At 49.0% G+C, this 121,896-nt stretch overlaps 4 protein-coding genes, 1 long non-coding RNA gene and 1 pseudogene across 13 annotated transcripts in view; all 6 read right to left on the reverse strand.

The window, feature by feature from the left end:
* LOC115647268 overlaps positions 1-24,491 on the reverse strand; it is a 25,229-nt gene extending 738 nt beyond the window's left edge. Inside the window, exons 1-13 of the mRNA XM_030554172.1 lie at positions 24,335-24,491; positions 23,512-23,898; positions 21,909-22,035; positions 19,910-20,023; positions 17,897-18,010; positions 15,907-17,239; positions 12,055-12,256; positions 8,215-8,616; positions 7,532-7,658; positions 6,778-6,891; positions 4,501-4,614; positions 3,954-4,073; positions 1-633 (exon numbers count right to left, since the gene is read on the reverse strand). The exon at positions 1-633 is cut by the window's left edge and continues 738 nt beyond it. Of these exons, the coding sequence (XP_030410032.1) occupies positions 1-633; positions 3,954-4,073; positions 4,501-4,614; positions 6,778-6,891; positions 7,532-7,658; positions 8,215-8,616; positions 12,055-12,256; positions 15,907-17,239; positions 17,897-18,010; positions 19,910-20,023; positions 21,909-22,035; positions 23,512-23,898; positions 24,335-24,358 (3,811 nt within the window). The 5' untranslated portion in view covers positions 24,359-24,491. The remainder of the gene's footprint in view (positions 634-3,953; positions 4,074-4,500; positions 4,615-6,777; positions 6,892-7,531; positions 7,659-8,214; positions 8,617-12,054; positions 12,257-15,906; positions 17,240-17,896; positions 18,011-19,909; positions 20,024-21,908; positions 22,036-23,511; positions 23,899-24,334) is intronic.
* A 5,680-nt stretch (positions 24,492-30,171) lies between these two features.
* Positions 30,172-61,925, reverse strand: LOC115647269. The gene is given in 15 exon segments (XM_030554173.1): positions 30,172-31,838; positions 32,595-32,699; positions 32,943-33,056; positions 33,729-33,884; positions 37,909-38,035; positions 38,691-39,047; positions 39,964-40,141; positions 45,767-46,304; positions 46,307-46,885; positions 53,747-53,851; positions 54,096-54,209; positions 54,881-55,036; positions 59,068-59,194; positions 59,849-60,205; positions 61,904-61,925. Coding segments are annotated over 15 exon segments (3,780 nt in total). The 5' UTR covers positions 61,910-61,925; the 3' UTR covers positions 30,172-31,077.
* Positions 40,831-44,162, reverse strand: LOC115645301. The gene is made up of 3 exons (XR_003998709.1): positions 44,136-44,162; positions 42,759-42,765; positions 40,831-40,953 (listed from the first exon to the last, which is right to left on the reverse strand). It is a non-coding gene; the product is annotated as an uncharacterized LOC115645301 (long non-coding RNA).
* Positions 61,926-66,517: 4,592 nt separating the features above from the next.
* Positions 66,518-106,546, reverse strand: LOC115645277 (zinc finger protein 777-like). Of its 3 annotated transcripts, none has more exons than XM_030549677.1 (7): positions 106,454-106,546; positions 85,684-86,040; positions 84,922-85,048; positions 79,949-80,104; positions 79,164-79,277; positions 78,816-78,920; positions 66,518-68,080 (listed from the first exon to the last, which is right to left on the reverse strand). In XM_030549677.1, exons 1-7 carry the CDS (start codon positions 106,475-106,477, stop codon positions 66,960-66,962), a joined length of 2,004 nt encoding a protein of 667 aa, XP_030405537.1. In that variant the 5' UTR covers positions 106,478-106,546; the 3' UTR covers positions 66,518-66,959. The 3 variants fall into 3 exon arrangements, with proteins under 3 accessions (XP_030405537.1, XP_030405536.1, XP_030405538.1); XM_030549676.1 differs by lacking the exon at positions 106,454-106,546 and adding an exon at positions 86,937-87,014; XM_030549678.1 differs by lacking the exons at positions 78,816-78,920; positions 106,454-106,546 and adding an exon at positions 86,937-87,014.
* On the reverse strand, positions 89,161-106,442 carry LOC115645271 (zinc finger protein 282-like). 7 transcript variants are annotated; one of them, XM_030549650.1, is made up of 11 exons: positions 105,925-106,341; positions 104,563-105,156; positions 101,890-102,291; positions 99,246-99,372; positions 97,307-97,416; positions 97,000-97,113; positions 94,887-94,991; positions 94,152-94,265; positions 92,903-92,963; positions 91,411-92,304; positions 89,161-91,116 (listed from the first exon to the last, which is right to left on the reverse strand). In XM_030549650.1, the coding sequence occupies exons 2-11, from the start codon at positions 104,914-104,916 to the stop codon at positions 91,085-91,087; spliced, it is 2,313 nt and encodes a 770-aa protein (XP_030405510.1). In that variant the 5' UTR covers positions 104,917-105,156; positions 105,925-106,341; the 3' UTR covers positions 89,161-91,084. The 7 variants fall into 7 exon arrangements, with proteins under 7 accessions (XP_030405510.1, XP_030405508.1, XP_030405507.1 ...); XM_030549648.1 differs by lacking the exon at positions 105,925-106,341 and adding an exon at positions 106,427-106,442 and having other exon boundaries at positions 89,161-92,304; positions 104,563-104,988; XM_030549647.1 differs by having other exon boundaries at positions 89,161-92,304; positions 104,563-104,988; positions 105,925-106,340.
* Positions 106,547-115,359: 8,813 nt separating the features above from the next.
* Positions 115,360-119,461, reverse strand: LOC115645297 (annotated as a pseudogene).
* Positions 119,462-121,896: the final 2,435 nt, after the last annotated feature.

Below are 121,896 nucleotides of genomic sequence, written 5' to 3' on the forward strand. Positions count from 1 at the left end.
ACTCCTTGTAGCGGAAGCTCCTCCCGCACTCCCCACACTGGTAGGGCCGCTCCCCAGTGTGGATGCGCTGGTGCTTCAGCAGGTTCTGCTTGCGGATGAAGCTCTTCCCGCAGGCGGCGCACTGGAAGGGCCGCTCGCCGGTGTGCAGCCGCTGGTGGTTCTGGAGGTGCTCCTTGCGGCTGTAGCACTTCCCGCACTCCTCGCACTTGTAGGGCCGCTCGCCGCGGTGGATCATCTGGTGCCGCACCAGCCCCGAGTGGCAGTTGAAGCTCTTGCCACACTCCCCACAGGCGTAGGGCCGCTCCTTGGCGTGGCTCCGCTGGTGGATCTTCAGGCTCTTCTTCACACTGAAGCTCTTCCCGCACTCGGCGCAGCCGTGCGGCCGCTCCTCCCCCAGCGCGCCGGCTCCCCGCGGGATCAAGGTGCCTGGTAACTCGCCGAAGCTGGCATCCGAGCGGAAGGATTTACCCAGTCTGTTCTCGCCAGGGTCGGCTTGCTGTGTCACCGAGCCACGCTGGCTCCCGTAGGCAGGGGCCTGGTACAGCGGCTCCCCAGAGCCCCCCAGCAGCCCCAGCTCTTCTGGGCCTGCTTGGCGGTGACGCTGCTCCTCCGACTTCACCATAAGCCCGTTGCCTGCCGGAAGAAAGAAAGAGAATCTCATCCCTGGCTCTTTGGGGGAAAGGGCCCCGATCCACAGCACGGTCCCACGGAGCCGAGGGTCTCAGTGGCCTGGGCTAGGCTGAAGCTGGAATGGAGACCGGCGGTGAGAAGGGTTTGAGCTCTCTCCATTACATCCAGCTCTTTGCAGAAGGCCAGCCCCAGCCCCGGGAGACAGGGATGGGGGGTCAGTACCAGGTCTGAGCACCATTCAAGTCCCATTGACCCAAGCCGCTCCCTGGCTAATGGGTGGACTTCATCCAGAGAGAACTGGGTCACCGCCACCCAAAGCACCCTCTGGTCTCAGCCACGTAGGAAACAGGGCTTTGCAGATCATTCCCGACACGTCCTCACAGGGCAAGGGCCAGAGCAGCGGGGCAAAAATCCCTGTTTGTTTGAATGTGTCAGAACAGTACTTCCCCTGCTAGCACACCTCTCAACCGAGGAGCTCAAAAAACTCAGCAAACATTAACCACTTTGCCTCCGGCTGGATGAGCTAATGGTCCCTACTGACCTCACAATCTCTGAACAGCCCAGGGGAGCTGGGTCCCGACTCCTAACATCTATAGTACACTCCTTCACGACTTCCTGCCAGGAGAGGCTGGGGGTCGGGAGAGAACCCAGGAGTCCCAAATCCCTCCCTCGAGAGCATCTTTTGTCCCAGTTCTACTCTGTTCTGGGCAGGTCCTTAAACAATCCTCATCGCCAGAGCATCTGAGCGCCTTCCAGCCATGCTTTAAATGACGAGACGACACTCCGTCACATGGCAATCAGATAGTGGAGCGCGAATAAAGGTTTCTGGCTTGGGAAGGGATTGTGTGTGTCAATTGTCCACTCTAAGCATATTACTAAGATCGGTCAAACAGGCACCGAGCTGGCACTCAGGAGATCTGGGTTTCATTCCCAGCTCCGTCACATCCACAGCCAAGGCATTTGTCTCTCTGAGGCTCAGTTCCTCATCTGTACAACGGGGATTTTCTCTGTCTGGTCTATGGTGCTCATGAGCTCTGGTGGTGGGGCCATCTCTCGCTGTGGGGCCGTGCAGCACCCTGCATGATCTCAGTTAGAGCCTCTAGGTGCTACCAAAACCCAAAGGTGCTCTCATCCCTGCAAACACCAAGCCAGCCACTCAGTCACGAAAACCAACCAACCCAAAGTCATATTTTCACAGCTGAGCACGTTAACCAGTCGCAGGCTGAAGATAAAAGTTCCCAGCTGGGTGCCTATTCCAAGCCAGGAGCAGCCGTCTCCCAAGGTTCGGCACACATGGAGTTGAACGGGTGCTGGGAGGTGGGGGAAATGTGCTACGAGACTCCAAGGCTACAATCACTGAGGATCTAACCACCTGAGCCGCACAACCCTGCCCTGGGACTAAACAGCGGGGGAAGTTCCCCATTAGGCCCCATGAACGCACTCTGTGCAGGGATCAGCTCCGGGCCATCTAGGACCGGGCGTAGGAGAGGAGGCAGCATCTAAGTTCCCTCTATGCTGTGTGGCTGCGCAGCTGCCTATTAAGCCCCATGAAAGGGCTCAGGGCTGTGGCGCGGAGAGATGCCTCTGCCCCAGCGCGGACTGCCCCAAACTTGCCGCCGCCGGGGGAGAGGAGCCCCTCCTTCAGCTCAGCTCAGTCTTGCCAGAGCTGCCCCGGGAGAGATCCCTCTCCCCCGGCTCCAAGCTGCTGTGGTGAGAGAGGGCTGGGGGGGAGGGAAGGGTGGAAAAAAGAGTCCTCTTTCCCCACCACAGCCCTGGAACAGCCTGCACCTCCAACCCCTCATCCCTGGTCCCACCCCAGAGCCTGCACCCAAACCCTCTGCCCCAGCCCTGAGCCCTGTACCTCCTTCTCACACACACACATACCCCTTCCAAACCCCTCGGCCCCATCCCCACATGAATTTTGTTATGTGCACTGACATGAAGGTGATGTGTCCGTACTGTCCAACCTCCATACTGGGGCCCAGAGCAAAATTCATTCCACACATGGACATAAAAACTAGAGGGAACAACTGGCCAGCATCTCCTTGTACAGAGGAGACGAAGGCCTGGTCTGCATGAGACCAGAAGGGACCACTGTCATCATCCCCTCTGACCTCCTGTATAACAGAGACCTGCCCCCAAAAAACCCTAGAGCAGATTTATTTATTCTTTTTTTTTAAAACATTCCATCTTGGTTTAAAACGGTCTGTGCTGGAGAACCCACCACAACCCCTGGTAAAACCCACCCACAACCCCAGGGGCGGCTCTAGGCATTTTGCCACCTCAAGCAAGGCAGGCAGGCTGCCTTTGGCGGCTTGCCTGCGGGAGGTCTGCTGGCCCCGCGGCTTCGGCAGACCTCCCGCAGCCGTGCCTGCGGGAGGTCCAGAAGCCGCAGGACCAGCGGACCTCTCGCAGACAAGCTGCCAAAGGCACCCTGCCTGCCGCCCCCGTGACGCCTGCAGAGTGCTGCCCGTGCCTTGCCGCCCCAAGCACACACTTGGCGTGCTGGGGCCTGGAGCCGCCCCTGCACAACCCACCCTGACTGTTAAAAACTGCACCTCGTTGCCTGTCTGAACTTGTTTAGTTTCAGCTTCCAGCCACTGGGTTGTGTTAGACCTGCTGTCTCTGCGAGTCTGGATATTGTTCCCCAGGTAGGTACTTACGGACTGTCATCAAGTCACCCCTTCACATCCTCTTTGCTGAGCTAAACCCGCTGAGCTCCTGCAGTCTGTCACTGTGCTAGGAAAGGATCCCTGTCCGGCCTGATCAGCAAACCCTCTTCGTGCAGATGTAGCTTATATCAGCAAGAGTCCTTTTGCTGTAGTGCTGATACCCGTTCCCCAAATGACATGAGCTTTGCCAGCAAAGAGACTTTTTGTCGGCAAAGCCGTGTCTACACTGGGGCTTTTGATGGCACAGCTCTGTTGGTTGTGTGTGTGGAGGGGGATTTTTCACACTTCTCACCAACACAGCTACACCCGCAGAACATTCAGATGTAGACCCAGCCTGACGCCACTTCTGCCACAGGCAGCTGAAGACTCTGCAAAAGGCTGTGTGCACGAAGGGAGAGAGAAGCTGCCCAGCGCTAGACCTATCAGGAAGCTTCTGCAGGGATCATTTGGAGGGAGATTCTTTGACTAGCCTTATACACGAGATCAGACGACCTGATCACACTAGTCCTTTCCGGCCTTAAAATCTACAAACTGGTGTCTGCCACGAAGACAGGACAAACCTTCCCATCCGCAGAGCTCCCGAAGGGCACCTGGACTGCTGACTTTTGCACTTTACTCACTGGTTCTGGCTTCTTTTAAGCCATTGCTCACCTGGGCCAGGGCCAGTGAGGATTTCTCTTTCAGCCAGCTCCCATGAATCCCGGACACAGGGCTCCTCCTCTTGTTTAATCCAGGATAAAAAGTCATGGGCAGAAATCAGAGCGTCTGCTCCTGAGGGAAAAAGTGGAAACACATTATGTTCTAACAGCCACGGAACACTCTGCTCTCAAACTGATGGGCAGGCTCTGCGTTGAGGGGAGCCAGAAGAGATGCAAACAGGTGCACAAGGCAATTCAGGTCTGTACTGTGCCCTGGAGGTCACACTGCTCACCAAAAGGAGGGATTAGAATCAGAAGAAGCTGGCATCTAGGAGGAAATGGAGGCCTCCTCACCCTTCCCCTCCAAAAAAGTCAGAGGTTGCTAAATTTGGGCCTCAAGGGACTTGCCCAAGGTCGTACAACAAGTCAGTGTCAGGACAAGACCCATGAAATGGATGAGCAAAGCTACAGAGCTAGCAGACTTCTGAGAGGAAGCTATGCCCAATTTCCTGCTCTTTGCCGCACTCATTATCTGCAAGTTGTTTGAATCGATGAGTCACCTGCGCAGGGGTCCACGGGGATTCCTCTCTCCTCCGAGAACTGCTGCTCCCCGACAAAAGGCCCCTCCTCTTGTTTGATCCGGGACAGGATGTCAGGCGTTGACATCAGGGATTCTGTTCGAGGGATCGAGAATTAGAAGCTGTTCGCGTATCAGCCACTGAATCGTTCACACCCAGCTCAAAGCAATGCCGTTTCCGCATGCTGGAGAGAGCATGTTCTGAATAGACACGCATGTGTTAGCAGACTCCTGGCCGAGGGGTGAATATGGTACACAGCACATCACCTTGCTATGCATGAAAGTGCCATCAGCGGGAACATTACAGTCAGGGGTAAATCCCTTCCTAAGAGTATGTTTACTCTGCAGTAACACGCATGCAGCTGGCCAATGTCAGCTGACCTGGGCTAGGGCCTGGGCTTCGGGATCCTCTCCCTCCCACGGTCCCAGAGCCCAGATGTCTACACTACAGTTGTATAGCCCTGCAGCTCAGGCCAGCTGACGGTGTTTTATTGCAATGTAGACGTGCCCTATAAGTCCCCTTTCTCCAGGAGGCCTCAAAAAAGTGACCAAATATGAACAGAATACAGGGTGCAGTTCTGGTCGCCCCATCTCAAAAAAGGAATATGAAAATTGGAAAAAGGACAGAAAATGGCAACAAACATTATTAGGGGTATGGAACAGCTTCCATAGGAGAGACTAAAAAGCCTGGGACTGTTCAGCTTAGAGAAGAGACGACTAAGGGAGGGCATGACAGACATCTAGAACATCGATGGCTGGTGTGGAGAACGCGAATAGGGAAGTGTTATTTACCCCTTCACATAACACAAGAACTAGGGGTCACCTGATAAATTAACAGGCAGCAATTGAAAACAAATGAAAGGACGTACTTCCTCCCAGAACGCACAGTCAGCCCGTGGAACGCACTGTCAAGGGATGTTGGGAAGGGAAAAAGTGTAACTAGGTTAAAAAAAAGAATGAGATACGCTGATTGAGGATAGGTCCATCAATGGCTATTACAAGATGATCAGAGGGCACAGCCCCACGCTCTGGGTGTCCCTAAGCCTCTGACTGCCAGAAGCTGGGACTGGACGACAAAGGATGGATCACTTGATGATTGCCTGCTTTGTTCCTTCCCTCTGAAGCACCTGGCACTGGCCACTGTCAGAGTCAGGAGAATGGGCTGCATGGACCATTGGTCTGACGCAGTATGGTCGTTCTTATGTAAATATATGCAACACCAGAGAGTGAAACCTTCCTCAGTTCCAGTCTGCTCCTGGATTGTGTTTCACATTAGCTATTTGGAACACGGGACCTGCTGAGGTGCTTTAGAAATATTAATTCATTAAACTCCAAAATCTCCCTGTGAGGTAATTCAGTATTAAGCACTGATCACTTCTACAGGTGGGGACACTGAGGCACAGACCGGCTACACCTATACTTTCCAATAGGGACCTAATTTTAAAGTAATTAATTATCCAGGTGCTGAGTATCCATTAATCTGAAGTCAATGGGAGCTCCAGGTGATCAGCATCTCTGAAAACCAGGTATGAGGGGTCTCAAGCTGGGCACTAAAAAATGGGGACCCCCAAATCAGGCCACTTATGAAAATATGAGCCTAAGTGACTTGCCCAATATCCCACAGCAGGTCAGTGGCAAAATTAGGAGCAGAAGCCAGGAGTCCTCACTCCGAGCCTCAACGTGCACCAGCTAGAATTTACCGCTTTCCCATTACGTAAGAGCTGATGTATTGGGTCAGACCAATGGCCCATCTAGCCTAGCGTCCTGCCAGTACCAGACCTTCAGGGGCAGTGAACAGAACAAGGCAATCAAGGACTCATCCACCTGTCTTCCCCTCTCAACTTCTGACAGCCAGAAGTTTAGGGACACCCAGATCACAGGACCCTCCTGGCTAATGGCCATTGCCAGACCCCCATGAATGTATCCGGTTCTTTTTTGAACCCAGTTACACTTTTGCCTTCCCAACATCCCCTGGCGAAGCGGAGCAGGAGTTAAGCCTTAAGAGAAGTGGTCTAGCGCCCGAGGTACAGCCATCAACAGAGATAAGGAACGAGCAGTGAGAGGCAGAGGCGTGGAGCCAAGTAAAAGGGGTCACCAATGGCCAGATGTCCTGAATGGTTAAAAGACCAAACAGAGCCGAAGTGGACGAAGTCAGGACTGGAGGAAAACCCTGAGTGATACCATGACCAGGATACGGCCACATCAGCAGCAATTCACATTCCACTCCCTGCCCCTGATTTGCTCGAATCTCATTCCTCACCTGTGCAGGGCTCTGGAGGGATTTCTCTCTCCTTTAAGTCCTGCTGATCTTGGACACATGCCTCTTCCCCTCGTTCAATCCGGGCCTCGGGGTCCGCTTTGGAACGGGTACGGTCTGTCCACAGAAAAGATATCGGGGGAACCCAGTGGTTCATTTTACAGCGTGCGATTGTTAGAGACTTTTCATTTATTTCAAGCCAACCCCCTTTCATCACTGGAGGGGATGGGGGAAAACTTTGCAGCAAAAGCTATTGGCAAAGAGCCTGTGGGCCAGGAAAGCATTCAGCGGAAGATAAGCTGTGCTCTAAATTCAGAGCTCTCCACATAGAGAGAAGCTCACAGAGTACAAATGATAAGTCACTCACCTACTCATAAAACTACAAACGCTTAAACCAGTCCAAGGCAGGGCAAGCAACACCCACCTATACCATTTACTCACCTGGCTCCGCATTAACGAAGCAGATTTTTCATCAGGGCCATGCTGAACGTGCACAAGATCAGATCAGCACTGGGCCAATTTTAGCCCTGATGTCAGCAAGTGCGACTCCAGATATAACAAACCCTGGAGACGGACAGGTTGGACCCACGACAGGGTAGGTGAGTCCCTCCCATTAAATGGGAGGACGTGTGGATTTGAGGTCTAATTTCTAGCCTTCGGGAGGGTATAGCCACTGCTCCAGCTGAAATGAAAAGGGCTGGGGCTGCCACAGATGTCACACACACCATCTGGTAAGCAAGTGAAAACGCATGTTTACCCAGCGAGCTCAAAGATTCATAGTTCTCCTTCACCAGGTTATTGTATAGCTCCTTCTGCCAGTCTTCCAAATTCTTCCACTCCTCCGCGGAGAAATAGACAGCCACGTCGACGAATGTCACCGGCATCTGCAATCACAAGCGTGTGGGAGGTCAGTAGAACTGGCCTGCGTTAGACAAGAGCTCACACCAGACAATAGCAATGGGCCCTAAAAATCTACCTGTGTAAGCTGGCAGTCTCAGTCCAACGCCCAGGGAACAGTGTCTACACTGCCGAAGTCAGCATCCCTTTTGGTGCCAACTGACACCTTTGTTGGCAGTCTCAGCAAACAGGCCAAAGACCGAATGGGCCATGGAGACCGAACTGCCCTAGTTCAATGGTTCTTCCAGGAGAGGGTCGCAGTGGGGCAATGGAGGGAAGCTTGGAGTGCTGCCCGCTGCTCTCTGACACGGGACGACTTCGGCCTCCAGTGCCACCCAGCCAACACCTTCCCCCAACGTCCATTTCATGCAAAGATTCACAGGAAAGAAAGGGAACTTACACTGACCCACCATATTGTGCAGCATTCCCACTCCTCCTCATTCCCAGCCATTCCATAGCAGTAAACACAAGGGCCTACACATCATGGGGATAGTACAGAACATTTCAGCACATGCTTCTCAGCACTCGCTGGGATAGCATTACCTTGGGGACCTCCCCCTTAGTGCCTGGGGGGAGTCTCAGGACCCAGAAGTTCCTGTTCTTCAGCAGGTTCTCCACGTTCTCCAGCCTCCTCTGCAGCAGCCCGTACTCCTGGATCAGTGTTCCCAGCACGGCCCACTTACTCTCCAGCTGGTTATTGAACTCCATTGCTGTTTTTTCACAGTCTATTAATTTCTTCTCGGCCGTCCCAGATCGCCCCTCCAGGCTCAGCAGGCGCGTGGCCAGCAGATCGATCTTCCGCTCCATGGCCTGCACTGTAGCCACCACAGTCCAGAGAGAGGCCTCTGCCGTGTGCAGCTGTGCTTCTCTCATGTGAGCGCGCTCGGGGACAAGGGGCGGCTGCAAAGGCAGCAGATGTTGCGCCTCGACGTTCCATTCCTGAATCTGTTTGCAGGGAGAGAGATCAACAATGGCTGAAGTTGTGTTTATTCAGTGGCAAAACACTAAAGGATCAGGGAGGATGTGGATCAGGGTCCAAACACCCCAATGTTTGTCTGAACCTCACTGGCTGGGAATTGGCCTGGATCAATAAGGAACTCGAGCTCTTGGCTGTGAAATCCAGCGCATCCTGTTTCCAGCCAGTCTAGAAATGCAAGGCCATCCTTCCCCCTCCCTGTACTTCACTGCTTGGGCTTCCAACCCCAGCTGGAAAGAAAGTGCAGAGACTGGCGAAAATCCACAGGTCAAAAGGAAAAGAGGCAAATTAGGTCAGTTCTTATTGTAGCTAATTCCTCCTCCCACAACACCGTTCTACCCTGCAGAGGAATGTCCAGGCAGGCCAGGCCAGTGTGGGGAGAAGAGAGCGCGATAGGCCAAGGCAGGAAGGGAGTGTGTGCAGGGGAGACAACAGAAATGAGCTTCACGCACAACAAACAAAGCACCCAGCTCTTGAGAGACATCCAAACAAAACACCTCCCTGATGTTACTCTGTCCCTGTCCTGCACTCACTTACTCCAGTGGAGCCTAGCCAGGTATTTATACCATGCTCACCACTGGGGCAGCTGGAATAGCCACCGGCTTCCAGTAACACCAGTTAGGAGCTGATCCAAAGCCCACTGAAACCAACGGGAGTCTTTCCATTCATTGTTATCCCAGTGGGAGTCAGGAACCCTAACCGCGGATCAAGGCTCTGTAGTGGTAGATGCTGCACAGGAAAATGAGACTTTGCTCCAGTGAGCTCACAATCTACAGGGCAGAGACAGGACACAACAGACGACTAATCAAATGAGGAGGGCGCAGGTTAGGAGGATGAGGGCAACACAGATCCAAAGAGTTTAGCAGGAAAGTAGAAGCCATAGTTTGGGGACTCTAACTGGCTTTGGGCTAACCTTTCATGGCCATTAGGAACAGGGCCGCCCAGAGGATTCAGGGGGCCTCGGGCAAAGCGGGGGAGCTGCGCTGCTTGTACTCACCAGCGGCAGGCCGGGTCTTTGGCGGCATTTCAGCAGCAGGGGGCCCTTCAGTTGCTCCGTGTGTTCAGCAGCACTGAAAGGCCCCCCACCGCCAAAATGCCGCCGAAGACCCGGAGTGACTGAAGGGCCCCCCCATCGCCAAAATCCAGGAGCGACTGAAAGGTCCCCCGCCGCCGAAATGCTGCCGAAGACCCAGACTGCTACCGGTCCAGGGCTCACGGGGCATTTCGATGGCAGGGGGCTCTTCAGTCGTTCCACGCCTTCGGAAGCACTGAAGGGCCCCCCGCCACCAAAATGCCGCCAAAGACCCGGAGTGACTGAAGGGCCACCCACCGCCGCAATGCTGCCGAAGACGTGGAGCGACTGAAGGGCCGGCCCCTCGCCGTCAAAATGCCGCCGAAGACCCGGATGGCTGCCAGGCCAGGGCTCACGGGGCATTTCAATGGCGGGGGGGTCCTTCAGTCACTCCACGTCTTCGGCAGCACTGAAGGGTCCTCCACCATCAAAATGTCACCAAAGACCAGGAGCGACTGAAGGGCCCCCTGCCGTCAAAATGCCACCAAAGACCCGGACGGCCGCCGGGCCAGGGTTCACGGGGCCCCTGCCAGGCCCGGGGCAAATTGCCCTACTTGCCCCCCACACACACCCCCCAGGTGGCCGTGGCTAGGCATGAATGGCTAATTTTCCATCAAGGCAAATGGTGAAGAGTGAGGTGCCCCAAAGATCTGCACTAGGATCAGTGACTAAGATATTTACTAACTGGGAAGAAGGGGGCAAAGGTCTGATGATGGCAAAAGAAATTCAGGTTAGTCAGGACTATAGAAGACTCAAGAGGGACCTTTCCAGGCTAGGCAGATGGGCAGCACAAGGGCAGACGATATTCCTTGCTGAAAAACACAACGTAACCCATGCTGGAGGATGTATTTTGAGCTTCCCGAGCACGCTGTGTGAAATTCAAAGTTCAGTCTAGCAAGTCAACATGTAGCTGTGGTCAGAAAAAGCAAGCAAGATGTCAGATGCATGAGGAGCAGGACAGAAAACAATACTGAGCAGGTTATTGTTCTATTGGGCTGAGAATTTATCAAACATTTTCCCCCCACTGGAAAATGCTGATTTGTCTAACCTGAATTTTTTCCACAGAAATGGATCTGTTTTGAGGAAACTTTTGTCTAGAAGCTTTCCCAGGTCTAGGATGGAATTTCCGGTCAAAACCAGAGAGCATCTCACCCCAGTGGTTAGAACAGGGATTTGAACTGGGGTCTCAGACATCCCACCACTGGACTATTGGCTATTCTAGAGGAAATCTCTCATTTATGTTTTTTCATGGAAAATTTCAAAATTTTTCCGTTTCCTTCTGATGCAGAATGAAAATAAATTCTGAAAGCGCAATTTTTTTTTGTGAAATTGAATTTGTGTTTTTCGCCAGCTCTAGTTTTTACACCATTATACCAGTCAATGGGACCCCCGCCGCTGGACTCCTGGGGTCAGTTCTGGTCACTTTCTCAGTGAAAATAAGCAGAGCAGAAGGGGATTAGAGATGGACAACAAATGATTAGAGGCCGGAAAGAGACTTCCTTATGGGAAGAGATTGAAACGATTGGGGCTGCTTGGTATAGACAGAGCGGGAGACGATATAGGTCTACAGAATAGCAAGTGGTCTCGAGGCAGTCACTCAGGAACCCCTGTTCACCTTCTCTCAGAGCATAAGAACACAAGGACAGTCAATTAAAGTGAAAAGTAAATTATTTTAAGCAAGCAAAACTGTGTAAGCCAGTGGAACTCACTGCCACAACATGCGTGTGACACCAAGAGCTCCATGAGGACCAACAAAGGACTGGATATTCCCATGAATCATAAAAGCCTCCCGAGAAGGCTGGAAATGTATAAGGACTCGTGCTTCAGGGAAGAGCCAACTGGGCAAGAGTCTGTAGCGCCGATGATTCCCCAGCTCAGCTGAAAACAACCTCCCTGCCACGGGGAAGCCCCAGTGGCCCTTTCCCAGTCCTGAGGTGCGGCGGCCCCATCCGGCCCAGAAGTCCCCAGCTACCCTGAATCCCAAGGTTCAAATCCCGGCAGGGGCGAGTCAGTCCCCTCATGTCCGCTGTTCCGCGTGGGCAATGAGGAGGGGAGGGGAGGGGAGGGCAGGGCAGGGCAGGGCACCTCCAAAGCCGAGAGGCCTCACCCCACTGCCCCTGCCCAGCCACCCCGCACGCTGCTGGGCCCCCCGCTGATCTCCTGCCCTCCTCCCCCCCAGGTGCTACGAGAGGCGCGGGGGTTGGGATCGCCCAGGAGGGCCGGGACGAGAGGGGTCACTCTCCCGGGCAAGGCTGGGGGGGCGAGCCCGGGGCCAGCCTGCCCTGCTGGGAGCTGCGAGTCCCGGGCCGGTCCCGGGCCCCCGCGTGGCCCTTACCTGGGCGGGCGCCCACTCGGCCATGGCCCCGCGCTGGGTGGCTCTCGGGGGAAGCGGCCCGGCCCGGGGCTCGCTAGGGGCGTGGGCTGGGTCCCGCTGCCATGCTGGGGAGGGCGCGGCCCGAGTGCAGCCTGGGAGGGAGGGACCCGCCGCCGCCTCGATGGTCCTGCGCGCCAGGGGCGGCGAGCCCGAGCAGTGCCGCCTACCGGGCACGGGCGCAGCGAGCTCCGAGCCCGCCGCCGGGGCCGGGCACGGGCGAGCGGAGCCGTGTCATCGCCCCGGACCGGGACCCGGACCGGTCCGTACCCGGGAGCTGGGGCTGGTCCTTTATCCGCGGGGGGGAGGGACTCGCCCGGCCCCGCCAGCGCCCTGCCGGACCTCCAGCCTGGGGGGGCTGCCGAGCCCCCTCCCACAAAAGCCTTGATTCCCTCCCCCCGCTCTCCTGCGTCCGACAGAGCCCCGGCACCGCCGCCCCCGTCTCATCTCGGGGGGCAGAGCCGCTTACCCCCTTCTGGGCAGAGCCCCTCGTCCCCGCGCACAGCCCGGGTGACCAGATGTCCTGATGTTACAGGGACGGGCCCTAGAGTTGGGGCTTGTTCTTATATCGGCCCCTATTACCTCCGTCCCAGGCCTGATTTTTCACACTTGCTGTCTGGTCACCGCTCCGGCTGCTAGCCCCGGCCTGGGGTGCTCCTCTCAAAGCCCCAGCTCCTGCCGTCCTCAGGCTCTGTTTTCATTGAAAAAGAAATGGGGGGGGCTTTCCTAGCCCCTGGGGCTGCAGAGAAAAGCTGGGCCGGGAAGCCCCTGAAGACAGGCTCAACCAGGAGAAGGCAAATCAATTTATACACAAATAACTGATATTTAGGGCCAAGCTTTGATCCCGCTCCCATCAATGCTCATGCCATTCCTACTGAGTTGGGGGCAGCCAGCTCTTTGCAGGATCAGACCCTCAGGGTACATCTGCACTGCAATAAAATGCCCTGGTCTGACCCATGGCAGCTGACTGGGCTCTGGGCCCCCCACCCCTCGCAGGGTCCTGAAGCCCAGCTGACAACATAGCGATTTTATAGCCTCGCAAGCCGGAGTCAGCTGACACATTTTACTGCAGTGTAGACATACCCTGGGAGACCCAGCATCAACCATTTATTCAAATACCATGAGCGGGCTGCCCAGGAATTCTAGCAATCCCCAGCTCCTGTTATAAACAGCCTGGACTGAGGCACTGACAAAACTGGCAATCGAGGAATAACTCACTGCTCTGTCACGTATTCTATTTTGCTCTTGCAGCCCTAAGCCACCATTTCGCAGGGGGGAGGAGAGGAAAGGGGGATGCTGCCCATTCTCACAGCAAAGCTTTCTGAGGAAAACAGGAGCTGGCAAATCACTGACCGCAGGTGCTAGGATTCCTGAGGTTGAGGATGGTATAAATCCCTAGCCAGAGACCTGTGCCTCAGTTTCCCACTCTGTGCAGAATAATGGTGTGAAGCTAGTGGACCTGATTTAACACTCCCTCACAGGCTATGCTGGTGTAATTCACCCAGTGGAGTCACACTGGTGTAACAAAGTGAGACAGGGCCAGTATCTGCCTCAGAAGGAAGTCTCTGTTCCATGGAAATGTTAGGCAGGGAAATCCTCGCTTTTTCACTGATTCACTTAGGCCAGTCACAGCATCCCCATGCTTCAGTTCACCCATCTGTAAAATGAGGATAATGATACTCAGCCACCTACCTCCCAGGAGTGACCCCAGGATGAATTAGCTTAGCGTCTGTACAGTGCTTTAAATATGCGAAGAGCTATATAAAAGCTGATGACCTGATCCCTGTCTCACACCAGTGTCAGTCAGGGGTAATGCCACCAAAATCCGTGAAACTACACTGGCCTAAGACCCACAAGATCAGAATCAAATCCTCAGTGTGCTCAGCCCTCCAGGGATGGATCATTTTACTACTCAGCTGCTCTAGAGCAGTGGCTCTCAACCTTTCCAGGAGTCGGATCTGTCCTGTGGGCCCCAAGTTTGACCTCACTTAAAAAGCACTTGCTTACAAAATCAGACATAAAAACACAGAAGTGTCACAGCACATTACTAAAAATGTTTTTACTTTCTTATTTTTACCATATAATTATAAAATAAATCAGCTGGAATATAAATATTGTAGTTACATTTCACTGTCTAGTATACAGAGCAGTATAAACAAGTCATTGTCTGTATGAAGTTTTAGTTTGTACTGACTTCACTAGTGCTTTTTATGTAACCTGCTGTATAACCAGGCAAATCTCTAGATGAGTTCAGGTCCCCCCAGGTGTTGAGAACCACAGCTGTATAGCACCTCCACTGACAAACTAACCGTCACAGCAGGCCAGAAACTAATTCTCTGTTTCCCAGTGGTTAAAATGAGGGAGAGAGAGAGAAATGATTCACCCAAAGTCACAGAGGGAACAAGTCCACACTAGGACAGGAATTCCCTGCTCCCAGTCCTGTGCTCTGACCTCACCTCTCAAAGCTGAGTTGGGCCCCTCACTGCTCAGACAGAGCAAAGCAAAAATATTCGTCACAGAGCCTCAGCACCAACAGCGCCTTCTAGAGGCTGAAGACCCAAACGCTGAAACAAAATCGCTTTGCTAAAAATAATGTTTATTATTAAGGTGAAAGAACATTATTAGAAAACTATTTTTAACACATACACAGAGGTAATTACATCATTCCAGATCACACACATACCATACAGGTTCAGCCATATGGTAACAACACGCCACTTTTTAAACCAGAGATAAAGGAAGATACCGTTTCTGACCCGAACTGGTGGCTCTGGAGCAGGTTCTCCAGCAGTGACAAGGTTAGTAGGAACAGCTGAATCCCAGCGTTTGTAGTGATAGGGCTTTTTTGTTGTTGTTTTTGCCTTTCATGCTAGTGTCAAGGTAGATACAAATTTCAAACCTTATTCTTGTTTTATATACAGCTTTCTCCATAGACAGGCTGGGAGCTCAGGCAGCCATTTTTTGGCTGTGATTAGGGATGTTTCCCAATTTAAATGTATTACATTATTATTATTAAATAAAAACAACATGGTTTGAGATCCCAGCCCATTAAGAGAACACATGGCCAGGCCTGAAATTTCATAGACACATTTTTTAAAAGGTAACTTGAAAGGGTTTTTACCTGCCAAGATCTCCACTCAGGCTGTATTGCAGGGGAAACCCCCAAATTACTTGCCAAGGACATCATTTTGCCAGTTACCCCCATTTACTAACCTCTGACTGCTGGCATCTTATCTCTCTCAAGCAACTCACGGGCTCACCAGGCCTGGAACATACAACTTACACCGCCATTTACTGATTCATTTGGCCCCCCTCATTTGGTGCCTCAGTTTCTCTTCCCTTCAGCACGTCTTCCTCATGCCCCACAGCCGTTTCCCTCCCCTCCCCCCCCCGCATGGTTATCTTTAGGGATGTGGCTTTCACGCTGTGGCCCCCAATTCTAACTCAGATATTGGAGGTGCAACTATAAACGTAAAGCAAGAGTTGTTGTTTTCCTGTATCGAAAAAGGAGACTGGCAGCCCACATTCCCTTGGCCGATACTTCCTCTGCACAAACAGCCTGCATGTAAATTGCTCTTGCTTTTTGGTTCAAAGACGTGGCCACGTTCCCCCACACCCATGTGGCTAGTGCTCTTTGTCAGGCTGCACGGCCGTGACAGGCGGGAGTGCGCACAGGTTCTCATGGACTGTGCAATTTCCCCTGGGGCGTAAGGACAGACAGGTGTCTGGGGCTTGTCCATTTCCTGTTGCATTACCGTGTTGCTGTTCTCAATGCCTGTTGACTGGGATGCCATCAGCACCAGCGTTTATTCTCACCCCACGGTGCCCATCTTCACTACCTGCCTGGGACTGGGAGCAGCTTGCGGGTGACCCAGCTCTGTGCCGTGAACCCTGGCATGATCCTTCAGGGACCCCTTGCAGCGGAAGCTCCTCCCGCACTCCCCGCACTGGTAGGGGCGCTCCCCGGTGTGGATGCGCTGGTGCTTCAGGAGGTGATGTTTCTGGATGAAGCTCTTCCCACAAGCGGTGCACTGGAAGGGCCGCTCCCCGGTGTGGATACGCCGATGGTTCTGCAGGTGCTCCTTGCGGCTGTAGCTTTTGCCGCACTCGGTGCATTTGTAGGGGCGCTCCCCGGTGTGGACCAGCTGGTGCCGGACAAGGTAGGACTGGCAGATGAAGTGGACACCGCATTCGGAGCACTGGTAGGGCCGCTCCGGGGCATGGCTCCGCTGGTGGACGACGAGGCTTTTCTTCAGGCCGAAGCTCTTGCCACACTGGAGGCAGGAGTAGGGCTGCTCGCCGGTGTGAACTCGGTAATGCACCGCCAGCTTGGAGGGCTCGGCAAAGCGCTTGGCACACTGGGCGCAGGCGTAGGGGCGCTCCCCCGAGTGGATGCGGGCGTGGTAGTTGAGCCGCGACTGGTGGATGAAGCTTTTGTTGCACTGGCTGCACTGGTAGGGGCGCTCCCCGGTGTGGATGCGCTGGTGCAGCAGGAAATGTTCCTTGCGGCTGAAGCGGCGGCCGCACTGGGTGCACGGGTAGGGGCGCTCCCCGGTGTGGGTGCGCTGGTGCACCGTCAGGTTGAAGTACCTGCGGAAGCTCTTCCCACACTGGCTGCAGATGAAGGGCCGCTCCTCCGTGTGGGTCCTCTGGTGCTGGGTGTAGTGCTCCTTGCGGCCAAAGGTCTTGGCACACTGGGTGCAGGCGTAGGGGCGCTCGCCCGTGTGGGTGCGGCGGTGGCTGCTGAGTTTGGACTGCTGTGCAAAGGTCTTGCCACACTGGGCGCAGGCGTAGGGCCGCTCCCCGGTGTGGGTGCGCTGGTGGCACAGCAGGGTGTCTTTCCGGGTGAAGCTCTTGCCACACTGCAGGCAATGAAAGGGCCTCTCCGCAGGCTGGCTGAGCCGGGGGACGGCGCCACCGCCCTGGGGCTCAGCGATTTCATGCTGGCCCCGCCTGCATTCGTTGGGCTGCCCCAGGTCGCTCCTCTGATGCACCACCGGGCCAGGCAGACTCTCACAGGGTGCTCCCCACTCGGGAGCCTGCCCCTCGCTCTCTCTGCATGTCCCCAGTTGCACTCCAGGTGGCTCTGGGCTGTTGTGACCTTCCCTGACAGTCCCATCCTCTGTTTTGATCACAAGCCCATCACCTGCTGCAACAAACAGAACAGAATCCAGCACTGGTTTTATTTTTCCCCATTTCATCTACTTGGGCCATAAGAAACCACTGGGAATGCATTCGCTTAATACATGTGATCATGTCCCCTGCGCTGGGCATAGCAAATACAAAAGCTTCCTACTTTCTGACAGCTAATGAAGTTACTCCAGGGGCTTGGGCTGGCAGCTGGACCAACGCTGCCACAACCTGCTGGCCCGAAGCCGAACGTGTGCTGAATTACCCAACCAGCCAGATTCACAGGGGCAGCTGATATACTACAGTGACAGTTTCAGCTTTCCCCTTCTCCAGTCCAGAGCCCAGTACTGATCAATAACGTCACATGGGTCAGGCTAAGGCACAGAGCTGACATTTCAGAGCTGGCAGAGACCCCAGTCTACTGAGCACTGACTCTGCATGTCCTCGGGCAAGTCTCTTTTGTGCTTCAGTCTCCCAGTCTGTAAAATGGGAATAATGGCGTTTTCCCACCTTTTCCAAGTCCCTATGGATAAAAGAAGAGCTGTGGAAGTGCTATCCCACCCCCTCCACACACACACACACACCCCTGCTCAGTGTGATACCCACAACAGATTTGCTGGAGACTCTCATTTAACTTCTGTCCCAGTTTACGAAAGTCTATTACTCTATAACTCACACAGGCTGCAATCCGCAGGGATTTCTCTCTCTTCCAATTCTTGCTGATCTCTGCTGCACGATCCCTCCTCTCGTTTAACCTGGGATAAAACGTCAGGTGTCGAAACTGGAGAATCTGTTCATGTAAACAGAGTCATTTTATGTAACGTCTAGCAGCCCATCCTGCTAGGTTCTGTGCAAACACAGATTTGCATATACCTTTCTAATGCAATTATAATGCTTCACAGAATCACAGAACTGGAAGGGACCTGGAGAGGTCTCTGGTCCAGTGCCCTGCACTCTCGGCAGGGCTAAGTATTATCTAGACCATCCCTGACAAGGGTTTGTCCAACCTGCTCTTAAAAATCTCCGATGACTGAGATTCCACAACCTCCCTGGGCAATTTATTCCAGTGCTTAACCACCCTGACGGGAAGTTTTTCCTAATGTCCAACCTAAACCTCCCTTGCTGCAATTTAAGCCCATTGCTTCTTGTCCTGTCCTCAGAGGTTAAGAAGAATTTTTCTCCCTCCTCCTTGTAACAACCTTTTATGTACGGAAAACTGTTATCATGTCCCCTCTCAGTCTTCTCTTCTCCAGACTAAAAGTAATACTTGCATATTATTTTTCATGCAGAAGGCTCAAAATGCTGTACCAAGATGGGTACACATTATTATCCTCTCATACACATGCACTTCGAAGGCATCAGGAGGCTGACCTGGCTTGCCTCAGGCCATAAAGGAAGGCAGTGGTGTACCAGGAAGAGAATTCCAGCCTCCCGAGTTCCAGTCCTGAATCTGATCCACTAAGCCACAGACACCACTGAACACTTTATAACAGATTTCAAAACTGACTGCAAACCGTGGGATGCTTTGGTATCAGGTATATTCCTTCAGCTTTGGAAACGTTTATTCATGCCTTTTTGGCCATGTTAACTAGCTCCTTCTATCACACTCATTCCCTGAGCTCAGATGAGAAGCGATGGCTTAGAATCAGATTTGAAATCCCCAAACACTCTGGAACCACAAGTTCAAATCCCAGGAGAGTCAGTCGAGCTCTTAATTCTTCTCACATAGAGAAATGGAGCCTCGTGTTGTTTACAATGTATGTGGCTGGGTGGTTACTGGGGAAGGTATTTCAGAGAAGACCTTAAAAATAGAGGTGCTCTCTGGAGATGGCAGGAGCTCAGACACATTCCTCAGGAGTCCTCATCCTTAGCCCAAGTATCCTCTCTCTACTACTTCTGTCCAGCATGCAACATGGTCGTTATGGCATTCCATCCCATTCCATCCCAGAGGTGGCTGCATTTCAGTGGTGCTGTGCACATGCAGTTTGTGACGGCTGCTGGATGAAAGGCCCTTTATAAATGTAAAATACTGTTGTTCACACATAGGAGAAACATTGCTTTGTTTTTTAAATTGTCTCTGAGAAATTAAAACTGGATCTCAGACCTTTGCTGGGGTGAGGCGTGCACTGAATGGACATGGGCATGGACATGGACATTAAGAAGGCTCCAGATGGGACAAAGGGAAACTGTAGGATCCAGATGTGCGGAATGCCCAGAATGCTGAGAACACAGAGGGTCAGATTCACAGTCAGCTGGGAACGAGATCGGTGGAGATTCCAAGAGTGACAACTCTCACAGGCAAGGACAACAGAAATCCACGGGCAAGGGAATCGTGTCAGAAACAATAGGAGCTACCAAAGGGTTTATCTGATTTTTAGCTAAGTAAATAAAATGAATAAATAGGACAAATGTGGAGTCCTGGGCTGTCAATCTAGCCTCTTCCAGGAGCACTGAAACCACATCAACTTTCTTTTTGTGTAAACATTTATATGAAGTGGAAGGTCAGATACCAGGTAAACACACAGATACCACAGTGAGGGGCACCGTGCAAGTTCTTCGAGAGAGTTTAGTCCTTCGACGGTAAGTTTCCAAAGGCTGAAGAAAGCAAACTGCTGGCTAGTGATCTTTTAATCTGAAGATATAATTAGTCAATTGACAAAGCACTGTCCGTTTCAGATCTATTACTCACCAGTGCTGGGATCCACAGAGGTTCCTCTCTCCTCCAGCTCTCCCTGCACCCCGACACCTGGTTCTTCCTCCTGATCATTCGGTGATAGGACGTCAGGTTTGGAGATGGCACACTCTGTTCATGGAAAAAGACATTAAAAGACAAAGTGTCCGATTAATATTCACTAGGCACCTGGCAGAATTTTTTAAAAAATCTAAACCAAGCCCCACAGCCTCTGTTTCTCACTAGAAAAAAAGAGAGCAATCTGAACAGATTCTAATGTTAACTAAGACCAGAGATGAGCAAACTACAGCCCCTGGGCCACAGCCGGCCTGCGCGACCGTCCTGCCCAGCCCTTGAGCTCCTGGCCGGGGAGGCTAGTCCCCAGCCCCACCCCTGCTGTCGTCCCTCCCCCACAACCTCAGTTCGCGGCATCACCAGTGCTCTGGCCCACTGCTCCTGCCGGGCAGCGGGGCTGGCTCTAGTGGGGCTCCAAGCTCCTGCTGCTCTGAGCGGCATGGTAAGGGGGCAGGGAGCTGGCGGGCTGGGTAAGGGGCAGAGAGTCCAGGGGGGCAGGGAGTGGTTGGATGGGAAGGAGGTTCTGGGCAGGAGGGGGTGGCCAGGGGATGGGGAACAGGGTTGGATAGGTGTGGGAGTCCCGGGGGGCCTGTCAGGGGGAAGGGGTGTGGACAGGAGTCAGGGCAGTCAGGGTATGGGGGGAGTTGGATAGGCGTGGGAGTCCTGGGGAGCCTGTCTGGGAGTGTGGATAGGGGTTGCGGCAGTCGGGACAGGGAGCAATGGGGATTGGACAGGGTGTGGGGTCCTGGGGGCCTGTCAGGGGGAAGGGGTGTGGATAGGGGTCAGGGCAGTCAGGGGACGGGGGGGTTGGATAGGGGGTGGGATCCTGGGAGGGGGTGGTCAGGGATCAAGGAGCAGGGGGGGTTAGATGGGTCGGGGATTCTGAGGGGGGCAGTCAGGGGGCAGGACATGGGAGGAGGCAGATAGGGGGTGGGGGCCAGGCTGTTCGGGGAGTCTCAGCCTTCCCTACCTGGCCCTCCATACAGTTGCGTAACCCTGACATGACACTTGGGCCAAAGAGTTCGCCCACCCCTGAGTAAGACCATACAAGAAGGTACATTAAAGTGCTGTAGGAGCAGGATTGTAACTCCTAGAAGGGATGCGGGGTTCCCAGAAATGATGCAATTTGAAGACTTCTTCACTGCACCAGTATAATCCCCTTGTCCATCGACAAACCTGCAGAAAGGCCAGAGTCCATTTCAAAGGCAAGGCCAGGCCAGGCCAGGGAAGGGATATGGGGAGAGGGAAGACATAGAATGGTTTAGATAATTGCGTGTTTCTGAGCCAGTAGAAATTAAAATATCGTTTTGGTTTATTGCTCATTAATTACTATATTGGGGGAAAAACAGCAGCTCCCTTGACTCAAAACACAATCTCCTCTAAAACCTGCGTGCGTGTGCACACGTGTGTACGGTTTTAAATGGTATTAGTAATAAACATGGAACATAATGTTAAACTGCTAGAGGCTACCACTATAATCTATGCAGCTTTGATTCAAGAAACACGCTTTCAAGGCAGCGGTGGCACATAAACCCTGCACACAGATTAGCACAGTTTTTTCCATGCCGGGGCAAAACACATGCATGAATAAATGCAACCTGAAAATAAACAAACAGGACGGTAGCTGAAGGTATCAAAGCCCGGGCTGTATGTGTTCCAGGCTCCTTTCCAATGGAGGATGGGTGGAACTGACCACCCATCAAAGGCTCTGTAGGACCTGCAGGTTCATTCACCAGAAACCAAAGGAGCTGTCACCCCCTAACTATTTATGCAGCTCGCCAAGGGGAAAAACTAGGAAGAACTAGCTGAGGGTGGGGCTGTCCCCATCTTTCTTTCATCACCCTAGGCTCCGGCTAGGCCTAAGCTTTAGTCAGTGAATCTGGCAACCTGACACTTTGCTAAGCTCACAGCTTCTCATCAATGTGTGAAATCTGATCTTTACCCAGGGAGATCAAAGAGTCATAGCTGTCTTTCATCAAGTTCTTGTAAAGCTCCTTCTGCCATTCTTCTAAATTCTCCCACTCCTCCCTGGAGAAGTGGACTGAGATGTCTTCAAACATAACCGGGACCTGAAATCAAAAGCATTACACACACAGCACTTTCCGCTGCCATCCCATCTGCACACACCTTGCTTTTTAAAAGGTCACTGTCCGTGCCTACCCAGCCATCAACACCCAGCACGTCCCACCAGCTGTTTGGTAATACACATGAAATGTGTCGAGCTAGTTCTCCTCAGACAGGCAGCCACTTCACAAATGGCACAAACTGGTACCCTTGCTGGCATTCTTGCCAGAGGAGACCAGGAATGGATAAGGAGAAGATTTACTCTTTGATCCTTACCAGTGAGGATTAATGGGAAGGAGCATGGCCTAGTGGTAAGGAAGGAAAACTCAAGTTAGCAGGCTTGGGCTCTAACCTCAGCTCTGATACTGACATGCAGTCTCATAAGAACATACTGAGTCAGACCAATGGTCCATCTAGCCCAGTATCCTGTCCTCCAACAGTGGCCAGTGCCAGGTGTTTCAGAGGGAATAAACAGAACAGGAAATCATCAAGTGATCCATCCCAACTCCCTTGACCATCCTGTGCCTCTGTTTCCCCATACGTACCAATGGGGATAATGCTGCTTCCCCAGCACTTTAAAGTGCTGATAACCCAGCTGAAAGGTGCTATATACATGTAAAGGAGACTTCCTCTCTAGGCTACCTCTTTCTGCTCCTCATGACAGGTTACACCTGGTTTAAACTGTGTCCCACAGGAGACCAGGAAAGCTGGAAAGCTAGATAAAGATGCCTTGGCCTAAATCAAACTGCGGCATTTATATATCTGCCTACAATTACCCAATTCCCTTGCACCAATCAGTGGAGAAGCTATGGCACTGCTCCCCCACAACGGGCCCAATATCTCGGCATCTCTTGGGTACATTCATGGGTCCATCAATGGCTATTAGCCAAGACGCAACCCCATGCTCTGGGAGTCCCTAGCTTCTGACTGCTAGAAGCTGGGACTAGATGACAGGGGATGGATCACTCAATGAAATGCCCTGTGCTGTTCACTCCCTCTGAAGCATCTGGCACCAGCCGCTTGCTGGAGTACAGGACACTGGGCCAGAAGGACCATTGGTCTGACTCAGCGTGTCCATTCTCATGTTCTCTGCTGGATGCTTTGTGGCTTGCTCTGTCTGAGGCCCAGCAAATGGCAAAGTGGGAAGCCCAGCTGACTGTTGGTAAGTATGCAACCAGATTGGAAAAGCATTTTGGAGATCATGAGAGTAAGGGAAGAGAACCATAAACTGGGTCCGACAATTAAACATTAGGCAGGTGTTTACCTCATACCACCATGCTCCTAAATCAGACTGTTCCAAGGTGGTGCAGAGACATGGGAATATTAAAGATCCTGTCAAAAGGTGACCCAGCACCAACTTTACTTCTGCTCCTCATTGAGAGCTGGGATATTTGCACTTGGGGCCTAAATACCTTTGAGGATCTGGGCCTCAGATACTACAGTGATGAGACAACGGAGGTCCCTAGACAGCAGATAGCTACCTTGGGGACTTCCCCCTTAGTCCCTGGGGGGAGCCTCAGGATCCAGAAGTTCCTGTTCTTCAGCAGGTTCTCCATGTTCTCCAGCCTCCTCTGCAGCAGCCCGTACTCCTGGATCAGAGTTCCCAGCACGGCCCATTTACTCTCCAGCTGGTTCCCAAACTCCACCACTGTCTTCTCACAGTCTAATAGTTTCTTCTCCGACATCCCTGTTCTCCCCTCCAGACCCAGTAACCGGGTGGCGTGAGAGTCCACCTTCCTCTCCAGGGCTTGGACGGCAGCCAGGACAGCGAGGGGAATCGCTGCAGTGCCCAGCTGGCTCTCTCCCCGGGGGGGCCCTTCAGAAGCGGGGAGGGGCTGCACAGACACCGGGAGGGGGGTGGCCAGAGCCTGTTCCGGACAAGACACCAAGCTGAGGCTGGGGGCACGTTCCTGGGTAACAAGCCGGGGCACGGGGAAAGGGGGGGCCAGTCCCAGGCTATGGCCCAGGGGAAAGGGGCTTTACAAGGCGGCATGACCCGGGGGAGCGAAGCCCGCAGCACACACCTGCTCTGCTCCCGGCGAGGGAGGGAAGCTGGGGCCGCGGCGGATCCGGAGGCAGCAGGAGGAAAACACCCCAAGGGGGCGATGCCGGGTCCCGCAGGGCTCACACCGCAGCGGCGCCGGGCCGGGGTCTCGCTTTCACCCCGGCCCGACCCCCGAGGCAGCGCAGCCCGGGCCGTGCTCCCCGGCACCCCCGCGCTCCCCGCGGCCCGGCTCCCGGGGCCCAGGCCGGGCGGGGAGAAGCTCCCGGGGCCCGAGGCTCCCCCGCCCGCCGGGCCCTTACCTGGGCAGCGGCCCGCTCGGCCATGGCCCCCCCGGGCTTCTCCAGCGGGCCCGGCCCGGCCGAGCTCCGCTCCCGCTCCGGGCTGGGCAGAGTCCCGGCGCCGCCTCGCCACGGGCCGGCCCCGCTGCCGGGCGGAGCAGAGCGAGCGCAGCCGGGAGGGAGGGAGGGAGCCGCGGCCTGGCTGCGGGGCCGGGAGCAGCGGGCGGCAGCGGCCCCTGGCAGCGGGAATCGCCTCCCTCTCCCCGCCGTCACCGGGCGAGAACAGGCTCCGCCCCCGGGGACCCGCCCATCCCCGTGTCCTCAGAGCACGGGCGGCCCCGCCAGCCAGAGAGCGCGGGACAGCAATGGGGGAGAGGGGCAGGGCACTTGCCCTTAGTCCACGGCACACGAGTGGGACAAAGAACTGACCCCCTGCTGCTAGCCGGGGCCATGGGCCCCACCTGGGGTGACCCCGAGCTCTCTGCGGGGGGTGCCTTGGGCTGGGGGGGGGATTCCAGCCAGTAGCAAATTGTCCCCCAGAAAACCAGGTCTGGGACTAGAACATAAGACTGGCCATACTCGGTCAGACGAAAAGGCCATTGAGCCCAGTATCTGTCTACCGACAGTGGCCAATGCCAGGTGCCCCAGAGGGAGTGAACCTAACAGGTAATGATCAAGTGATCTCTCTCCTGCCACCCATCTCCATCCTCTGACAAACAGAGGCTGGGGACCATTCCTTACCCAGCCTGGCTAATAGCCGTTTACGGACTTAACCTCCATGAATTTATCCAGGTCTGTTTTAAACGCTGTTATAGTCCTGGCCTTCACAACCTCCTCAGGTAAGGAGTTCCACAAGCTGACTGTGCGCTGCGTGAAGAACTTCCTTTGATTTGTTTTAAACCTGCTACCTATTAATTTCATTTGGTGACCCCTAGTCCTTGTATTATGGGAATAAGTGAATAACTTTTCCTTATCCACTTTCTCCACATCACTCATGATTTTATATACCTCTATCATATCCCTCCTTAGTCTCCTCTTTTCCAAGCTTTAGAGGCCTAGCCTCTTTAATCTTTCCACATATGGGAAACTCTCCAAAGCCCTAATCATTTTAGTTGCCCTTCTCTACAACAGAACAGGGAGTGGTGCTTGGGCTACTGGGCCTGCAGTAAAACCCACAGGGGGTGAGGAGAAATGGGGCTGAAGATATTTGTAATGCAAAGTTGTTAGAAAGTTTGCTTGGTATCAAATTATCAGTGACTCGTGGGGGCGTTTAAAAGAATCTAAAATAACTCTAGGCCTTTTGTCTCCCCTCCTCAGCACTAACCCATTTTTGGATGCTGAGAGTTACCTACATTTTTGTTCTGAGAGCTCATAGACTCATAGACTCCAGGACTGGAAGGGACCTCGAGAGGTCATCGAGTCCAGTCCCCTGCCCTCATGGCAGGACCAAATATTGTCTAGACCATCCCTAATAGACATTTATCTAACCTACTCTTAAATATCTCCAGAGATGGAGATTCCACAACTTCCCTAGGCAATCTATTCCAGTGTTTAACTACCCTGACAGTTAGGAACTTTTTCCTAATGTCCAACCTAAATCTCTCTTGTTGCAGTTTAAGCCCATTGCTTCTTGTTCTATCATTGGAGGCTAAGGTGAACAAGTTTTCTCCCTCCTCCTGATGACACCCTTTTAGATACCTGAAAACTGCTATCATGTCCCCTCTCAGTCTTCTCTTTTCCAAACTAAACAAACCCAATTCCTTCAGCCTTCCGTCATACGTCATGTTCTCAAGACCTTTAATCATTCTTGTTGCTCTTCTCTGGACCCTCTCCAGTTTCTCCACATCTTTCTTGAAATGCGGTGCCCAGAACTGGACATAATACTCCAGTTGAGGCCTAACCAGCGCAGAGTAAAGCGGAAGAATAACTTCTCGTGTCTTGTTTACAACACACCTGTTAATGCATCCCAGAATCACGTTTGCTTTTTTTGCAACAGTATCACACTGTTGACTCATATTTAGCTTGTGGTCCACTATGACCCCTAGATCTCTTTCTGCCATACTCCTTCCTAGACAGTCTCTTCCCATTCTGTATGTGTGAAACTGATTGTTCCTTCCTAAGTGGAGCACTTTGCATTTATCTTTATTGAACTTCATCCTGTTTACCTCAGACCATTTCTCCAATTTGTCCAGATCATTTTGAATTTTGACCCTGTCCTCCAAAGCAGTTGCAATCCCTCCCAGTTTGGTATCATCCGCAAACTTAATAAGCATACTTTCTATGCCAACATCTAAATCGTTGATGAAGATATTGAACAGAGCCGGTCCCAAAACAGACCCCTGCGGAACCCCACTTGTTATACCTTTCCAGCAGGATTGGGAGCCATTAATAACTACTCTCTGAGTACGGTTATCCAGCCAGTTATGCACCCATCTTATAGTAGCCCCATCTAAATTGTACTTTCCTAGTTTATCTATAAGAATATCATGCGAGACCGTATCAAATGCCTTACTAAAGTCTAGGTATATCACATCCACCGCTTCTCCCTTATCCACAAGGCTCGTTATCCTATCAAAGAATGTTATCAGATTAGTTTGACACGATTTGTTCTTTACAAATCCATGCTGGCTATTCCCTATCACCTTACCACCTTCCAAGTGTTTGCAGATGATTTCTTTAATTACCTGCTCCGTTATCTTCCCTGGCACAGAAGTTAAACTAACTGGTCTGTAGTTTCCTGGGTTGTTTTTATTTCCCTTTTTATAGATGGGCACTATATTTGCCCCCTTCCAGTCTTCTGGAATCTCCCCCGTCTCCCATGATTTCTCAAAGATAATAGCTAGAGGCTCAGATACCTCCTCTATTAACTCCTTGAGTATTCTAGGATGCATTTCATCAGGCCCTGGTGACTTGCAGGCATCTAACTTTTCTAAGTGATTTTTTACTTGCTCATTTTTTATTTTATCTTCTAAACCTACCCTCTTCCCGTAAGCATTCACTATACTAGACATTCCTTCAGACTTCTCAATGAAGACCGAAACAAAGAAGTCATTAAGCATCTCTGCCATTTCCAAGTCTCCCGTTACTGTTTCCCCCTCCTCACTGAGCAGTGGGCCTACCCTGTCCTTGGTTTTCCTCTTGCTTCTAATGTATTGATAAAAAGTCTTCTTGTTTCCCTTTATTCCCATAGCTAGTTTGAATTCATTTTGTGCCTTTGTCTTTCCAATCTTGCCTCTGCATTCCTGTGTTATTTGCCTATATTCGTCCTTTGTGATCTGACCTAGTTTCCATTTTTTATATGACACCTTTTTATTTTGTAGGTCACACAAGATCTCGTGGTTAAGCCAAGGTGGTCTTTTGCCACATTTTCTATCTTTCCTAACCATCAGAATAGCTTGCTTTTGGGCCCTTAATAGCGTCCCTTTGAAAAACTGCCAACTCTCCTCAGTTGTTTTTCCCCTCAGTCTTGATTCCCATGGGACCTTACCTATCAGCTGTCTGAGCTTACCAAAATCCGCCTTCCTGAAATCCATTGTCTCTATTTTGCTGTGCTCCCCTCTACCCTTCCTTAGAATTGCAAACTCTATAATTTCATGATCACTTTCACCCAAGCTTCCTTCTACTTTCAAATTCTGAACAAGTTCCTCCCTATTTGTTAAAATCAAGTCTAGAACAGCTTCCCCCCTAGTAGCTTTTTAAACTTTCTGAAATAAAAATTTGTCTGCAATGCAGTCCAGGAATTTATTGGATAGTCTGTGCCCCGCGGTGTTATTTTCCCAACATATATCTGGATAGTTGAAGTTCTCCATCATCACCAAATCTTGGGCTTTGGATGATTTTGTTAGGTGTTTGAAAAAAGCCTCATCCACCTGATTAGATGGCCTGTAGTAGACTCCCAGCACGACATCACCCGTGTTTTTTACCCCTTTTAGCCTAACCCGGAGACTCTCAACACTTCCATCTCCTATGTCCATCTCCACCTCAGTCCAAGTGTGTACATTTTTAATATATAAGGCAACACCTCCTCCCTTTTTCCCGTCTATCCTTCCTGAGCAAACTATACCCATCCACACCAACATTCCAGTCGTGTGTATTATCCCACCAAGTTTCAGTAATGCCAACAATGTCATCGTTGTATTTATTTATTAGCACTTCCAGTTCTTCCTGCTTATTACCCATACTTCTTGCATTTGTATAAAGGCATCTAAGATATTGGTTTGATCTTGCCTCCCAGCTTTGCCCTGACCCTCCTTTCTCTCTGCCATTATAGCCCTCCTGTTTCCAACCCATCTCCCAGGTCTTGTTCCCCACTTACCTGTGGGGTTTGCTCACCTGTCCCCGTCGAACCTAGTTTAAAGCCCTCCTTACTAGGTTAGCCAGTCTGTGCATCCCCCGTTCTCTCTCCCCTGATTGGACCATTGGTCTGACCCTGTATGGCTGTTCTTACGTTATGGTCTTATGAGATAGTAAACCAAAAAAACCCATATCCTAAGTGTAGTGCTCAAGTAAATAAGGCATCTCGTATGCTTAAACTTTACCTCACAACATTTTAGAGTTTTTAAAAACCAGAACCAAAAATAGTCCAGATGTGTATAAGAAACTATGATACAGACGATAAATTAAACTTAGCAGCAGCCAGGGAAGCACACAGCATCATGAGAAGGCTTAGACCAGGGACTGGTTTGGTGAGGAAAAACAGACATGCTTTGAGGAAAGTCTGTTAGGAACATACAGGCTTTGAGTCTGCTCTCACTAATAGTGGTGTAAATCAAAAGTAACTCCACTGAAGTCAAAGGAATAACACTGCCCTACGTGAGAGATAAGAGTCAGGCCCAAGGAAGCTGAAATGGAGTAACCCTAATGGGTCAGAGGCCTTGAGCAGTCTCTGTACAGTGTGGACTCTACCCACACAAAATGAATACTTGCAGCACTGCCAACCCCACAGGTTAAAAAATCGTTAAGTCAGCCCCCCCCGAAAGGTTATTTAAAAATAATAAACGTCCCAAGACTCAAGACAAGACTGCAAGAGTTAGCAGTGTTTTTTGGGGGGAGTGAAGGTTCTGCTTCCTGATTAGTGTAAACGTATTAAAAATCAGTAAGGAGAAAACCACATCAATGGGGAGTGCAGTAGCACATGAGCAGCTGGAAGTAGAGCTCTGAATCAGGACTGGGTAGGCAGAAAAACCCAGACTGCTGTAATCTGCAGGCAAACACTAAGGGTATGGCTACACTTGACATTTTGGAGCGCTGTGAGTGTGGTTGCAACGCCAGCGCTGGGAGAGAGCTCTCCCAGCGCTGCACATAAACCACATCCCTTACGGGTGTAGCTTGCAGCACGATTACACTGAGGCTTTACAGCGCTGTATCTTGCAGTGCTCAGGGGGGTGTTTTTTCACACCCCTGAGTGAGAAAGTTGCAGCGCTATAAAGCGCCAGTGTAGCCATGGCCTAAATCTCTCAATTTATCAAGAGTAGCTTCTCTGAGAAATTGCTCATTGTGTATCTCCCTCACTCTGAATCCAGTGTAATACACCAGCTCAAGCCAGGCCAGAGAATCCCACTCCCAGATCGTGTTATTCGGTGACATCACATATGCACATACAGTCACTGGTGTATCAGCTTGCTGTCAGGGCTCTGAACAGTTTTTCCCTTAATTTTTTTCTGAAAAGCAATAATAATCCTGACATAAATAACTTGGATGGTATGTTTCAAAGTTCTAAACTCAGTTTTAAAAATTCCAGTTTTTTTTAATAACTTACTTTTTATAATCATTAAAAAACCTTTACCTTATAAGGCAAAACAGTGGTGCAATTTGTTTTGACATTCCATGTATTATAAACAGCAGCAGTTTGTCATAGATTTTCAGCAGTGTAAAACAAGATTTTATTTTATTTTTTTTTAATAAAGGCTTTAATACGAAAATGTAAGCAAGGAATAGAAAGATCTGATGTCTATTATAACAAGAGCTAAAGGTTGGTTTGGGGTTTTTTACATGGTTTAAGCAAGATTTGTTTTAGAGGTAAAACTTGTGTCTGAATTACACACACACACACACGCACACTTAACTGACCATGTGTTTTTTTGTTTTTTTTTAAGTACCATGGGGGAATCTCTCTCTCTTGCAGGATCTAAGGTTTTTCAGGGTAGAAGCAGGATAAAAATACAAGAAACAATGTAGGAGCAGGTGGAAGGAGCAGTGAGTACTGCAGAGCGGAATGGGAGCAGGATTAAAAACAAATAATCAGGCAAAGGGATCTAGCTGAAAGCAGGAAGCCACAGGAAGCCACCCCACTGCCTGTCTCTACACATTGCAATAGGGCCCATGTTAAAAGTGGGATTTGCTTGTTGATATTTACAATATCCTGAACACTATAGCAGCTAACTGCAAGCCCACTGCAATGTAACGGTATGTGTACCTATTGCTGGGCTCACTCAAGAGGCCCTGTTAAATCTTGGTTAACAGTGGACAATGGAGTGGGAGATGGCGGCTTTCACGGGGGCCCACTCTGCTAAATGAGAATTCACAATGAATGCCATCAACTCAACGACCGAATATCACTCAGCGATCTCCCGGTTATTAGAGAAGCAATTCATTCCTCCTCAGGGCCATACGACATGCTAAATAGGCCCTTGAATAAGAATCCTGCAACTTAATGATGAAGGAGTGTCATGGACAAAATGCGAGTATCTTGAAAACTTGCTTGAAGACTTGTAACATAGATGTCCTCATGTTGCAAGAGACCCATGTTGGCAATGACCAACAGGCTAGGTGGGGCTGCCCTGGTGGGGACTCTCTTCCACGTGATTTCTTTGGTGCTTCATGAAGCTCCTCTTGAGCATGAAGCTCTTGCTGCACGCAGTGCACTGGAAGGGCCGCTCGCCGGTGTGCAGGCGCTGGTGGCTGAGCAGATAGTCCTTGCGGCAGTAGCTCTTCTCGCACTGGGTGCACTTGTAGGGGCGCTCGCCAGTGTGCAGGCGCTGGTGCGAGATGAGCACGGCCTTCTGCCGGAAGCTTTTCTCGCACACCGTGCACTGGAAGGGCCGCTCCCCTGTGTGCACGCGCTGGTGGTTGAGCAGATACACCTTGCGGCTGTAGCTCTTCTCGCACTCGCTGCACTTGTAGGGCTTCTCCCCGCGGTGAATCATCTGGTGTCGCAGCAGCTCCGACTGGCCGTTGAAGCTCTTCTCGCACTCGCTGCACTTGTAGGGCCGCACCTTGGCGTGGCTCCGCAGGTGCTTGACCAAATTCCCCTTCAGCCGGAAGCTTTTCCCGCATTCACTGCAGGCAAAGGGCTTCTCCCCCGGCTGCACCACAAAGCCCTTGAGCCAGCCGAAGTCTCGGTCGCACTGGGTGGATTGCTCCATTCTGGTGACTGCAGGGTTTGACAGCTGTGCAGCCGCTCCCTGTGGGAGGCTCTGCAAAGCCTCCTCTTCTGATTTCACCGATGACATCCCTTGCGGCTCCAGCTTCTCCAGACATCCCTTCCGGGGCTTCTCCTCCTCTTTGCTCGCTGTCCCATCATCTGCTAGATTACGGAGAGAGAGAAGGGCATTAGGATGGGCTTTGGTCTGGAAGGAAACTCCCCTGGCTAAGAGATTCTGTTCAGAAAAAAACTGACACTTTTTAATGGCCCAATAAGAAGTTTATTGCTTCAGTGTATGAGTTCAACAGACCTGAAGTAGGGCTCGTCTTGGCTTGAAATCCTGTGTGCTAGACAGCACAATTTGGGTTGGACGTCATGACACTTCTAGCCTACACACTGCCTGCATCACAGCACGACTGATGTTATGAGCCTGAAGCCACCCCTCCAAGCTGAGCGTCGAGAGGTAAATATTCCCCCACAGAAGGCATGGGGGCAGGGTAAAGCAGGGGCCCTGTTCCTCTGCATCCCATCAACACTCAGAAAGCTGAAAGACAGGGTAACTGCCCCCCATTACTTCGGACAGGTGGGCGCTTGACCGACACCTGCCATCAAGTGATGCCTGTACATTTCCAGTGGGGTTATTTGACTATAAGCCCCTTGGGGCAGAGATTGTCTTTTTGTTGTGTGTTCAGACAGCACCTAGAACAACAGGGCCTTGCTTCAGGACTGCAATACAAACAACAGTAAATGATCACTTAGAATAGGAAGTAAACCCAGAACTGGAGGAGCTCCGAGGAGCCGCAGGTAGCTACTCCACTCACCTCCATGAGGTGTTTCAGTCCCTTAGGGCCCCACTTCCCCTCAGAGCCAATGGGAGTTTTGCACAAGAGCAGCCTGCAGGATCAAGTCACTGCTCACCCATGCTGGAGCCTGTGAGAATTCTTCCTTCCCCCAATTCCTGCTGGTCCCCAGCATCCAGCTCTTCCTCTTCTTTAATCCAAGTTAAAGTGTCAGATGTGGAAACTGGTGATTATGTTAATGAGAAACAGCAACAAATTAGTGTGTGTTTTACCAACACCTTTTGACCTCTTTCTGCAAAGGATTTGGGCTACAGCTCTCTGGGATGGGTGGAAGGGTGAGTAACATTTTGTGAAGAGAAGGGAAAACAAATGAGAAAACACATCCAGACAGATGCGATTATACAAGTTGATGGGCCAGGTGCTGTTCACTCCCCTCAGTGAGTCCGAGTTCGAACCCACTGCTCACCTGTGCTGGGCTCCTGGGGAATTTCTCTGTCTGCAGAACCCCCCTGGGCCCCGATACACGGCTCCTCCCCTCCTTCAGCCCGGGGCAGGATGTCAGGGTTGGAAATGGCATGGCCTATTGATGGAGACAGAGATGAGGGGAAATGAGTGTTTTATTCATAGTCACCAGGCCCTTACATGTGATTTTAAACCTGAGCTGAACAGAGGCAGAACTGGTGATCCTCAGGAAAGCAGATCTCTGCTAGGAAATGGACTGCTTTTCCCGGGGAGCCTAAGGAATCCTCACACTCCTGTAATATTGCTGCCTGCAGGGTCACACAGCTGCCCCTGCCATGCCCACTTCTCATCCTCTTGTCTCAGTGGGTTCAATTCTGCCTGGGCAGAGGTTAGGGCGAAAAGGGGGCGTGGCAGGGGCTGAGACAGGGCATGGCTGGCATGTAGGTTTTAAAGTGTAAATCCAGTTTATGAAAATGACGCGCCTGGCAGGTAATTTAAGGGCTCTGAGAGACTCCTACTGCCAGCCAGGAGTAGCAGTTCACCTGAGTGTGCTCTGGAGCTGCACTTCCAACAGGGAGTTCAGTGCCTCATATGCTGACCACAGGGCGCTTCCTGGCCCACTGGCCTGCAGCCCTGCTCCTCTCATCTTCCTTCAGCTTGTTGGATGAGGAGTAACAAAGCGCTGGGCTCAGCAGCCCTGCCAATGACTCTCACACAGCCCTCACCCAAACCCTGCACTGTCAAGCCCTTACAGTGGACGTGTGGGTTCGTGATACTTGGTAGAACTCACCTGCGCTGGGGTCCACAGGGATTTCTCCTTCCACCAGCCTTTCCTTCTTCTGGACTCTTTCCTCCAATCCTTCCAGAGATTCCCACTGATCCCCGACACACGGCTCCTCCCCTCGCTCAATGCGCGATAAAACGTCTGGCTTAGAAACAGCGTAGTCTGTTCATGGTAGCAGATGTTAAGGGAACATCATGGCCTATTAATATTCATTGCAAATAATACTGAATGATTTTAAACCAGCTCCCCTTCTCTTGGTGGAGCTGATGACAGATCTGAAAAAAGGCCAATACCTAATGAGGGTCCTGTAATAAGAGGATACCATTCCTTGTGGAGGTTGCGTGTGCTCCCCAGCAGAAGAGCCAGGGGTCACCACACAGAAGGGGAGTTGATATGCACAGTGGAATATTAACCCATTTGTTTATGAACCTAACCCTCAACAAAGTCTACAGAGCCCCTTCGAGGCCAGAGCCAGTTCAGAGAGGAATGCTCAATGCTCTGTGACCAAGTGACACAAAAGGAGAGGTTACTTAGCTTACAGTAACTTGAGTTCTTTGAGATGTTGTGTCCCTATGGGTGTGCTCACCGTAAGAGACGTGCACACCTGTGTGCTCTCAACCAGAGACAGCAAAGCAGTATCTGCAGACCTGCACAGAGCAGCCCCTTATGCCTCCAAACAAGAGCCTATAAGGAGGAGTGGACTCGTCACCATTCAGTTCCTTCTCTACCACCTAGCAGAGCTGTACAGCTGAGGGGAAGGATGGTGGGAGGTGGAGCATCCATAGAGACAAAGCATCTCAAAGTACTCAAGGTCCTATAAAGTAAGTAACCTCTCCTCCACCTTCAAGTGTATATATGTCCCTATGGGTGCTCCACTAGGGGAGACTCCCAAGCAGTAACTTGACGGGGAGGCAAGTTCATGTTTGTTTGGAGGACTGCTTCACCAAAGGTAGTATCCCTAGAAATAGGTACGATGGTGGACTGCTTGGTAAAGTTCTGAACAGAAGACCAAGTTGCAGTCCTACACATTTCTGTTATGTGAACATCTTTCAGCAGAGCTATAGCTGTGCAGTGAGCTCTGGAGGAGTGTGCTGTTCTAACGGGTTGAAATGCAACCTGAAACTCTTTAGACAGTCTGGGAGTTGAAATAGGTTGTCCATTCCTCTTCTCTGCAGATGACACAAATAATCTTGGAGAAGCCCAGAAGGTCTTAGCCCTGTCAAGGTAGAAAGTGAGATCCCTTCTGACACCTAGTGTAAGTAGACTGGTCTCTCCCCTAGAGGCTTTGGGTAAAACACTGAAGGGCGTCTCTCTTCATTAATGCGGTATTTTGGAGAGACCTTAGGAACGAAGCGAGGATGGGGATGCAGTGTAACGTCATCTCTATAGAAGGTAGTAAATGGCGGGACTGCCATAATTGGCACCAAGCTCTCCCACTCTTTAAGAGATGGCTATAAAGAACTAAGTCCTGGGGGAGAAGTGCAGGAGAGAACAGGTGACCATAAGTACAAAGCTGGGGGTCCTCAGGGCACTGAGAACCACATTAAAGTCCCACTTGGGATCCGGAGTCTCTACAGGGAGAAACAAGTTGTGTAGTCCCTTGAGGAATCTGGCATAATAGTGATGTGGGCAAAAACCAAGAAGCCCTCAATGGGTGAGTGGAAGACTGTGACAGCAGCCAAACGTACTTTGAGCAAGGCAAGTTTATAGTGTGGACCTGCCATCAGTATAACTCAGTCACTCAGGGGTGTGGATTTTTCACAACTCTGAGCAACGGTTATACTGACCTAACCCCCGGTGTACACACTATGTCAAGACGAGGACTTCTCCCGTCGACGTAGCTACCGCCTCTCACAGAAGTGGATTAACAGGCAGCCCAGGATTTTGGAGAGTGGAACCTCTGATGCTTGAGACATGTGCAGAGAACCGCAGGAATGGAAGCTTTTCCACTTCTGAAGGTAAGTTTTCAAGTACTAGTTTTACTGCTAGAGAGGAGAATTGACTGGACCTTATCCGAATGGGTTACTTCCATGCTCAAAACTCACCTAGAGCGATGTGGTACTGGCAGTACCGGGGCCTCTTTCTGGATGGAACTCTATACAGTTGTTCACCAAGGTGATCCTAGGGATTCCAGGAAGCTCAACTAACGGGCTGATAGGGGAAGGTTCCCATAGATACTTGCAACGCCTGGATATGGAGCATCTGATGGGGTACTGAGCACTCCTCAAAATAGTGGCTCAGCATGGCTTATAATAAAATAATAATAATAATTGGAGAAATACCTATCTCCTAGAACTGGAAGGGACCTTGAAAGGTCATCAAATCCTGTCCCCTGCCTTCACTAGCAGGACCAAGTACTGATTTTTACCCCAGATCCCTAAGTGGCCCCTTCAAGGATTGGGCTCACAACCTTGGGTTTAGCAGGCCAACGCTCAAACCACTGAGCTATCCATCTCCATATGGAACAATGCAGAAAAAGAACCCTGTACTGAGACGTCAAGAGTCCAAAGAAGTATTATGCCCTGGGCTGAAAGTGGGAGAACCAGATACGGGTGCCAGTAGCAGAGGCTGGACGTCTGACCGGCGTTCAATCCAGGAGGATTGTGGCTGCAGGTGTCTGAGCGGTACCAGGGAAGGAGCTTTCGTAGAGGTCAGTGATAGAGGAGACGCCGGTTCCTCTGTATGAAAAGGCCATCTGGAGAGAGAAACCTGGAGGGTACTGAAGGGTTACGGTATGCACAAGTCTGAGTTTGTACCAAAGCCTGGACAAGGGCGTAGTGCTGAGATGGTGAGCGTGGTACCGGAGAGGCTTGTAGAGAAACTTCTTTGACCGCCAAGCTCTGGTGCAGGGAAGGCAACAGTACTGGAGTGTGAGAAGGAGGCCTGTGCGCATCTCAGTGCCGAGAGGGGTCACTCGGTACAGAGGTATATGACTCCCTGTGCTATTAGAAGACTTCTCTGCATGCTGCTTCTTGTCGGTCCTGGAATCAGACGGAGCCTCAGCTGTGCCCTTCGAGGGACGCGAGGCCTCCTTAGAGTGGGATCTAGTGGGTGACCAATCCCTCTTTCTTGTTTCCCTGATAAGGCAAAAGGCTGCTTCTTCTCAGAAGTCCTCGCCTCTCCAAGTGCTGCTGGAGTGGCCTGGAATGTGGAGGCCAACATACAGAGGAGGCGGCAGGCCCCACTGGGGCTAGTGAGCATTCCATTAGAAGGAGCTTCAGTCTAGCCTCTCTGTCTTTCCAAGACCTGCCTTTAAACCCGGAACTGCTCTTACACTTGGACAGAACGTGGCTGTCTCCAAAGCAGCTCAAATGCCTGTCACTACAGGGAAAAGACCTGCGGCAGGTTTGTCAGGACTTAAACCCGGGGATCTTTGGCATAATGCAGAGCGTTAATGCAGCAAAACGCATGATAGAAAGAAAAAGGGTGGGGAGATCCCTCCTCCCAAGGCAGCTGTGTTAAAACTAAAAGCAGAAATAAAATAATGATACAAATAAAGCAAAAACTAAGAATAAATCACTATGTTGAGAAAGGCAGGAAGCGGAGAACCAGCGGACATGCAACCACTCCATCTCGAGCTGCAGGCAGTTGAGAAGGAACTGAGTGACAGCAGGTCTGCGCCCCTCTATAGCCCGTCATTTGGAAGTGCCATTCTGGCAGGCCTGGGCTTGCAGATGCTGCTTGGTAGTCTCCGGTCAAGAGTGCATGGCATGCGTGCATCCTACGGTACAGCACCCTATGGACATACGCTCAAAGAACTAGCTGTTACAATGCTAGGACTGAGATTTTAAATCAGCAGAAGTCTGATTTTACCACAGGATGGGGTGATCTGGCTCTTTGTGGAAATGAAGGAGGGTCTTGTATTTAAGGCACAGGCTTGCTACTCAGCCCATCTGGGTTCAATTCCTCGCTCTGCCACAGACCCCCTGGGTGACCTGGCAAGTCACTTAAACTTGTCGAATGTGATCCGAAGTCAATGGGAGACATTTCACATCCTTCGAAGCGTTTGGGAAAACTAGATATTAGAAGAAAAGAGTTTTAAATAGGAGGGTGTGTGATATGAGCAGTCTATCGCTAATGCTCTGGAAAGTAGTGATCCATGGAAATCAAAAGAACTGGAGAATAACCTGCAACGGGAACCAGAGTAGGAACTGTTTCTAATCAGAGAGTGAAAACCGATCCTTACCCAGGGAGATCAGGGTCTCATAGTTCCCCTTCATCACATTCTTGTAAAGCTCTTTCTGCCATTCGTCTAAGTTCTCCCACTCCTGCTCATTGAAATAGACGGAGACGTCATCAAATGTCACCGGCACCTGAAATCACAAGGGTTACAATAAGCGTGTTTCTTAGACTGTAACGGCTGGACTCGAAGCCCAGAGTGAATGCCCTTGACTTCCACAGGCTTTGGAGAAGATCCTTATGGCAGGGAATGTATCTTATGCTGTGCTCTTTGATGCACCAAGTCTGGACCAACAATTTTAGCAGAAACTTTGAAGAGTCAGGGCCAAAATCAGCTAAAAGATGTGTGTCTCCTGAAAGGTGCAGAGCACCCTCGCCTCCCACTGACTAAATGCAGTATTTGCAGCAAGTAGTCTCTTGAGAGCGTCTGGTTGGCTGGGCACACGGCACTGGCTCTCATCTAGGTTTCCAACCACTGTTTCCAAATTGCAACAGAAGTGTTGCATTAATATTAGGAACATACTTTTCCACATCAGCACTTCCTGGAGGTGAACAGCAAAACAGTGACTGAGCTGGAAACAGAGCCCAGATGTCCTGTACATTATACATAAATGACTGAACCAACTGGGTCTGGCCAGTGAGTTATTGGACATCATGAAGCCCATAAGATCACACCCTGCATCCACACTCTTATACAGCGGTGAATTAAAGGGCCTGCATCTCAGAAGATAGGAAAACCCCGTTCAGTACCTAAGTTTGTACCCCCAACACTAGCTGGGATATTGTTACCTTGGGGACTTCTCCCTTAGTGCCTGGGGGGAGTCTCAGGATCCAAAAGTTCCTGTTTCTTAGCAGGTTCTCCATGTTCTCTAGCCTCCTCTGCAGGAAGTTATTCTCCTGGATCAGAGTTCCCAAAATAGTCCATTTACTCTCCAGCTGGTTACCAAATTCCATCGCTGTCCTCTCACAGTCTGTTAACTTCTTCTCAGTTGTCCCTGTTCTCCCCTCCAGATTCAGTAATCGCGTGGCATGGGAATTCACCTTCCTCTCCAGGGCTTGGATGGCAGCGACTACTGTCCACAAGGAGATCTCTGTAGCGTGATGATGGGCTTCACTCACAGGAGTGTGTTCACGGACAGCAGGAGCCTGTGCGCAAGAAGAGAAACTGAAAGTCAGTGTCAGGAAAAAAAAAGCCTAAGAGCCCTTCAGCGCTATCTGGGGCTGGATCTTCTCCTACAGTCAGGATCCACACAGGGGGAAACTGTTTCCCTTCCTGTACTAAAGCAGATTTGAAACGGAAACCCCACAATGTCTGACTCATATGAAGTATGGAATATTCATAGGCTATAGGGCTACAAGGGACCATTCGATCATCTAGCCCAGTGGTTCTCAAACTTTTGTATTGGTGACCCCTTTCACATAGCAAGCCTCCGAATACGACCCCCTTATAAACATTCTTGTATATGTTTAACACCATTATAAACGCTGGCAGCAAAGCGAGGTTTGGGGTGGAGGCTGACAGCTCACGACCCCCAGTTTGAGAACCCCTGATCTAGCCTGACCCGACGCAACAGGCCATTCACTTTTACCCAGTTAGTCCTATACTGGGGCCAGTAACTAGTGCGCTCCTCCAGCCAGGAGCTGGTGTTTGACACTGTCCCCAAGCCCGCGCTCTGCACCCCAGGCCGGGACCCACAGCACCCCAGGGTGCCCATTGCCGGCGGCTCCCCGGAGGCTGAACACAACAGAACGAAGCCCGAACACGATGGAGGGTTTCTCCGGGGCAAGGGAGGCTCCGGCTCCGGCCCAGGCCCAGACCCAGACCCTCCCCCGCCGGAGCGGGCTGGGCCAGACGTGCGCCCAAGGGCGCCCCCGGGAACCGGGCTCCTTCCCTCCAGCGCCGGGGCGGGTGTCAAACCCCGGGTGTAACTGGGGAGCAGCGCCGGGCACCAGCCTCGGCCGCCCCCGCCCCGGGGCTCAGCCCCCGCCCGGCCGGGCAGCCCCGCGCTCCCCGCGGCCCGGCTCCCGGGGCCCGAGGCTCCCCCGCCCGCCGGGCCCTTACCTGGGCAGCGGCCCGCTCGGCCATGGCCCCCCTGGGGCCGGCGGGCGGGGCTTCTCCAGCGGGCCCGGCCCGGCCGAGCTCCGCTCCCGCTCCCGGCTGGGCAGAGTCCCGGCCCCGCTGCCGGGCGGAGCAGAGCGAGCGCAGCCGGGAGGGAGGGAGGGAGGGAGCCGCGGCCTGGCTGCGGGGCCGGGAACGGCGGGCGGAGCGGGACGGCAGCGGCCCCTGGCGGCGGGAATCGCCTCCCTTTCCCCGCCGTCCCCGGGCGAGAACAGGCTCCGCCCCCGGGGGACCCGCCCATCCCCGTGTCCTCAGAGCACGGGCGGCCCCGCCAGCCAGAGAGCTCGGGACAGCAATGGGGGTGAGGGGCACCTAGTCCACGGCACACGAGTGGGACAAAGAACTGACCCCCTGCTGCTAGCCGGGGCCATGGGCCCCACCTGGGATGACCCTGAGCTCTCTCCGGGGGGGGGGCGCCTTGGCATGGGGGGCGGGATTCCAGCCAGTAGCAAATTGTCCCCCAGAAAACCAGGTCTGGGAGCAGAACAAAACAGGGAGTGATGCTTGGGCTACTGGGCCTGCCGTAAAACCCACAGGGAGTGAGGAGGAAAAGGGCTGAAGCTATTTGTAATGCAAAGTTGTTAGAAAGTTTGCTTGGTAGCGTATTGTAAGTGATTTAGGGGGAGTGTTTAAAAGAATCTAAAATAACTCTAGGCCTTTTGGCTCCCTCCTCCACAGCAACCCATTTTTGGATGCTGTGAGTTACCTGCACTTTCCTTCTGAGAGCTGACAGGTAAATTCCCCATTCCCTCTCCCTGGGTTGTAACAGGCTCAGTTCCATCTTTAGCACCCACACTGTGCTGGGGGGGATAGGAGATAATAGACACCAGGTTTTAAACAAAGGAAGTACTTCTTCACACACCACACAAAGAACAGGAGTACTTGTGGCACCTTAGAGACTAACAAATTTATTTCAGCATAAGCTTTCGTGGGCTACAGCTCACTTCTTAGGATGCATAGAATGTGTGAAAGTAGAATGAATTATATTGTAAAAATAAAAATGGATTAAAACGTTGCATGTACCTTTAAGCAGAAATCAGACATGTTGAAATATAGGTGCCAAGAAAAGAAACATTAGGCATAAACAGGGGTGCTAATGGCAAAACATTAAAAGAAGGTCAGTAATAGTTAGTAAGGAAATAAGATATGCATGTCTAGCCCAGGTAATCTTATAAGATTCTGCTTCCTTTGTTATCTTGTTAAGGTCTTGCCCTTTTACCTGTATAAACAAGATAGTTTGTCTCTTGCATGGTGCTCACATTATCTGGGTGTCATTAGCAGAGCGCTGTGCTAATAAAACAGAGTGGTCTGACAAACTGAGTCCTGAGTCTAACTTTGACAAAATGGAACACATAGACAGAAGATATTTACACATACAGAGAACATGAAAAGGTGGAAGTACCCATACCAACAGGAAGAGGCCAATCAATTGAGATGAGCTATAATCAGCAGGGAAAAAAAAAAAAACTTTTAAACTGATAACTGAGATACCCATAGAAGGTGTGAGGAGAACTTAACACAGGGAAATAGATTCACAAGGATGGACTGCAAGCCATCAGGAATAGTATCCCCGATAATAACACAGGTAACCTGGTGGCTGAACTTCATGATTTTGTCCTCACCCACCACTATTTCACATTTGGGGACAATATATACTTTCAAGTCAGCGGCACAGTTATGGGTACCCGCATAGCCCCACAGTATGCCAACATCTTTATGGCTGACTTAGAACAATGCTTCCTTAGCTCTCGTTCCCTAACGCTCCTACTCTACTTGTGCTACAATGATGACATCATCATCACCTGAACTCATGGAAAAGAAGCCCTCGAGGAATTCCACCGTGATTTTAACAATTTCCATCCCACCATCAACCTCAGCCGAGACCAATCCACACAAGCGGTCCATTTCCTAGACACTATTGTGCTAATAAGCGATGGTCACATAAACACCACCCTATACCGGAAACCCACTGACCGCTATACTTACCTACATGCCTCCAGCTTCCATCCAGGACACACCACATGATCATTGTCTACAGCCAAGCTCTAAGATATAACCGCATTTGTTCCAATCCCTCAGACAGAGATAAACACCTACAAGATCTCTATCAATCATTCTTAAAACTACAATACCCACCTGCTGAAGTGAAAAAACAGATTGACAGAGCCAGAAGAGTACCCAGAAGCCACCTACTACAGGAGAGGCCCAACAAAGAAAATAACAGAACACCACTAGCCATCACCTACAGCCCCCAACTAAAACCTCTCCAGCGCATCATCAAAGATCTACAACCTATCCTTAAAGATGATCCCTCACTCTCACAGATCTTGGGAGACAGGCCAGTCCTCACTTATAGACAGTCTCCCAACCTGAAGCAAATACTCACCAGCAACCACACACCACAGAACAAAAACACTAACCCAGGAACTTATCCTTGCAATAAAGCCCGATGCGACCTCTGTCCACATATCTATTCAAGGGACACCATCATAGGACTAATCACATCAACCACGCCATCAGGGGCTCGTTCACCTGCACATCTATCAACGTGATATATGCCATCGTGTGCTAGCAAGGCCCCTCTGCCATGTACATTGGCCAAACCGGACAGTCTCTACGCAAAAGAATAAATGGATACAAATCTGACATCAGGAATCATAACATTCAAAAACCTGTGGGAGAACACTTCAACCTCTCTAACCACTCAGTGACAGACTTGAAGGTGGCAATTTTGCAACAAAAAAACTTCAAAAACAAACTCCAAAGAGAGACTGCTGAACTCAAATTAATATGCAAATTAGATACAATTAACTTACGTTTAAACAGACTGGGAATGGTTGGGTCATTGCACCAATTGAATCTATTTCCCTATGTTAAGTTCTCCTCAAACCTTCTATGGGTCATCTCAATTATCACTTCAAAGGTTTTTTTCTCCTTCTGACGATAGCTCATCTCAATTGATAAGACTCTTCCTGTTGGTATGCATACTTCCACCTTTTCATGTTCGCTGTATGTATAAATATCTCCTGTCTGTGTGTTCCATTCTATGCATACGGAGAAGTGAGCTGTAGCTCACGAAAGCTCATGCTGAAATAAATTTGTTAGTCTCTAAGGTGCCACAAGCACTCCTGTTCTTTTTGCGGATACAGACTAACACGACTGCTACTCTGAAACACCCCACACAGTAAACCTTTGGAAGTCATTGCCAGTGGACAATGTGAAGGCCAAAATTATAGCTAGGTTAAAAAAAATTAGGTAAATTTGTGGAGGATAGGTTCATCAATGGCTATAGCCAGGATGGCCAAGGGATGCAACCCTATACACCAGATGTCCCTAAACCTCCAACCGCCTGGAGCATCTGGAACTGGCCACTGTCGGAAGATGGGATACTGGGCTAGACGGACCATTAGTCTGACTCAGTAGGGCCACTCTTATGCTCTTATGACATTGGCAATGAGTATTTTTTTGTTTACTAATTGTATTGCTCAAGTAAATAAGGCACCCTCATATTCTTAAAATTTTGCCTTTAGTTCTCATCAATCACAAAGTCAGTTTTTAAAACACAGTATCCAAAATAGAAATGATGATACAGAGGATGGGTTAAACTCAGCAGCCAGAGAGGCACAGAGTGTTATCAAACTCAGCAGCCAGAGAGGCACAGAGTGTTATCAAAAGGAAGGCTTTGTTAGGAAAGGGGTATTCTGAGGAATGACAGACATGCTTTGAGGAAAATCTGTGAGGAAAACACAGGCGCTGAGTCTACTCTCACTCATAGTGGTGTAAATTAACAGTAACTCCATTGAAGTCAAAGGAGTAACACTGCCCTACATGATATAAGAGTCAGGCCAGAAGCAGCTGAAATGGGGTAACTGCTATGGGACACAGGCTTTGAGCAGTCTCTGTACAGGGGGGGGAACTCCACCCATGTGATGTAGCCACACAAGAGAGATACTTGAATCATTGCCAATGCCACAGGTTCAAAAATCATGAGTCAGCCCCTCAAAATCATGATTTAAAAACTGATAAATGTTCAGTTCTTCTTTTTTGCCTTCTGAGATTTAGCACCTTCAAGACTAACAGGTTTACGTGGGCATAAGTTTTCATAGGAAGAACACCCACTTCTTCAGATGCATGGAGTGAAAATTACAGGCTGTATTTTTCACTCCATGCATCTGAAGAAGTGGGTTTTTTACCCATGAAAGCCTGTGCCCAAATAAATCTGTTAGTCTTGAAGGTGCCACAGGACTCCTGGTGGTTTTTGTGGATACACACTAACATGGTTACCTCTCTGATACTTGAGATTTTAGGTTACACTTGGTCACATTTTCAAGTTTTTCTCCACAACAAGGAACAGAAGTGTTGGAGGTGTTAAACAAAAGATTAGAGCCTCCTGTAATCAGTTGCCTCTAAAAGATGAGTATTGAAAAACACCCAGTATCCCAAGACTTGAGACAAGATTGCAAGAGTTAGCAGCATCTTTTCGGGGGGAGTGAAGGTTCTGCTTCCTGATTAGTGTAAACATATTAAAAATCAGTAAGGAGAGAACCAGCGCAAGAGGGACTGAAGAAGCACATGAGCAGCTGGAAGGAGAAAGCAAGAGCACCGTCACCCCACTGCCTGTCTCGACACATTGCAGTAGGGTCCATGTTAAAAGTGTGATTTGCTTCGTAATGATATTTACAATATCCTGAACACTGTAGCAGATACCTGCAAGCTCGCTGCGATGTAGCAGTACGTGTCCCTATTGCTGGACTCATTCAAGAGGCCCTGTTAAGCCTTGGGTAACAGTGGACAATGCTAATTACAGTATATACATCAATATAAAATGAAATGCAATGGCCAGGTGGTGTTGCAGGGGAGGTAGGAACAACCGCCTTTTCACTCTGAAGGATGAGGTGACAGTGTTAACGTTAGGTCTTAAGAGTCACGATCAGATTTGTACATGTTACATGGTAATAAGCAGCTCAACTATTTCCCCCCCCCCCCACACACACACACACACGCACCCCACCTGCCCAAGTGAACAGCTCCACTGTGGTGACCTGCCCAGATAGTTCCTGGGTCAGGACTCGGGGAGAACATCTCTTTGAATTTACCGGCAGTACTAACTTCCCATGTGTTCCCAATTCTTTCAGGGCATTTCTCATTATCTCCTCTTTCTATTTTACTCCTGAGTCCCTCTTCTACTGGAGTCACTAGAGAATTCACATGACCTCAAGGTGCGTGAAGGCTAAAGCGAGGGTCACATTAGTAACAAGAGCAGACCAGACCTCCAAAACTATATTGGACCTGGGCCATGAGGCTGAACTGGAGATGTCAGCTTATAGCTCAAGCAATTGCAATTGTCTCGTCCAGCGAGGCCCAGCGACAGGCCTTCTATACAGACTGCCCATCCCCCTCTACTCCCAGTCATTCATGTCCCTTCTAGTTCTTCCTCTCCTGGTCTCGTCCGCCTGCCATCGTGTGGGGACGTTTCCCAAGCAGAAGTTGGTTCCCCTGCGTGTCCCCATGGTGTCGTTGCTGCATTTTCGGTTGAGAGAGAAGAATCCTCCTCAGCTACTGTCCCTGGTTCCCCTTTCAGGTGGTGACAGAAGGAAGTCCACTGCCTGGGTTTCCACCTCTCCTCCAGGGGCTCAGACACACAGCCATATCTGATGAGGTGAAGCTCTCTCTAAACCATGGACGTTTCAACTCCTCCTCTTGCCTTTTCTCTGGCTAACGCACCTGCTACGTTAACTCCACTGGCTACCACGTATCTTCCATCTTTACAACCAGGAGTCCGGCCTCTGCTCCCTGTCCGGGGCTCCAAGAAACCTCTGGATGCCCTTGCTCTGTGCTGTGGAAACTCTGATGTTCTTTAAGAGATTCCTCATATCGGAAGCTTTTTTCACATGTGCCACACTGATGTGGCCGCTCCCTGACATGGACCCGCTGGTGTCTCTCTAGCTCAGGCTTTCCCGTGAAGCTTTTCCCACACTCAATGTGGTGTTTCAGCCCTTCTCCCAGGTCATTACCCTGATGGTCAACAGACCCACCATGGCTTTTAGCAACAGGGCTGCCCTGGTGGGGTCTCTCTTCCACGTGATTTCTTTGGTGCTTCATGAAGCTCGTCTTGAGCATGAAGCTCTTGCTGCACGCAGTGCACTGGAAGGGCCGCTCGCCGGTGTGCAGGCGCTGGTGGTTGAGTAGGTACACCTTGCGGCTGTAGCTCTTGTCACACTTGGGGCACTTGTAAGGCCACTCTCCCGTGTGGATGCGGTAGTGGTTGTTGAGCTTGGATTTTCGCTGAAGCTGTTGTCGCACTGGGTGCACTTGTAGGGGCGCTCGCCAGTGTGCAGGCGCTGGTGCGAGATGAGCACGGCCTTCTGCCGGAAGCTTTTCTCGCACACCATGCACTGGAAGGGCCGCTCCCCTGTGTGCACGCGCTGGTGGTTGAGCAGATACACCTTGCGGCTGTAGCTCTTCTCGCACTCGCTGCACTTGTAGGGCTTCTCCCCGCGGTGAATCATCTGGTGTCGCAGCAGCTCCGACTGGCCGTTGAAGCTCTTCTCGCATTCGCTGCACTTGTAGGGCCGCACCGTGGCGTGGCTCCGCAGGTGCTTGACCAAATTCCCCTTCAGCCGGAAGCTTTTCCCGCATTCACTGCAGGCAAAGGGCTTCTCCCCTGGCTGCACCACAAAGCCCTTGAGCAGGCTGAAGTCTCGGCCACACTGGGTTGATTGCTCCATTCTGGTGACTGCAGGGTTTGACAGCTGTGCAGCCGCTCCCTGCTGTAGGCTCTGCAAAACCTCCTCCTTCGGTTTTAACTTTTCCAGACATCCCTCCTGGGGCTTCTCCTCCTCTTTGTTTGCTGTCCCATCATTTGCTAGATGACAGAGAGAGAGACACGGGCATTAGTGCTTTGATCTGGAAAGAAACTCCCCTGGCTAAGAGATACTGTGCAGAAAAAAACCTGACACTTTTTAACGGCCCAATGAATAATTTATTGCCTCAGTGTATGAACTCTACAGACCTGAAGTAGGGCTCGTCCTGGCTTGAAATCTTGTGTGCTAGACAGCACAATTTGGGTTGGACGTCATGACACTTCTAGCTCACATACCTCCTGCATCACAGCACAACTGATGTTATGAGCCTGAAACCACCACTCCAAGCTGGGTGTCGAGGAGTAAACATTTCCCCGCAGCAGGAATGGGGGCAAGGTAAAGGAGGGGCCTTGTTCTTCTGCATCCCATCAAATACTCAGAAAGACAGGATCAACTGCTCTCATTAGTCACACGGGGGGGGGGGAGCTGTGACTGACATCCACCATCACGTAATGGCTATACATTTACAATGGGGTTATTAGACTGTAAGCGTCAGGTCAAGCTATGCCTGCTGCCGTAATGAGAGTAGATGGTACTACCTGTGGCTCCTTAAATCCACTGCTTTGTGGGCAGTCAGGGAGGGCATAAGGTTAAGGGGGCAAACCCTGACAGAAAAGCCCCACTGCCTTGTGGGTGAATTCAGGGGAATGTAAATCTATGTGAGTAAATTCAGACAGAAAATCTGCAGGGGAGCCCCAAAGGCGGTCAGGTACTAATATTTTAGTATCTTTCCGGCAACTCCTGCAACAGATCAGGTACCAGACGTATTGGTTCTTCCTCTCCTCTGGATTTTACCAGTGACGCCAAGAGGGGGGTCCTGATGCATGGGCAACTCAGGGCCTCCATATCATTTTCCCAGGCTTGCGCCCTGGAGAGGTACTCCAGCTTCACCTCAAGCGTCGACACAACTTGGGAGGCAGCAGTCACCGGTTCTAAGCTCTTACTCTATTGGCATAGAGTTGAGCACCAGCCGCTGTCTCTGATGGTGGGAGAGATCATCGTATCTTATAGACTCATAGACTCTAGGACTGGAAGGGACCTCGAGAGGTCATCGAGTCCAGTCCCCTGCCCTCATGGCAGGACCAAATACTGTCTAGACCATCCCTAATAGACATTTATCTAACCTACTCTTAAATATCTCCAGAGATGGAGATTCCACAACTTCCCTAGGCAATTTATTCCAGTGTTTAACTACCCTGATAGTTAGGAACTTTTTCCTAATGTCCAACCTAAATCTCCCTTGCTGCAGTTTAAGCCCATTGCTTCTTGTTCTATCATTGGAGACTAAGGTGAACAAGTTGTCTCCCTCCTCCTGATGACACCCTTTTAGATATCTGAAAACTGCTATCATGTCCCCTCTCAGTCTTCTCTTTTCCAAACTAAACAAACCCAATTGTTTCAGCCTTCCTTCATAGGTCATGTTCTCAAGACCTTTAATCATTCTCATTGCTCTTCTCTGGACCCTCTCCAATTTCTCCACATCTTTCTTGAAATGCGGTGCCCAGAACTGGACATAATACTCCAGTTGAAGCCTAACCAGCGCAGAGTAAAGCGGAAGAATGACTTCTCGTGTCTTGTTTACAACACACCTGTTAATGCATCCCAGAATCACGTTTGCTTTTTTTGCAACAGTATCACACTGTTGACTCATATTAAGCTTGTGGTCCACTATGACCCCTAGATCTCTTTCTGCCATACTCCTTCCTAGACAGTCTCTTCCCATTCTGTATGTGTGAAACTGATTGTTCCTTCCTAAGTGGAGCATTTTGCATTTATCTTTATTGAACTTCATCCTGTTTACCTCAGACCATTTCTCCAATTTGTCCAGATCATTTTGAATTTTGACCCTGTCCTCCAAAGCAGTTGCAATCCCTCCCAATTTGGTATCGTCCACAAACGTAATAAGTGTACTTTCTATGCCAACATCTAAATCGTTGATGAAGATATTGAATAGAGCCGGTCCCAAAACAGACACCTGTGGAACCCCACTTGTTATACCTTTCCAGCAGGATTGGGAGCCATTAATAACTACTCTCTGAGTACGGTTATCCAGCCAGTTATGCACCCACCTTATAATAGCCCCATCTAAATTATACTTTCCTAGTTTATCTATAAGAATATAGACAACTTACTGAACAACAACCGCCCGCCATAAAACTAGACAGTCCCCAGACAATAGGGTGTTGTTCTGCCACAGTCTGCCTGCTTCAAATGGGTGCTTGGAGCTTAGAATTTTATAACTTGACAAGGGGCCTGTGACCAATGCACCAGGCAAATCAAGTAAAAGAAAGAAAACATCCTTAAAGATAGAGTGCTGGAACGTTCGCACCATAACAACTGGATTGCCTGAGGACCTTCAACAGGTCAACGATGCATTTAAAACTGCCGTGGTCAACGACAAGCTGAAACAACTCAACGTGGATATTGCACCCCTCCAAGAAACTCAGCTAGCATCACACAGATCTCTCAGAGAAAAAGACTACACATTTATCTGGCAGGAGAAATGTACAGAAGAAACACGAGAGAACAGAGTGGGATTTACCATCAAGAACTCACTTTGGGGGATGACTGAGCCACCTACAAATGGATCAGAGAGAATTTTGGCACCACACTTGTTCACATCTGAGGGCCTAGTCAACCTTGTGAGTATGCATGCCCCAACACTCCCCCATCTTCTGATATCAAGGACCAGTTAGTTCTACAATCAGTTGAACACCATCAGCAGGATTGTAAAACACAGAAATGTTTTCCTGCTAGGGGACTTAATGCAAGGATGGGAGCTGATCATAAAGCATGGACCAACTGTCTTGGTCAACACGGAACCGGTAAGATGAATGTAAACAATCAGAGACAGACTGCTAGAATTTTATTCCTATTATCTCGGTGTAACAAACTTACTCTTCCAGACAAAGTCGCAACACAAAGTGTCTTGGAAACATCCCAGATCTGGCCACTGGCACCAAGTGGATCTTATCATCACAAGGCATGCCAACCTTAACATTGTCCTCATTACCCACAGTTACCAAAATGCTGATTGTAACACAGACAACTCTCTGGTATGCAGCAAGATCAAACGTAAACCAAAGAAAATACAGAAATGTGAAGTAAAAGGATGTCTTTGTATTAACCTCAGTGCCATAGCGGACCAAGAAAAGTCACAGCAGTACAAGAACATACTACAACAAGCCCTTGCCTCCAGTGATTGTGCCACAAGCGCCCAGCTGAAGTGGGAGCAACTGAAGAACACAATCTATGATGCAGCTCTGTGTCTTTAGTAAGAAGGAAAACAAGACTAACGACTGGTTTGATGCATATTCCAGTGTCTTGACACCAGTCATAGAAGCTAAACCCACAGCCCAGACCAACTACAAGAGATACCCAAATGAAAAAACCTTACAAGTGTTGAGAGTGGCAAAAACCAAGGTACAACAAACTGCTCGACACTGCACCAATGACTATTGGCTGCACGTATGTGAAAGCATCCAAGTAGCAGCTGATGCAGACAAGATCAGAAACATGTATGACGGGATCAAGAAAGCCTTAGGTCCAATTTCAAAGAAGACAGCCCCATAGAAATCAACAACGGGGGAAACAATCAATGACCGCACTAAGCAGATGGATCGCTGTGTAGAATACTACTCTAAGCTTTACTCTTATTAAAATATTGTTACGGACATAGCCATCACTGCCATCAAAAGCCTGCTTGTTATGAACCAACTCGACAATGAACCAAGTGTCGAGGAGCTTAGCCTTGCCATAGATGGCCTCCCCAATGGAAAGGCCCCTGGAAATAAATGCATACTGTCTGAGGTCATAAAATGCAGAACATCTGTTCTACTGAGACATCTCCATGAGCTGCTCTGCCTGTGCTGGAAAGGCGGCAAAGTACCATGAGAAATGAGGGGCATCAACATCATCACTCTCTAAAAACAAGGGTGACAGGAGTGACCATAACAACTATCATGACATTTCTGTTCTTAGTATTATGGGAAAAGCCTTTGCCCGAGTTGTCTAGAATAGACTCCAGACCCTTGCAGGCAGAATCTATCCTGAGTCACAGAGCGGCTTCAGAGCTGGAAGGTCTACTTTCGACAGAATCTTCTCCACTGAAACAACCACAAGAGAAATGCAGGGAACAAAAGAAGCCCCTCTACACAGCCTTCATCGATCTCACAAAGGCTTTTGACCTTGTCAGCAGAAGTGGACTATTTCCGCTTCTAGAAAAGACTGGATGCCCCCCCAAGCTCTTAAGCATGATTCGATCCCTCCATGAAAACATGTACAGCACAGTCCAATATGATGGCTCAGTGTTCTGAGGCTTTCAAGATTCGTAGTGGAGTTAAGCAAGGCTGTGTACTTGCCCCAGTTCTGTTTGGGATGATCTCCCTGCTACTGAAACAAGCATTGGTTCCTCAACTAGGGGAATCTACTTGCACACAAGGTCTGATGGAAAGCTGTTCAATCTTGAAAGACTCAGGAGGCCCTTATCCAACACCTTCTCTTCGCTGACGGTGCACAACCCACACAGAAGCTCACCTTCAAAGCCTAATGGACAGTTTTTCCAAAGCCTGCCAAGACTTCAAGCTTACTATAAGCCTAAAAAAGACATGCCGAGGAGTTGAGGAAGCACCCTCCATCAAGATCAACAACTATGAACTCTAAGTGTTGAATGAGTTCACATACCTGGGGTCCACTATTGCAGTCAACCTTTCACTTGAAAGGTAACTCAACATCTCCATTGGAAAAGCCGCCACAACAATGTCTAGACCGAAGAAGAGGGTCTGGTAAAACAACAAACTGACAGAACACACAAAGATCTGTGTGCAGCACGCATGTGTTATCAGCACACTTCTGTATGGGAGCCAGACAGGGACCTGATACTCTCATCAGAAAAAGAGGCTCAACAGCTTTCATATGCGTTGCCTTCATTGAATCTTTGGACTCTCCTGGAGGGACAGAGTCACCAACATTGAGGTGCTCAAACAGGCCAGCATACCCAGCATGCAAACACTCCTCCAATAGAGACGCCTCCGCTAGCTTGGCATGTGTGCAGAATGAATGATGGGCACACCCCGAAGGACATCCTCTGCAGCAAACTGGCATCTGGAAATAGACCCAAAGGACTCCCAAAATTGCATTTCAAGGATGTGTGCAAGCGAGACCTCAAAGAAGTGGATGTGGACAAATGGGAAGATCACACTCAACACCACAGCCTTTGGAAACAAGAGCTTAACAGAGGTCTGCGGAGTTCCAAGAGGAAGACATCCAGTTTAGGAGAGGAGAAAAGAGCCTGCAGAAGGCAGAGCCCAAAGGATCAAGACACCACCTTTAAATGTGACAGATGCGGCAGAGATTCTCTCTCTCAGGTGGGTCTCTTTAGCCACAAAACCAACTGAGTAAATTCTTTACCTCTCAGGGGCGCACACCCATGGGCTCCCAAAACTGAAAGATGTCTACTACTATTAGACTGTAAACCCTTTGGGGCAGAGATTATCTTTTTGTTGTGTGTTCACACAGCAGCTAGCACAATGGGGCCCTGATTCAGGACTGCAATACAAACAACAAACAATCACTTAGAACAGGTAAGAGCACACAGAAGCGGAGGAGCTCCGAGGAGCCGCAGGTACTACTCCGCTCACCTCCTTTGAGATGTTTCAATCCCTTAGAGCCCCACTGGGACTCCCTGACACTTCAATATTCACCACTGTCATGTAGTTAGGATATCTTTTGTACAAAGTCTGTCTTGTGAAGTATCACTCAAAGTCTTGCTCTGCTAAACATTAATATCGCGTTGGATTGTATGTGCTATTGTTGTACGTGAAGTTATGAAGTTTGGCTATGTATGTGTTACTGAGACACACTGGGTTGAAACACCCACAAGCAGCCTTTCAGGTACAACAGTAAAAAGGCCAAACAATGTTACTGGCTTATTGAGGAAATACACACAAACACAAGGATTACTCCAGGAACCGTGTACAACAGAAAGCTCTCAGAGATAGCACTGCACAATGTCTGATCTAGGTCACAGCAAAAGAGCTTTCCAGCAAGTGGAGAGAAGATATAAAAGGGGGACAATGACATCGGGGGGGGATCTCACTCCCTCTGCAACAACACTCCTGGAAACACCTGGGGGGCAAGAACCGAACTGTCGGAAGTGATGGTCCCCGGCTAGAAGGATTTTTAACCTGAGTATGAAAACCTGGGCAAACCAAGGCAGTTTATGCCTTATGAATCTGCCAGCCTGTTTATCATTCAGGGTGAGAATTTGCTAATTTATATCCTTCCTCTGTAGTGTTTTAAGCTCAGTTTGCAGGTTTTGTTCATTTACTAAGGTAATCTGCTTCGGTCTATTTGCTATCACACACGATCACTTCAAATTATCTTTAGTAGTTCAACTTTTTTTTTCTCTAAAACCAGTTTGTGGAATTCATAACTGGGGGGAAAAAGGCTGTGCATCTCTCTCTCCACATTGAGGGAGAGAGCAAATTTTATGAACTTGTGCTGTACAGTTCTTTTGGGTTTACACTCAGGGGGAGGGCACTTGAGTAACTGGGCAGTTCCTTAGCTGAGCCTTCCCATGCAGAGCTGATCTCCGTGTCTGCGTTTCTGCACCTGGGAGTGTCCTTACCCGTATGTGTGCTGGTAAAGTGCAGCCTGAAGCCTGGGGAAGGGCTTGAGAGGCTGCATAGCAGTACAGTGTTAAGGGAACCCAGGCTGGTGGCTCAGGCAGGCGCAGTGGAACCTCAGTACATCAGGAGGCATCCCAGAGCAGCAGGACAACCCGTCACACCCACTCCCCCCCCCCCCCCGAGCCAATGGGAATTTTGCACAAGAGCAGCCTGCAGGATCAAGTCACTGCTCACCCATGCTGGAGCCTGTGAGAATTCTTCCTTCCCCCAATTCCTGCTGGTCCCCAGCATCCAGCTCTTCCTCTTCTTTAATCCAGGTTAAAGTGTCAGATGTGGAAACTGGTGATTATGTTAATGAGAAACAGCAACAAATTAGTGTGTGTTTTACCAACACCTTTTGACCTCTTTCTGCAAAGGATTTGGGGCTACAGCTCTCTGGGATGGGAGGAAGGGTGAGAAACATTTTGTGAAGAGAAGGGAAAACAGATGAGAAAACACATCCAGACAGATGCGATTATACAAGTTGATGGGCCACGTGCTGTTCACTCCCCTCAGTGAGTCCGAGTTCGAACCCACTGCTCACCTGTGCTGGGCTCCTGGGAAATTTCTCTGTCTGCAGAACCCCCCAGGGCCCCGATACACGGCTCCTCCCCTCCTTCAGCCCGGGGCAGGATGTCAGGGTTGGAAATGGCATGGCCTATTGATGGAGACAGAGATGAGGGGAAATGAGTGTTTTATTCATAGTCACCAGGCCCTTACATGTGATTTTAAACCTGAGCTGAACAGAGGCAGAACTGGTGATCCTCAGGAAAGCAGATCTCTGCTAGGAAATGGACTGCTTTTCCCGGGGAGCCTAAGGAATCCTCACACTCCTGTAATATTGCTGCCTGCAGGGTCACACAGCTGCCCCTGCCATGCCCACTTCTCATCCTCTTGTCTCAGTGGGTTCACTTCTGCCTGGGCAGAGGTTAGGGCGAAAAGGGGGCGTGGCAGGGGCTGAGACAGGGCCTGGCTGAATGTAGGTTTTAAAGTGTAAATCCAGTTTATGAAAACGACGCGCCTGGCAGGTAATTTAAGGGCTCTGAGAGACTCCTACTGCCAGCCAGGAGTAGCAGTTCACCTGAGTGTGCTCTGGAGCTGCACTTCCAACAGGGAGTTCAGTGCCTCATATGCTGACCACAGGGCGCTTCCTGGCCCACTGGCCTGCAGCCCCGCTCCTCTCATCTTCCTTCAGCTTGTTGGATGAGGAGTAACAAAGCGCTGGGCTCAGCAGCCCTGCCAATGACTCTCACACAGCCCTCACCCAAACCCTGCACTGTCAAGCCCTTACAGTGGACGTGTGGGTTCGTGATACTTGGTAGAACTCATCTGCGCTGGGGTCCACAGGGATTTCTCCTTCCACCAGCCCTTCCTTCTTCTGGACTCTTTCCTCCAATCCTTCCAGAGATTCCCACTGATCCCCGACACACGGCTCCTCCCCTCGCTCAATGCGCGATAAAACATCTGGCTTAGAAACAGCGTAGTCTGTTCATGGTAGCAGATGTTAAGGGAACATCATGGCCTATTAATATTCATCAAATAATACTGAATGATTTTAAACCAGCTCCCCTTCTCTTGGTGGAGCTGATGACAGATCTGAAAAAAGGCCAATACCTAATAAGGGTCCTGTAATAAGAGGATACCATTCCTTGTGGAGCTTGCGTGTGCTCCCCAGCAGAAGAGCCGGGGGTCACCACACAGAAGGGGAGTTGATATGCACAGTGGAATATTAACCCATTTGTTTATGAACCTAACCCTCAACAAAGTCTACAGAGCCCCTTCGAGGGCAGAGACAGTTCAGAGAGGAATGCTCTATGCTCTGTTACCAAGTGACACAAAAGGAGAGGTTACTTAGCTTACAGTAACTTGAGTTCTTTGAGATGTTGTGTCCCTATGGGTGTGCTCACCGTAAGAGACGTGCACACCTGTGTGCTCTCAACCAGAGACAGCAAAGCAATATCTGCAGACCTGCACAGAGCAGCCCCTTATGCCTCCAAACAAGAGCCTATAAGGAGGAGTGGACTCGTCACCATTCAGTTCCTTCTCTACCACCTAGCAGAGCTGTACAGCTGAGGGGAAGGATGGTGGGAGGTGGAGCATCCATAGAGACAAAGCATCTCAAAGTACTCAAGGTCCTATAAAGTAAGTAACCTCTCCTCCACCTTCAAGTGTATATATGTCCCTATGGGTGCTCCACCAGGGGAGACTCCCAAGCAGTAACTTGATGGGGAGGCAAGTTCATGATTGTTTGGAGGACTGCTTCACCAAAGGTAGTATCCCTAGAAGTAGGTAAGATGGTGGACTGCTTGGTAAAGTTCTGAACAGAAGACCAAGTTGCAGTCCTACACATTTCTGTTATGTGAACATCTTTCAGCAGAGCTATAGCTGTGCAGTGAGCTCTGGAGGAGTGTGCTGTTCTAACGGGTTGAAATGCAACCTGAAACTCTTTAGACAGTCTGGGAGTTGAAATAGGTTGTCCATTCCTCTTCTCTGCAGATGACACAAATAATCTTGGAGAAGCCCAGAAGGTCTTAGCCCTGTCAAGGTAGAAAGTGAGATCCCTTCTGACACCTAGTGTAAGTAGACTGGTCTCTCCCCTAGAGGCTTTGGGTAAAACACTGAAGGGCGTCTCTCTTCATTAATGCGGTATTTTGGAGAGACCTTAGGAACGAAGCGAGGATGGGGATGCAGTGTAACGTCATCTCTATAGAAGGTAGTAAATGGCGGGACTGCCATAATTGGCACCAAGCTCTCCCACTCTTTAAGAGATGGCTATAAAGAACTAAGTCCTGGGGGAGAAGTGCAGGAGAGAACAGGTGACCATAAGTACAAAGCTGGGGGTCCTCAGGGCACTGAGAACCACATTAAAGTCCCACTTGGGATCCGGAGTCTCTACAGGGAGAAACAAGTTGTGTAGTCCCTTGAGGAATCTGGCATAATAGTGATGTGGGCAAAAACCAAGAAGCCCTCAATGGGTGAGTGGAAGACTGTGACAGCAGCCAAACGTACTTTGAGCAAGGCAAGTTTATAGTGTGGACCTGCCATCAGTATAACTCAGTCACTCAGGGGTGTGGATTTTTCACAACTCTGAGCAACGGTTATACTGACCTAACCCACGGTGTACACACTATGTCAAGACGAGGACTTCTCCCGTCGACGTAGCTACCGCCTCTCACAGAAGTGGATTAACAGGCAGCCCAGGATTTTGGAGAGTGGAACCTCTGATGCTTGAGACATGTGCAGAGAACAGCAGGAATGGAAGCTTTTCCACTTCTGAAGGTAAGTTTTCAAGTACTAGTTTTACTGCTAGAGAGGAGAATTGACTGGACCTTATCCGAATGGGTTACTTCCATGCTCAAAACTCACCTAGAGCGATGTGGTACTGGCAGTACCGGGGCCTCTTTCTGGATGGAACTCTATACAGTTGTTCACCAAGGTGATCCTAGGGATTCCAGGAAGCTCAACTAACGGGCTGATAGGGGAAGGTTCCCATAGATACTTGCAACGCCTGGATATGGAGCATCTGATGGGGTACTGAGCACTCCTCAAAATAGTGGCTCAGCATGGCTTATAATAAAATAATAATAATAATTGGAGAAATACCTATCTCCTAGAACTGGAAGGGACCTTGAAAGGTCATCAAATCCTGTCCCCTGCCTTCACTAGCAGGACCAAGTACTGATTTTTACCCCAGATCCCTAAGTGGCCCCTTCAAGGATTGAACTCACAACCTTGGGTTTAGCAGGCCAACGCTCAAACCACTGAGCTATCCATCTCCATATGGAACAATGCTGAAAAAGAACCCTGTACTGAGACGTCAGAGTCCAAAGAAGTATTATGCCCTGGGCTGAAAGTGGGAGAACCAGATACGGGTGCCAGTAGCAGAGGCTGGACGTCTGACCGGCGTTCAATCCAGGAGGATTGTGGCTGCAGGTGTCTGAGCGGTACCAGGGAAGGAGCTTTCGTAGAGATCAGTGATAGAGGAGACGCCGGTTCCTCTGTATGAAAAGGCCATCTGGAGAGAGAAACCTGGAGGGTACTGAAGGGTTACGGTATGCACAAGTCTGAGTTTGTACCAAAGCCTGGACAAGGGCGTAGTGCTGAGATGGTGAGCGTGGTACCGGAGAGGCTTGTAGAGAAACTTCTTTGACCGCCAAGCTCTGGTGCAGGGAAGGCAACAGTACTGGAGTGTGAGAAGGAGGCCTGTGCGCATCTCAGTGCCGAGAGGGGTCACTCGGTACAGAGGTATATGACTCCCTGTGCTATTAGAAGACTTCTCTGCATGCTGCTTCTTGTCGGTCCTGGAATCAGACGGAGCCTCAGCTGTGCCCTTCGAGGGACGCGAGGCCTCCTTAGAGTGGGATCTAGTGGGTGACCAATCCCTCTTTCTTGTTTCCCTGATAAGGCAAAAGGCTGCTTCTTCTCAGAAGTCCTCGCCTCTCCAAGTGCTGCTGGAGTGGCCTGGAATGTGGAGGCCAACATACAGAGGAGGCGGCAGGCCCCACTGGGGCTAGTGAGCATTCCATTAGAAGGAGCTTCAGTCTAGCCTCTCTGTCTTTCCGAGACCTGCCTTTAAACCCGGAACTGCTCTTACACTTGGACAGAACGTGGCTGTCTGCAAAGCAGCTCAAATGCCTGTCACTACAGGGAAAAGACCTGCGGCAGGTTTGGCAGGACTTAAACCCGGGGATCTTTGGCATAATGCAGAGCGTTAATGCAGCAAAACGCATGATAGAAAGAAAAAGGGTGGGGAGATCCCTCCTCCCAAGGCAGCTGTGTTAAAACTAAAAGCAGAAATAAAATAATGATACAAATAAAGCAAAAACTAAGAATAAATCACTATGTTGAGAAAGGCAGGAAGCGGAGAACCAGCGGACATGCAACCACTCCATCTCGAGCTGCAGGCAGTTGAGAAGGAACTGAGTGACAGCAGGTCTGCGCCCCTCTATAGCCCGTCATTTGGAAGTGCCATTCTGGCAGGCCTGGGCTTGCAGACGCTGCTTGGTAGTCTCCGGTCAAGAGTGCATGGCATGCGTGCATCCTACGGTACAGCACCCTATGGACATACGCTCAAAGAACTAGCTGTTACAATGCTAGGACTGAGATTTTAAATCAGCAGAAGTCTGATTTTACCACAGGATGGGGTGATCTGGCTCTTTGTGGAAATGAAGGAGGGTCTTGTATTTAAGGCACGGGCTTGCTACTCAGCCCATCTGGGTTCAATTCCTTGCTCTGCCACAGACCCCCTGGGTGACCTGGCAAGTCACTTAAACTTGCCGAATGTGATCCGAAGTCCTTGGAAGTCAATGGGAGACATTTCACATCCTTCAAAGCATTTGGGAAAACTAGATATTAGAAGAAAAGAGTTTTAAATAGGAGGGTGTGTGATATGAGCAGTCTATCGCTAATGCTCTGGAAAGTAGTGATCCATGGAAATCAAAAGAACTGGAGAATAACCTGCAATGGGAACCAGAGTAGGAACTGTTTCTAATCAGAGAGTGAAAACCGATCCTTACCCAGGGAGATCAGGGTCTCATAGTTCCCCTTCATCACATTCTTGTAAAGCTCTTTCTGCCATTCATCTAAGTTCTCCCACTCCTGCTCATTGAAATAGACGGAGACGTCATCAAATGTCACCGGCACCTGGAATCACAAGGGTTACAATAAGCGTGTTTCTTAGACTGTAACGGCTGGACTCGAAGCCCAGAGTGAATGCCATTGACTTCCACAGGCTTTGGAGAAGATCCTTATGGCAGGGAATGTATCTTATGGTGTGCTCTTTGATGCACCAAGTCTGGACCAACAATTTTAGCAGAAACTTTGAAGAGTCAGGGCCAAAATCAGCTAAAAGATGTGTGTCTCCTGAAAGGTGCAGAGCACCCTCGCCTCCCACTGACTAAATGCAGTATTTGCAGCAAGTAGTCTCTTGAGAGCGTCTGGTTGGCTGGGCACACGGCACTGGCTCTCATCTAGGTTTCCAACCACTGTTTCCAAATTGCAACAGAAGTGTTGCATTAATATTAGGAACATACTTTTCCACATCAGCACTTCCTGGAGGTGAACAGCAAAACAGTGACTGAGCTGGAAACAGAGCCCAGATGTCCTGTACATTATACATAAATGACTGAACCAACTGAGTCTGGCCAGTGAGTTATTGGACATCATGAAGCCCATAAGATCACACCCTGCATCCACACTCTTATACAGCGGTGAATTAAAGGGCCTGCATCTCAGAAGATAGGAAAACCCGTTCAGTACCTAAGTTTGTACCCCCAACACTAGCTGGGATATTGTTACCTTGGGGACTTCTCCCTTAGTGCCTGGGGGCAGTCTTAAGATCCAAAAGTTCCTGTTTCTTAGCAGGTTCTCCATGTTCTCTAGCCTCCTCTGCAGGAAGTTATTCTCCTGGATCAGAGTTCCCAAAATAGTCCATTTACTCTCCAGCTGGTTACCAAATTCCATCGCTGTCCTCTCACAGTCTGTTAACTTCTTCTCAGTTGTCCCTGTTCTCCCCTCCAGATTCAGTAATCGCGTGGCATGGGAATTCACCTTCCTCTCCACGGCTTGGATGGCAGCGACTACTGTCCACAAGGAGATCTGTGTAGTGTGATGATGGGCTTCGCTCACAGGAGTGTGTTCACGGACAGCAGGAGCCTGTGTGCAAGAAGAGAAACTGAAAGTCAGTGTCAGGAAAAAAAAAGCCTAAGAGTCCTTCAGCGCTATCTGGGGCTGGATCTTCTCCTACAGTCAGGATCCACACAGGGGGAAACTGTTTCCCTTCCTGTACTAAAGCAGATTTGAAACGGAAACCCCACAATGTCTGACTCATATGAAGTATGGAATATTCATAGGCTATAGGGCTACAAGGGACCATTCGATCATCTAGCCCAGTGGTTCTCAAACTTCTGTATTGGTGACCCCTTTCACACAGCAAGCCTCCGAATACGACCCCCTTATAAACATTCTTGTATATGTTTAACACCATTATAAACGCTGGCAGCAAAGCGAGGTTTGGGGTGGAGGCTGACAGCTCACGACCCCCAGTTTGAGAACCCCTGATCTAGCCTGACCCGACGCAACAGGCCATTCACTTTTACCCAGTTAGTCCTATACTGGGGCCAGTAACTAGTGCGCTCCTCCAGCCAGGAGCTGGTGTTTGACACTGTCCCCAAGCCCGCGCTCTGCACCCCCGGCCGGGACCCACAGCACCCCAGGGTGCCCATTGCCGGCGGCTCCCCGGAGGCTGAACACAACAGAACGAAGCCCGAACACGATGGAGGGTTTCTCCGGGGCAAGGGAGGCTCCGGCTCCGGCCCAGGCCCAGACCCAGACCCTCCCCCGCCGGAGCGGGCTGGGCCAGACGTGCGCCCAAGGGCGCCCCCGGGAACCGGGCTCCTTCCCTCCAGCGCCGGGGCGGGTGTCAAACCCCGGGTGTAACTGGGGAGCAGCGCCGGGCACCAGCCTCGGCCGCCCCCGCCCCGGGGCTCAGCCCCCGCCCGGCCGGGCAGCCCCGCGCTCCCCGCGGCCCGGCTCCCGGGGCCCAGGCCGGGCGGGGAGAAGCTCCCGGGGCCCGAGGCTCCCCCGCCCGCCGGGCCCTTACCTGGGCAGCGGCCCGCTCGGCCATGGCCCCCCCGAGCGGGCGGGCGGGGCTTCTCCAGCGGGCCCGGCCGAGCCCGAGCTCCGCTCCCGCTCCGGGCTGGGCAGAGTCCCGGCGCCGCCTCGCCACGGGCCGGCCCCGCTACCGGGCGGAGCAGAGCGAGCGCAGCCGGCAGGGAGGGAGGGAGCCGCGGCCTGGCTGCGGGGCCGGGAGCGGCGGGCGGAGCGGGAATCGCCTCCCTTTCCCCGCCGTCACCGGGCGAGAACAGGCTCCGCCCCCGGGGAACCCGCCCATCCCCGTGTCCTCAGAGCACGGGCGGCCCCGCCAGCCAGAGAGCTCGGGACAGCAATGGGGGAGAGGGGCACCTAGTCCACGGCACACGAGTGGGACAAAAAACTGACCCCCTGCTGCTAGCCGGGGCCATGGGCCCCACCTGGGGTGACCCCGAGCTCTCTGCGGGGGGGTGCCTTGGCCTGGGGGGGGGATTCCAGCCAGTAGCAAATTGTCCCCCAGAAAACCAGGTCTGGGACCAGAACAAAACAGGGAGTGATGCTTGGGCTACTAGGCCTGCCGTAAAACCCACAGGGAGTGAGGAGGAAAAGGGCTGAAGCTATTTGTAATGCAAAGTTGTTAGAAAGTTTGCTTGGTAGCTTATTGTAAGTGATTTAGGGGGAGTGTTTAAAAGAATCCAAAATAACTCTAGGCCTTTTGGCTCCCTCCTCCAGACCAACCCATTTTTGGATGCTGTGAGTTACCTGCATTTTCCTTCTGAGAGCTGACAGGTAAATTCCCCATTCCCTCTCCCTGGGTTGTAACAGGCTCAGTTCCATCTTTAGCACCCACACTGTGCTGGGGGGGATAGGAGATAATAGACACCAGGTTTTAAACAAAGGAAGTACTTCTTCACACACCACACAAAGAACAGGAGTACTTGTGGCACCTTAGAGACTAACAAATTTATTTCAGCATAAGCTTTCGTGGGCTACAGCTCACTTCTTAGGATGCATAGAATGTGTGAAAGTAGAATGAATTATATTGTAAAAATAAAAATGGATTAAAACGTTGCATGTACCTTTAAGCAGAAATCAGACATGTTGAAATATAGGTGCCAAGAAAAGAAACATTAGGCATAAACAGGGGTGCTAATGGCAAAACATTAAAAGAAGGTCAGTAATAGTTAGTAAGGAAATAAGATATGCATGTCTAGCCCAGGTAATCTTATAAGATTCTGCTTCCTTTGTTATCTTGTTAAGGTCTTGCCCTTTTACCTGTATAAACAAGATAGTTTGTCTCTTGCATGGTGCTCACATTATCTGGGTGTCATTAGCAGAGCGCTGTGCTAATAAAACAGAGTGGTCTGACAAACTGAGTCCTGAGTCTAACTTTGACAAAATGGAACACATAGACAGAAGATATTTACACATACAGAGAACATGAAAAGGTGGAAGTACCCATACCAACAGGAAGAGGCCAATCAATTGAGATGAGCTATAATCAGCAGGGAAAAAAAAAAAAACTTTTAAACTGATAACTGAGATACCCATAGAAGGTGTGAGGAGAACTTAACACAGGGAAATAGATTCACAAGGATGGACTGCAAGCCATCAGGAATAGTATCCCCGATAATAACACAGGTAACCTGGTGGCTGAACTTCATGATTTTGTCCTCACCCACCACTATTTCACATTTGGGGACAATATATACTTTCAAGTCAGCGGCACAGTTATGGGTACCCGCATAGCCCCACAGTATGCCAACATCTTTATGGCTGACTTAGAACAATGCTTCCTTAGCTCTCGTTCCCTAACGCTCCTACTCTACTTGTGCTACAATGATGACATCATCATCACCTGAACTCATGGAAAAGAAGCCCTCGAGGAATTCCACCGTGATTTTAACAATTTCCATCCCACCATCAACCTCAGCCGAGACCAATCCACACAAGCGGTCCATTTCCTAGACACTATTGTGCTAATAAGCGATGGTCACATAAACACCACCCTATACCGGAAACCCACTGACCGCTATACTTACCTACATGCCTCCAGCTTCCATCCAGGACACACCACATGATCATTGTCTACAGCCAAGCTCTAAGATATAACCGCATTTGTTCCAATCCCTCAGACAGAGATAAACACCTACAAGATCTCTATCAATCATTCTTAAAACTACAATACCCACCTGCTGAAGTGAAAAAACAGATTGACAGAGCCAGAAGAGTACCCAGAAGCCACCTACTACAGGAGAGGCCCAACAAAGAAAATAACAGAACACCACTAGCCATCACCTACAGCCCCCAACTAAAACCTCTCCAGCGCATCATCAAAGATCTACAACCTATCCTTAAAGATGATCCCTCACTCCCACAGATCTTGGGAGACAGGCCAATCCTCACTTATAGACAGTCTCCCAACCTGAAGCAAATACTCATCAGCAACCACACACCACAGAACAAAAACACTAACCCAGGAACTTATCCTTGCAATAAAGCCCGATGCGACCTCTGTCCACATATCTATTCAAGGGACACCATCATAGGACTAATCACATCAACCACGCCATCAGGGGCTCATTCACCTGCACATCTATCAACGTGATATATGCCATCGTGTGCTAGCAAGGCCCCTCTGCCATGTACATTGGCCAAACCGGACAGTCTCTACGCAAAAGAATAAATGGATACAAATCTGACATCAGGAATCATAACATTCAAAAACCTGTGGGAGAACACTTCAACCTCTCTAACCACTCAGTGACAGACTTGAAGGTGGCAATTTTGCAACAAAAAAACTTCAAAAACAAACTCCAAAGAGAGACTGCTGAACTCAAATTAATATGCAAATTAGATACAATTAACTTACGTTTAAACAGACTGGGAATGGTTGGGTCATTGCACCAATTGAATCTATTTCCCTATGTTAAGTTCTCCTCAAACCTTCTATGGGTCATCTCAATTATCACTTCAAAGGTTTTTTTCTCCTTCTGACGATAGCTCATCTCAATTGATAAGACTCTTCCTGTTGGTATGCATACTTCCACCTTTTCATGTTCGCTGTATGTATAAATATCTCCTGTCTGTGTGTTCCATTCTATGCATACGGAGAAGTGAGCTGTAGCTCACGAAAGCTCATGCTGAAATAAATTTGTTAGTCTCTAAGGTGCCACAAGCACTCCTGTTCTTTTTGCGGATACAGACTAACACGACTGCTACTCTGAAACACCCCACACAGTAAACCTTTGGAAGTCATTGCCAGTGGACAATGTGAAGGCCAAAATTATAGCTAGGTTAAAAAAAATTAGGTAAATTTGTGGAGGATAGGTTCATCAATGGCTATAGCCAGGATGGCCAAGGGATGCAACCCTATACACCAGATGTCCCTAAACCTCCAACTGCCTGGAGCATCTGGAACTGGCCACTGTCGGAAGATGGGATACTGGGCTAGACGGACCATTAGTCTGACTCAGTAGGGCCACTCTTATGCTCTTATGACATTGGCAATGAGTATTTTTTTGTTTACTAATTGTATTGCTCAAGTAAATAAGGCACCCTCATATTCTTAAAATTTTGCCTTTAGTTCTCATCAATCACAAAGTCAGTTTTTAAAACACAGTATCCAAAATAGAAATGATGATACAGAGGATGGGTTAAACTCAGCAGCCAGAGAGGCACAGAGTGTTATCAAACTCAGCAGCCAGAGAGGCACAGAGTGTTATCAAACTCAGCAGCCAGAGAGGCACAGAGTGTTATCAAAAGGAAGGCTTTGTTAGGAAAGGGGTATTCTGAGGAATGACAGACATATTTTGAGGAAAATCTGTGAGGAAAACACAGGCGCTGAGTCTACTCTCACTCATAGTGGTGTAAATTAACAGTAACTCCATTGAAGTCAAAGGAGTAACACTGCCCTACATGATATAGGAGTCAGGCCAGAAGCAGCTGAAATGGGGTAACCGCTATGGGACACAGGCCTTGAGCAGTCTCTGTACAGGGGGGGAACTCCACCCATGTGATGTAGCCACACAAGAGAGATACTTGAATCATTGCCAATGCCACAGGTTCAAAAATCGTGAGTCAGCCCCTCAAAATCATGATTTAAAAACTGATAAATGTTCAGTTCTTCTTTTTTGCCTTCTGAGATTTAGCACCTTCAAGACTAACAGGTTTACGTGGGCATAAGTTTTCATAGGAAGAACACCCACTTCTTCAGATGCATGGAGTGAAAATTACGGGCTGTATTTTTCACTCCATGCATCTGAAGAAGTGGGTTTTTTACCCACGAAAGCCTGTGCCCAAATAAATCTGTTAGTCTTGAAGGTGCCACAGGACTCCTGGTGGTTTTTGTGGATACACACTAACATGGTTACCTCTCTGATACTTGAGATTTTAGGTTACACTTGGTCACATTTTCAAGTTTTTCTCCACAACAAGGAACAGAAGTGTTGGAGGTGTTAAACAAAAGCTTAGAGCCTCCTGTAATGAGTTGCCTGTAAGAGATGGGTATTGAAAAACACCCAGTATCCCAAGACTTGAGACAAGATTGCAAGAGTTAGCAGCATCTTTTCGGGGGGAGTGAAGGTTCTGCTTCCTGATTAGTGTAAACATATTAAAAATCAGTAAGGAGAGAACCAGCGCAAGAGGGACTGAAGAAGCACATGAGCAGCTGGAAGGAGAAAGCAAGAGCACCGTCACCCCACTGCCTGTCTCGACACATTGCAGTAGGGTCCATGTTAAAAGTGTGATTTGCTTCATAATGATATTTACAATATCCTGAACACTGTAGCAGATACCTGCAAGCTCGCTGAGATGTAGCAGTACGTGCCCCTATTGCTGGACTCATTCAAGAGGCCCTGTTAAGCCTTGGGTAACAGTGGACAATGCTAATTACAGTATATACATCAATATAAAATGAAATGAAATGGCCAGGTGGTGTTGCAGGGGAGGTAGGAACAACCGCCTTTTCACTCTGAAGGATGAGGTGACAGTGTTAACATTAGGTCTTAAGAGTCACGATCAGATTTGTATATGTTACATGGTAATAAGCAGCTCAACTATTTCCCCACACACACACACCCCACCTGCCCAAGTGAAAAGCTCCACTGTGGTGACCTGCCCAGATAGTTCCTGGGTCAGGACTCGGGGAGAACATCTCTTTGAATTTACCGGCAGTATTAACTTCCCATGTGTTCCCAATTCTTTCAGGGCATTTCTCATTATCTCCTCTTTTTATTTTACTCCTGAGTCCCTCTTCTACTGGAGTCACTAGAGAATTCACATGACCTCAAGGTGCGTGAAGGCTAAAGCGAGGGTCACATTAGTAACAAGAGCAGACCAGACCTCCAAAACTAGATTGGACCTGGGCCATGAGGCTGAACTGGAGATGTCAGTTTATAGCTCAAGCAATTGCAATTGTCTCGTCCAGCGAGGCCCAGCGACAGGCCTTCTATACAGACTGCCCATCCCCCTCTACTCCCAGTCATTCATGTCCCTTCTAGTTCTTCCTCTCCTGGTCTCGTCCGCCTGCCATCATGTGGGGACGTTTCCCAAGCAGAAGTTGGTTCCCCTGCGTGTCCCCATGGTGTCGTTGCTGCATTTTCGGTTGAGAGAGAAGAATCCTCCTCAGCTACTGTCCCTGGTTCCCCTTTCAGGTGGTGACAGAAGGAAGTCCACTGCCTGGGTTTCCACCTCTCCTCCAGGGGCTCAGACACACAGCCATATCTGATGAGGTGAAGCTCTCTCTAAACCATGGACGTTTCAACTCCTCCTCTTGCCTTTTCTCTGGCTAACGCACCTGCTACGTTAACTCCACTGGCTACCACGTATCTTCCATCTTTACAACCAGGAGTCCGGCCTCTGCTCCCTGTCCGGGGCTCCAAGAAACCTCTGGATGCCCTTGCTCTGTGCTGTGGAAACTCTGATGTTCTTTAAGAGATTCCTCATATCGGAAGCTTTTTTCACATGTGCCACACTGATGTGGCCGCTCCCTGACATGGACCCGCTGGTGTCTCTCTAGCTCAGGCTTCCCCGTGAAGCTTTTCCCACACTCAATGTGGTGTTTCAGCCCTTCTCCCAGGTCATTACCCTGATGGTCAACAGACCCACCATGGCTTTTAGCAACAGGGCTGCCCTGGTGGGGACTCTCTTCCACGTGATTTCTTTGGTGCTTCATGAAGCTCGTCTTGAGCATGAAGCTCTTGCTGCACGCAGTGCACTGGAAGGGCCGCTCGCCGGTGTGCAGGCGCTGGTGGTTGAGTAGGTACACCTTGCGGCTGTAGCTCTTGTCACACTTGGTGCACTTGTAAGGCCACTCTCCCGTGTGGATGCGGTAGTGGTTGTTGAGCTTGGACTTTTCGCTGAAGCTGTTGTCGCACTGGGTGCACTTGTAGGGGCGCTCGCCAGTGTGCAGGCGCTGGTGCGAGATGAGCACGGCCTTCTGCCGGAAGCTTTTCTCGCACACCGTGCACTGGAAGGGCCGCTCCCCTGTGTGCACGCGCTGGTGGTTGAGCAGATACACCTTGCGGCTGTAGCTCTTCTCGCACTCGCTGCACTTGTAGGGCTTCTCCCCGCGGTGAATCATCTGGTGTCGCAGCAGCTCCGACTGGCAGTTGAAGCTCTTCTCGCACTCGGTGCACTTGTAGGGCCGCACCTTGGCGTGGCTCCGCAGGTGCTTGACCAAATTCCCCTTCAGCCGGAAGCTTTTCCCGCACTCACTGCAGGCAAAGGGCTTCTCCCCCGGCTGCACCACAAAGCCCTTGAGCAGGCTGAAGTCTCGGCCACACTGGGTTGATTGCTCCATTCTGGTGACTGCAGGGTTTGACAGCTGTGCAGCCGCTCCCTGCTGTAGGCTCTGCAAAACCTCCTCCTTTGGTTTTAACTTTTCCAGACATCCCTCCTGGGGCTTCTCCTCCTCTTTGTTTGCTGTCCCATCATTTGCTAGATGACAGAGAGAGAGACACAGGCATTAGTGCTTTGATCTGGAAAGAAACTCCCCTGGCTAAGAGATACTGTGCAGAAAAAAACCTGACACTTTTTAACGGCCCAATGAATAATTTATTGCCTCAGTGTATGAACTCTACAGACCTGAAGTAGGGCTCGTCCTGGCTTGAAATCTTGTGTGCTAGACAGCGCAATTTGGGTTGGACGTCATGACACTTCTAGCTCACATACCTCCTGCATCACAGCACAACTGATGTTATGAGCCTGAAACCACCACTCCAAGCTGGGTGTCGAGGAGTAAACATTTTCCCGCAGCAGGAATGGGGGCAAGGTAAAGGAGGGGCCCTGTTCTTCTGCATCCCATCAAATACTCAGAAAGACAGGATCAACTGCTCTCATTAGTCACACGGGGGGGGAGCTGTGACTGACATCCACCATCACGTAATGGCTATACATTTACAATGGGGTTATTAGACTGTAAGCGTCAGGTCAAGCTATGCCTGCTGCCGTAATGAGAGTAGATGGTACTACCTGTGGCTCCTTAAATCCACTGCTTTGTGGGCAGTCAGGGAGGGCATAAGGTTAAGGGGGCAAACCCTGACAGAAAAGCCCCACTGCCTTGTGGGTGAATTCAGGGGAATGTAAATCTATGTGAGTAAACTCAGACAGAAAATCTGCAGGGGAGCCCTAAAGGTGGTCAGGTACTAATATTTTAGTATCTTTCCGGCAACTCCTGCAACAGATTAGGTACCAGACGTATTGGTTCTTCCTCTCCTCTGGATTTTACCAGTGACGCCAAGAGGGGGGTCCTGATGCATGGGCAACTCAGGGCCTCCATAACATTTTCCCAGGCTTGCGCCCTGGAAAGGTACTCCAGCTTCACCTCAAGCGTCGACACAACTTGGGAGGCAGCAGTCACCGGTTCTAAGCTCTTACTCTATTGGCGTAGAGTTGAGCACCAGCCGCTGTCTCTGATGGTGGGAGAGATCATCGTATCTTATAGACTCATAGACTCTAGGACTGGAAGGGACCTCGAGAGGTCATCGAGTCCAGTCCCCTGCCCTCATGGCAGGACCAAATACTGTCTAGACCATCCCTAATAGACATTTATCTAACCTACTCTTAAATATCTCCAGAGATGGAGATTCCACAACTTCCCTAGGCAATCTATTCCAGGGTTTAACTACCCTGACAGTTAGGAACTTTTTCCTAATGTCCAACCTAAATCTCCCTTGCTGCAGTTTAAGCCCATTGCTTCTTGTTCTATCATTGGAGGCTAAGGTGAACAAGTTGTCTCCCTCCTCCTGATATCAGAGGGTAGCCGTGTTAGTCTGGATCTGTAAAAGCAGCAAAGAATCCTGTGGCACCTTATAGACTAACAGACGTTTTGGAGCATGAGCTTTAAGTGGGTGAATACCCACTTCCTCAGATGCATGTAATGGAAATATCCAGGGGCAGGTATATATATGTGTGCTAGCAAGCAAGCTAGAGATAACGAGGTCAGTTCAATCAGGGAGGATGAGGCCCTGTTCTAGCAGTTGAGGTGTGAAAACCAAGAGAGGAGAAACTGGTTCTGTAATTGGCAAGCCATTCACAGTCTTTGTTCAATCCTGAGCTGATGGTGTCAAATTTGCAGATGAACTGAAGCTCAGCAGTTTCTCTTTGAAGTCTGGTCCTGAAGTTTTTTTGCTGCAGGATGGCCACCTTAAGGTCTGCTATAGTGTGGCCAGGGAGGTTGAAGTGCTCTCCTACAGGTTTTTGTATATTGCCATTCCTAATGTCTGATTTGTGTCCATTTATCCTTTTCCGTAGAGACTGTCCAGTTTGGCCGATGTACATAGCAGAGGGGCATTGCTGGCATATGATGGCGTATATTACATTGGTGGATGTGCAGGTGAATGAACCAGTGATGGTGTGGCTGATCTGGTTAGGTCCTGTGATGGTGTCGCTGGTGTAGATATGTGGGCAGAGTTGGCATCGAGGTTTGTTGCATGGATTGGTTCCTGAGCTAGAGTTATTATGGTGTGGTGTGCAGTTACTGGTGAGAATATGTTTCAGGTTGGCAGGTTGTCTGTGGGCAAGGATTGGCCTGCCACCCAAGGCCTGTGAAAGTGTGGGATCATTGTCCAGGATGGGTTGTAGATCCTTGATGATGCGTTGGAGGGGTTTTAGCTGGGGGCTGTATGTGATGGCCAGTGGAGTCCTGTTGGTTTCTCTCTTGGGTTTGTCTCGCAGTAGGAGGCTTCTGGGTACACGTCTGGCTCTGTTGATCTGTTTCCTTATTTCCTCATGCGGGTATTGTAGTTTTGAGAATGCTTGGTGGAGATTTTGTAGGTGTTGGTCTCTGTCTGAGGGGTTAGAGCAAATGCGGTTGTACCTCAGTGCTTGGCTGTAGACAATGGATCGTGTGATGTGCCCGGGATGGAAGCTGGAGGCATGAAGGTAGGCATAGCGGTCGGTGGGTTTTCGATATAGGGTGGTGTTAATGTGACCATCACTTATTTGCACCGTGGTGTCAAGAAAGTGGACCTCCCGTGTAGATTGGTCCAGGCTGAGGTTGATGGTGGGGTGGAAGCTGTTGAAATCATGGTGGAATTTTTCCAGAGTCTCCTTCCCATGGGTCCAGATGATGAAGATGTCATCAATGTAGCGTAGATAGAGAAGGGGTGTGAGTGGACGAGAGCTGAGGAAGCGTTGTTCCAGGTCGGCCATGAAGATATTGGCATATTGTGGGGCCATGCGGGTGCCCATAGCAGTGCCACTGATCTGGAGATATATATTGTCATCAAATTTGAAATAGTTGTGTGTAAGTATAAAGGCACAGAGCTCAGCAGCCAGTTGTGCTGTGGCATCATCAGGGATGGTGTTCTTGACAGCTTGTATTCCATCTGTGTGTGGGATGTTTGTGTAGAGAGCCTCTACATCCATGGTGGCTAGGATGGTGTTTTCTGGGAGGTCACCAATGCATTGTAGTTTCCTCAGGAAATCAGTGGTGTCGCGGAGATAGCTGGGAGTGCTGGTGGCATAGGGTCTGAGTAGAGAGTCCATATATCCAGACAGTCCTTCAGTGAGAGTGCCAATGCCCGAGATGATGGGGCGTCCAGGATTTCCGGGTTTGTGGATCTTGGGTAGTAGATAGAATAACCCTGGTCGGGGCTCTAGGGGTATGCTGATTTCTTCTGGTGTTAGTGTAGGGAGTGTCCTGAGTAGATGCTGTAGTTTCTTAGTGTATTCCTCAGTGGGATCTGAGGGAAGTGGCCTGTAGAATTTGGTATTGGAGAGTTGTCTGGCTGCCTCCTTTTGATAGTCAGACCTGTTCATGATGACAACAGCACCTCCTTTATCAGCCTCTTTGATGATAATGTCAGGGTGGTTTCTGAGGCTGTGGATGGCATTGCGTTCTGCACGGCTTAGGTTGTGAGGCAAGCGATGTTGTTGTTCCACGATTTCTGCCTGTGCACGCCGGCGGAAGCATTCAATGTATAGGTCCAGGCTGTCATTTCGACCCTCAGGAGGAGTCCATGTGGAGTTCTTTTTCTTGTGCTGTTGGTGGGAGGGCACCCGTGTATCAGTGCACTGTTCAGTGTTGTCCTGGAAGTATTCTTTGAGTCGGAGACGGCGAAAGTAGGCTTCCAGATCACCACAGAACTGTATCATGTTGGTGGGGGTGGCAGGGCAGAAAGAGTCCCCGAGATAGGACAGACTTTTCTTCTGGGCTGAGTGTGTAGTTGGATAGATTGACGATATTGCTGGGTGGGTTAGGGGTACCACTGTTGTGGCCCCATGTGGCAGGTAGGAGTTTAGACAGCTTACAGTCCTTTTTCCTTTGAAGAGAGGTGAAGTGAGTAATGTAGATCTCCTGTCTTATTCTAGTGAAGTCCGTTTGTATAGAAGTTTGGTTATTAATGAGAGTCTCCAGGTTGGAGAGCTCTTTTTTGATGTTTTCCTGTTTGCTGTATAGGATGCTGATCAGGTGGTTCCTCAGTTTTTTAGATAGAGTATGACATAATCTCTCACTGTGGTCCGTGTAGTATGTAGATAGCAGTGGATTTTTTACCTTTAGTCCATTTGGTATGATGTCCATCCGTTTGCATTTGGAAAGGAAGATGATGTCTGTCTGTATTTGTGCAAGTTTCTTCATGAGGTTGATGGATTTCCATTCCATACGGCTAAATGCAGTGCCTTGCATGGTGTCAAGTATCAGAGGGTAGCCGTGTTAGTCTGGATCTGTAAAAGCAGCAAAGAATCCTGTGGCACCTTATAGACTAACAGACGTTTTGGAGCATGAGCTTTCGTGGGTGAATACCCACTTCCTCAGATGCATGTAATGGAAATATCCAGGGGCAGGTATATATATGTGTGCTAGCAAGCAAGCTAGAGATAACGAGGTCAGTTCAATCAGGGAGGATGAGGCCCTGTTCTAGCAGTTGAGGTGTGAAAACCAAGAGAGGAGAAACTGGTTCTGTAATTGGCAAGCCATTCACAGTCTTTGTTCAATCCTGAGCTGATGGTGTCAAATTTGCAGATGAACTGAAGCTCAGCAGTTTCTCTTTGAAGTCTGGTCCTGAAGTTTTTTTGCTGCAGGATGGCCACCTTAAGGTCTGTTATAGTGTGGCCAGGGAGGTTGAAGTGCTCTCCTACAGGTTTTTGTATATTGCCATTCCTAATGTCTGATTTGTGTCCATTTATCCTTTTCCGTAGAGACTGTCCAGTTTGGCCGATGTACATAGCAGAGGGGCATTGCTGGCATATGATGGCGTATATTACATTGGTGGATGTGCAGGTGAATGAACCAGTGATGGTGTGGCTGATCTGGTTAGGTCCTGTGATGGTGTCGCTGGTGTAGATATGTGGGCAGAGTTGGCATCGAGGTTTGTTGCATGGATTGGTTCCTGAGCTAGAGTTATTATGGTGTGGTGTGCAGTTACTGGTGAGAATATGTTTCAGGTTGGCAGGTTGTCTGTGGGCAAGGATTGGCCTGCCACCCAAGGCCTGTGAAAGTGTGGGATCATTGTCCAGGATGGGTTGTAGATCCTTGATGATGCGTTGGAGGGGTTTTAGCTGGGGGCTGTATGTGATGGCCAGTGGAGTCCTGTTGGTTTCTCTCTTGGGTTTGTCTCGCAGTAGGAGGCTTCTGGGTACACGTCTGGCTCTGTTGATCTGTTTCCTTATTTCCTCCTCCTGATGACACCCTTTTAGATATCTGAAAACTGCTATCATGTCCCCTCTCAGTCTTCTCTTTTCCAAACTAAACAAACCCAATTGTTTCAGCCTTCCTTCATAGGTCATGTTCTCAAGACCTTTAATCACTCTCGTTGCTCTTCTCTGGACCCTCTCCAATTTCTCCACATCTTTCTTGAAATGCGGTGCCCAGAACTGGACATAATACTCCAGTTGAGGCCTAACCAGCGCAGAGTAAAGCGGAAGAATGACTTCTCGTGTCTTGTTTACAACACACCTGTTAATGCATCGCAGAATCACGTTTGCTTTTTTTGCAACAGTATCACACTGTTGACTCATATTAAGCTTGTGGTCCACTATGACCCCTAGATCTCTTTCTGCCATACTCCTTCCTAGACAGTCTCTTCCCATTCTGTATGTGTGAAACTGACTGTTCCTTCCTAAGTGGAGCATTTTGCATTTATCTTTATTGAACTTCATCCTGTTTACCTCAGACCATTTCTCCAATTTGTCCAGATCATTTTGAATTTTGACCCTGTCCTCCAAAGGAGTTGCAATCCCTCCCAGTTTGGTATCGTCCGCAAACGTAATAAGTGTACTTTCTATGCCAACATCTAAATCGTTGATGAAGATATTGAACAGAGCCGGTCCCAAAACAGACCCCTGCGGAACCCCACTTGTTATACCTTTCCAGCAGGATTTGGAGCCATTAATAACTACTCTGAGTACGGTTATCCAGCCAGTTATGCACCCACCTTATAATAGCCCCATCTAAATTATACTTTCCTAGTTTATCTATAAGAATATAGACAACTTACTGGACAACAACCACCCGCCATAAAACTAGACAGTCCCCAGACAATAGGGTATTGTTCTGCCACAGTCTGCCTGCTTCAAATGGGTGCTTGGAGCTTAGAATTTTATAACTTGACAAGGGGCCTGTGACCAATGCACCAGGCAAATCAAGTAAAAGAAAGAAAACATCCTTAAAAATAGAGTGCTGGAACGTTCGCACCATAACAACTGGATTGCCTGAGGACCTTCAACAGGTCAACGATGCATTTAAAACTGCCGTGGTCAACGACGAGCTGAAACAACTCAACGTGGATATTGCACCCCTCCAAGAAACTCAGCTAGCATCACACAGATCTCTCAGAGAAAAAGACTACACATTTATCTGGCAGGAGAAATGTACAGAAGAAACACGAGAGAACGGAGTGGGATTTACCATCAAGAACTCACTTTGGGGGATGACTGAGCCACCTACAAATGGATCAGAGAGAATTTTGGCACCACAGTTGTTCACATCTGAGGGCCTAGTCAACCTTGTGAGTATGCATGCCCCAACATTCCCCCATCTTCTGATATCAAGGACCAGTTCTACAATCAGTTGAACACCATCAGCAGGATTGTAAAACACAGAAATGTTTTCCTGCTAGGGGACTTAATGCAAGGATGGGAGCTGATCATAAAGCATGGACCAACTGTCTTGGTCAACACGGAACCGGTAAGATGAATGTAAACAATCAGAGACAGACTGCTAGAATTTTATTCCTATTATCTCGGTGTAACAAACTTATTCTTCCAGACAAAGTCGCAACACAAAGTGTCTTGGAAACATCCCAGATCTGGCCACTGGCACCAAGTGGATCTTATCATCACAAGGCATGCCAACCTTAACATTGTCCTCATTACCCACAGTTACCAAAATGCTGATTGTAACACAGACAACTCTCTGGTATGCAGCAAGATCAAACGTAAACCAAAGAAAATACAGAAATGTGAAGTAAAAGGATGTCTTTGTATTAACCTCAGTGACATAGCGGACCAAGAAAAGTCACAGCAGTACAAGAACATACTACAACAAGCCCTTGCCTCCAGTGATTGTGCCACAAGCGCCCAGCTGAAGTGGGAGCAACTGAAGAACACAATCTATGATGCAGCTCTGTGTCTTTAGTAAGAAGGAAAACAAGACTAATGACTGGTTTGATGCATATTCCAGTGTCTTGACACCAGTCATAGAAGCTAAACCCACAGCCCAGACCAACTACAAGAGATACCCAAATGAAAAAACCTTACAAGTGTTGAGAGTGGCAAAAACCAAGGTACAACAAACTGCTCGACACTGCGCCAATGACTATTGGCTGCACGTATGTGAAAGCATCCAAGTAGCAGCTGATGCAGACAAGATCAGAAACATGTATGACGGGATCAAGAAAGCCTTAGGTCCAATTTCAAAGAAGACAGCCCCATAGAAATCAACAACGGGGGAAACAATCAATGATCGCACTAAGCAGATGGATCGCTGTGTAGAATACTACTCTAAGCTTTACTCTTATTAAAATATTGTTACGGACATAGCCATCATTGCCATCAAAAGCCTGCTTGTTATGAACCAACTCGACAATGAACCAACTGTCGAGGAGCTTAGCCTTGCCATAGATGGCCTCCCCAATGGAAAGGCCCCTGGAAAAAAAATGCATACTGTCTGAGGTCATAAAATGCAGAACATCTGTTCTACTGAGACATCTCCATGAGCTGCTCTGCTTGTGCTGGAAAGAAGGCAAATTCCATAAGAAATGAGGGGCATCAACATCATCACTCTATAAAAACAAGGGTGACAGGAGTGACTATGACAACTATCATGACATTTCTGTTCTTAGTATTATGGGAAAGGCCTTTGCCCGAGTTGTCTAGAATAGACTTCAGACCCTTGCAGGCAGAATCTATCCTGAATCACAGAGCGGCTTCAGAGCTGGAAGGTCTACTTTCGACATAATCTTCTCTACTGAAACAACTACAAGAGAAATGCAGGGAACAAAAGAAGCCCCTCTACACAGCCTTCATCGATCTCACAAAGGCTTTTGACCTTGTCAGTAGAAGTGGACTATTTCCGCTTCTAGAAAAGACTGGATGCCCCCCCAAGCTCTTAAGCATGATTCGATCCCTCCATGAAAACATGTACAGCACAGTCCAATATGATGGCTCAGTGTCCTGAGGCTTTCAAGATTCGTAGTGGAGTTAAGCAAGGCTGTGTACTTGCCCCAGTTCTGTTTGGGATGATCTTCTCCCTGCTACTGAAACAAGCATTGGTTCCTCAACTAGGGGAATCTACTTGCACACAAGGTCTGATGGAAAGCTGTTCAATCTTGAAAGACTCAGGAGGCCCTTATCCAACACCTTCTCTTCGCTGACGGTGCACAACCCACACAGAAGCTCACCTTCAAAGCCTAATGGACAGTTTTTCCAAAGCCTCCCAAGACTTCAAGCTTACTATAAGCCTAAAAAAGACATGCCGAGGAGTTGAGGAAGCACCCTCCATCAAGATCAACAACTATGAACTCTAAGTGTTGAATGAGTTCACATACCTGGGGTCCACTATTGCAGTCAACCTTTCACTTGAAAGGTAACTCAACATCTCCATTGGAAAAGCCGCTACAACAATGTCTAGACCGAAGAAGAGGGTCTGGTAAAACAACAAACTGACAGAACACACAAAGATCTGTGTGCAGCACGCATGTGTTATCAGCACACTTCTGTATGGGAGCGAGACAGGGACCTGATACTCTCATCAGAAAAAGAGGCTCAACAGCTTTCATATGCGTTGCCTTCATTGAATCTTTGGACTCTCCTGGAGGGACAGAGTCACCAACATTGAGGTGCTCAAACAGGCCAGCATACCCAGCATGCAAACACTCCTCCAATAGAGACGCCTCCGCTAGCTTGGCATGTGTGCAGAATGAATGATGGGCGCATCCCGAAGGACATCCTCTGCAGCAAACTGGCATCTGGAAATAGACCCAAAGGACTCCCAAAATTGCATTTCAAGGATGTGTGCAAGCGAGACCTCAAAGAAGTGGATGTGGACAAATGGGAAGATCACACTCAACGCCACAGCCTTTGGAAACAAGAGCTTAACAGAGGTCTCCGGAGTTCCAAGAGGAAGACGTCCAGTTTAGGAGAGGAGAAAAGAGCCTGCAGAAGGCAGAGCCCAAAGGATCAAGACACCACCTTTAAATGTGACAGATGCGGCAGAGATTCTCTCTCTCAGGTGGGTCTCTTTAGCCACAAAACCAACTGAGTAAATTCTTTACCTCTCAGGGGCGCACACCCATGGGCTCCCAAAACTGAAAGATGTCTACTACTATTAGACTGTAAACCCTTTGGGGCAGAGATTATCTTTTTGTTGTGTGTACACGGCAGCTAGCACAATGGGGCCCTGATTCAGGACTGCAATACAAACAACAAACGATCACTTAGAACAGGTAAGAGCACACAGAAGCGGAGGAGCTCCGAGGAGCCGCAGGTACTACTCCGCTCACCTCCTTTGAGATGTTTCAATCCCTTAGAGCCCCACTGGGACTCCCTGACACTTCAATATTCACCACTGTCATGTAGTTAGGATATCTTTTGTACAAAGTCTGTCTTGTGAGGTATCACAAAGTCTTGCTCTGCTAAACATTAATATCGCGTTGGATTGTACGTGCTATTGTTGTACGTGAAGTTATGAAGTTTGGCTATGTATGTGTTACTGAGACACACTGGGTTGAAACACCCACAAGCAGCCTTTCAGGTACAACAGTAAAAAGGCCAAACAATGTTACTTTACTGGCTTATTGAGGAAATACACACAAACACAAGGATTACTCCAGGAACCGTGTACAACAGAAAGCTCTCAGAGATAGCACTGCACAATGTCTGACCTAGGTCACAGCAAAAGAGCTTTCCAGCAAGTGGAGAGAAGATATAAAAGGGGGACAATGACATCGGGGGGGGATCTCACTCCTTCTGCAACAACACTCCTGGAAACACCTGGGGGGCAAGAACCGAACTGTCGGAAGTGATGGTCCCCGGCTAGAAGGATTTTTAACCTGAGTATGAAAACCTGGGCAAACCAAGGCAGTTTATGCCTTATGAATCTGCCAGCCTGTTTATCATTCAGGGTGAGAATTTGCTAATTTATATCCTTCCTCTGTAGTGTTTTAAGCTCAGTTTGCAGGTTTTGTTCATTTACTAAGGTAATCTGCTTCGGTCTATTTGCTATCACACACGATCACTTCAAATTATCTTTAGTAGTTCAACTTTTTTTTTTCTCTAAAACCAGTTTGTGGAATTCATAACTGGGGGGAAAAAGGCTGTGCATCTCTCTCTCCACATTGAGGGAGAGAGCAAATTTTATGAACTTGTGCTGTACAGTTCTTTTGGGTTTACACTCAGGGGGAGGGCACTTGAGTAACTGGGCAGTTCCTTAGCTGAGCCTTCCCATGCAGAGCTGATCTCCGTGTCTGCGTTTCTGCACCTGGGGGTGTCCTTACCCGTATGTGTGCTGGTAAAGTGCAGCCTGAAGCCTGGGGAAGGGCTTGAGAGGCTGCATAGCAGTACAGTGTTAAGGGAACCCAGGCTGGTGGCTCAGGCAGGCGCAGTGGAACCTCAGTACATCAGGAGGCATCCCAGAGCAGCAGGACAACCCGTCACACCCACTCCCCCCCCCCCCCCCGAGCCAATGGGAATTTTGCACAAGAGCAGCCTGCAGGATCAAGTCACTGCTCACCCATGCTGGAGCCTGTAAGAATTCTTCCTTCCCCCAATTCCTGCTGGTCCCCAGCATCCAGCTCTTCCTCTTCTTTAATCCAAGTTAAAGTGTCAGATGTGGAAACTGGTGATTATGTTAATGAGAAACAGCAACAAATTAGTGTGTGTTTACCAACACCTTTTGACCTCTTTCTGCAAAGGATTTGGGGCTACAGCTCTCTGGGATGGGAGGAAGGGTGAGAAACATTTTGTGAAGAGAAGGGAAAACAGATGAGAAAACACATCCAGACAGATGCGATTATACAAGCTGATGGGCCAGGTGCTGTTCACTCCCCTCAGTGAGTCCGAGTTCGAACCCACTGCTCACCTGTGCTGGGCTCCTGGGGAATTTCTCTGTCTGCAGAACCCCCCTGGGCCCCGATACACGGCTCCTCCCCTCCTTCAGCCCGGGGCAGGATGTCAGGGTTGGAAATGGCATGGCCTATTGATGGAGACAGAGATGAGGGGAAATGAGTGTTTTATTCATAGTCACCAGGCCCTTACATGTGATTTTAAACCTGAGCTGAACAGAGGCAGAACTGGTGATCCTCAGGAAAGCAGATCTCTGCTAGGAAATGGACTGCTTTTCCCGGGGAGCCTAAGGAATCCTCACACTCCTGTAATATTGCTGCCTGCAGGGTCACACAGCTGCCCCTGCCATGCCCACTTCTCATCCTCTTGTCTCAGTGGGTTCAATTCTGCCTTGGCAGAGGTTAGGGCGAAAAGGGGGCGTGGCAGGGGCTGCGACAGGGCCTGGCTGAATGTAGGTTTTAAAGTGCAAATCCAGTTTATGAAAACGATGCGCCTGGCAGGTAATTTAAGGGCTCTGAGAGACTCCTATTGCCAGCCAGGAGTAGCAGTTCACCTGAGTGTGCTCTGGAGCTGCACTTCCAACAGGGAGTTCAGTGACTCATATGCTGACCACAGGGCGCTTCCTGGCCCACTGGGCTGCAGCCCCGCTCCTCTCATCTTCCTTCAGCTTGTTGGATGAGGAGTAACAAAGCGCTGGGCTCAGCAGCCCTGCCAATGACTCTCACACAGCCCTCACCCAAACCCTGCACTGTCAAGCCCTTACAGTGGACGTGTGGGTTTGTGATACTTGGTAGAACTCACCTGCGCTGGGGTCCACAGGGATTTCTCCTTCCACCAGCCCTTCCTTCTTCTGGACTCTTTCCTCCAATCCTTCCAGAGATTCCCACTGATCCCCGACACACGGCTCCTCCCCTCGCTCAATGCGCGATAAAACGTCTGGCTTAGAAACAGCGTAGTCTGTTCATGGTAGCAGATGTTAAGGGAACATCATGGCCTATTAATATTCATTGCAAATAATACTGAATGATTTTAAACCAGCTCCCCTTCTCTAATTGGAGCTGATGACAGATCTGAAGGGTGGCCAATAAGGATCCTGTAAAAAGATACCATTCCTTGTGGAGGTCGGGTGTGCTCCCAGCAGAAGAGCCAGGGGTTGCTGCATAGAAGGGGAGTTGATATGCCAGAGCCAGTTCAGGGAGGAATGCTCAATTCTGTGTTACCAGCTGACACAAAAGAGGAGGTTACTTACCTCACAGTAACTTTAGTTCTTCGAGATGTTTTATCCCTATGGGTACGCTCACCATAAGATGCGAGTGTAACCAACTTGCCTAAGAGGGAGATATCTCTTTAAGACAGTGGATCTTAACCCTCAGCCCAATCAGCACACAGCTGTGGCCCATGTGACATTCCCAGGGCCATACAGGTATTCTATATATTGCATGGATGCAGCTCACATAACATACAGAGAACTACATATGTGGCCCACAACGGTGAATCGGTGGAGAACCACTGCTTTAAGAGAGCTAGGAGGGGAGGAGATGGGAATAAGTTGTTCCAGGGTCATTGCTGCTAGGCAGATTTAGAACTCACATCCAGAAGTTTCTGAAATAGGATGTGGTAGTTTTAGGTCTGCTCCAATAGGTTCCCTGTTGCTGGGGTCAGACACCAGGAGGGCAGGTGGTCAGGGCCTTTTGCAAAACAGCTGCATTGTGCATTGCATGGACTGGGAGAAGCTGAGCCCAGGAGCAGAAAGGAGGTTGCTTTCCCTACCTCTGAAGCGTTTTGCAGCAGATTAGTGATGTTGTTAACCTGACAACAGGGAAGCACAGCCAGTATTAATTTAAAAAAGGACAAATTGGGAAGGAAAAGTAATTTATTTTATTGTAATTGTATACTGTGAATGTTGTATTGATTTTATCCAAAGTGTTTTAATTACATTAACTCAACTAGTATGATTCACCAGCTTTTATTTAAATTTGATCCTGGGGAAAGTCATTTATATTTTGCATTTTCTGAGTTTTGCATTTTCTTGAACAGAGTTTGTTTTAAATCTGTACACTTCACTGAGTGATTGGTTAATCGGTTAGCTGACTGGCTAACAGTGATTTCAGCAGAGGAAGAGTCTGCATGGATTCCAGCTGAAGATTCCTACAAGCCAGTGGAGGGAAGATGTTGCTTTTGACTCAGACAACTATACAGATTTGGTGGTCAAAGACTCAGACTCAGGTGAATTCAGCCTAAACTTGCTGAAAATCCTTAGACTGAATTCTGCGTCTCCAGCTGCTTTTCTATGGGAGTTGGGGGGTTTAGGCTCTAGAGAAGGCCAATTAAGTGAACTCTAGCCCTCCCAAAGGTTACACATGCACAGCCATGTGCTCTCAACCAGAGACAGCAAAGCAGCATCTGCAGGCCTGCGCAGAGCAGCCCCTCCTGCCTCCAAACAAGAGCCTATAAGGAGGAGTGGACTTGCCACCACTCAGTTCCTTCTCTACCACCTAGCAGAGCCTGTACAGCTGAGGGGAAGGACGGTGGGAGGTGGAGCATCCATAGAGACAAAGCATCTCAAAGTACTCAAGGTCCTATAAGGTAAGTAACCTCTCCTCCTCCTTTGAGTATATATGTCCCTATGGATGCTCCACCAGAGGAGACTCCCAAGCAGTAACTCAACAGGAGGCAAGTCCAAGATGGTTCAGAGGACTGCCTCACCAAAGGTAGTATCCCTAGAAGTAGGTAAAATGGCAGAATGCTTGGCAAAGGTGGGAATGGAAGCCCAAGTTGCAGTCCTATGCATTTCTGGTATGGGAATGTCTTTCAGCGGAGCTATAGCTGTCGAATGAGGTCCAGGGGGAGCGTGCTGTCACTCTGTGAGGGAGCCGCATCACAGTGTGTTATAAACAAGTTGAATTGCAACCCACTAGACAGTCTGAGTGGAAATAAGGCATTCCTTCATCCTCTCAGTGGATTATACAAATAACCTTGGAGAAGCCCAGAAGGTCTTAGTCCTGTCAAGGTAGAAGGAGAGCGCCCTTCTGACACCTAGTGTAAGTAGACTGGTCACCTCTCCAGAGGCTTTGAGTAAAACACTGACAGGCGGCTTCCTTCTGGGTCTGTCATAAGAGCAGTGAGCTCTCCCATTCTTCTAGCTGAAGAGATGGCTATAAAGAACTAAGTCCTGAGAGAGAGGTAGAAGTCCCCATCCCTCAAGGTACTGCTGGAGTTGCAACAGCCAATGGAGCGGCCTGGGACGTTGAAGCCAATGTAATAACATAAGAATGGCTATACCTGGTCAGACCAAAGGTTCATCTAGCCCAGTATCCCATCTTCCAACAGTGGCCAAAGCCAGGTGCCCCAGTGGGAATCAACAGAACAGGTAATTATCAAGTGACCCATCCCATTGTCCATTCCCAGCTTCTGACAAACAGGAGCTATGGACGCCATTGATGGACCTATCCTCTATGAATGTATCTAGTTCTTTTTTGAAGCCTGTAATAGACTTGGCCTTCACAACATCCTCTTGCAAGGAGTTCCACAGGTTGACTGTGCATTGTGTAAAAAAAATAAAAAAAAATACTTCCTTTTGTTTATTTTAAACCTGCTGCCTATTAATTTCATTTGGTGACCCCTAGTTCTTGTGTTTTGAGAAGGAGTAAATAAGACCTTATTTACTTTCTCCATACCAGTCATGATTTTATAGACCTCTGTCATATCCTCCCTTAGTCGTCTCTTTTCCTAGATGAAAAGTCAGTTTTATTATTTCTCCTCATATGGCAGCCATTCCATACCCTTAATAATTTTTGTTGCCCTTTTCTGAACCTTTTTCCAATATATCTTTTTTGAGATGGGGCGACCACATCTCCACACAATATTCAAGATGTGGGTGTACCATGGATTTATATAGCGACATTATGATATTTTCTGTCTTATTATCAATCCCTTTCTTAATGATTCCCCACATTCTGTTTGCTTTTTTGACTACCATTGCACACTGAGTAGATTTTGTCAGAACTATCCACAATCACTCCAAGATCTTTCTTGAGCAGTAACAGTTAATTTAAATCCCATCATTTTATATGTATAGTTAGGATTATGTTTTCCAATGTACATTACTTTGCATTTATCAACATTGAATTTCATCTGCCATTTTGTTGTCCAGTCACCCAGTTTTGTGAGAGCCTTTTGTAGCTCTTCGCAGTCTGCCTGGGACTTAACTATCTTGAGTAGTTTTGTATCATCTGCAAATTTTGCCACCTCACTGTTTACCCCTTTTTCCAGATCATTTATGAATATGTTGCATAGGATTGGTCCCACTACAGACCCCAGGGGGACACCACTATTTACCTCTCTCCATTCTGAAAACTGACCATTTATTCCTACCCTTTGTTTCCTATCTTTTAACCAGTTACCAATCCATGAGAGGACGGAGGAGGAGGAGGAGGCGGGCCCCACCGAGGCTAGTGAGCATTCCATTAGAAGGAGCTTCAATCTAGCCTCTCTGTCTTTCCGAGACCTGCCTTTAAACCCGGAACTGATCTTACACTTGGACAGAACGTGGCTGTCTGCAAAGCAGCTCAAATGCCTGTCACTACAGGGAAAAGACCTGTGGCAGGTTTGGCAGGACTTAAACCTGGGGATCTTTGGCAAAATGCAGAGCGTTAATGGACCAAAACGGATGATAGAAAGAAACAGGAGAGGGGATAATCTTCCTTCTAAACACAGCTGTGTTAAAACTGAACACAGAAATAAAATAACTACACAAACACAGGAAAAACTAAGAATAAATCACTATGTTAAGAAAAGCAGGAAGCTGAGAACCAGCGGACATGCAACCACTCCATCTTGAGCCGCAGGCAGTTGAGAAGGAACTGAATGGCAGCTGGTCTGCACCCCCCATATCCTGTCATGTGGAGGCGCCATTCTGGCAGGCATGGGCTGCAGACACTGCTTTGTAGTTTCCACTCAAGAGTGCATGGCGTGCGTGCATCCTATGGTGAAGCACCCTACAGATATACACTCAAAGAACTAGCTGATAAAATCTCAGTCCTATGATTGTAAATCAGCAGGATGGGGTGATCTGGCTAGTTAAGGAAACAAAGGATGGTTTTATATTTCAGGTACTGGCCTGATACTCAGCACACCTGGGTTCAATTCCTGGCTCTGCCACAGACTCTCTTCGTGACCTCACAAGTCACTTAAACTTGCTGAACATGTTCTGAAGTCCTCTGAAGTCAATGGGAGACATTCCACATGTTTCAAAGGGTTTGGGAAAACTAGGTATTAGAATAAAAGAGGCATCGCAACTATGAATAGGCTACTCATGTACTCTGCGGCATGTAACTACAACAGTTATCTGCAGCTAGGAAGCACTGGACCAGATCTATATCTGCAGTTTCCAATTTAGTTTTAAATAGGAGGGTGTGTGTGGTATGAGCTGTCTATTGCAAATACTCAGGGAAGTAGTGATCCACTGGAAATCAAAGAAACTGGAGAATGACCTGCAATGGGAACCAGAGTAGGAACTGTTTCTAATCAGAGAGTAAAATAGCTATTAGCCAGGATCAATGGCTATTAGCCAGGCTGGGCAGGGATGTTGTCCCTAGCCTCTGTTTGCCAGAAGCTGGGAATGGGCTACAGGGGATGGATCACTTGATGATTGCCTGTTCTGTTCAATCCCTCTGGGGCACCTGGCATTGGCCACTGTTGGAAGACAGGAAATGGGGCTAGAGGGACCTTTGGTCTGACCCAGTATCGCCGTTCTTATGAAAACGTATCCTTACCCAGAGAGATCAGAGTCTCATAGTTCCCCTTCATCACATTCTTGTAAAGCTCTTTCTGCCATTCCTCTAAGTTCTCCCACTCCTGCTCGTTAAAATAGACTGAGACGTCATCAAATGTCAGCGGCACCTGGAATCATAAGGGTTATAATAAACTTCTTTCTTAGACTATAAGAACTTGACCCAAAGCTCACTCAAGTGAATGCCAAGGACTTCCATAGGTTTTGGAGAAGAACCTTACGGCAGGGAATGTATCTTGTGCTGTGCTCTTAGATTCACCAAGACTAGAGCACTAATTTTAGCAGAAACTTTGAAGAGTCAGGGCCAAATTCAACACGATATATGTGTCTCCTGAAAAGCCCGTAGTGCCCTCACCTCCCACTGACTAAATGGAGCATTTGCAGGTGGTCTGTTGAGAGCATCTGGTGGGCTGGCTCTGGCCAAGGTTTCCAGCCACTGTTTCCAAATTGCATCAGAAATGATGCATAACTATGCTCCTAATATTACTTTTCCATATCAGCAAACCAGTGACTGAGCTGGAAACAGAGCCCAGATGTCCTGACTCTCAGTCCTGTACATTATCCACAAACAACTGGACCAACTGGGTCTGGCCAGTGAGTTATTGGACACATTGAAGCCAGTAAGATCACTCCATGCATCCACACTCTTATACAGCGGTGAATTAAAGGGCCTGCATATCAGAAGATAGGAAACCCGTTCAGTGCCTAAATTTCTACCCCTCAACACCAGCTGGGATATTGTTACCTTGGGGACTTCTCCCTTAGTGCCTGGGGGCAGTCTTAAGATCCAAAAGTTCCTGTTTCTTAGCAGGTTCTCCATGTTCTCTAGCCTCCTCTGCAGGAAGTTATTCTCCTGGATCAGAGTTCCCAAAATAGTCCATTTACTCTGCAGCTGGTTACCAAATTCCATCGCTGTCCTCTCACAGTCTGTTAACTTCTTCTCAGTTGTCCCTGTTCTCCCCTCCAGATTCAGTAATCGCATGGCATGGGAATTCACCTTCCTCTCCACGGCTTGGATGGCAGCGACTACTGTCCACAAGGAGATCTCTGTAGCGTGATGATCAGCTTCACTCACAGGAGTTTGTTCAGGGACAGTGGGATCCTGTTTGCATGAAGAGAAACAAAGTCAGCATCAGGGAAAGACAGCCCAAGAATTGTTTCCCTTCCTGTACTGAAGCAGGTCTGAAATGGAAACCCCACAATATTTGACTCATATGAAGCGTGGAACACTCACAGGCTTTAGCATCAAAAGGGACCATTTGACTATCTAGCCTGATCTTCTGCACAGCACAGGCCAGTCAGTTTTACCCAGTTACCCCTATACTGAGCCAAATAACTAAAGTAGCCGGTTCTCAAACTGTGGGTCGCAATCCCCTGACTCCCTCTTCATGAGGTTGCCGGGGCTGGAGCCGGAGGCAGCAGCTCCACGAAGCTGAAGGTAGCGGGTGGGGTTGCCAGGTGTCCTGTTTTCAGCCAGAACGTCCAGTTGAAAGGGGACGTGGTGGCTCCGGTCAGCACCACTGACCCAGCCGTTGACACGCGAAGGAGCGAGCTGGGAGCTGGTGTTTGACACTGTCCCCAAGCCCGCGCTCTGCACCCCCGGCCGGGCCCTACAGCACCCCAGGGTGCCCATTGCCGGCGGCTCCCCGGAGGCTGAACACAACAGAACGAAGCCCGAACACGATGGAGGGTTTCTCCGGGGCAAGGGAGGCTCCGGCTCCGACCCAGACCCTCCCCCGCCGGAGCGGGCTGGGCCAGACGTGCGCCCAAGGGCGCCCCCGGGAACCGGGCTCCTTCCCTCCAGCGCCGGGGCGGGTGTCAAACCCCGGGTGTAACTGGGGAGCAGCGCCGGGCACCGGCCTCGGCCGCCCCCGCCCCGGGGCTCAGCCCCCGCCCGGCCGGGCAGCCCCGCGCTCCCCGCGGCCCGGCTCCCGGGGCCCAGGCCGGGCGGGGAGAAGCTCCCGGGGCCCGAGGCTCCCCCGCCCGCCGGGCCCTTACCTGGGCAGCGGCCCGCTCGGCCATGGCCCCCCCGGGCGGGCGGGGCTTCTCCAGCGGGCCCGGCCCGGCCGAGCTCCGCTCCCGCTCCGGGCTGGGCAGAGTCCCGGCGCCGCCTCGCCACGGGCCGAGCGCAGTGCATGCCGGGAGGGAGCCGCGGCCTCGCCCGCAGCGTCCCGCCAAGAGAAGCACCTGGCGCTGACTCCGCAGGGCCGCTGCGAGCGGACAGCGCCGCCTGCCGGGCCCGTCGGAGAACGCAGCTCTCGGCCTGGAAGGTCCCCCCCCCGGTGTGCGAGCCCCCCCCAGCACCAGGCAGTGATGACCTTGTAACATACGGATATTGATTCAGAGATTTTAACCCCCCAGGGCCCATAGAGTCCCCTGGACTGAGCTCCTGTACCAGCCCTCCTGTTGCACCCCTCACCGGTCCCAAGCCCAAGCTCTCCTGTCCCACTAAAGCAGGGGCCAGAAAGAAATCCCCTTAAATAGCAACAACTGGTAAGTAAATACCTGGCCCCAGGGGTAGGGTCCAGGCTGGGCCGTTAAAACAGATCACACACACCGAGCAAGCCCCTGCCAATTGCCTTTGAAGGGTCACACCAAATGTTACGAAATCTCCAGGAATTTGTCCAACCAAAGTTGGCAACCTTACCGAGAAGATCAATGGAAAGACTTCAGTGGGGCAACTTCCGAACCCAGCCTTACACACTCCCTCACAAATAAACCACATTCTGCAGCGTGGTGCCTGGATTCTGCAGGAGTTTAGTTTAAATTAAGAAATTACAGGTCAGGTCCTCAGATGGCCTAGAGCAGCCTTGCTCTGTTGACTTCAACTGAACCCTTGTGGTGCACACCCCTGGAGGCCCTGGGCCTAGATTTTATTAAATGAGCTGACATATGAAATGAACAGTATGACCAGCACAGGAGCCTGCATGTTATTCATTGTGATACTGAGCACAATTTATGTTTTCAGCATTCAATAGGCCATAGATTTTTATATTAACCATGACTCACTGCATCACTGAAGTTGTCTTAGGGGAAAAGATTCAGGCAGCTGGGAACTGGAGGATTAGCACAAATTGAGACATTAAAGGCAGTTTGGGACTGTAGGATAAGCACATTAGTTTGATATTTCTGCTAAAATGTGTAGCAGACACTGATTTTTTTCATTTAAATTACCACTGTTAGGATCCAGAAGTAGCACCCTATACAGATATGTAGGGGGGAGTCATTTTAGACAGCTTGCCAACAGAAGAAAGCTACACTGCAGGCCAGGTCTACACTACAGACCTAGATCAGTATAAACGTGTCACTCGGTGTGAAAAATGCACCCGAGCAATGTCATTACACCGACTTAGCGCCGTTGATGGGAAGAGTTATGTTGGCAGAAGAGCTTCTCCCACCCCCATAGCTTCTGCCTCTAAGGGAAGTGAATTAACGACACCAATGCAAGAAGCTCTCACATTGGCGCTAAAGCACTACAGCGATGCATGTGAAGACCAGCCCTTAACCTTGGAAACTTGAACTGAGTGTATCTTGACAATCATGAGACCTGCAGCCATAACTTGAATAAAAAACACCAGATTCTGAAACACATGCTCTCTGGGGCTGGTTCTGGATTACCACAGCATTACAAGCACTAACTTTTACCCACTCTCAACAATGATTTCAATAGGACTACTCATACTTAAAGTTATGCACCTAGACATTATGCTTTAGAAATAGTTTCAGGTGCTCATTTTTGCTCTCCGATTTGTAGGGTGAGCTATGGTTTTGGATTGAACTGTGCTGCTTCTGATATACTGTCTTGATGTCTGAGACAAAAGAATTGTCGTTCCAGATGAGACCAGTTCTCCATCCACATCCAATGGTCCATCTCTGACAGCGACCCATACCAGCTCCTTTAGGGGAACAACAAATTCCATAATCGAAGCTTCTTCCTAATCACAGGCAGTTCGAGACAAGTTTATCCAATAGCACCTTAATCGTTGATTGGGGGTGCGGGAGAATAAATTCCCTGAAACAAGAGAGTTTAGATCCCTTATATCTTGTTATCCTAATAAGCATAACTGTGGCTGTTCTCATTATCTGTATAAGCATTGAATCATGCTTCTGGAACCCTACTAAAAAAATGGCATTGACAATATCTTGTGGCAGAGAGTTCCACTGGCTCATTATGTGTTGTGTAAAATAGCATTTATTTTTATTACATTTAAATTAGTTTCAATTTCACTTGACATCCTCTTGCTCTTCTTTATGAGACAAGGAAAACAGGAGCACCCAATTTACCTTCCATGCCATTTAACTTAAGTACCAAAAATGGGAAAAAAAGCAGACTATTAAATATTTAGCATTTTTGCTCATCTAGTTAAGTGCTGACAGAACTCCCAATCTACATCTCTAGCTCTTCCAAAAAGACCTTTACAAAAACAGGGAAGAATAAACTTGATGTCAAGCAGGAAAAAGAAATGTTCTTTGGAAATTAACAAAAGTCTTTTGTAAACATCACCACAAAAACCCCTAAGACAACACACACCTAATTCTTCTATCCCCTTTGCAATTCACTGTTAGGGACGGTGTGTTTTTAACCATAGTCCTCCAAAGAGGCACCAGGTCTGGTTTTTGTAGTCACCACACCCAACCCTCACCAATATGGACAATTATTTTTTGAATCAATATGTTCTGTGTCCATTTCACTTTTTGTTACAATTATTTTTATTAGAATAAATGTCAGATGGACAATGTTACATGACAGATTTGTCACCTAGGTTACAAGACAAAGAGGTACAGAAGAAAGGCAGACGAGAGCTTTGCATGGCAAACAGATCCGAACTGTCTTGAAATGGATGCAGACTATATACAGCCCACCCAGTAATAAAACCAAATTAAGCCTCATATGGTACAAAAAGCAAAAGCAAAATGGTACCCAGCAATAGTAGAGGGGAATATGAGTAACCTGGTGTTATTAAAACACCGGGGCGAGTGGAAGTGGAAGGTGAGGAGCGGAATCAGAAGCAATACACATTTACATAAGAAAAACTGTGCCGTTTCCGTAACTTCACAAACCTGGAATTTCCATGCTCAGAGTATTTATGAAACTGCTCCCAAACCGTAGCATCATCGGGAGAATCGTTGACGCTACCCAAGTTCAGCTTCTCAGTGTTCATAACAGCCCACTATTCCCCACAAACCATTCATAGTGAGGAAGGAACATCAGCCATTCCCACCAGTGAGCGATGATGGGGTTTAGCTGCCATTATACATGTGAAAACGTAAGTCCCTATAAAAACCCACACAGAGAGATGCAAGGAAAAAAAAAACCTAAACAAACAAAACTCAAGAAGGACAGGCCAGGCGCAGCCCTAATGCTGAGATTATCCTCTGAACCTCGGACCAAAAGAAACCTATTTTGGAGGAGAGCCAGTGAGAGAAGGGCTTCGGCACTACAGGATGGCGACACCTTCCCACTGGGAGAGCAGGTATTAGGACACAAATCTTGCAGCAACAACTGATGAGATTTCAGCCCCATTGACTCTAACCTAAACGCCTAGCCCTGACTCTGCTCATCGGGATCCAGACATGCTGCCCCGCCAGCCCAGCTCGCAGGGAACTGTGGGGCAAGCTTGTGAACATTCGGTCTGATGTCTTCAGAAGTCATTTATCCAGCAAGGTGCCACATATAAATAGCACTGCACAGACCTATTTGGACACTGCCCCAAGGCCCAGAGTTTACCAGCGAAGTAGAATAAGATGCGGCACAGGAAAACAGATCGGGAGTGGGCATTATTGACTGGCAGGAGGAAGAAGGGACAGGGGTTGCTTGGAGAGGAGAAATGGCTCTGTGCAGATGAGCAAGGAGATCGCACTAGGGGTGCAGGGGGAGCATGATCCTGAGAAGGGGAGGAGTCAGGCAGACCTAGGAAGAAGGATCCGGACTCAGCACTCCGAGGTTTTTACCATGAAGGTACCAGATATTTGCCGAACCGCAGCAGTTAACCCTTTCACGCAGGCAGATTTCTTCAGGCTCTGGTGAGCTAGAGAGCAGGCTTTTACGCCACCTGCCCTTTGGCAGATCCTGCCTCCCCGTGCAGCATCAAGTGAGCAAAGCACTGGAATCTCACGTGCTTTAGTCAGCTGGTGCAGAGCAGAGATCAGACGCTCTTCACGGGTTTGTCCAGGGAGCCTGCGGGAGGATGAGATGCTGGGGGAGCAGCCCTTGAGTGCTGCCCAACAGAGTCATTTACAATTGGCCTGGGAGGGCCCGACCCCACCCACCCTCCAGCCCCGAGGCCGGAAGGAGGTTGTGAGCGTTTTTCCAGCCTACCAAGCGCAGGGACGAACTGGTCGGGATGCAACACGCTAGTTACCACCTAGTCACCCATCCCACTCCCTGGTGTTTTCCCGGTCTCCAGTCTTTGCCCTGGGGAAGCCTGCTCGGTCTGGTCTGCCCTCTGCTGACCCTGTGGCAGTGTCGTACCTGGGAAGTCAGCCCTGCACTTTGCGCGCTTGCAGGGCGTCCCGGTCTCGTGGCTCTGCAGGTGCTTGTGGAAGCTGGCCCTGACCTTGTAGGTCTTCTCGCAGATGGTGCATCGGAACGGCCTCTCCCCAGAGCAGGCTCGCTGGCCACTGGGCAGACACTGCTTCTGAGCGGACGTCTCCCCACCCTCAGCGCACTGGCCGGCCTTCCCCCCAGCCTGGCGACGCTGGCCCGCACAGAGCTCGGCGTGGCAGCTGCAGCCCTTGCCGCGCTCCGTGCAGTCCTGGGGATTCTCCTTCCCGTGGCCCCGCTGGTGTCTGAGGAAACTCCCCTTCAGCCGGAAGCTCTTCCTGCACACAACGCACTGGAATGGCCTCTCCTCCACCCGGACTTGTCGGTGATTCAGAAGGAACCACTTCCGACTGCAGGTCTGCTCGCAGCCGGCGTATCTGTATGGCCTCTCCCCAGTGTGGCTCGCATAGTGTTGGATGAACTCCAAATGGCATCGGAAGCTCCTGGCACACTCAGTGCACTGATAAGGTCTCTCTCTGGCACGGCTCCTGTGCTGTTTCCCAAAGCTCACTTTCAGCCGGAAGCTCTTCCCACCCTTAGTACACGTGACATACGGCCTCCCTCCCGCGTGGCTTGCCTGATGGACGAGGAGAGGCTTGATGCCACTGAAATCTCTTCCACGTGGAGTCGGCTCTCCCAGGACAATGCCTGCCGGGCTCCTTGGCGGCGTTCCAGAGCCGCACTGACCCTCCCAGGCTGTGGTAGCAGCCAGACTCTGCGAAACACTTTCCCCTGAACTTCCCAGGAGCATGTCATGCGGCTCCAGGTCTTCAGGATCTTCCTCATGCTCCTGCACCTCTGTTTTAACCACAATCACCTCATCTGCAGCAAGAGAGAGAGAGAATCAGAGACATCGCTCCCTTGGCCTGCGAGCCAGGGAAAGGAAGCCTCAGCTGATTCAGCCATTCAGTGACGCAATGCAGAAAAATAAACGTCGGCTTACTGAACTTGGCCGATAAAGTAGACAAGGGTACAGTGTTCAAAAGAGCCTAAGGGACTTATGAAACTTACTCCCATGTTGAAAAGTTACTAGAGACTTTTGAAACTGGGATTAAGGTGCTTTTGAAAACTTTACCCAAGATAAATAATGGGTGTGCACACACGATCTAGGGCCCGGTTTTCAAATCAGCAGAGCAACCCCCCTTCCTGCTCAGCACTTCTGAAAAGCATCTAAACTGAGAGGAGGTATCTGGCCTGAAAACTTGTCTGTAAACCAGAAGCTTCACACCTTTGGGTGGAGCTCTGGGAAAAGGGCATATTTAAGTACCAGGGAGTATGAAGGGTCAGCGCCAAGTCCAGAAGGTCTAGACAACTGGAGAGCAAAATCTATCTAGTTAAGGTTGAAATTCTGTTCCATTATAATCCTATTTTCAGAAACTCAGTCTTCAAAAGTTACCCGTTGCCCTGAAACTTTTCATACCTGGTCTGAAACCAAAGGAGATTTCTTTCCCCCCCCTTCCAAAAGTTGGAGTGAGATCTGTCTGGACATTTATGGAGAAAGATTAACCTTCTCAGTTTTGTAAGTTTGCTGCTGATATTGGCGCTAAGCAGTATCTTAAACATGTGGGTCAAATTCTCAGCTGTGGTAAATTCTCATTCCTCCCCTAGGCACCGATTCCATGGGTGCTCCGGAGCTGGAGCACCCATGGGGAGGGGGGGAAAAATCAGTGGGAGAGCTCCCTGACCTGCTCCACCTCACCCCCTCCTTTTCATCCCGAGTGTGCCACATCCCCGCTCCTCTGCCTACCTCCCAGCGCTTGCTGCCGCCAAACAGCTGTAGCAAGCTCTGGGGGGTTGGGGGGAGGAGCGGCAATGTGGCGTGCTCAGGAGAGGAGGTGGGGAAGAGGTGAGATGGGGTGGGGATTTGGAGAAAGAGTCAGAATAAGGGCAGGGAGGGGACGGAGACTTTGGGGAAGGGGTTGGAATGGGGTGGAAGGGGGCGGGGGTGGTTGAGAACCCACTGGCGCCAGTAAAAGTCAGCACCTATGATTCCTCCATTGACCCTGATGGAGCTCCACCAATTTACAACAGCTGAGGATCTAGCCCATTTCAAACTTCACGTGTGGCGAGTCAGTGAGGAATAACTGCTCAGTACATTCTGGGGGGGAGTTTTAAACAATAAAGTCATAACGCATAAAAAGTGTTTTTTGTGAACGTGCTGTAAACATGTCTATGAAATAGTTAGTCCGTGATTCACTACAGCTGCAGAGTTTACACTGTGCTATCCTGCCAATGCTGCTGCTGGGCTTTTGATATATTTACGGAGTGCTGCAAACAAACACAACATACGGTGTTGCAAAAACCTGACAGACACGTCTCAATAGCAGCACAGGTAGCTTCTCCCTCCTCCCCTATTTTTTTCCTCTTTTCTGTCCTTTTAAAAGAAAAGAGAGACGAAAAAAAATTAAATGCAAAAAAAAAAAAATCTTGTGTTAATGCAATGCTAGGCTCAGAGGTTGAGCTAAGAACTATGGGTAATGCATTAGAGAAGATTCGGCTAATGTTAACTCAGCTACATCATGTGACTTGCAAGCTTAGGAAACAACATTTCTCTTGTAATAGTTCCCTTTGGATAGTGTCGAGATTGCAAATCGTCTCCTCGATTTGAGGAAAAGAGGACTTCCAGCTGTTATTTCACAGCCTATCAAAGTTATTACAATCCATCTCACCTGTGCAGAACTCTGTATGGATTCGCCTCCCGTCCAACACCTGCATATCCCGCACACTTGGCTCTTCCTCAACGTCCCTCCGGCATGAAGCGTCGCGTGCAGAAGCTGGGTGTCCTGTTCGTGGCAGACAGAGTAACGCATTGCTTTGCTGATCTCCACAAAGATTACACAAGGAAATGTAAACTGATCGTAACCCAGTGCTGTTTCTGGGCTGGAGGAGACACACATTGGGATGGACTACAAACATTTCTCTGAGGATCCAGAGGAAACAAATGCAGAAGGGCTCAGAGTCAGGAGAACTTGAGATGGGTGGAAATCCAAAGGTGCTGGCTGCGTCCATAAAGGGGCAGGTGGTACCAATAGACGTGGGTCTAGAATGGAGCTGTGCAGAACAGCACTACCCCAGGCTTTGCTTCAGGAGAGCTCCCTGGGAGCCCAGAGTCTGCACCAGCCCTTCGGCGAGAGCAGCGTGCACTCACCTCTGTCGTTGGCCAGCCCTGCTAGTAGTGTGGAAATGGGGGGGAGGGGTAAGGACCTATTGTCTCCTTTTGGGGGTACAGCTCACTAGGGGACTAGTAGGGAGCAACATCAGCACCAAGGACTGCAACTGCCAGGACAGGAGAAGGTGCTTTGCGCTATAATCTCTTGCTCATTTGTACAGGGACCAGCCAGAGTCTGGGCCAAAGGTTTCACTGGATTTCCCTCACTGTTTGGGCAGCTTAGCGCATCACTCACCAGCACTGGGGTCTGTACAGAGCTCTCCTTCCCCAATGTGGTCCTGATTCTCAGCACCAGACTGTTCCTCTCGTTTAATCCATGATAAAGCATCACAGCCGGAGACTGTATAATTGGTTCGTGGAAAGAGGTAATAATAGAGGCTGTGTTTTATTCATACACCTCACTGACTCATTCTTACCAAGCACCAGGTGCGATATTAATCTGAAGAGACACACACACTGGCTAAACTAGAAATAACATCGTGATTGTCCATCCCTTCCTATTAAGTGCTGACATGGGCAGAGATTACTCCCCAAGACAGTTTCACAGAGAAGGGGGGACTTTGGAAAGTGTTCTCATCTCTCTTGACTATGTAACAAGTTCTTTAGTGCAGCGATGGATGCTGTAGAAATATAAAGAGATATGGTAGAAAATGATAAAAGGGCCTAGCCACTACAGCAGTGGACATACTAGAAATACCCAAGATGGACAGGGAATTATACAATCTGTAGAAGCCAGCAAAGGTTTTGTGGAGGGCTAGTTTCTCTTTCTTTAAGCTCTGTGGATATCCAGAGAATGCTCACAGAGGTAAGTCCAAAGGTGGGCAATTGGTATAACCACATGTGCAACATTACAGAGCTTTAGGTCATTGTTAAAAATCATTTAGATAGTGCTGCAGACTCTGGACAGCACATCAAACCACACTGAAGTATTCAGATTCATGGATTTTTAATACCAGAAGGGACTGTTATATCTTACCTGACTTCCTGCATGATGCAAACCAAAGAAAATCACCCAACAATTTCTACATCAAGCCCTAACTTTGGTTTGAACTACACACTGGCAAAAGGGAAGGTATAGGTGATCTTGGTGATACAAAAGACAATATGTAGGTATATACAAGCACACGATAAATGGCACAGGTATAGATAAGGAGATAGTATCATACATATGCCTTGATGCTATCAGTACAGAATGGGAGTATTACTAATGCCTTAGCTAAATTGGAAGGTACTGTACAGGTATATATAAGGAGAGGTTGAACTGTGTCAGTCTGTAGCGGCTACGACAGCCTGCCCACATTTCCTGGTTGCTGTTACCTTGTGCTCCAGAATCTAAGCTTTCATTTAAAAAAAAAATCTGGCGCTTATAGTTGCATGCTGACTGAATTTAATCAACACAATTATATCTGCTTGAGTGTGTAAACAGCTTTGAACTATAGCTCAGAAAGATACACACTGCTCCTATTCAAATTGATAAGGTGTGGCCTCTGGAGCCTACTGGTGGCAACTGAACTCCCAACATTTTAAACTTTCACAGCTGATTGAAGCTCACAAGGGGAAAAAAAGGGGAAGTATCACGCAATGACCTGAGTCATCCACTGTGGAGTCCCAAAACGGCAAAGCGGAGATTGGAAGTGGGTCTTAGGAAGAATCCCACCACTTTTTTCATCTCTGATCACACTGTGCAAGCAGGTATAAGATGATGGGTATTTGGAGGTAAATATTTCTACCCGTTATCCTGCATTTTGACAGAAGATCAGTAACTTTCCTTCTGTCAAACATGTTAACTGTAGAGTGGTCAGTGCTGTTAGGCAGTGGTAGAAAGCTGGCATTAGATACTGGATTCTGTAAATTGAGGCAGATCTGATTACTCCTTCACCATTACCTTCATTTTGCTGTCAATCAATGTGTCTATTTCAGAGGCATTTATTTTACCCCACTGATATGAACGTCTCTCACTTTTTCCTCTTCACTAAGTCACAACTCCAAGCCTAGTTTGAGAACAGCTGTTCAGCAGGCGACCAAGGAATTGATTTGGTCTGACTCTGGCTGTTCCAACAGCTTTCATTTCTTTTAGTTGTTGAGGCTTAAATGGGAGCCACTGTCGAGTTACATTATTTTTGGTTGGGCAGCTGCTCTTGCAAGCCGGAAAACGTGGTTTATCTTGTTACTGTTGCATTCAGTTGAGGTCTGGCTTGGGCAGAATTGCCACCTTTCTCCTTCACTCACCCCTGTGTAGAAGGACAGCACAAGCCCAATGGGACTTACAGGGTGTCTAGCCTTTGTGCAGATGCCCTGGCTGAAGAGGTGAACTTGACCCTTTGGAATGGTTTCAATCCATTACTGACCTGCGCTGGGGTCTGCAGGGACACCTCTTTCCTTAGCATCGCCCTGTTCCCCAACACACGGCTCTGCGCCTTGTTCGATCTGGCACAACCGGCCAGGTGCAGCAACGGGAGAGTCTGCTTGATGGGGAGGGGGACGGGGAGGAAAGAGAGAATTCCATTATGTTTATTGAATATCTGTTTAGCTGCTGGCAGCACATCACAATGTCTGAAAAGCTAGAGCCACCGAAGTTCACAAGAACTTTGGTTCTTGCTTTGCCCTTCCCACACTCTGTCTAAATTACTGTATTTTAATCCATTACTCACTGACATGTGGTTCAATAGAGATTTTCCTTTCTTCAGAGTCCAGAGGATCCCCGATATATGGCTCTTCCCCTCGCTCTATCCGGGACAGGATGTCAGGTTTAGAAACAGCATAGTCTGTTCATGGGAGATATTAGGTAAGATATTTTATTCAGATCAGTTACACAGGGATTAAAATAATCCTTTCAACTGAGATATTCATTAGCTATTTATAACAAATCAGTTTCAATGAAAAATAGAACCTGGTTTACTTAAACATTGGCTAGTGAGGGGCCAATCCTGCAGGTGCTTACTTCCAAGCACAGGATTTATTGTGGTGAGTAGGGCCATTAACTTCCCCAGTCATCGCTGTTATTACCTGCAATATAGTAGCACCTAGAGGCTCCAAACAAGGTCAGGGCCCCATTGTCTCTACTGCCCAAATGCTGGTTCTTTTCGCTCCCCATGTTATGGATAATGAGGCTGGGACGAATACCCTGGATTCATCATCCAAACTGCTGATATTGCTCCAGAGAGGCCAGATTCCAGGGAAGATCTTGGAAGCTCTTTTACTGGAGGAGGTTAATTCTATGGTCTCCTTTGGGAATGATGAATGGCTGGTCATTTCAAGGCTTGATGCCAGAGCCTGAATTGGACTCTGGGATTGTGTTTACTGTGGGGGATGTGAAGAGATCATTCAACACCCTCCTCCTCTATTCCTAGCAGGGGCTGAGAGTTGGACTAAGTTGGTTCCAAGCATTCTTTACACCATACAGTCATTTGACCATGGGGGAATGGGTCCCTAAATGGAAGAGTTATTGTATGTCAATACAGCATATTACTCAAGAACAAAGCAACTCCACAGGGATTGACGCATGGTCATTGCATCATAGCTACGCTATTGAGGATGGAGGACACCAGAATGCCAAAGCAGCTGTGGACTGGAAAACTGGAAGCGAGTAACTGTACACGAGGCAGTCAGAAGAAACTTTTCAAGGACACACTGCAGCACAATCTGAAGCAGTGCAACATTGCAACTGGGAGTTGTCAGCAACGGAAAGATCGCGCTGGCGAGCAATCAGGGATGGGGTTACTCAGATCGTGAGCCTGAGGCACTGAGGCATGGGTCACTTGCTGGTGGATTCTCTGCAGCTTGAGGTCTTCAAACCAGTTTTGAGGATTTCAATAACTCAGTCCTGGATTAGGGGTTGTATAAAAGTGGATGGGTGGGGTTCTGTGGCCTGCCTTGTGCAGGAGGTCAGACTAGATGATCAGATTGGTCCCTTCTGACCTATGAGTCTATGAGTCTATATACAGCAGCAGGCACAGAGCGTAATCCCTTCCTCAATCCTGAGCTGCATATGCCCTTCATGCGGAAAGGACCGACACTCTCACATCAGCCTTTTCTACCCCAATGTAACACTGTCATCAGCATCATTTTTGGTCACCAAGGGCAACAATTCCTCAAGAACGGTGAATTTGAATGAGCTATTCTGTCCCTGTCAACACACAACCATGCTGGGAGGAAACCCACAATGCCAGTTAAAGCACTGTTCCTTCTCCAGTACTGACTGGACCGTCAGTGCTCATGATCTTATGCTTCCCCTGGATCTGCAGGAGGAAGTGCACCTGCTTGGGGTTTATATTGCCCTGGAGTTGACTCTTTAGTTGTTTCTCTTTCGAGAGATTTTGTATCAACAGTTGACATGGAAACTAGCAACTTTCTGATTCTAGACTGACTTGAACCTGTAGCTCCCACTCTGCTTCTAGTATGGGATAAGAAGTGGCGGCCTTAGGCCCAGTAGTGTAGATTTTGGTACTTCTTCCACAGAAGGATCAGAGGAACTTGAGCTTTCCTAAACTAATGACATTGGCCCAGCAAAAATCAAAGGAACTGTGAGCGGGAGGAAATCCAGTCCATGAAAGTTCTCACCACTTCTAATAAAGGAGTGAAAACCGATCCTTACCCAGTGAGATCAGGGTCTCATAATTCCTCTTCATCGTGTTTTTGTAAAGCTCCTTCTGCCATTCATTCAAGCTTTTACATTCCTGCTCGTTGAAATAGACCGAGATGTCATCAAATGTCACCGGCACCTGAAGTCACAAGGGGGAGACACCCACCACCTTCTGATTCCGTCACACCCACCTCTTTATTTAAACTCTAAGAATGCTTTAAAGTTAATTTGAGTTTAGCGAGAATCAAGATACTATGGGCCAGATATTCAGCTAGCATAAATCAGCAATACTCCACTGACTTCAAAGCAGCTACGCTTAGTTACACTAGCTGAGGATCTGGCCCCATACAAGAGTCAGAGTTTCCAGCTTGACACTGTTGTTATTTAACATGACAGTAGGTCCCTGAGGCCCCCATCAAGATCCATCTCTATTGTCCTTGCAGAAACATGTGAGAAGCAGAGTGTTTATAACAGATTATCTTTGAACATGGAGATTTAGAGAAATGTTGGATTGCAAACATTGCAGTTTGGGACTCTTCTGAATCTGGGGTTTTGTTCTGTCCATTATAGCAACAGGATGCTTAAAACCAGAGCTTTGGTTCATGCCCATCTCTAAATTACCAGTAATTGTTCATAAAAGCAAATCTAACATTAAGCTCCTCTATTAATTCACAGAGCAAGCAATGGCACCCCCATCTTCACTGTCATCTGGACGGATCACGTTTAAAGAACAGAGTCGTTCCATGTCTGCAGCCCATTCAGACATTGGCTTTTCCATCTGCCAACCAGGGGGATCAGCTAGCGCTAGTTATGCCAGTGGTTTCCGTGATTGGAAGCCTGTCTGCAGAGAATGTCTGAGCCCATAACCACCCATCCACTCTCATGCAGGATAATGGGAGTTTAATCAAATAAAAAATGATTCACTTTGCAATCTGCAGCTTAAGCATCTTTGATTTTTCAATGAGAAGAGTCTAACTAACATTGACTGGATCTGACAGAACAGCTCCAAGGAACCATAATCAGCTGAGAAGCACACTAAATGCCAGTCAGTAAGGTGCATTAACTAACCACATATGACTGGATTGTTTTCACTGTGTTGGAATTTCATAACATTCAATTTGAGTAACACTGACGTTAACCAATCTAAGCGGTTCCCATTTGCACCCCCTCTGTTCATGGGTCCATCTATACAGTTCTCTCCCATGTGCAGCAAAGTTTCTGAAGAAAAACAGACAGGAAAGCGTACCAGAGAGAGGCAAAGTAGGTTTCATTGCAAGTGGGGTTTCACACACAAAAGAAAAGTTTGAGTGTGGCGAATCCAACCTCTTTCAGGCTGGCAGGCTTATTAGAATCGCTCACCTGGTCTCTGGGATGAGAGGGTAACATTTTGAACTGCACAGGCCCAGGGGGAAGTGCAGCGTGCTGCGGGGGAAGGCTCTCAAATGGCAAAGAGGCAGTGGGGAAAGTCAAAAACTGAAAAGGGCAGGTAAGAGCAGACAGGAAGGCTAGTCAAGTGGCTACAGCGCTAGCCGGGGTTCAAATTCCTGTTCTTCCATGAATATCCCGAGGAACCTTGGGCAAATCACAGTCTCTCTATGCCTCAGATTCACACCTGGGCATTATAGCACTGCCCGACCTCTCAGGGAAGTTGCAAGGATAAACACGTTAAAAGATGGGGAGGCACTCTCATCCAGGGCCATATAAGTACCGAAAATAGACAGATGGGGGTGGGGGCGGTCTCTTTCCTTTCTCTGGCTATAACTTTGGGCTTCTGTGCTTTCCTTAATCTGGAGGGGGTTTTCCAGATGTTAGATTTGTTCTTCACTCCCTCCCCTTTCCCGCAACTGCTCCCACCAGCATGAGACGGGCATGGGGTGAAAGTTGTCTAACTAGTTCTGACCAGCGTGGCGGTTGGCTCAAAAAACCCTCTGCAGCCCCGTCAAATCTGAGCACTTTTAGAACAGCAAAGACAGAGATTGGATGGGGAAAAGAACAGGCCTGTGAAAAAAATCCCTTGTGTTTCTGGTAATAGAAGGGACTTACTTAATAAATCTTTTAACATGGTATGGCCCCTTCCATTTGAAGCATTAAAAATGCTTTACTAATACTGGTGGCTTAAACCTCAGGTATCCCAGTGCAGGAGGTAAATATCACCCCCATTTTAGGGATGAGGCTCAGAGAAGTTAAGAGGCATATCCAAGACTATACAGGAAGTTTGCGGCAGAGCTGGGAAATTAATCGTAGAATTCCAGCAGGGTAGGACTGAAAGGGATCAGTAGATCATCGAGTCCAGTCCCTTGCACTCAAGGTAGGACTGAATAATAACTAGACCCAGGTCTCGATTCCCAGACCTGAGCGTTAACTACAAGACCATCCTTTCTACTCCATGCTGACTTCCACCTCCTTAGTGCTAGCGGAGATGTGCTGCTACAATGCTTGTTTTCCAAGCTCATCGCTTTGACCATGTCACCCTCCACTGCCCATCACATCAACAAGAAACATCTCCTTGTCTTTACCCCCATTCCAGTTCATCAGATACTTCTAGTGTAGATTTCTTTGGATCTTTCTGTTGTGTTTGTACAGCACTGCCACAGTAGGGTCCTGGTCCATGACTGGGGCTCTTAGGCATTACCACCATATAGATAAAACTAGTTACCTTGGGGACCTCCCCATTAGTCCCTGGGGGCAGTCTCAGGATCCAGAAGTTCCTGTTCTTCAGCAGGTTCTCCATGTTCTCCAGCCTCCTCTGCAGCAGCCCGTACTCCTGGAACAGAGTTCCCAGCACGGCCCATTTACTCTCCAGCTGGTTCCCAAACTCCACGACAGTTTTCTCACAGCCTATTAGTTTTTTTTCAGCCATCCACATTCTCCCTTCCAGACCCAGCAACCTCGTGGCGTAAGAATCTAATTTCCTCTCAACAGCTTGGACGGCGGCTAGTACAGTCTGAAGGGAAGCCTCTGTACTTGGAGGTGATGGTTCTTTTTCAGACATTTGCTCAGGGAGGACCAGTGGCTGCAAGATGGCCAGGGGATGCGGTTCCACCTCCCATTCATCAGCCTGTTTCAAGGACGGAAAATGAAAACAAAGTTGGGGTCATGTTCCCTATTAGCAAAGTTAGCTTTAAAAAAAAAAAAAAAAAAAAGAACAGGACAAGCAGCCGCTCACATGCACCAGGCCGCCCAGACTGTTCAAGGGTTGCATCTTTGTCATCATCAGCAGCTCACATTCCAGAAGTGATGGTTAAAAAGCTGCTGACATTTTCATTATAATCCTCAATTATAAGGGTTAATGGGAATGGCATTGAACTGAAATGTCCCATGCAGCTCGGTTTTTATCCTAATTTGTTTGAGGAAAACTGCAATATAAGGCAAGAGCTTTTCTAGTCACGTTCATTTACAAACAAGAGTCAATCACTACAACAGTCTTACGAGAAGAGAATTGATGAGCCTGGCATGAGGTCTCCTTGCCACAGGGCCCCAGAGACTCCCAGGGAATGTCTGCACTGGAGCTGGAGGGGGAATTCCCTGCTTGAAGACACACACTGGCACTAGCTCTAGAGAAGCGTCGTGTCAGCTGTGAGTGGCAGGAAGTGCTAGCCATTCTGAGGACACACTGCACAAGTCCAGCAGCACACACTCGGGGCGGCTCGCCCCTCCCACTCTCGCACCACCGCAACTGTGCTCTATTTTAGCATGTTAACTCGATCCAAGCTAGTGCAAATATGCCTCCTTAAAATGGGAATCACACAACCAACTCGCAGTGTGGACATACCCTGGGTCTCTCGCTCTCTATGGCCCATCTGCGCCCCAACGTTTATCCCGTCAGGAGATGGTGTTATATCCCAGCAGGGACCAGATGGGATGGGAACAAACTAACTGTACAAAATCAGTGCTACAGTCTGTACAAACTTCAATCTCACAACACCCCAGTAGGTAGGTAGGCAGGCAAGTATCCCTATCTCCAGCATTCACATGCAAAAGCCATTTAGAAACGTTAAGCAACTTGCACAAGGGCACAGAGTAAAGGTGTCTGGACCAACATTTGAATCCACGTCCCCTTCTTCTCCTCATGTCCTTGTCACAAACTTGATGTTTTTCCAGAACTGTCCCCAAATAATATCTAATGTCCTAGATCACTATGCTTCCTAGGCAAATCATTTCACTGTGTCCTAGTTTTCCTCTCCGTAAATTAAGATCTCCTCAGTCATCAAACTTACTTGGCTTCCCAAATAAAGCATGTCAAGTATCAGAGGGGTAGCCGTGTTAGTCTGGATCTGTAAAAGCAGCAAAGAATCCTGCAGCACCTTATAGACTAATAGACGTTTTGTAGCATGAGCTTTCGTGGGTGAATACCCACTTCGTCGGATGCATGTAGTGGAAATTTCCACGGGCAGGTATATATATGCATGCAAGCTAGAGATAATGATATTGTTAGTTCAATATTGAACCTACCTCATTATCTCTAGCTTACTTGCATATATATACCTACCCCTGGAAATTTCCACTACATGCATCTGACGAAGTGGGTATTCACCCACGAAAGCTCATGCTACAAAACGTCTGTTAGTCTATAAGGTGCCGCAGGATTCTTTGCTGCTTTTAAATAAAACAGGATTATCGCTGTTTGTACAGATGGGAAAACTGAGACCTGCTGGGGATAAGAAACTTGCCTGAAGAGCATTGTGGTCCAGGCCTGAGCATCAGGACAGCTAGGTATGTGAGAGCATGAACCTCCATTTATCACCTCCCCAATTAGACAGAAGACTGCAGTGAACCCTGCTTATGAAGCACTAGAGAAGCGTAAAGCATTATTAAGGCCAGTCAGTAGCAGACATGGAAATAGAGTTCAGGGGTCTTCGGCCTGGGCTCATTTCTCCAGGGCTACAGAGATCCTCCAGGTTGAAGTTTCATTCACCTCTTTTGTCTCAACCAACTTTCCCCCCCCAAAAACTGCTACATTTTTGCCAAAGTTTCCCCAACATCTAAAACCAACTAATTCCACGTAGAGTTCGGCAACAAATATTCCCCCAGTTCTAATCCCAATACTTTGCATTTCTGCAGCACTTTCCTTGGAGGACCTCAAAGCAATTTACAAATACAGACACATTAAGACTCATAACCACCCCAGGGAGGCATAAGTATTATTCCCCAGGTAGAAACAGAGAAACTGAAGTTAAGTGGCCTGTCCAAAAAAAAAATCACAAAGCAAGTCAGTACAGAAGTGGGAACAGAAACCATGACTCCTGACACTCAATCCTTTGCTTCAGCCATGAACTGGCCTTCCTCTCAATATAAACGCAGTGTTATTTATCAACAGACATTTAGATACCTCTTGGATGATTTTTTTCCGGAAGGCTCCTCTTCCTTTTGGTTGTGATGGGGACTGTGGGTTCCCGTTCACGCTTGGGCAGACGTTCAGAGTCGGAACTGCTATTTTGGTTAGAAGCAACCGCTTTCCAAATTCTAATTTTTTTTGCGTCACGCTTGAAATGTCAAAGCACTCGTCCGTGAAGTGCGCGGAGCAGATCAGCGAGCGGTCATGTCCCCCTCTCCAGTCTGCTCTCTTCATCCTAACAAATCTGTCCCAAAGGCTCCTAACGTGAGGGTCTTTTGGAAATTTAAACAAGGATACACCATCTTGGGTGGTGTTGGAACACCTGGCCACTACGCAGCGAGCTGGCATGGTTTGTAATGTAAAATGTTACTACGTTACAATGTCACTAGCAGGCAAGTTCTAGAGATTCCTCCAGCTGATCTGTTAGGAAAGAGATGTCAAAGGTTTCTAAGTAGCTCTGGGAGTTGGTTGCATCCCGTGTCTCCTAGTACAGTTCTTACACCGTAGCTGTTCAGGTTAATGTTCAGAATCCAAACAAGCGAGAACACCCCCTTCGTCAAACTCTGTGGCTTTTCATTTGAATGACACCTAAAAAGCAGAGAGAAAACCCTCTCATGCACATAACTCTAATGATGTTGTGTAGCCACACCAGGTGCATGTAAATATTCAGTTACTTATTTTAAAGACAAAATTACGTAATGCTTTACAAGCCTGGTTTTGAAACAGTTAGGTGTGGAACTGCACATACAAAAGGAGTGCACAATTACACGCACACAGTCCAGATAACAGCACATGCATATGCCTGGTTCTGGTCATTTCCATTCATTTCCCAGACCTGAAAAAGAGCTCTGGCTGCCTCAAAAGCTTGTCTCCCTCACCAACAGAAGTTGGCCCAATAGAAGATATTACTGCACCCACCTTGTCGCTCTAATGTCCTGGGACCAACATGGTTACAACTACACTGTACAGCACATTGGCAGTTACACAGTTTGTGTGCACAGTCATAACCGCATGTGAAATATGCACATCTAGAAGTTTTCAATGCTGGGCCCTACCTGTTCAAACTACTGTGCTCCTCCCCTTCCGATCAAGAGTCTTTCATCCCTGCACATTTTCAGAATCCTTATGTGAGAAATAAGAATCTATCTCCACTCCCAGTTCACAGCTTGAGTGTGCCAGGCTGTCAGGGATGAAATGCCCACTGCTTAATTTGTGCCAGGCCTTGCCAGGCACCTCTAGGCTTAGCACTTCATATCCCCGGCATCTCTGTCCTTGCCATGGCAGTTATGAAAGTCAAAAAATTGCGTGAGCCCCGACACCACTTTCATTACAAATTAAGCCCTGGAAACAACTCACCCAAGTCAGTAGCAAAGTCAGAAATAGAATCCAGGCTGCTTGACATTAGGGAACACACTGCCACGGCAATGAGCCTCCTGCCTAAAGCGATGCTGGTGCCCTGCTAACACCCCCTGCAGCCGCCAGGCCCTGACTACCACCCTCCTGGCTGCACCTAAGCAGGAGCTCCAAAGCCCACCTGAGGCAGGTGAGCGAGGGGCTAACCAGAAACCAAGGCGGGTCCAGGGAGCGGCAGCGCTCGGCCCCGCTCTCTCTGGCGCTGGCTGCGCCCAGGGGCCGGGGGCCACAGCACTACGCCCCCCGGGCTGGAAGTCAGGAGCGGACCCCGCAGGGAAAGGCAGCTCTGCCCGCGGGACCGCTCTGCACCTGCCGTCCCTTCGGAGCAGCCGTGTAGACGCCCCGCCCAAGGGGTCTCGAGCCAGCGCCTGCGGGAGCCGGAGGCGCTGGGCCAACGAGCCCCGGCTCTGCAAGGAGCCCGCGGGCCAGGCACCGGGCTACGTACCGCAGCGCCCCGGCTCCGGGCCCCTACCTGGGCAGCGGCCCGCTCGGCCATGGCCCCCCCGGGCCGGCGGGCGGGGCTTCTCCAGCGGGCCCGGCCCGGCCGAGCTCCGCTCCCGCTCCGGGCTGGGCAGAGTCCCGGCGCCGCCTCGCCACGGGCCGGCCCCGCTGCCGGGCGGAGCAGAGCGAGCGCAGCCGGCAGGGAGGGAGGGAGGGAGGGAGCCGCGGCCTGGCTGCGGGGCCGGGAGCGGCCCCTGGCGGCAGAAGCGCGGAACTGGCGTCGGCTGCCGCTTTGCTGCCCGGGCACTTTTGTTAGCGGTTGTCACACGTGTCAATACGGCTTCAAAACGGGGCCGGGCCGGGGCTAGGGGCCACCCGAGGGGCAAAGCCGCGAACTAATGGGCGGTTCCTTTAACTGGGCTCCGGTCACCCTCCGTGCAGGTAGAGAGAGTTTTAGCACCTGAGTGGCAGAAGAAAGGGGCCTCCCGCCCCTGTGACTGACTGTCAGCCTGAACCCCGCACAGGAGCTCTTTTCTCCTCCCACCCATGAGCCTTGGCCTCCAGCCCACATCCTCAGAGCCCGAAATCCATGGCGTTTGCCGCCTTTGAGGATCTGGGCCCTACTCGGGGGCTGGAACAATTTATATAGTGGGGGTGCGGAGAGCCATGGAACCAAACTGTAAACCCTGTGTATGATGGAAACCACTTCCAGCCAGGGGGTGCAGTAGCACCCCAATTTCCAGCACCTATGGCCCTACTCTTCCTTTTCCCCTTCTCGCCCACTCTCACTCCCCCTTTTTCCCCTACCACACCCATCCACTCTCCAGCCTTGGTTTCCCTTCACTCCAGCCCCAGCAACAGGCACCCTTGTGGGTAATTTGCTGGAGGCACCAGTGTAAGTGGACAGCTGCATTCCACATCCACCCAGGCTTCTGAGGGGCCTTCAGGTGTCACATCAACAGGTGAATACAACAAATGAGTGGATGGATGGGTCGGTGGAGAAAGCACAAGGTAACAGTGAGAAGTTTATCATTAGTGGAACTAGCAGCAGTTGCAACGTATCAGCCACTTAGCCATTGTCATGTATTTTGTAAGCAGCAGGGCATGAGTGAGTTTTAATTACTTTTTTCAGAAAACCCTTGCTGCACTCTAATAGATATCAGATCTGCTTGGCACTGTTTGATTGTTCAAACACTCCTTGCTCATGTCCTCTGCCGTTTGGACTGTGGGGTAGATGGTCATGTGTTTAACATCACCCACACTTAAATGTTTCTTTAGAGAAAAAAATGGCTAATCTCAATAGTGTGAAATGGCCCAGGTATATTTAGCATACTATTGCAGAAGAATAGTGCATGTACGGATGCACTGAAAATCCAATTGAAAGGCAGCACAGCATATACGCCCGTTCTGATTCAGATCAGAGTTCACATTTCAGCCATCCAGCAAGGGATTGGCAAATCTGAATTGAAATAAACTGGTTATACTTATTAGCCTGAAGCAGTATGGTGCTCCCTTGACATGCTTCTGTCCACAATGTTTCATGTTTATTACAAAACAGGCACAATTCCAATTTATACTTTCCATGTTTTGCATCAGGAAGAAACAAGAAAAAGTATATTCCAAAGCCCTAAATGTCTAGGTGAGATCTTTACTGTCCTTTAGAAGTAATACTTAGGGATAGCAGAAGTCACTTTAGACAAAGGTTATTAAAAAGCGACAAAGAGTCCTGTGGCACCTTTTAGACTAACAGACGTATTGGAGCATAAGCTTTCATGGGTGAATATTCACTTCGTTGGATGCATGTTATTAAATATACCAACCACTCATTCATTATGTTAAAACAGTTTAAGAGATAATCGCCATTGGCTCTGAATGGGCTGATGAGGTCCCATATACTTCCTTATTTTCTGTTAGGTCCAATGAAGTCTCTGCCCTCTGTGGAGCAAGATACAGGTTATCACCATAGTGGATTCTTAGCTTACTGAGCTATATTAACATTATGCTTACCCACAGATTGTCAAAAGGAGTGTATGACAAGAAAAAATAGTATTGTGGTAATTTACAGGTTATTTAAAAGTAAGTGTATAGTGCAAGTGAATGAATGTTTTCCACTGTTGCTCAAATAAGATGCACAATAGATCACAGTTCCAGGTCAGGTTCTTTCAGCTCTGCTCTTGTTGTAGGAACATGACAAGCCCTTTTAGAGGCAAGTGGATCCACTTTGGGATCTCACATGAATATTTCTAATAGCCGGTATTCAAAAAATAATATAGGATCCTCAGTGTTCATTTGATGTTCTCAGGATCTCAGTTTTATTGCTTAGAAGGTTGTGATATTTCACTATCCGGTGCATCATGCAAGAAGTATTTAGTTTTGCTGTTGAATGCTTTCAGTGTTTATTTTTTTGCAAAGTACAAACAGAGAGTGTTCTGGTTTCACCTTACGCACGTTTGGTTTACTTAAGCAAGCTCGTCAAACTTTGAATCCTGAATGGCTAATGCTGCTTGCATGTTGTCAGATAGTCTGTGGCTACCCTCTGACATTGCCACCAAAGAGTTCTGTTGTGTAGTGTCCTGAATTGGGCAGGAGTTTCCAGATGGCTGGTCCCTTTAGTTAGGAGTGCAACTTGCATAGCGGGAAAGTCCTTCACAGTTTCTAGATTTTATTCATAGATTGTAAAGTCAATTGCGATCATCTAGTCTGACCACCTATATTCCACTACAGGATTTCCCTGAATTAACTTCTGTTTCACATACAGCAGCTCTTTTAGAAAAACATCCAATTTTGATTTAAAAATTGCCAGTGATTTAAAATTCAACTACAACACTTGATAAATTGTTCCAATGGCTAATCTCCCTCACCGTTAAAAATTACTGCCTTATTTCTAGTCTGAATTTGTCTAGCTTCAGCTTCCAGCTACTGGATCTTGTTACACCTTTGGCTCCTAGAATCATAGAACCACAGGGTCAGAATGGACCGCAAGGGTCATCTAGTCTAACCCCAAGATGCAGGATTTGTTGTGTTTAAACCATCCAAGACAGATGACTACCCGGCCTCCTATTGAAAACCTCCATTGAAGAAGCTTCCACACCCTCTCCAGGCGTCTGTTCCTTTGTCCTACTGTTTTTACAGTGAGGCCGTTCTTCCTGAGATTTAATCTGTCTGCTCTGCTGTAGTTTTAACCCAATGCCTCTTGTCAGACCTCTGTGGCAAAAGAGAACTTTTCTCCATCTTTTTTATGGCAGCCTTCATATCTGAAGACCACTATCCTGTCTCCCCCTTAATCTCCTATTTTCCAAACTAAACATACCCAGTTCTTCCAGCCTTTGCTCATATGGCTTGTGTTCCATCCCTTTGATCATCTTTGTTGCTTGCCTCTGGATCCTTTCCAGTTTCAGTACATCCTTTTTATAAATGGTGACCAAGATTGGACACAGTACTCAAGCTGAGGCCTAACCTGTGTTGGGTAGAGTGGTACTATCACCACCTCCCATAACTTGCATGTTAGGCCTCTGTTAATGAAACCTAAAATTGCAGTTGCTTTTTTTGCAACAGGATTGCATTGCTGACTCATGCTGAGATTATAAACCACCAGAATACCCAGATCCTTCTCAGCAGTGCAGCTGCCAAGCCAGTTTCCCCCCATTCTGTACTTGTGCATTTGGTTTATGTAGTACTTTATATTTGTTTGTTGAATTTCATTTTGGTGTCTATAGACCAGTTCTCCAATTTATCAAGATCCCTCTGAATTTTAGCTCTATCCTCCAAAGTACTGGCAACCCTCCTAGGTTTGTGTCATCTGAGAACTGAAGAGCCCATGTTGTAGTTAAAGTACTGCACAGGATCTTTTCAGGGGCGATAAGGCAAAGCGCTACGTTTACTGGTAATATAGGTATCAATCAACACTGTATCATATGCATATCTCATATATTACACTCATGCACTCACATGCACACACTGTCTTCTTGTTGTTACCAACTAGTTGCTCCCCTTAACTGCACTGGCCAGATGAGTTAGATGGGGGAGGGGGGAATCGGGCTTCCGTCGATCCGGATTGATGCTCCCATGTTGACAAGATAAGACCTGGGATCCTCTGCAAGACATCTCACATCTATAGCAGCTTCCCTCTCACGCAAATTCGTATCAGATGCAAAATCTGTGTTTGTGTCAGTTGGTCATCTGTGGTGCTTCTGGCCGAGTGTTGTCTTCATGCTGCCATATTTATTTTCAAAGAGGGTGTTTTCAAAAGAAGGTGCTTGCTTCTAATTCCGAGGCCATCAATATGTCTGATTTTCTTTACAAGTTTTATTGGTTTTGGGTCTGGCTTCCATCCCCCTCCAACTGTTGCACCTGTCTAGAGGTGCCTGCCTTCCTTACTCATTCACTCAACAGGGCAATTGATTAAAAGGGGGGAGATCTTATTCTATAACATTATACCAAGGCTCAGTACAAAGTTTCTATATAACGATTTGATGCAGAGTTCCTATATCAAAGGCCTTGATACAAAGTTGTATGAAAACAGAGGTTATATATGGAAAGACTTAATACAAGGTTATATGAAGAGGCATAATACAAAGTCATATGAAAGTGATGCGAAGATGCTTAATGCAGAGATTTATCTACAGCAGGGGTAGGCAACCTACGGCACACGTGCTGAAGGCAGCACACACGTTGATTTTCAGTGGCACTCTCACTGCCCGGTCCAGGGGGCTCTGCATTTTAATGTAATTTTAAATGAAACTTCTTAAACATTTTTAAAACCTTATTTACTTTACAGACAACAATAGTTTAGTTTTATATTATAGACTTATAGAAAGAGACCTTCTAAAAATGCTAAAATGTATTACCGGCACGTGAAACCTTAAATCAGAGTGAATAAATGAAGACTTGGCACACCACTTTTGAAAGGTTGCCGACCTCTGGTCTACACCCATTATGAAACCACCACTAATTTAGAGACGCACACTGTAAAAACAGAGTTTTTTAAATTCCTAAATAACCCAGTTTCACTTGAGAGAGACCAGGTGAACCAACCTCTGTTGATGGAAGGGAGAAGCTTTCAAACTTCACAGCACTCTTTTTCAGGTCTGGAGAAGAAAACTAGGTTTCAGTTTTACTTCTCCTTTATTAAATTTGAGTGCTTAGGATCATAAAAACATCTCAGAAAGCCTCATAAGACATACTATAAGTCAGTGGCCAGGCTTTCCTGCTTACCACCCCAGCAGATATTTTTACGCACTTAGTTTTTATAAAGTCAACACACAGATTTCCTGGATTTGTGGGAGTTGTTTAAAGTGGGATGGAAAGAAACTTCCCATATCCAAGCACAGGTAATGTAATTTCATGATAAACCCCTCTAATGATTAGATAGTTGATGAGTTGTCCTAGGCTTTAAAGCAGATTGAAATAACACGGGTTGAATAGGATTTTTTCATCAGTTATTTCTTGAGCAGATATTGGTTCCCATCTTCCTTTCACTGCTACTTTCTTTGCATGTAGAACTGTAGCTGCCTTTTACTTTGTAGAGATGAATAATCCCACATCAAACGACTTCTCAGGTTTTAAAGTGGAGAGAGGAGTGAGAGTACTGGGAATCCAGCTCTCCACTCTATAAGTGCAAAATATTCCCCCCCCCATTTTCATATCAAGAAGTTTGGTCTTTAATTGCTGTAACAAGCCCCAAGGAGCCTACAGAGGATTGTGCCATGAAGAGAACCTTTTGGAAGGTCTTTAAGGGACCATTTACCAATAAAGTTTCTTGGCCTCAGCATTGTTCGGGTTTTTCTGGGCCACATCCTGAAAGGTGCCAAGGCTCAGAAACGAAATGAATCTGACGACAGTAGTGGATATTGAGCCTCTCTCAGGCGTTCCCCATCTACATTTAGACAGTCCCTTTGCTACATGGGGAAGTTGGCATTATGGACGAGGATAGTCCTTTCGAATTAAGTGTCTGTCACCATCAGTGCGTTTAAACAGCCTCCTGCTGTGTAAGTCGCCTGCTGTACTGTACCAACCTCAGTGACCATTCAAGTTTTAAAGGACAGGCTGTGCTGACCAGGGTCCACTTTTGCATGATTCCTTTGGTGCTTTACAAAAGTCACCTTTAGCCTGAACAGGGCCGGTGCAAGGATATTTTGCACTTTAGGCGAAACTTCCATCTTGCGCCCCCCCCCCAAAAAAATCACATACATTATTCACAATACACGGTCACAAAATTGTGCCCGAGACCTTTTTTTTATCTGCCATGAGGCTGCATCAACTGTAAACAAAAAAAAATGAAATTTTATTCCTATCAGTCCTTTTTCTTGTTCACTATTAAAAGTAAAGGATAGAGAATGCGTGTCACTTACTATAATTAACTATTTGAATTTCATCAACTGTTTGATGTAAATATTGATTAAAAGATCAAGATGACTTTCCCTTAAAATTAAGCAATGTTGACTGTAATCAGAAATACACCTTTTTTAGTCACGTATACATCCTTCCTTCATATCAAAATCTGACTGGGAGTGCTGCGGAACCCATTCTGCCTAACTAGCCATGCACCTCCAAATGATTAAAAACATCAAATGGTACAAACTCAATTTGAATGAAAAATTTCATTTTCTAACTAAATAAGTCACACACACTCAAATGGTTGCCAAGTGCTCTTTGTGGTGGTATGTTCATCTGCTCTAAATGCCTACTAATTTCCCTGTGAAAATAATCTTTGACTTTGATCCAATGAAAGCAGGATGGAAAAGCTCCCACCCCAGAAGACCTAAGACATGATGGCTGGATGACATAAACAGACACCTGTCCCTCACAGGCACTACCTCATAACATGCCAGTTGTGCTCAGGACAGAACATCACAGAGGAATATTATGCATTCAGTGGTCTCTACGCTGGCCAAGCAACAGCACGACAACTAACCTAACCAGTCCATCCAACTTTTTTGACTGCTTCTTGGGCGCTGGTGAGGGGTAATGGTGCCAGACTGAGCCCGGTGATGGGTGCAGTACAAGTCCACAAACTGAGGCAAGGTGCTGGGCCTAGAGTCCTGCTGAGACTGCTGTCCTGCACCAAGTGGAGCACAGCCTCCATAAGGAGAGAACTCAAACAAATATCATGCTCCTTCTGCATGATTCCCCCAAGCACTTCTTCAGGCAGCTGCTATGGGGGTCACTCACAGGCTTAGGCCTGCCTGTTGCAGGCAAAACACAGCAGCAGGGCTTAAAACTCAGACAGGGCTGCCCAGAGGATTCAGGGGGCCTTGGGCAAAGCAAAATCGGGGGCCCCTTCCATAAAACATTTGCAATACTACAGTAACATGTATTAGGAAATGTAAAAAATAACTAGTAAAATACATTCAAAAATTAACTTGTGATAATTTGAAAATACACTAAATACATTATTTAAAAACATTAAAAGCTGTAATGGTCTGTATACATTTGCAATTACATAATGGGCAGATGATGGGTGATTGTGATGGTTGGTACCAATGGGCTGTCGCTGCCTGGGGGTAGTGCTGTTGTTGCCCACGGCTGGGTGGGGAGCTGGGCTCTGGGTTCAGGGGTGCCCAGCTCACAGGGGCTGGGCTCAGGGATGTGGGGAGATGGGGTCAGGGTGGTGTCCAGATCAGAGGGGCTGGGCTCAAAGCTGGGGGTCAGGGCTGTGGGGGAGATGGGGTCAAGGGGGTGCCTGGGGGCACTGGGGCAGCTCAGCTCTGCAGGCTGCTGTTCTCTCGAGCCGCCCACATACAAGGGGAGCAGGAACAGGGACCAGCCAAGGACCAAGGGGGCAGGAGCACAGGCACCTGAGGCCGAGCTGTGGGGAAGCATTTGCTTACCTTGCCCAGCACATGAGCGTCAGGGTCTTCTTTCTTCCTCCACTCCACCAGACCACCGCTGAGGCTCTTTTCTTCTCCTGTCCCTCGCTGGGGCTGGTGTGGAGGCTGAGCCAGGGGGCAGCCCCCGCTTTCCTCCAGAAGCCCTTGTGTCGCGCTGTCGCACGGCTCCTACCACGTGCGCTAAGCAGAGCTGTGCAGCTCTGCCCAGCTGCCGCCGCACCCCCCATGAGAAAAATTGCATAGGCTGGAGCCCCTGCTCTGGGAGGGAGAGGGATTCTGATTTCTGAGCCTCTGTTAGCAGCCCAGGGATTCCTCTGGGTCAGCGCGCCGCCGGCAGCCTGAACCTCTGGGCAGTCACAGCAGAGCCCTGACCCAGGGGACTCCCTGGGCTGCCGGCTGCCACGGCGGCACCCTGACCAGGGGGACCCCCTGGACTGCCGGCTGCCGCGGCGGCGCCCTGACCCAGGGGGCCCCTGGCCTGCCGGCTGCCGCGGCGGCGCCCTGACCCAGGGGGCCCCTGGCCTGCCGGCTGCCGCGGCGGCGCCCTGACCCAGGGGGCCCCTGGCCTGCCGGCTGCTGCGGCGGTGTGTGCTGACCCAGGGTCAGGGCGCCTCCGCGGCAGCCGGCAGCCCGGGGTTTCCCTGGGCCAGGGATCCCCTGGGCTGCCGGCTGCGGTGGCAGCACGCTGACCCGGGGGACCCCTTGGGCTGCCAGCTGCCGTGGTGGCGCACTGACTCGGGGGACACCCTGGGCTGTGGGCTGCGGCGGCGGCACCCTGACCCGGGGGACCCCCTGGGCTGTGGGCTGCCGCGGCGGCGCCCTGACCCGGGGGACCCCCTGGGCTGTGGGCTGCCGCGGCGGCGCCCTGACCCGGGGGACCCCCTGGGCTGTGGGCTGCCGCGGCGGCGCCCTGACCCGGGGGACACCCTGGGCTGCCGGCTGCCGCCGGCAGCTCAGACTCCCTCTCTGTCCCAGCAGCAGCGACCGGTCAACCATTTAAAAAAAAATTGGGGGGTGCTTTTTGGCGCCCCCAAATCTCAGCGCGCTAGGCAACCGCCTAGTTCGCCTAAATGGTTGCACCGGTCCTGAGCCTGAAGTGTTCACCACAGTTAGTGCAGGTGTAGGGCTGCTCTCCTGTGTGGATGAGCTGGTGGCTTAGCAGACACTCCTTCTGAACGTAGCTCTTGCTGCATTCCACACATTTATAAGGCTTCTCTCTAGTATGGACCTTTTGCTCTCTAATAAGGCCTGACTGGCAGCTGAAGCTCTCTCCACATTCCACACACGTATAAGGCTTCTCTCCTGTATGGACAGTCTGACGTCGGATAAGGCCCAACTGGCAGCGGACGCTCTTCTCACAGTCACTACACTTGTAGGAGCAGCAAAGAATCCTGTGGCACCTTATAGACTAACAGACGTTTTGGAGCATGAGCTTTCGTGGGTGAATACCCACTTCCTCAGATGCATGTAGTGGAAATATCCAGGGGCAGGTATATATATGCAAGCAAGCTAGAGATAACGAGGTCAGTTCAATCAGGGAGGATGAGGCCCTGTTCTAGCAGTTGAGGTGTGAAAACCAAGTGAGGAGAAACTGGTTCTGTAATTGGCAAGCCATTCACAGTCTTTCTTCAATCCTGAGCTGATGGTGTCAAATTTGCAGATGAACTGAAGCTCAGCAGTTTCTCTTTGAAGTCTGGTCCTGAAGTTTTTTTGCTGCAGGATGGCCACCTTAAGGTCTGCTATAGTGTGGCCAGGGAGGTTGAAGTGTTCTCCTACAGGTTTTTGTATATTGCCATTCCTAATGTCTGATTTGTGTCCATTTATCCTTTTCCGTAGAGACTGTCCAGTTTGGCCGATGTACATAGCAGAGGGGCATTGCTGGCATATGATGGCGTATATTACATTGGTGGATGTGCAGGTGAATGAACCAGTGATGGTGTGGCTGATCTGGTTAGGTCTTGTGATGGTGTCGCTGGTGTAGATATGTGGGCAGAGTTGGCATCGAGGTTTGTTGCATGGATTGGTTCCTGAGCTAGAGTTATTATGGTGTGGTGTGCAGTTACTGGTGAGAATATGTTTCAGGTTGGCAGGTTGTCTGTGGGCGAGGACTGGCCTGCCACCCAAGGCCTGTGAAAGTGTGGGATCATTGTCCAGGATGGGTTGTAGATCCTTGATGATGCGTTGGAGGGGTTTTAGCTGGGGGCTGTATGTGATGGCCAGTGGAGTCCTGTTGGTTTCTCTCTTGGGTTTGTCTTGCAGTAGGAGGCTTCTGGGTACACGTCTGGCTCTGTTGATCTGTTTCCTTATTTCCTCATGCGGGTATTGTAGTTTTGAGAATGCTTGGTGGAGATTTTGTAGGTGTTGGTCTCTGTCTGAGGGGTTAGAGCAGATGCGGTTGTACCTCAGTGCTTGGCTGTAGACAATGGATCGTGTGATGTGCCCGGGATGGAAGCTGGAGGCATGAAGGTAGGCATAGCGGTCGGTGGGTTTTCGATATAGGGTGGTGTTAATGTGACCATCACTTATTTGCACCGTGGTGTCAAGAAAGTGGACCTCCCGTGTAGATTGGTCCAGGCGGAGGCTGATGGTGGGGTGGAAGCTGTTGAAATCATGGTGGAATTTTTCCAGAGTCTCCTTCCCATGGGTCCAGATGATGAAGATGTCATCAATGTAGCGTAGATAGAGAAGGGGTGTGAGTGGACGAGAGCTGAGGAAGCGTTGTTCCAGGTCGGCCATGAAGATATTGGCATATTGTGGGGCCATGCGGGTGCCCATAGCAGTGCCACTGATCTGGAGATATATATTGTCATCAAATTTGAAATAGTTGTGTGTAAGTATAAAGGCACAGAGCTCAGCAGCCAGTTGTGCTGTGGCATCATCAGGGATGGTGTTCTTGACAGCTTGTATTCCATCTGTGTGTGGGATGTTTGTGTAGAGAGCCTCTACATCCATGGTGGCTAGGATGGTGTTTTCTGGGAGGTCACCAATGCATTGTAGTTTCCTCAGGAAATCAGTGGTGTCGCGGAGATAGCTGGGAGTGCTGGTGGCATAGGGTCTGAGTAGAGAGTCCATATATCCAGACAGTCCTTCAGTGAGAGTGCCAATGCCCGAGATGATGGGGCGTCCAGGATTTCCGGGTTTGTGGATCTTGGGTAGTAGATAGAATAACCCTGGTCGGGGCTCTAGGGGTATGTTGATTTCTTCTGGTGTTAGTGTAGGGAGTGTCCTGAGTAGATGCTGTAGTTTCTTAGTGTATTCCTCAGTGGGATCTGAGGGAAGTGGCCTGTAGAATTTGGTATTGGAGAGTTGTCTGGCTGCCTCCTTTTGATAGTCAGACCTGTTCATGATGACAACGGCACCTCCTTTATCAGCCTCTTTGATGATAATGTCAGGGTGGTTTCTGAGGCTGTGGATGGCATTGCGTTCTGCACGACTTAGGTTGTGAGGCAAGCGATGTTGTTGTTCCACGATTTCTGCCTGTGCACGCCGGCGGAAGCATTCAATGTATAGGTCCGGACTGTCATTTCGACCCTCAGGAGGAGTCCATGTGGAGTTCTTCTTCTTGTGCTCTTGGTGGGAGGGCACCCGTGTATCAGTGCACTGTTCAGTGTTGTCCTGGAAGTATTCTTTGAGTCGGAGACAGCGAAAGTAGGCTTCCAGATCGCCACAGAACTGTATCATGTTGGTGGGGGTGGCAGGGCAGAAAGAGAGTCCCCGAGATAGGACAGACTTTTCTTCTGGGCTGAGTGTGTAGTTGGATAGATTGACGATATTGCTGGGTGGGTTAGGGGTACCACTGTTGTGGCCCCATGTGGCAGGTAGGAGTTTAGACAGCTTACAGTCCTTTTTCCTTTGAAGAGAGGTGAAGTGAGTAATGTAGATCTCCTGTCTTATTCTAGTGAAGTCCGTTTGTATAGAAGTTTGGTTATTAATGAGAGTCTCCAGGTTGGAGAGCTCTTTTTTGATGTTTTCCTGTTTGCTGTATAGGATGCTGATCAGGTGGTTCCTCAGTTTTTTAGATAGAGTATGACATAATCTCTCACTGTGGTCCGTGTAGTATGTAGATAGCAGTGGATTTTTTACCTTTAGTCCATTTGGTATGATGTCCATCCGTTTGCATTTGGAAAGGAAGATGATGTCTGTCTGTATTTGTGCAAGTACACTTGTAGGGTTGCTCTTGTGCGTGACTATGCTAGCGCAGGTAAGTCTCCCTCAGTCTGAAGCTCTTCCTGCATTCAATGCATTTGTAGGGCTTCTCTCCCGTGTGGATACGGTAGTGACTGGTCAATTTGGATTTGGTGATGAAGCTCTTCTCACAAATGGTACAGGCATAGGGTCTCTCTCCTGTGTGGACTCGCTGATGGGATATCAGGACAAACTTCGGCCGAAAGTTCTTCCCACACACAGTACAATGGAAGGGTCTCTCTCCTGTATGGACTCACTGGTGACGTAGGTGGTGTTTCTTTTGGATGTAGCTTTTGTCACACAAGGCGCACTGATAAGGCTTCTCTTTGCCATGACTTATCTGGTGATTTATAAAACTCATCTTCAGCCAGAAACTTTTCCCACACTCTTTACAAGCATAGGGTCTGTCTCCGGTGTGGACTGTGTAGTGGTTGGTCAGCTTGGATTTCTCATTGAAGCTTTTCTTGTATTCCGTACATTTATACAGCCACTCCCCCATGTGGATTCTGTGATGCTTGATGAGAATAGGCTGGTGGCTGAATCATTTCCCACACACAGGGCACTGATACGGCCTCTCTCCCGAGTGGATTCTGTAGTGACTAGTCAGTCGTGCTTGATCAGGAAAGCTTTTGTCACATTCAGTGCAAGGATATACTTTCTCAACAGTGTGACATTTCGGGTGAGATTTATCAACAGTCTTGTAAGTGAAGCTCTTCGATTTCTGTCTTGTGCAGGGCTGGGGTTTTGGCGGGAGTTCACCAGAACCTGCCTCACACGGAGTAGACTTCCCAGGTCTGATCTCTGCAGTGTTCTCCTGTTGTCTTTCTGAGCTGCCCTGCCTCTCTGAGGGCATTCCAACCTCAGGACTCCGGAAAAACTTCTCTGCAGATCTTCCCAATAACTTCTTATTTATTTAAATTTATTTTATTTATTTTTTTAAATTTTATTTCCTTGGTCAGCTCCATGCTCACAGAACCTTCACCATGATGCTAATCCGCAGATCTGACAGAAGCCCCTTCACCTGATAGAATAAAGGATTATTATTATTTGCATACATTAGCATCTAGAGCAGGGGTAGGCAACCTATGGCAGGTGTGCTGAAGGTGGCACACGAGCTGATTTTCAGCGGCACTCACACTGCCCAGGTCCCAGCCACCACTCTGGGGGAGCTCTGCATTTTAATTTAATTTAAATGAAGTTTCTTAAACATTTAAAAAACTTTATTTACTTTACATACAACAATAGTTTAGTTATATATTATAAACTTATAGAAAGAGACCTTCTAAAAACATTAAAATGTATGACTGGCACATGAAACCTTAACTTAGAGTGAATAAATGAAGACTCGGCACACCACTTCTCCCTTGATCTAGAGGCTGCTCTTTGCACTGGATGAAGCACCAAGTACGAAAGTCCCTGCCACCCTAGAATCCAGACAAGGATTTAAATAAAATGCTTGATTTTTAAAGAAAGTCTCTTCACCTGAAAATGCGGGGGGAGGAGAGAATATATCAGATGATGAGAGAGCTACACTGCCCAAAATCAGCCAGGCATGGTAGGAAGCCAGGACTGAGGTCGGAGATGAAGATGTGTCAAGTTCTGGTTACAAAACAGAACTACATGAGAAAGAGGCAGAACTTTTAAGAGCTCCTCAGAGTTTTGTTGGCATTTTCAACATTTTACTTATTCATTGCATCCAAGCTGTTTTAATTATTCACCAGCACTGCGATCTGGAAGGCTCTCTTTTGGTTCTGAAGCCGGCTGATCCCCAATACGTGGCTCTTCCTGTTGCTTAGTTCGTGGTGAAATGTGTGTGGAAACGGAAGATTCTGTTCAGAGGAAAGAGAATCACAGTATATTTTTTTAGTGTTCACAGAACCTTTTTTAAAAAAGATATGAGACCCAATTTCAAACCTCGGCCAATTCTTTGCCAAAACAGACAGTTCTTCTGAATGTATAAAAATATGCCTGCAGTCATTTAAGGCACATTGACATAGGGATAGAAAACCTGCAGCTGGCCTGGGTCAGCTGATAGGGGCTCAGGCTCTGCAGCTCCAAAATCATAGAATATCAGGGTTGGAAGGAAGCTCAGGAGGTCATCTAGTCCACTCATCCCAAATCACCCCAGCCAGGGCTTTGTCAAGCCTGACCTTAAAAACCTCTAAGGATGGAGGTTCCACCACCTCCCTAGGTAACCCATTCCAGTGCTTCACCACCCTCCTAGTGAAAAAGTGTTTCCTAATATCCAACCTAAACCTCCTCGACTGCAACTTGAGGCCATCGCTCCTTGTTCTGTCATCTGCTACCGCTGAGAACAGTCTAGATCCATCCTCTTCAGAACCCCCCTTTCAGGTAATTGAAAGCAGCTATCAAATCCCCCCTCATTCTTCTCTTCTGCAGACTAAACAATCCCAGTTCCCTCAGTCTCTCCTCATAAGTCATGTGCTCCAGCCCCCTAATCATTTTTGTTGCCCTCTGCTGGACTCTTTCCAATTTGTCCACATCCTTCTTGTAGTGTGGGGCCCCAAACCGGACACAGTACTCCAGATGAGGCCTCACCAATGTCAAATAGAGGGGAAATGATCACATCCCTCAATCTGCTGGCAATGCCCCTACTTACGCAGCCCAAAATGCCATTAGCCTTCTTGGCAACAAGGGCACACTGTTGATTCATGTCCAGCTTCTCATCCACTGTAACCCCTAGGTCCTTTTCTGCAGAACTGTTGCTTAGCCAGTTGGTCCCTAGTCTGTAACAGTGAATGGGATTCTTCCGTCCTAAGTGCAGGACTCTGCACTTGTCCTTGTTGAACCTCATCAGGTTTCTTTTGGCTCAGTCCTCTGATTTGTGTAGGTCCCTCTGTATCCTATCCCTACCCTCCAGCGTATGTACCACTCCTCCCAGTTTAGTGTCATCTGCAAACTTGCTGAGGGTGCAGTCCATGCCATCCTCCAGATCATTAATGAAGATATTGAACAAAACCGGCACCTGGACTGACCCTTGGGGCACTCCACTTGATACCAGCTGCAACTAGACATGGAGCCGTTGATCACTACCCGTTGAGCTCAACAATCTAGACAGCTGTATAGATTCTCAGGCTCAGGCTGGAGCCTGCGGTCTGGGATCCTGTGAGGATGGAGGGTCCTAGAGCTCAGGCTGCAGCCCCAGCCTGAACTCTACACAGTGATTTTTAGCCCCAGAGCCTGAGCCCTGCAAGACCGAGTCAATTGAATTGAGCCAGCCATGGCCATGCTGTGGGAATTTTTATCCCTCTGCAGACATACCATCACAGGCTCCCCAGAGCAGCACCGCTGAGCTCCCAGATGAGAGCCACAATTAACAGGCCCCCAACACTTCCCATTTTAACTTTGCCTTTGAAAAAAACCCAAAACACTGAATTCCACCTTGTGTTGATGAGATTCTAGGATGGGGCGGGCAAACTGTTTTGCCTGAGGGACACAT

The sequence above is a fragment of the Gopherus evgoodei genome, chromosome 2 (assembly GCF_007399415.2).
Source record: "Gopherus evgoodei ecotype Sinaloan lineage chromosome 2, rGopEvg1_v1.p, whole genome shotgun sequence".
NCBI lineage: Eukaryota > Metazoa > Chordata > Testudines > Testudinidae > Gopherus > Gopherus evgoodei.

Bases quoted from the DNA above. Each gene is read 5' to 3' on its own strand.
- LOC115645271 (XM_030549648.1), bottom strand. From the start codon at position 104,916: ATGCCAGCTCGCTGCGTAGTGGCCAGGTGTTCCAACACCACCCAAGAT. The intron at 97,417-99,245 runs GTAAGGATCGGT...TCCCATGAACAG, and splicing joins TGAGACCCTGATCTCACTGG to ACTATGCTGTTTCTAAACCT. The intron at 92,964-94,151 runs GTGAGATGGATT...ATAAATGTCCAG, and splicing joins CCATACAGAGTTCTGCACAG to ACAGATCTCACTCCAACTTT.
- LOC115645277 (XM_030549677.1), bottom strand. From the start codon at position 106,477: ATGGCCGAGCGGGCCGCTGCCCAG. The intron at 85,049-85,683 runs GTAACAATATCC...TTATGATTCCAG, and splicing joins CTAAGGGAGAAGTCCCCAAG to GTGCCGCTGACATTTGATGA. The intron at 80,105-84,921 runs GTAAGGATACGT...TACCATGAACAG, and splicing joins TGAGACTCTGATCTCTCTGG to ACTACGCTGTTTCTAAGCCA.